Below are 138,638 nucleotides of genomic sequence, written 5' to 3' on the forward strand. Positions count from 1 at the left end.
ATTGCTTGTTTTTCTCTTCTTCCTTTTCTTCTGCACCATACGGCTTACGGAGTCTTGATGCTCAGGCTGAGGGTCAGGCCTGAGCCACTGAGGTGGGTGAGCTGAGTCCAGGATGTAGGACCAGTAGAGAACTCCCAGCCTGATGGAATATTAATCAGTGAGAACTCTCCAAGAGATCTCCATCTCAACACTAAGACCTGGCTCCACCCAACGGCCAGCAAGCTCCAGTCCTGGACGCCTCACACCAAACAACTAGCAAGACAGGAGCACAACCTCACCCATTAGCAGACAGGCTGCCTAAATTCATACTAAGCTCACAGACCCTGAAACTCACACCACCAGATGCAGCCTTGCCAATCAGAGGGACAAGATCTAGTTCCACCCACCAGAACACAGGCAACAGTCCCCCGCACACAAGAAAACCTACACAAGCCACTGGACCAACCTCACTCAGTGGGGACAGACAACAGAAGTAAGAGGAACTATGACCCTGCAACCTGAGAGAAGGAGACCCCAAACACAGTAAGTTAAACAAAATGAGAAGACAGAGAAATATGCAGCAGATGAAGGAACAAGGTAAAAACCCACCAGACCAAACAAATGAAGAGGAGATAGGCAGTATACCTGAAAAAGAATTCTGAGTAATGATAGTAAAGATGTTCCAAAATCTTGGAAATAGAATTGAGAAAATATAAGAAACGTTTAATAAGGACCTAGGAGAACTAAAGAGCAAAAAAACAGTGGTGAACAACACAATAAATGAAATTTAAAATTCTCTAGAAGGAATAAATAGCAGAATAACTAAGGCAGAAGAACGGATAAGTGACCTGGATGATAAAACAGTGGAAATAACTACCGCAGAGTAGAATAAAGAAAAAAGAATGAAAAGAATTGAGGACAGTCTCAGAGACCTCTGGGACAACATTAAATGCACCAACATTTAAATTATAGGGGTCCCAGAAGAAGAAGAGAAAAAGAAATGGACTGAGAAAATATTTGAAGAGATTATAGTTGAAAACTTCCTTAATATGGGAAAGGAAACAGTCAATCAAGACCAGGAAGTGCAGAGTCCCATATAGGATGAATCCAAGGAGAAACACGCCAAGACCCGTATTGATCAAACTATCAAAAAGAAATACAAAGAAAAAATATTAAATGCAGCAAAGGAAAAGCAACAAATAACATACAAGGGAATCCCCATAAGGTTAACAGCTGATCTTTCAGCAGAAACTCTGCAAGCCAGAAGGGAGTGGCAGGACATATTTGAAGTGATGAAAGGGAAAAACCTACAACAATCATTACTTTATCCAGCAAGGATCTCATTCAGATTCAACGGAGAAATTAAAACATTTACAGATGAGCAGAAGCTAAGAGAATTCAACACCACCAAACCAGCTTTACAACAAATGCTAAAGGAACTTCTCTAGGCAGTAAACATAAGAGAAGAAAAAGACCAACAAAAACAAACCCAAAACAATTAAGAAAACGATAATAGGAACATAAATATCGATAAATACCTTAAACGTAAATTGATTAAATGCTCCAATCAAAAGACATAGACTGGCTGAAGGGATACAAAAAACAAGACCCGTATATATGCTGTCTACAAAAGACCCATTTCAGACCTAGGGACACATACAGACTGAAAGTGAGGGTCTGGAAAAAGATATTCCATGCAAATGGAAATCAAAAGAAAGCTGGAGTGACAATTCTCATATCTGACAAAATAGACTTTAAAATAAAGACTATTACAAGAGACAAAGAAGGACACTACATAATGATCAAGGGATCAATCCAAGAAGAAGATATAACAATCGGAAATATTTATGCACCCAACATAGGACCACCATACATAAGGCAAATGCTAACAGCCACAAAAGGGGAAATTGACAGTAACACAATCATAGTAGGGGACTTTAACACCCCACTTTCACCAATGGACAGAACATCCAAAATGAAAATAAATAAGGGAACACAAGCTTTAAATGACACAATAAGCCAGATGGACTTAATTGATATTTATAAGACATTGCATCCAAAAACAACAGAATACAGTTTCTTCTCAAGTGCTCATGGAACATTCTCAAGGACAGATCATATCTCGGGTCACAAATCAAGCCTTGATAAATTTAAGAAAATTGTAATCGTATAAAGTATCTTTTCCAACCACAACACTATGAGACTAGATATCAATTACAGGGAAAAAAACTGTAAAAAATACAAACACATGGAAACTAAACAATTCACTTCTAAATAACCAAGAGATCACTGATGAAATCAAAGAGGACATCAAAAAATATCTAGAAACAAATGACAATGAAAACACGACCACCCAATACCTATGGGATGCAGCAAAAGCAGTTCTAAGAGGGGAGTTTATATGAGTACAATCCTACCTCAAGAAACAAGAAACATCTCACATAAACAATCTAACTTTACACCTAAAGCAATTAGAGAAAGAAGAGCAAAAAAAAAAAAAAACCAAAGTTAGCAGGAGGAAAGAAATCATAAAGATCAGATCAGAAATAAATGAAGAAGAAATGAAGGAAACAATAGCAAAGATCAATAAAATTAAAAGCTGGTTCTTTGAGAATATAAACAAAAGTGATGAAGCATCAGCCAGACTCAACCAGAAAAAAAAGGAGAAGACTCAAATCAAAAGAATTAGAAATGAAAAAAGAGAAAGGGTCATGAGAGATTACTACAAGCAACTATATGCAAATAAAATTGACAACCTGGAAGAAATGGACAAATTCTTAGAAAAGCACAAACTTCTGAGACTGAATCAGGAAAAAACAGAAAATATAAACAGACCAATCACAAGCACTGAAATTGAAACTGTGATTTTAAATCTTCCAACAAACAATAGCCCAGAACCAGATGGCTTCACAGGTGAATTCTATCAAACATTTAGAGAAAACCTAACACCCATCCTTCTCAAACTCTTCCAAAATATAGCAGAGGGAGGAACACTCCCAAACTCATTCTATGAGGCCACCATACCCTGACACCAAGACCAGAAAAAGATACTACAAAAAAGAAAATTACAGACCAATATCACTGATGAATATAGATGCAAAAATCCCCAACAAAATACTAGCAAACAGAATCCAACAACACATTAAAAGGATCATACACCATGATCAAGTGGGATTTATCCCAGGGATGCAAGGATTCTTCAATATAGACAAATCAATCAATGTGACACACTGTATTAACAAACTGAAGAATAAAAACCATATGATCATCTCAATAGATGCAGAAAAAGCTTTTGACAAAATTCAACACCCATTTATGATAAAAACTCTCCAGAAAGTGGGCATAGAGGGAACCTACCTCAACATAATAAAGGCCATATACAACAAACCCACAGCAAATATCATTCTTAATGGTGAAAAACTGAAAGCATTTCCTCTAAGATCAGGAACAAGACAAGGATGTCCACTCTTGCCACTATTATTCAACATAATTTTGGAAGTCCGAGCCATGGCAATCAGAATAGAAAAAGAAATAAAATGAATCCAAACCAGCAAAGAAGAAGTAAAATTGTCACTGTTTGCAGATGACATACTATACATAAAGAATCCTAAAGATGCCACCAGAAAACTACTAGAGCTAATCAATGAATTTGGTAAAGTTGCAGGATACAAAATTAATGCACAGAAATCTCTTGCATTCCTATACACTAACAATGAAAGATCAGAAAGAGAAATTAAGGAAACAATCCCATTCACCATGGCAACAAAAAGAATAAAATACCTAGGAATAAACCTACCTAAGGAGGTAAAAGACCTGTACTCAGAAAACTATAAGACACTGATGAAAGAAATCAAAGATGACACAAACAGATGGAGAGATATACCATGTTTGTGGATTGGAAGAATCAATATTGTGACAATGACTACATTACCCAAAGCAATCTACAGATTCAATGCAATCCCTATCAAATTACTAATGGCATTTTTTACAGAACTAGAACAAAAAACTTAAAATTTCTATGGAGACACAAAAGACCCCAAATAGCCAAAGCAATCTTGAGGGGAAAAAAAAAAATGGAGCTGGAGGAACCAGACTCCCTGACTTCAGACTATACTATAAAGCTGCAGTAATCAAGACAGTATGGTACTGACACAAAAACAGAAATATAGATCAGTGGAACAGGATAGAAACCCCAGAGATAAACCCATGCACCTATGGTCAACTAATCTATGACAAAGGAGGCAAGTATATACAACAGAGAAAACACAGCACTTCAATAAGCGGTGCTGGGAAAACTGGACAGCTACATGTGAAAGAACGAAATTACAACACTCCCTAACACCATACACAAAAATAAACTCAAAATGGATTAAAGACCTAAATGTAAGACCAGACACTATAAAACTCTTAGAGGAAAAAATACGAAGAACACTCTTTGACGTAAATCACAGCAAGATTTTTTTGACCCACCTCCTAGAGAAATGGAAAGAAAAAGAAAAAGAAAAATATGGGACCTAGTGAAACTTAAAAGCTTTTGCACAGCCAAGGAATCTATAAATAAGATGAAAAGACAACCCTCAGAATGGGAGAAAATATTTGCAAACGAATCAATGGACAATTAATCTCCAAAACATATAAACAGCTCATGCAGCTCAATATTAAAAAAACAAGCAATGCAATCAAAAAATGGGCAGAAAACCTAAATAGACATTTCTCCAAAGAAGACATACAGGTGGCCAACAGGCACATGAAAAGCTGCTCAACATCACTAATTATTAGAGAAATGCAAATCAAAACCACAATGAGGTATCACCTCACACCGGTTAGAATGGGCATCATCAGAAAAACCTACAAACAACAAATGCTGGAGAGGGTGTGGCGAAAAGGGCACCCTCTTGCACTGTTGGTGGGAATGTAAATTGATACAGCCACTATGGAGAACAGTATGGAAGTGCCTTAAAAAACTAAAACTAGAATTACACTATGACCCAGCAATCCCACTACTGGGCATATCCCCAGAGAAAACCGTAATTCAAAAAGACACATGCACTCCAGTGTTCATTGCAGCACTATTTACAATAGCCAGGTCATGGAAGCAACCTAAATGCCCATAGACAGTAGAATGGATAAAGAAGATGTGGTACATTTATACAATGGAATATTACCCAGCCATAAAATGGAACGAAATTGGATCATTTGTTGAGACATGGATGGATCTAGAGACTGTCATACGGAGTGAAGTAAGTCAGAAAGAGAAAAATATCATACATTAACGTATATATGTGGAATCTAGAAAAATGGTACAGATGAACCAGTTTGCAAGGCAGAAATAGAGACATAGATGTAGAGCACAAACGTATGGACACCAAGGGGGAAAGCGGTGGGGGGGGATGAATTGGGAGATTGAGATTGACATATATACACCAATATGTATAAAATAGATTAATAAGAACCTGCTGTATTAAAAAAATAAAATAAAATTCAAAAATACATAAACAAATAAAATGTAATTGGGAAATTATTTGCCAATCAATTTACCTCCTCTTTTAATGAAAAACAAAAGCAATATCTTGGGCCACATGACACCTCAGGTGACTAGAAGTTAAATAGAAATGCAGTTCTGTAGTTCAAGAAAGAGATTGAACAGGAGATGTAGATATGGAGGTCATGAATATGTGGGTGAGAGCTGATTTCTAAGGCATAGATGGGAAATAATATTTAGGAGGAAAAGAGAAGAGAATCTAGGACTGAATCCTAGGAAACAAACATTTTAAAAGCCAGTATAAGGAGCGTCTGCAAGGAAAAAGAAATGATTGAGACAGTTGAGTGGAAGGGTTTGACATTGCAAAAGCCAAAAAGGAGAAAGTGACGAGGAGAACGCTGTGATCTGGAAAGTCCCATTCCTCAGCTAGATGAGTTATTTCATTCATATTTGTTTGGTTGTATGTTTACATATTTATTTATATGCTACTTTATTCTAAACAACAATTTTGAACAGCTCTTTAAAAATTCTTTCAAAACAACAATACAATATTAAAGAAATGAAATTAAGAAAAATGAAAAACAAGAATTAAAATGTAAAATAAAATCAAGAGAGTCTATATCCAAAATGCACAATTATTAGAAATATATAAGCCACAAATGGACCTGAACTTCTAGCAGTGAATGCAAGGAGGGAAACATGATCAATTATATTATTCAACAAATATTTAATAAGCAGCCATGATATAAAAGGCATTGAAACCCCAGGCTTTGGGGATGCATATACCTTATGGGACTTATACTCTAGAAGAGACTTGGGCATCAATCAATTAAGTAGGATTAACTAGAAATTGAAATAACTGCTCCAAAATTAAGGAAAGGGATTCTGTGAGACCGAATAATGAATGCATTCCGTTTAGACTGGAGAGAGAGCCTGAGGATCAACTTAATAAGTAGCAATGAACCAGAGAAGGAGTTCAGAGGAGACAGTAAGATTAAAAAATAAATTTGTTTCTCCATAGAAATGCCAGTAGTATGTAGCCCCATCTTACACAAAGAGTTTGGTTCTCAGGAAGGTAAAACTTATGCATGGTCAAAATAACCCTTGAAAATCCTTTATATTACTCATCAAGTACAGCTCCATGGCTAGGTTTGGACTACCCTATGCATAAAGTAAACATGTGAATGTATAATTTCACAATAATGAACATAATATTATAAACAGGGTTGCAGTAAGTGAAAAAATGCATTTTAAACATTGAAATCACACTCAGTGCTTGAACAGGCTCAAATGGTGAGATACCCTGGGGAACAGAGGTCTCATTAGCAAACAAGAGTTAACATCTCCCTTTTCACACTCAAACGAAGGTTCACATGTCCTGAGTCAAGTGAAATAGTTTTCCATTTACATTGCTGCCTTGTTCTGCTTGGTTCTTTTTTCTTTTCTTTTGCAGAAAATTCATAGTTGAACTTCTTTGCATTCCTATGATATTCAGCCATTGCTTCCAAACTCTGAGGCCAGAGAAACCCTAGGGGTTCCTCAGAAAGAGGACATACCAGTTAATAGGTTGAGAAAGGTACCTTTAAAAATCCCTACACTAAGCCCAGCCATAAGTCCAGTCAGGTCATCCTTTATGACATTCCCTGGTGTGGACCAGGGCAAATGCCAAAAGCCAGGTCACAGGAACAATCTCCAGACAGAATGAGAGGAAGTGGACCAGGGACCTACCTTTCTACTAACCTGGCTTGATCAGACGTAAGTGTATAGAGGACCAGATAGGTGTGTGCCCTTCATCACAGCGCTCCTCTCAGAGGAGCTTTTGTAAAGTACTGAGTGGCAGTATTCCCAGTCATTCCCAGATGTGGGATTCATGTCTCTGGTGGTACCTGAGAGGATGATTTTACCTGACACATGGGTGATAATCTTGATCAACACAGGATTATTACAGCATCCCTCCACCTCCATGGGAAAAGCCATGTGGTATGGAAAATTAGAGGAAGAAAAAGAGAGAAAGAAAAGAGGAAAGAAGGTGGGACTCCATGGAATTGAAAGATAAGCCAGGGAACTCCCCCAGTGCGGAGGAAGAGATATCCAGTCTGAGCCGAACCTGAGAGGGAGAGTTTTTCCCCACAGAGCTTTGTGTGGTGGGAGGACACACAGGGGGTCTCAATAAGGGGAAGCAGAAGTCATTTGGGGATGTGGCCTCATGAGGAAACACCCTGACCTTCCTTCTGGGGACTCCTCTCCCTCTGACTAAAGAACTCCACACTCCATCACATACAGTCTTCACTGAGACCACACAGTGTCAGACAGGTGAGTGTAGATGGTGATAGGCAAGAATCAAATCAAATAGAATGAGGCAATGGAAATGCCAGCCAAGAACTCTTTGATTAAATGGATGCTGGACAGTACTCAGCTGTGTGGATGAGCAAGCTAATAAAATGGGGAAGGGGGAACTTCCCTAGTGAGGCAGTGGTTAAGAATCCGCCTGCCAATGCAGGGGACACAGGTTCGAGCCCTGGTCCGAGAAGATCCCACATGCCGCAGAGCAACTAAGCCCATGCACCACAACTACTGAGCCTGCGCTCTAGAGCCCGTGAGCCACAACTACTGAGCCTGTGTGCCACAACTACGGAAGCCCACGTGGCCTAGAGCCCGTGCTCCACAACAAGAGAAGCCACCGCAATGAGAAGCCTGTGCATCACAACAAAAAGTAGCCCCCATTAGCCTCAACTAGAGAAAGCCCGCATGCAGCAACGAAGACCCAACGCTGCCAAAAACAAATAAATAAATTTATTTAAAAAGAAATTAGCCACGAAAAAAAACCCTTTCTGTTTAATTAAATGTTTTCCTAAACAACATAATAAAAGGCACAGAAAAGCACTTTGCAACTTTGACCAATATAACTTCAAAAAAACTGACAACAAAATTATACATCTACATAACATTTATATCAGTCAATTCTGACAAAGCTCTACCATACTGATGACCTTAATCATTCTTTCTGGAAATACTTAGGCAGCTGGTCCCCTTGTTTAAAAAGATTACTCCTCTGTTGTGTGGATAATTCGTATCACATGAACATCTTCTTTTTCTCTCTATTTCAAAGGAAATATGCCCATAGCTCATCCAAAAGTAATATAGTGTCATAAAGGTATAAGATAAATGGAAGTGGGGATAAATATAACAGAAAATATATTAACATACAGAATACTTAAAATCCACATGAGGACCCCAAAGAGTCCATTTGTGTGACTTCAGTGCTGGGGAAACCATTATAATGAATCTGTCAATGCCTCAACTACTCTTTCCCACGAACTGGGGGCAGGGCAGGGCCCTCCTCTAAGCCACACTGCAGTTGAGATGTTTATATCAGAGTCCAGTCAGGAGACAAAAACCACATCAGTCATTTGAAAGGGGAAAATTGAGATGAAGAACTATTAACTACCAAAAGGTAGTTAGCTTATAAAGAAGGGAAAGAAAGCTCTAAGGAATACAGAAATAGCAGATATGGGGAAAACACACTACCTCTAGGGCTGAGGCAGACCCTGCACCTTTGGCCACTCAGCTTCCACACACACCATTTTATACACAATTGAACTTCCACGTAACGGCACCACAGCTCTGCCTTCTTACCCATCAAGACAAAGCTAGCCTTGCAAGGGAAGACGTTCTCACCCTTTCCCCCAAACGAGGAGACAGACAGTCCCAGACATTGGATCCACACTGCTCCTCAAATGCAATCACAATACCTTTGACTCTTCTGTTACCTGAAGACTGTATTACAAACATAACCTCCAACAGTTTGAATAAAAGCACAAGGGTAAGAAGAAGAAAGAGGAAGAAAATGGATAATAAATAGAAATCAACACACACACGCACACATACACATGACAAGAAAGAGAAAATATGCAAAGCTATTAAAGTCGTCTTTCTGTAATTGATCACAGGGTAGATCAATATCCATGACTGCCTTCTTCCACTTCCTACTCTCTATCTTCTCACCCAGAACCACAGGTCAGATTCTCTACTGGGTCGAGTGACCACAACTTCATTCCCAAAGGTCTGGGTCCTTAATAGTCCTGCTTCCTTTCATTTGCTGTGGTTTTCCATTAACCTTTACCATTGGACTTGGAAGTACTGAGAGGCAATACATTGATAACCGGCTCCATGCTCATGGTCAAAGCTTTCTACAAATCACCCTGCCCGTGAAAATCCTCTTCTTCATTTACATCTTAATTTGGATAGCAATTCTTTTATTTCCATCTGCTGTTGACAGAAATGAAAAACCCAGATCCTTCTCCTTAATTCCTTAAATGAACACAACACAAGTTTTTCACAGGTAACAGAAATTTACTGAGGGTTGGAAAAATGGGTGTGTTTTATCCATCTCAGAATATGAAACACATAAAATAAAATACTAGACTTCTTAGAAGTCCATCAGCCACCCATTTCCCTGGAAATTTTTGGATGACCACCTTTTCTGGCTTAATAGTACAGATACCCCAAAACAGATCTGGGGACCAACCATCAGCCTCTGGGTTCTTCTGCACAAACTCAAATTGGATAAAGTAAACACCACTTTATTCTGCAGAGTAATTCAATCTGTCACATCCAAACAGTACAAAAACCTCATGAAATATTTTTCTTTACCGAAAGATAAACAACTTCCCATGGTAAAATTCAGGCTACCCCAAAACGCACTCAGAGTCAGCTTTTATAATCTGCTCCCTGAGCACAAGGCAGGAACTGATGATTCTTATAACCACACACCCAGGAGTCTGCCTCCACAGCAACAGGTCAAGACTCCCTGCCATCCAGGACTCACCGCAGCAGCCCCTGTAACATGGAGTCTGCAGCTCCATGAAGACCCACAGCGAGGGGTCCAGGACAGTGACGGGCCCTATGGGGACACAGCCTCCGGTTTGCAGGGGAGTAATGGAGACTCAGTCACTGGCGGAGCATTAGAACCAGAGCCTGAGCTGAACCCCTCCCCTGGGAGGCTCACAGGCTCCTCCAGAAAAAAACTGTTATGGGGCACACGGTGCCCCTCAGACCATCCCTCCTTGAAACAGACGGTCAGGGACACATCTCCTGACCTGATCATGAAGTATGGAAAGATGGTCCCAAAGAAGGAAGCCCGAGGGAAGGAGAAAATGTGGGAGCCATCAGTCATGTTGTAGAAGGAGACATCCCCTTCCTTGTGGTCCAGGAACACCCCTACCCTGTGGAGAACCTGTCTGAGGGATAGCTGAGTCTTAGGTGTAGTACGGGCACAATATCCACTTTCAAACTGCCCCACAACCCAGAACCCCTTGTCTGGGGATTCTACATACCATTCGTTCCTGTTCACATCTTCCCTACAGACCCCCAGAGTCCACTCACAGCTTTGGTCTCCATCCCTGATCTCCACCTCCCAGTAACAGCACCCTGATGTGATGCTCTCAAAGCCCAATACGCTGCAGGTGTCTTCTACGTTCACACTGGTGTCCTTCAAGGCCACAGTCGTGTTTTCATGAGAGAGGACAAGGTTTGAATGGGCAGATCCTGGATCCAGAGTGACAGGCCCTGCAGAGAAAGTTGCCTATCATGCAAGGCCCTCCCCTGCCCCATAGTAAGAGCACACAACCACCCCCCAACCTGGACTCTCAGCTGCATGGGGAGAAGGCTAAGCCCCCCTAGATTAGAAACTTGTGACTCAAGTTCACAGCCTTCCAAGCAGGAAAAGGATCCACAAGACTAATTTCAGAGTTACATATGTCACAGGGCCCTGAGGACCAGCCTGGACTTCAAAGACTGAAAAATATTTATTTAGCATCCAATATCAGTCACACCCACCAGCCCCACCTATGTGACTATCAGCACCACAACGCCCCACCACCACTGATGGTGCCAGCATCTGCATCACCACTGAGAACTGAAGGAGAGGCCACGGGGGCAGCAGTAGGAACATCCAGAAAGAACACGAAGTCACTCACAGGCCTGGAACTTCTCCTTCCGCCAATCTACAAGAGAACCACATGTTTCATATCAGGGGTTTGCAGAGACTGTACATATCAGGGTCAGTGCTTAGTTTTCTGAAGCATACTGATGTGAGAGTTATAAAGGAAAATGTTTTGGAAACTTTCAACTGATGCATGTATTTCTTTTCTCTCTCTCTCTCTCTCTCTCTCTCTCTCTCTCACACACACACACACACACACACACAGAACCATCATGCTTCAGCCTCCCTTGAAGGCCAAGCCATAGACCTTAATACTGAGGGATTGAGAGGCTTGATATCAATTTGAACGTAAAGGTCAATGCCCAGATTTCACTATAAAATAAAGCTTTCTGAAGTCCCTAGCCACTCATCCATCCTGAAAACTAGGTTTTCTGGAGAAACAGTTGGGGATATCAAAATTTCCAAGGCTTTCATGTAATTATCAAGAATTAATTGAGGGGCTTCCCTGGTGGCACAGTGGTTAAGGACCCGCCTGCCAATGCAGGGGACACAGGTTTGAGCCCTGGTCCAGGAAGATCCTACATGCCGCGGAGCAACTAAGCCTGTGCACCACAACTACTGAGCCTGTGCTCTAGAACCCGCGAGTCACAAATACTGAGCCCGCGAGCCACGACTACTGAGCCCACGTGCCACAACTAACAAAGCCCGCGCACCTAGAGCCTGTGCTCAGCAATAAGAGAAGGCACCGCAATGAGAAGCCCGCACACCGAAAGGAAGAGTAGCACCTGCTCGCTGCAACTAAAGCCTGCACACAGAGACCAAGAACCAACACAGACAAACATAAATTAATTAATTTAAAAAAAAGAGTTAATTGAGCCACAGTAGAAACTAACATACATTGTAAAACAACTATACCCCAATAAAAATAAAAAATAAAAAACAGAGCTTATGACAAGGAATGTCAAGTTTCCCTCTAGAACGTTGTACTTAATTATTTCCTTTCGTCAGTTATAAAACTACCTTTTCATCCCATCTTTTGATAGGTAGTGAAGATATATGTTTGTTCATGTGTTTATTGATTTGGAATTTCTTCTTTTATGAATTGCATGTTTGTGCCAGTTCCAGTGGAGGGGGGGGGTAATTTTATACTGACTTACACCAGGTCTTTCTCTATTTAGCATTTTAAGCCTTTGTATATCACATCCAGGGCAAGTATTCTTCCTTTTTGCCATTTTTGTTTGTTTGTATTTTGTTGTTGTATTATGGTGTTTTGATGAGGGAAGTATTTTATTTTTATGAAGTAAAATATGGCATAATTTTTTAAAACAAGAATTAATTGAGCTGAATGTGCAGGTTATCTCTAAGCCAGCGGTAGAGAGAATACAACTTGGCTTAACTGAACTCAAAGGATGACTATAAACCATTAGTGCAGCGAATTCGGGATACAGCATCAGAGAAATCTTGCCCAGTTAGGAGGCAACGGAAAGGTTCCAAGGAAGGGAGACAGATGTTCAAAGTGAGAAAGTCACACATTCAGTAAGAGGAAAGACACTAATAAATTCTCTTCCCCCTTTTCACAGGGTTAGTGAAGCAAAAACATCCCTATATGTGAGGGAGAACCCAAAATACTGGATCTAGTCATCTGCTTCCCCCTATAGTTGCCCAGAGAGGTTGTAAGCTTCTAGGAGAACCTCAGTGAGAGGCCCCCAAAGATGTCCATGTTCTACACCTCAAAATGTGTAAATATGTTGTGGTAAAGGGAACTTTATGGATGTATTATAAGCCTTGGGATGGAGTCAAGGGTAGGCGGGAAACAACAGCGCCTAACTAGCTAGACAGGACCTGCCACTCCTCAGCTGACCCCAGACCAAGGATCTTAAGGACCAGGTCAGGCTAGTCCCTCCAGGGTGATGGCCTGATATGACTAAGGGAGAGCAGAGGGACCCCTTTCTCCACTGACCCAAGGCCACACAATCTCTTCCAACCTCCATACTCCCTTTTGGGAAGAAGAAAGGAAGCTTGCCGCCAACCAAAGCAGAGCCTATATGAGTCATGGGACCCTGAAATGTCTGCACTGGGAGAGCTGTTGCCTCCAACAGGGTGAAGACACGGGAACAACATTAGAACATTTGTAGAAGTAAGTAAAGGACATTTCCGTGCACATTTGGGGTGCAAATTTGTGACCACCATCCCCACGTAATACAGGTTCATGCAGAAATTGGCACTTCCGTCTCTGTTGATTTGGTTGATGGAAATAAGATCACAAAAACTGGCCTGACCCATGTGACCCTTTGAGAAAAAAAATGAACTTTAATTTACTTGTTCTTCACCAAGACACTAGTTGACACCCAGCTATAAATTTCTGTATCACAAGTGATAGAGATTAACAAGAAGAAGGGGGAGGAGGAGAAAAGAGAGTTGGCATTTAATTGTGAGACTCCACAATGTATCGAGTGTGATGCTATTCTTCACTTAATTTCCACAGCAAATCATGAAATTACAAATTGTTTTTCCAATTCTATGAATAAAAAGAGATCAAACATTTGTCCACCTCACACTATGAACCTGTCAATATGAAAATGTTGATTCTAGTGTAATGGGATTTGTCCTTGCAAAATAGAAGGGTGTACAAGATATACATTAAAACACATGCTCTTTAATCTAGCAGGTAAGGGGGAGATGGTAAAACAGGACTCTCTGATCTTCATGTTTAACATATAAATCCAAGGGAGAATCGGTAAGAATCCCTAAGATGAGATCCTCAGCCCTCATGCTTTCCTCACCCCTTGGTTTACCCCTCTCTGTCTCTCACGATCTATATTCCTGACTGTAAACAAAAACATTCCAAGCAGGGAAAGGGCGTGTTACACAGGCTTTGAGGGTATAGATCTTTAACTCACCCCAAAGCTAAAGGGTCCTTGGGACAACCTTACATTGCACTAGGATGCCCCATACCACACTCCTGCCCTGACCACTACGGGAAGATTGAGATGGTCTCATTATCAGAGGCAAACTCAATTAGAGGGTTACCTCAACATGGCTTAAAAATAAATGTGTCTTGGGCTTCCCTGGTGGCGCAGTGGTTAAGAGTCCGCCTGCCGATGCAGGGGACGTGGGTTCGAGCCCTGGTCTGGGAAGATCCCACATGCCGCGGAGCAACTAGGCCCGTGAGCCACAACTACTGAGCCTGCGCGTCTGGAGCCTGTGCCCCGTAACAAGAGAGGCCGCGATAGTGAGAGGCCCGCGCACCGCGATGAAGAGTGGCCCCCGCTTGCCGCAACTGGAGAAAGCCCTCGCGCGGAAACGAAGACCCAACACAGCCATACATACATACATACATACATACGTAAGTAAATAAATAAGTAAATAAACAAGTAAGCAAACAAACAAACAAACAAATAAGAAAGAAAGAAAGAATTTCCAGACCAATCACCATTAAAAAAAATAATAATAAATAAATAAATAAATAAATGTGTCTTGACTGAAATTTCTCAAAGCGGTATCAAGGAGTTGATTACCCTTCAGGCACCCAAATAACTTGCACACCCTCTGTGTGCTCCCCAACTCAAACCACCATGGTTGTGCCTTGTGGTCTCTCTTCCACCACTACAAGCAACCCCAATCTCTATAAGACAAATCTCAGACACACTACTTCCTCCTCATCTCCCCCTCTCTTCCTCCCTCTGGTCTTGTCTTCCTTGATTTGCTCCACACCCTTTCTCTGGGAAACAACTGTGACTCCTCTATGTTTCTTCACACATTGCCCCTAATACACCTAACCAGGAATGAGCCTATCAGCGAACACGGAGTTCTCCGAAAAGGAGACATAATGGTTGTTACATTTTTGTTCCTATTACACAAACATATACACAGGATTTTTCATATAATTTCAGACCTTTCACAGACCCTCACCCCAGGAGTCCATCAACATCCCAGAAGTTCTGGACCCCAGATCCAGAACACCTGCTCTAGAGCAACTAATTCCTCAGCAACCAAGGAGGCTTGGAGGAAGAAACTGAGCCTGGACAGGGAGTCAGAGCATGAGGAAGCAGAGAGAAGACCAATATCCCAGAGGACCAGGAAGAAGCAGGAAAACCAAAACTAGAGCCAAAAGGGGTAGGAATTTTGGAGCAAGAGGGATCAAGAACCGAGGGCCCCCTTGGGAAGACCTGAGCCCTAAGCAGGCAAGCGTGATGTCTGAAATCTTCCAGAGATGAGCGATTCCTGATCCACACAGTCGCTCCCTGCTGCTGTCCCTCTTCACACCTGACCTCTCCAAGGTCACTGCACCAGTGAGCAGTTCCAGTTGGGCCAGGGGTTTGGGGAGGGCGTTGCTAACCCTGACAGTGCCCTGCAGCAGAGGACAGGCCGGAATGGAGGCAGATCTGTGTTCCAAGGAGGAGTCCCTGCGGTCTCTGGATGGAGGCTACAAAAGTGACAAGGAGACCAGGGACACCAACCGCACCCTCATGTGTCCCCTGATGGAGAAGAGGGAAGAGTCCAGGTTGGGGAGGGGAGGCTACAGGAACTCAGAACCACTTACCTGCATACAGCTGGGCCTTCCTCCAGGCTGAAAGGGAACACACGCTGGTGAGACCTCAGCCAGAACAAGCCTGCTCGCTGTGAATCCACTGGCCCGTGCCTCCCCTCTGCTCTGCAGGTGAGACTAACTACGGTCGTGGAGAGGCTGAGGCGAGGTGACCCCCTGCTACGTGCAGACAGCAGGTGTTGTGGGAATTTCCCTGGACCACAGGTCAGGAGCCCTGCATTACAGGCTGACTTACACCACTGTCCCGCTGCTGCTGTGTGATGTTTGGCAAGTCACTTAGCTGTTCTGTGCCTCAAAAACCTCAAAAATTCTTATTCTACTTACATTGACTTTTGCCGCGAAGGATCAAAATGTTTTCTACTATGTGTGAAAACATTTTAGGGAATACAATATAAATTATTCTATAATTTTAAGAAAGCATCATCATATTCAGTTTTTTCTGGCAAAGATATATTTGGGAAATAACTTGAAATGGGAACTATTTAAGGACAGGAATGTGAGATGAGTTCTGGGGTAAAAGTGGCTAATGTTTCTCAGATGAAATATTTCTAGAGATAAACATCACTATTCTGGGGCATTGACAGCCCTTCCCATCACATTCCCATGCATGGTCAACCCAGCTATGCCCCCATAACTTTTTGATCATCACCCAAAGAAACTAGAGGGAACAGACCCTCTTTGGATGCTGTTCTGGGGTGGAGACAGGAGGTCACACTCCTAAACTGAATCACCCCGCTGATTTGGATAGCTCCTTTAATGCAATCTCAGAGCACATGACTTTTGCTTCCAGGTACTGTCTGAAAACCAGGGGCATTCAAGGCTAGAAAACTATCAATATGGTGGGTCAGTCAAGGCTGGAATAAGACCCAGGGTGCATGATGGACCCTGGGGTCACCGTCACACCCAGGTTCCCAAGCACTGGGTGGGAATCAGCAGCCCAGATCTGGGAGAGCCCTTGCAGCTGGGTTCTGCCTCCCAGCAGCCTCCACTTCCTCCCCAGGGAGGGGGTCCACACGGCTGTGTTTGGACAGAAGCAAGGAGAGGGATGCCTTGTCACAGGAGGACAGGAAACCCAAGGACGTCAGGAGAGTCACTCACCAGCCAGGTAAGCGGATTTCCTCCAGTCTGAAAGGCAACACACAGGAAGCAGGTGAACTAAGAAGCAGAATGTCTCCTCTGACGGGGATGCAGAGAGCTCAGGGGGAAAAGCAGAACTTACCGAGTTCTGTCTGGAGTTCAGCTGAAAGAGAGTGCAGAAGAAGCATGAGCTCCCATCCCTAAGAAAAAGAGTCCACAAAATACCACCTCTCTGTGTGTAACCTGGAGAAGGTTTCAACCCCAGACCCATCGGGGCCTCCCTGGCTCCAGCCATCCACCCTGGGTCTCCCCAGCCACCTGCCCTGGTCCCGGATTTCCCTGGAGCCCTGGACTCAGGCAGGCCCTGTGGTCGGTCATCCGTCTCAGCGCGGCTGCCATGCTCTCCAGCCCTGGCCACTGTCCTGCCTTACCTGTGTCCTTCAGCACCTCTTGCTTTGTCCACCGGTCCTGCTCCTTCACCACGCGCAGATTCTCCTTTTCTCGCATCACCAGCAACTTCCTGGAATGTTCTCTCGTGGTGTAATATCCAGCCCCAAGGAGCAGGGCCATCAGCACAGTCAGGCTCATTGAGAAAGCCAGCTTCCAGGGAGAGGCCTGGGGGAAGAAGGGCTCTGCGGCCCGGCCAGAGGCCCCCTCAGGGCCACCACCCAGGACACCCAAGCCCAGCACACTCAGGAACGCCCAGCCTCTCCCCCAGCCCTGCGGGAAGCAGGGAGCAGTGCTGACCTGGGATGAAAATGGCCATGGCCTTCTCCTGGCCCAGGACAGTGTTGAGGACGGAGCAGGTCACGTTCCCTGCAGAGCTGTCTCTCACCACCAGAGCCACTTCCACGCTGAACAGCCCTTCAGCGTCCTGGGTGTGGGCCTCGGAGAACGCCAGGAACTTCTCTCCGCTGAGGCCTCTCCACTGCACCTGGGGCTTCGGGAACCACCCTGAGGCCGTGCACACCACACGGACGCCATCCTTCTCGGGCCCTGTGATGCGCACCTGAGGGGCAGAGCCCACAGCTGCGGGAGGCAAGATGTAGAGTCCGGGGGGGCCGCCTGGGTCCTGGGGACCCCAGCAGTGCCTACGTGTGCACAACTCCAGGGGGAGCCCTTCGCCTTGCATTCTGGGGCTCTGGGGGAGGCTGTTCCCTGCAGGGAGAAAGGCAGCCGCCCTGCCACGGGGAACACAAGGAAGGGGTGTGGGGACCTCCGGGGGCTCAGAGGGCTGAGGCTCTTCTCCCCAGTCATGCAGGTGCAAGGGCTGACGCCGAGTGGAAACAGGAGGAATGTGGCCCCAGGTCCCATCCTTATCCTCGACTCTCCTCACCTCACACACTCTCCCGGGGCATTGGCTTCCACACCCACTGCCTCTCTTTGAAAATCACCACCAAAATTAGATCAGATGACAACCCTGTCCCCTGAACTCCCCTTCTGTACATCCACATCCAATGGGTTATTTCCACCAGGATTCCTCACATACACTTCAAACTTAAAATTCCAGAACTGAATACGTGATTTTGCCCCATCTGTGATAGATTGATTGTAAAAAGATTCCCAAATCTTCACTCCGTCTTTATATCCAGCTGGCCCTCGGCCACACACTTTTTGAGGCCTTCACACTCTGCCTCTGGGCCGGGTCAGGTGACTCAACTAGCCAGTGAGAGACTAGGCCATGTGACTCAAGCAGAGGTTGTAACATCCTCGTGCCATTGGGCTACCCTCTGCCACAGGGAGGACATGTTTGGTCTGGTGCAGCCTTGCCAGCTGAAGCTTTCCTAGATCAACCAATACCCAGTTGAACAAACCCAGAAAAGGTCCTTATGGTGACCTCCTCAGCTGACTGTAAGGACAAATAAGAATTAAAATTAAGAGGCGTCATTCTCCGCATTGAAAATAAAGGAAGAGATTCCCCTCCCGTCCTTTTTCTTAGAACACTTGCTTTAGAAAACCTGTAATTGTAGGTATTTTCTCCCCACTTCCTTTTTTTTTTTTCGATTTTTAATTTTTTGGCTACACGCCACGCGGCATGTGGGATCCTAGTTCACCGACCCAGGATCGAACCCGCAGCCCCTCCATTTGAAGGGCAGAGTCCTAACCTCTGGACCGCCAGGGAAGTCACCGCCTCCACTTTGAAATGTATATAAATCCTTTTTGAAAACTACATAGGACTCCTGCCAGCTTTGGGAACCACGAATGCCTTTCTCTAGGACCAGGGAGCCATCTCTTTGAAATATAAATGTTAAGGGAGATAGCACCCAACTTTCGCCTTCCCTGTGGAAGGGTAGGAGCCAGACTTCAGTGGACACTGAACTCCAAGCTGTAAAACCACCTTCTGTCATAAAGGCATAAGAATTTGTTTTTCCTCTGGATAAAGCCAATTAGCTAACATAGATAGTCACCTCAATTACCAGGAAAATTGAGGGTGAACTATGTGACAGATGGTGCTATCAAGTCCTCTGACCTGAGGATTAGTTACTATTTACCTTGAAAACATGTATGTAATGGGTTGTATCTGCTTGACTTTATAAAAGGGGGCGCTTTCTCTCTGTCTTTGTGATCTCTTAGTAGATTGCCTATGATGTGTATCCCACTCTGGTTTAATGCCCATTCAGTAATAAAACTGTATTCTTTCTCCACTAACTTTGTGAAGACAATTTCTGGTTTGGGATATTTTGTTTTTTTTGTTTTTTTTGTTTTTTTTTTTGTGGTATGTGGGCCTCTCACTGTTGTGGCCTTTCCCGTTGCGGAGCACAGGCTCCGGACGCGCAGGCTCAGCGGCCATAGCTCACGGGCCCAGCCGCTCCGCGGCACGTGGGATCCTCCCAGACCGGGGCACGAACCCGCGTCCCCTGCATCGGCAGGCGGACTCTCAACCTCTGCGCCACCAGGGAAGCCCGGATATTTTGTTTTTAATTGTATTTCCCCACCACCACCAAAGATGTATAAATAATCCCAGTTAGATTAGTCAAATACAGTCCAGATTCACTGTACTCCCTTCACGCCTGAATTAAATAAATGGTTATTATTATATGCCACTGTGATTTTTGTGGCTGTTTGTTACACAGCATTATCATGACAACAGATAACACGTGTAAAACAAAGAATTTTGCCCACCACGCAATTCTACAAGGATCAAGTCATTAGCACTGTAGCCACTCACTGACCGTACACCCCAAAAGGAATTCAGGACAAAAAAATAGGATAAGGCACTCTGTGCTTTGGAAAAACAGGTCCCTTAGATAGTTAGAGATATCTCAGGGAAAAAAAATTTAATGAACCCAGGTTCTTGCATCTTCCCATACATAGAAAAGCACTAAAATCATCAACTGAGGTGTCTGATCCTCGTGACTAACAGTAAACTTACACCAAGATGCATGCTTGTCTGCAAACATTTCATAGCCAAAATCCTGTATAAGCTGGCTTCTCCTCCTACCTCTTTGGAGCAGTGTCTCAGAGCTACTGAGAGACTGTTTCCCAGATTATATAGCCCTCAGTAAGACCCTGAATAAAACTCAGCTCACAGCTCTTAGGTTGTGTGTGTTTCTTCAGTTGACATACAAAATTTTCAATATTCCTACCACTAAAAAACAAACAGCCAAGGTAAAACCCTGGGAGCTTCTGCAGTCCCCTCTTCCCCTCCAAACTGTGTCCCCAAATCCACTCACTCAGTTGGGTCGGCTTTCTAAACCTCACTGATGTCTGATCCCCCATCCCTCTATGTGATCCCATTGCCTCTATGTGAGGTCATCCTCTTGACCTCATCACTGCATCCATGCCTGCAGCCTGGCTCACCTTTCATCCATCCTCCTCACAGCTGACAAAGGGAACGTTCCAGGCACTGCTCTGTTTAAAATTTCCTCAGCAATCCATCAACACCCCCATAGCACAGCATGCAAACTCTTCTATGATCTCGAATTTGCCTTCCCCCACCAAACTCCTCTCCTCTTCCCCCCAATTTCCACTACCTATGCCCCTCAGGGACCACACACTCCAGCCCCAAGGACCCTTTGATTAACTGCTAGTAACTGCCATCACCATGCTCTCTGTGGCCCCTGCCTTCTCATGGTCCAGCCCATCAGCATCAAGGGCTTTTTGGAGCCTGGTCTGGTGAATGCAACTGCCTGCTCCAGTGTGTATTACCTGTGAACTCCGCCTGATTGCCCCAGAGAGCATTAACCAACCCCTTCTCTGTGTACCCTCCGCCAGGAACATCTCTTCACTCCAGTATCGTCACCTCTTACCCCCCTCCCATTCACTCATCTTATCAACCACGAGCGCTGGCTTGTGTGCTCAGAACACACCAGCCACACTCCTACCTCAGGGTTTCATGCCGGGTGTTTCCTCAGCTGGGAACTCTTGGTCCCACTGATATCCACATGGCTAAATTCCTACTTCCTTTGAGCTTCTGCTCAAATTGTCAAAAAAGCCCAACCTGAGGCCCCATGCAACACTGAAGCCCTCCTCACCCTTGGTCCCCTTCCACTTCTTTCCTGGCCTCTTATCCTAAATACCACTTCCTAACATCCTCTATAACCTATTTATCTAGTATTTATGGACTGCCTCTAGAATATAAACTCCACAGAGCAGGGAACATTGTTTGGTTCACTGATGTATCCCAGGTGCCCAAAATAGGATGTGGCACAGAGTAGGCTTTCGATATATTTGTACTGAATAATGGAATGAGTGGATGAGCCTCCTGTTCATCTGGAAAATGAGGGGCTGATTTACATGGTCCCTGAAGTTCCTCCCAGCTCCAATATTCCAGGTCAAAAACATAACTCAAGTCACCAACCTGCCACCTTCAGCTCCAAACTCGCCTCTTCGTAGAAGTCTCCCTTTCTGAAGAAGCAGGTGTACAGCCCATTGTCTGAAACCTGGACCTTCTGGATGCGTACGGCAGCCTCCCCCCGGGCAAGGAAGTCGCTCACCAGCGAGGTCCGCCCTACGTAACGAGCCATCTGCCCCTCATTCTGCTCGACTCGGTTTTGATAGATGAACACGGCTTCTGAAAACTTGGCGCGGAACCACCTCAGCTCCATGTCTTCTGCACTTGTGGGTGGCAACACACGACAGGGCAGCACGGTGTCTCCGCCCAGCACTGCCACAATGGGATCCGAGGGGCCAGTCACGAAGAACCCCTCTGTGGACACAGACATAGGAGTGAGAAAGGAAGAGAGGCACAGAGTGAGGGCAGGAAACACACACAGTCTGGTGGGAAGGCCCAGGCAGGCTGGGGACAGGTGTTGGATAACATGAGCCATCATGGCCTGAGGGATTGAGCTGTGATAATTCTGAATCTCCACAAGACACTCTGATCACAATTTTATGACCCAGAAGTGATGTCACAGAGAATCCTTCATCCATCTGTACTGCTGTTTTCACACTCTTTCATGGAAAACTCTAAGTCAGTGGTTGGCAACCTTCAGCATGCAGCAAAATCAGCAAGAGGGCTTGTAAAACACACAGTGCTACCCCTCACCCCCGCCCTGAGCTTCTGATTCAGTAGGTCTGGGGTGGGCCCAAGGATCTGCATTTCTAAAGAATTCCCCGAGGGCTTCCCTAGTGGCGCAGTGGTTGAGAGTCCGCCTGCCGATGCAGGGGACACGGGTTCGTGCCCCGGTCCGGGAAGATCCCACATGCCGCGGAGCGGCTGGGCCCGTGAGCCATGGCCGCTGAGCCTGTGCGTCCGGAGCCTGTGCTCCGCAATGGAAGAGGCCACAACAGTGAGAGGCCCGCGTACCGCAAAAAAAAAGAATTCCCCGAGATGCTGATAGTGATGTTCCAGGGACCTTACTTTGAGAACCATAGCTCTATCCTGGCCCCTCTTGGACAGGACTGAACCCTGACCAAAGAGAACACCTGTGGCCTAGGACAGAACTCCTTGATCACTCAGCCACACCCAGAAACATCCCCACTGACACCCCTAACTTAATTATTTGTGCTCATGACTTTCTCCTCAGCTGAACTACAAGTGCACTAAAAACTAGACGCAAATGTTATTTTCATTAAACACCTGCCTTTACTCTCGTCACCCACAGGAGCCCATATTCACCCCACCGATATCTTCTCAGAACCATTGGCCTTCTGAGGCCTCGTGGATGGGCCACGACATGACCCTCCTGCAGCACAGCCCCGCCGGATCTCCAAAGAATGACTTCTCACTCCTGAGCTGCTCAGACTTGGTCTGAGTCACCATCGTCTCTCACCTGGAGGATGACAGTAGACTCCCTCCCTGTGTCTTCCTCTCCCCAGTCCCATGTCTGCAGCTCTTCAACCTGGAAACCAGGTCCTTACTCTGCTCAAACCCTTGCCATGGCTTCTCATCCCCCCAGTGGACCACAGGCCCTGTGGGGATGACCCCCAGGGCCTCTCTGACCCCAACTCCTGCATCTCTCCCTCTTGCTCACACTGTTCCAGCCAACACTCCCTCCACAGTCCCTTGAACATCCCAGGCACACGGGCAGCTTTGCTGTTCTCTCCTGCAGAAACCATCCTTCCAAGGGACCCCTCACAGGCTCACACCCTCCTCCAGGTCTTTGCTCTCATCTCCTTGTCTTCACTGACCACCTCACTGAACACGCTGCTGCCCGCTTCCCACCTCCACACCCCTGACTCCCCCCCACCCCCGCACACGGCTTCACTGCCCCCCTCTTCTCAACTCTTTTTTTTTTTTTTTTTGGTTTATTTTTGGCTGTGTTGGGTCTTTGTTGCTGAGCACAGGCTTTCTCTAGTTGCGGCGAGCAGGGGCTACCCTTCATTGATGTGCGCGGGCTTCTCATTGCGGTGGCTTCTCTTGTTGCGGATCACGGGTTCTAGGCACGGGGGCTTCAGTAGTTGTGACTCGCGGGCTCCAGAGCGCAGGCTCAGTAGCTGTGGTGGACAGGCCGAGTTGCTCCGCGGCATGTGGGATCTTCCCGGACCAGGGATTAAACCCGTGTCCCCTGCATTGGCAGGCGCGTTCTTAACCACTGCACCACCATGGAAGTCCTCTTCTCATCTCTTTTAACAAACTGACTAATATAGCTATTTCTTGCATTTATTAATCATGGCCTCCTGCTAGAGTGTAAGCTCTAAAAAGACAGGGATTCTCTCTGTTTTATTCAAGTATAGCACCTAACACGTAGTCGACACCTTATAAATATATATAGAATGAAATGAAGTAATGGATGAATAAGAACTTCAATACCAATAAAGCTGGGAAACAAAAGTTAAGTGGAAAAGTATGGTCATATTTTTGACAGTTGACATTTTAAAACATCATAAGTTCATAACTGAACAACTGTCAAGGTCCCTTACCCTTATTTTATGGTTTAGAGACTCTTGTTAAATATTTAATAACAATTACTGGTTGGGGAAAAGCATCATGATTTTTCTAGAGGAGGGACTCCTCAAATAGCAACTAACTCCTGACGGTTGGTGGAGCTCAACCAGCCCAGCTCCCGGGGATCCACTCACCCACGAGGACACAGGACGAGGGGTGGGGCACACCCACCTGCTGACCCCCCAGTGGGCAGCTGGATGAGGAGGAGCAGGGAGGTGAGGCGGCAGAGCGCACAGCAGCTGGAGAGATCCTCCATGTCCTCAGCTGGGGAGACAGGGCAGGAGGCAGGGCCGGCCCGGAGCTCTGGGGCCCCAGAGGGGAGGCAGGGCTCAGGGCCAGCAACAGTGCCCCCAGGAGCAGAGCCCCCTGCTGGATCACTATGCTGGTGAGGTGGTGACCTCCCACAACCCTGACACCAAGAAAGCCCTGGGTCTGGAGCTTCCCACCCCTGTAGCAAGCCTCTGTGGGGCTAGACAACCACTAGGTTTGCTTGGGAAAAACACAGTCCTTCCCTTCCCACCCCAATGGCACCTGCAGCACAACCCACTCTGCCCAGAAAACCAGGTGCTTCCTTTGTCAGCACCAGGGGCCCCATGGTGGAAACATCCTCCATCTCCCCATTATTCACGACCACCAGTGATGCCCCGGGACAGAGACCCATACTCAGGCCCCTCACCACGGAGGACAGGCCAGCTCTCACTCGTTGTCCTTCTGTGGCCCCCAGAGTGACCAGGAATCACTGAGAAGACTCAGAGACAAACTACATCCTCCTCAAGGAGACTGTGGGTCCATCACAGGTACCCTGTGCTGCCTCTGTTGCTTGTTCAGTTGACCTGAACTTCAGTCCCATCCAGCCCTTTCCTGAGAGGGACCAAGACATGGTCCTGCACCCAGGTGCCCAGTCAATCCCCACTGACAGGTTAATCCTCATCCTCACTGTCTTTGAAGAAGATTTCTGCATTGGGGTAGAAGATCCCATTGGAAACTCAGCAGCCAAGGAGATAAATGAGTCCTGGTCAGAGAAATGACTTAGTGTTCAGGGTGGGGGATGAGGCAGCTTAGGGTCCTGGGAAGGACAGATTCTTGGGGCTGGCTGCTGAGTCCCCGAAAGCTGGGGCACTGTCTGTGTGAAGACCGTATCCAAGTTTCTCAACCTTCTCTGCCTGTTTCCTCATCTACAAAATGTGCATGTTAACAGCATCTAGATGGCAAAGTTTTCATGAGAATCACATGAATTTATATTTCTAGAGTCACTACATGTAATTAGAACGGGGCCTATTACTAGTAAGTGCCAGAGATACAACATTAAAATGAAGGAAGGAAGGTACACCCCTCACCGCAGTTGTCCTGGGTCTTCCTAGAACCACACCGGCATCCAGCGCCACCCACCCCTGCCCCCAGCCCCACCTCCTGCCCATCGTCCTCACAGCCAGCTGCTCCCTGCTTTCTCTTCTTGGCCCACAGGTGTCTTCAAAACCAACCTACCTGCTTTGAAAGGCTGGGGCTTCTGAAGCGTCTCTCAACTCAGCAGCGGGAGAAGGTTCAGGGATCCCAGCAGACCCCAAATCTGCCCTCAAAATTTGCACCTGAAGTCGGTCACTCTGAGCCCCAAACCCTAATTCCAGATCCAAATCTGAGTTCCTCACGTCTGAGGGGCGGGCGGCTCCCAGGGGAGTGGAGAAGCAGCAGAGCCCGGCACAGGGGTGTCTGCAGAGACCAGACCATGGGGACCCCGCCGAAACGATCCCAGACAGCTGAGTCTACCTTTCTCTGGTTCCTTCCACTATTTGAAAGTGAAACTTGGAAAAAGCAATCCCAGCAGACTCTGCCCTGTCCTCTGGACAGTCACCCAGTGATCAAGAAGGAAACAGCATGATCAGAGCAGCAAAAGAGAGTAGATACAAGTAAGCTGAAACCACCCTGAGGGGGACAGATAGACTCACAGACTCGATAACCATAATTTGGACAAGTGCTGCACTCCTGGGTGGCTCCTAACCTCGGGAGTGGGTACTATGTGTGTGGCACAGCCAAGAGTACTAGCTGGCCCCCTGCCTGGTCTGTGTGCACCAGGGGCTCGCTGCTGAGATGATCAATGTCAGCTGGTAAACTGCACCGGAACACAGCCCCCAGTGTGGCTGTTTTCTCTCCTTCCCCAACAGATGACCCAGGAGCTCCCCACAACCTGGCAGCCCAGGGGTTAACCCCAGGCCTCAGGAGCTTCCACGGCCAGCTCCAGGACCCTGGCCCTGCCCATGCTGAATGGGCAGGTCTCCAAAGAACAACCAGGGAGACTGGCTCATCCTCTCCTGCCCCTCCCTTACCTGCAGTTTCCTTACTGAGTAAAGGGCACCTGTGTTCACCCAGTTTTCTCTGCCAGAAACTTGAGAGGCATTCTTCATACCCCACTCTCCCACTCAGTCTACTTCCAAAAAGTTCAAGATTTTTCACAAACTCACGTCAACGGCCAGCACCGACTTCCAAGCCACCCTCATTTCTCAGCTGGCTCAAGCAGTGGTCTCCTCATGGGTCTCCCCACCCCACCTCCAGCCTCACCTCCTCCAGGTCATTTGCCTGCCAAGGTCATGATCCTCTCACACCGTCTCTTGTCAACTCTCTGGCTCACCCGTCAAGGGACCTCCCTGCTTAACCTCTCCTCTGTGGCTCCCAGGCCTCCAACATCCTCTCTGACCTCATCCCGTGGTTCTCCCAGGTGCTGCCTTACTGGCCTCAGGTGAGATCCTCCAGTTTTCCGAACCTTCCCAGCCGAGGACCTCCTCACCAGCCACTGGTTGCTCCTGCCCTCCCCTCCTCCCCCAAACTCCTCACTGTCCAGCTCTCACCTAAAATGACCTTGCTCAGGGGACCCTTTGCTGACTTCCTGATCCCCATTGTGGGCCCCATACACATGCTTCTGGAGTTTGGGTGGCACCCTGTCTCCTCCACAGCCCTGACCTGTGCTCAGGTGAGGAATGTCTGGGGAATCCAGGAGAGGAGCCACTGTGTGTCCTGTTCACCTGTCCAGCACGTAGTAAACACTCAATAAACATTACTTGAGCTCATTTTCAGGAGTCTCTTCAGCAGCACATGGGCTACTCAGCCTCGCCCATTTTCAGAAAACATTTTAGTCCACAGAAACACAAAGACTGTTAACCCTGAAAGTCAGCCCCTGGACAGATGCAAGAGCCACACCATCTGCTCCTCTTTTTTCTTATCGACTCCAGAAATAAATGCATCACTGAGTACAGCCCTGGCCAGAAACATCAGCTTCAACCACTTCTGATGCTTCCTCAAGCCTGCCCCGTGTCAGGGGTTCACAGTAAAGTGACTTTCCTAGTGTCTCTCACACCTCACTTCTGCCTGCTGGTTGTCATTATTATCCTCATTCTACAGTCGAGGAAATCAAATCTCAGACTGACAACCACACACCCAGCAAATCTCTCTCAACCTGTGTTCACTCTGGGTCGTTCTGAACGGCCTGTTATATTTGTCTTCATGGAACAAGGACTGACCGACCCGCTGATGCCTGGGATGCGTGGTTTCTGCCCGAAGTCTGGCGTGAGCTATTACCCAGAACTTCTGGATATACCCGAATACAGCCCACTCTGTCATCCCCCAAAATCCCATTTTTGCTAATATCTACTTACACTCGGGAATATTTGGAAAATCCACATTAACACAAAAGTACCTAATTAGATGAGAACAAATATTAGCCTCCAGGTCTGCCTAACCTTCACCCCCCACTACCTCCACCAATCCCTTCCCCACAAGGAGATTTTTCAAGGCCTGAGAAACATTAGAGGAATTTTATGAAAACCAAATTTTACTGAATACCTACTAAGTGCCAGGAACTGAGCCACACAAATCGAATTTATGCCACATCATTTTCACACATGCACACAGACTTGAAGTAAGACAAGGGCCCTGTCACTGAGGACACTTAGTCCAGGCCCCTCACAGAGGAGGGGGGGATAGAGATGCAGGGAGGCTGCCCCGCCCACCACCTCCAGCCCTCAAACCCAGCCCAGACCAGCCCCCAGCTCCACACACAACTCCACAGGAAGCAGGAGCAAAAAGGGACCTTGGACTCCGTAATGCCACAAGATGATCTGGCCAGACAGCTTATCTCACCCTGAATGCCAGCCCTTTGATTCCATACTGGGAGGGGAAGAGCAGTAGGGATGACAAAGTACAGGGAAGATTTTCTGGAAGCACACTGGAAAGACACTGGAACACACTGGCAAGATGGATATCAAGCAACATACTTCACTGCCCTCTCCCAGACATCAGGGTCATGTTCCAGCTGCTTCAACAAGAAAGACTGCTCACTAGCCACAAATGATTTTTCTTTCTCAAAGTATAAACTATCCTAATGCTAATGGGGTTAATATTTTACTTTCTTCTTTAACAGCCATGTAGTACCTCTTATCTTTTATTTGCTTCAAGTGCTTTCAAAAGACTTTCAGATAAACACCTACCTAAGCCATAAAACAATGGTGATGTAAAATGAACTGTGATTCTTAAAATGTTACAGTGCATAAATCACAGCAAGATCTTTTTCAACCCACTGCCTAGAGTAATGAAAATAAAAACAAAAATAAACAAGTGGGACCTAATGAAACTTAAAAGCTTTTGCACAGCAAAGGAAACCATAAACAAGATGAAAAGACAACCCTCAGAATGGGAGAAAATATTTGCAAATGAAGCAACTGACAAGGGATTAATCTCCAAAATATACAAACAGGGCTTCCCTGGTGGCGCAGTGGTTGAGAGTCCGCCTGCCGATGCAGGGGACACGGGTTCGCGCCCTGGTCCGGAAAGATCCAACATGCCGCGGAGAGGCTGGGCCCGTGAGCCATGGCCGCTGAGACTGTGCGTCCGGAGCCTGTGCTCCGCAACGGGAGAGGCTGCGGCAGTGGGAGGCCCGTGTACCACAAAAACAAACAAACAAACAAACAAAAAACTACAATGAGGTATCACCTCACACTGCTCAGAATGGCCATCATCAAAAAATCTACAAACAATAAATGCTGGAGAGGGTGTGGAGAAAAGGCAACCCTCTTACACTGTTGCTGGGAATGTAAATTAGTACAGCCACTATAGAGAACAGTATGGAGGTTCCTTAAAAAACTAAAAATAGAATTACTGTATGATCCAGCAATCCCACTCCTAGGCACATATCCGGAGAAGAACATAATCCGAAAGGATACATGTACCCCAATGTTCATTGCAGCACTATTTACAATAGCCAAGACATGGAAGCAACCTAAATGTCCATCAATAGATGAATGGATAAAGAAGATGTGGTACATGTATACAATGGAATATTACTCAGCCATAAAAAGGAATGAAATGGTGCCATTTGCAGAGACGTGGATGGACCTAGAGATTGTCATACAGAGTGAAGTAAGTCAGAAAGAGAAAAACAAATATCGTATAATATCGCTTATATGTAGAATCTAGAAAAATGGTAGAGATGAACTTATTTGCAAAGCAGATATAGAGTCACAGATGTAGAGAACAAGTTTATGCTTACCAAGAAGGGAAGTCGGGGTGAGATGAACTGGGAGATAGGGACTGATGTATATACACTACTATGTTCAAAATAGATAACTAATGAGAACCTACTGTATAGCACAGGGAACTCCACTCATTACTCTGTGGTGACCTAAATGGGAAGGAAGTCTAAAAAAGAGTGGATATATGTATACATATGACTGATTCACTTTGCTGTACAGCAAGAAACTAACACAACATTGTAAAGTAAATATACTCCAATAAAAATTAATTTTTAAAATGTCACAGTGGATGGAAAGAATTAATCCCCTTTTTTCTTAGACATGAAATCTGGTAACGCTTATTTTACTTGACACTGTTAAGTTGAAGTGTTCACTGGATTAATTTACACTGTAGGAAAAGTTTAAACAACTCCTTTGATACTTATTTTTTTGAAAACTAGAAACACACACACACACACACACACACACACACACACGGCAATGATTTTATTTCAACGTTAAAGTGTTTCCCTCCTTCTCTAACCACAATGACCCTGGCTAGTGGGCTAAGCTCTGCCCTGGAAGCCTGCTGAGCAGAGCCCCAAGGGCACAGCTGGGGCCATGACCTTCCTCTGAACCTGCACTTCTGCCCCTCTGCTGAGGAAGGACAGCCCCTCCCAGAATAGGCTGTCATCTCCAAAACTGAAATATCCGACCAAAGGTGGCTCACAGACTTCCTTAGGCCCCTTACTCATTCCCAAGAGTGGGTGCTGCCTGGGCCCACCCAGAGGTTGGCTGCAGAGCCCACCTGGACCATAGCACCTACCCCACCACCCTCTGAGTAGACAATCCACTCTGCTTCCGAAGCCTGAGATTCCTGGGGACATGAAGAGGCATCACTCCCGCCCAAGCCCTGAAATGTATAAAGGTAAAGGAGGGAGACTGGGGAGAAAGACATTCTTATGGAAAATGTAATAAATTTTATTACATTAATGAATAAACAAAAGATAATAAGAGGGGCTTCCCTGGTGGCACAGTGGTTGAGAGTCCGCCTGCCGATGCAGGGGACACGGGTTCGTGCCCCGGTCCGGGAAGATCCCACATGCCGCGGAGTGGCTGGGACCGTGAGCCATGGCCGCTGAGCCTGCGCGTCCGGAGCCTGTGCTCCGCAACGGGAGAGGCCACAACAGCGAGAGGCCCGCGTACAGCATAAAAAAAAAAAAAAAAAAAAGAACTCAGCTGAGCTCTAAACAGGGGCCACCAGGTAGGGGTGAACCAGCCCCAGGGGTGCTCCAGGGATCTGGGGGCAGGAGGGGAGGCAGAAGAAATATTCCAAGTTCTGTTATAAATGCTTTAGTTTTATCTCTTTTCATGTGTTACTTGTGTTTGTTTTTATAATCTGTACAACATTTGTGTGTATTTGATAGCTGCATGTTCAAAATACATTACCAGAAGGAGTGGGTGATCCAAAGAGGTTGGAGACCCAAGCTCCAAACTTCCAGTCCAGAAATCCTCTCTAAAGCAGCAGGTGTCAGAGAGGGAAGCAGCAGGTCCATCTGCAGCAGCTGCCTGGGAGGCAGCCCAGAAAGAGGATGCTACCTGGGTGGGAGGAGGAGCCCAGGGGCCAAGAGAAGGGCTGCCCCGCTGGGTCAGCCCAGATTCCACCGGGTTCTGCTGCCCCCTTGTGGCCAGCGGGGTGGACTGGCAGAGCGCTTCCCGGGTGGAGACACTGCGGGAAGGAATGCAGAAGCAGACAAGGAATCTTAGAAAAGTGGACCGGGACACAGGAAACCAGACACAAAAGACTGCACGCTACAGGATCCCTGATATACGAAGTTAAAGCACAGGCAAATGCGTCTGTGGTGGCAGAAGTCAGATGGGTTCCCTGCCTCGCTAAAGGGTAGTTAGGACAGGAAGGGACACCAGGGAGTGTCCTGGGGTGGGGGGACTTAATTCAAATATTTACTGACTTACTGAAGAGTTAGCTCTTATTCATTTTATCTATTATTTTTATTTTATTTATTTATTTTTAATAAAATAGTGTTCGTTTTAAGAACAAAACTGAGTTCTCACAGGGCAGTGCTGGGAAAACGTCAGCATCTCCGTCCAACCCAGTCCCCACTCACTCGTCTATCCCACGACGCTCCCCAATCGCATTGCTCCCTGAAGCCTGAGAAGGTGAGGATCTCCCCCTTCATGGACCCCTCCCCACTAACACACACACACACACACACACACACACATCCTGACTTTGCAAAAGGCCCAGCCTTGGCTCTGCCATTTCCCCCAAATCAAAAGCTTTCCTCCTCCACCTGCCCCTGCCCCTTTCACCTCTCCTGGCATCCGTACTCAAAGGTTATAGGACACACTCCCTACACTCACTGGTTCAGTGGGCATTTATTGACAGCATCTCGGGAAGAAAAAGAAAGTCTCTTGCTTCAGGCAGCCTCACAGCCTGGCCACCTGACAGGACAGAAGAAGTGGAGAAAGTCACAAAACAAGAGACCCCTCAGGTACACCAAAGATAAAACACAGCTAAGGGAGGCCCTGGGCAGAGTTGCCGGAGAAGTGCCCTCAGTTTCAGCTTTGGCTCCCCTGGGGAAATTCTGAATTCCTGGAACGAAGCTGAAAATGGCTGGTCGGAGGCTGACCTCTCTGAGGAGACGTCTTCCTTGCTGAGAAGGCATTGACTCAGAGAGCTGGAACCAGGGTTTCAAAGGTAGAGGGAGGAGTTGAAGGCTGAATCCCAGGAGGCTGGAAGATGAGGGTGAAGCTGAAGACTCTACCCTCCAGCTTGGGCTGAGGAAGAGCACAGTCCTGAGCGAGGGGGCAGGGCCTCCCCACCCCACCCTCACCCAGCGCCCCCAGCCCGTGAGAAACTCAGCTCTCGTCCAGCCCCTGTGAGGACAGGGAGGAGAAGAGAAGGATGAGGGATGGAGGGTCCCAGCGGGAAGCAGAATTCCACTGAGAGGGCTCCAGGACAGAGCTGTGAAGAGGGGGCTATTTATATGGGTGAGGACTGGGTGAAGGGAACAGCAGGGGATTCTGAGGCACTGGGGAGCCTTTACCCCATACACACACACACACACACACACACACACACACACACACACACACACCAGACCTGAGGGGACAAGGGGAGGACCCCAACACTGACAGGGAAGGAATGTGAGAGAAGCATCCCATCCTCTCTCCTTCCACAGCAGGTCTCCCCCTCATGCCTCCCACTAGCCAAACCCAATGAGACGCCGCCAGCAAGTTCCCCCTCCCTCATCCGCCTCCCAGTGATCAATCCAAGGAGGTCAGTCTCCCAGGTTACAAAGCAGGGCAGGGAAAAGTGAGAAAGGATTGGGGGGGTGGGGGGTGCAGACGGAGAGTAACACAACAAAGGGCAAAGGGGCCTGGGGGAGGGGGTAACATGAGAATTCCCACCCTGATGTCTCTACCACAAGCACCTTCCCAGGTGACCCACCTATTGCTTCTGCCAGAAGACAACCCTCCCCCCGCAAAGATATGGACATACTCCTTTCCCCAAACAGCTGACTCCAGTGAACTCCCAGGCTCTTCCCCATTTCTCTCTGCAGGTGTCCCTCTGTCACCTGCCCCACCTGCCTGCTCAGGGAAGCCCAGTGCCTCAGCCCCCTGCTATCAGGTATCAGGTAGGAGACCCAAAGGGGTACTAGAAAATTCTAGTTCACATCCAGAGGTTGAAGTTGTCCACTGCCCCTGGTCACCATTTCCCACTCTATCCCTGCCCTCCTCGGAAGGGATACCTTCTCCTTGGCTAAAAATGCAGGAGAGCAGGCTGCCGCGCCCCAAGGCGACCTGGCCTTCCCCCGCCTTGGTCTTTCCCGTTTGCTTTCCTCACTGCAGGGTGAGGGTCTCATGTCACCCTGGAGCTGCACCCAGCACAGGTGTGCAGCTCCTCTCCCAGGGGCCAGGCTCCGCCACTGCTTCTGAAGAGCCACACTTCCACCTCCTGGCAGGAAGGGGTCAACCTGCTCCTCCCTTCCCACAATTAAGACTTGGACATACAGGGCTTCCCTGGTGGCGCAGTGGTTGAGAGTCCGCCTGCCGATGCAGGGTACACGGGTTCGTGCCCCGGTCCGGGAGGATCCGACATGCCGCGGAGCGGCTGGGCCCGTGAGCCATGGCCGCTGAGCCTGCGCATCCGGAGCCTGTGCTCCGCAACGGGAGAGGCCACAATAGTGAGAGGCCCGCGTACCGCAAAAAAAAAAGAGGCCTTTCCCCCAGGGAGTGGATGCCAGGTCACATTCACCAAAGGATAGGGTGGGAGTGAGGGTGAGAAGTTTTCTAGAACCTTCCTAGGGGTTCCCCAATCTTCCAAGTCACAGAAGGGGAGGGTCCTCGGGCTTCAAATGCATCCAAGGAGCTCCTGCACCCAGAGGAGCAAGATTCAGAAAACCTCTGCCCACGTCCAGCCTAGAGCACTCCTTTGGGGAGAAGGGGTCTCTCCACTACTCCCACCTCCTCTGTGGAGGGCTCAATGCCCCAGAGAGAGGTGGTCTCCATAGGTGAGACTTAGTCATCCAAAATGGAGAAATGGAAAAAAGAGGTGGGGGCCAGAGCCAAGGGGAGACCAGCAAGGAAACATCTGTCTATGGGAAAGACTTATAAAAAAAATAATAAATTAAAGAAGTCAAATTAAAAGATGGGTGGAGTGAACCTAGAGTTATTTTTTAAAAATCTAAGGTCCCCAGATGTATGAACCCCCAATCCCACTCCCCTTGAAACCAGAACACAAGATGTAGAGGGTACTAATAATGGGATCCAGTAGACAAGCACAAGAATGCAGAGAGGAGCAGCCCTGGGCATGGAATCAGGAGACTCAGGTTCGAACCCTGGCCTTCAGCTCATTGCTCTAGGACCCGGTGTGAGAGCCATCACCCTGAGGTGTCTCATTAGCACTCTATAAACCTTCACGGGGGCAAAGGCGCTCTTCTTTTTCCCAGCATGTTTGGCCATGGGGATCCCCAACCCACCACAGTTCTGTGCACACACAGCCTCCTTCTCTGAAGAGCGCACAAGCCAGTCAGCCCCACTGGTCCCACCATCCATACTGACAAAGGTGAGAGCAGAGGGCTCGGGGCCATGACCTTAGTCTCTCTCCCGGGATCTGTGGACCCCAGACCTGCGCTTCCTTCACCAGCTTGTCCTTCAAGACCACCTCCGTCAGCTTCCTCAGGCCTGACTCTTGGACCCTCCAGCTCTGCATCAGCAACCAAATCACCTGGAGAGTTTTTGAAAAAACGGGTTGCTGGACTCCAACCCCAGAGGTTCTGATTCAGCAGGTCTGGGGCAGAGCCGAAGAATGTGCATTTCTAACAAGTTTCAAGATGATGCCGATACTGCTGGGCTGAGGACCACACTTTGGGGACCACTGCTGAAGCTTCCACCCACAGAGATTCAGACTTAACTGGTCTGGGTGTGCCCCGGGCACAAAGATGAGGGCTTTCTACACCTCATGGCCTGAAGTTTTTGTCCTCAGAGAGATGGAGAGCCTTTTGAAGTTTTTAAATCAGATTTATATCATTGTATTGGATTGCTTTATTTTACCTTTGTTATAAAATGTTTTAAACATGTAAAAAGTAGACAGAATAGTATAAAGATGACAGTATAATAAATAGCCACTTACCCATCTCCCAGCTTCAACCATATTTACTCTCACCCACTTCTCCCTCCTACTGGATTTTTTTTAAATAATGTATTTCTTTTTTTAAATTTATTTATTTTATTTATTTATGACTGCGTTGGGTCTTTGTTGCAGCACGCGGGATCTTCGTTGAGGCATGCGGGATCATTTGTTGCACCGCGCAGGCTCTTCCTTGTGGTGCGCAGGCTTCTCTCTAGCTGTGGCGAGCGGGGTTTTCTCTTCTCTAGTTGTGGTGCGCAGGCTCCAGAGCACGTGGAATCTGTAGTTTGCGGCCCGTGGGCTCTCTAGTTGAGGCACACAAGCTCAATAGTTCTGGCACACGGACTTAGCTGCCCGGCAGCATGTGGAAAACTAGTTCCCTGACCAGGGATCAAGCCCGCATCCCCTGCATTGGAAGGCAGATTCTTTACCCTTGGACCACCAGGGAAGTCCTTCTATAAACATTCTTATACAGGTTTTTGTGTGAGTGTAAGTAAGTCTCCATATCTCTGGAATAAATGCCCAGGAGTGCAATTTCTGGGTCGTAATTACATGTTTAGTTTTATTTAAAAAAAAAAACCTGCCAAACTATTTTCACAGTTTTTTAGTGTAAGTAAAATATTGCATAGAATATACATACTCATACTAAAAATTATTTATTGTTTATCTGAAATTCAAATTTTACTCAGCATCCTGTATTGTTATTTGCTAAGTCTGATATTCCTGCTCCCAGGTGATGCCAATGCTGCTAGTTTGAAAACTACCTTTTCAGTATCTGGGTTCTTTCTAATCTGGTTCCTTTTTATAATTATGAAAATTTTTCTAACATAAAAATAGATAAAAACAATATAATCAACTCTTCATACCCAGATTCTAGAATTTTCAACTTTGTCACTTTTGCTTTATCCATCCCTCTTTTTTCCCTGAAGTATTTTAAAGCAAATCCTGGTCATTTTGTCATTTTACCCCCACAAACTTCAGTATACTATTCTAAAAAATAGTAAATTTTCTGACATAATCACAATGTCCAGATCACAGCATTAACAGTAACTCCTGTGTCATCTTATTCCCAGTTCATTGAAGAAACTGCCTTTTCCCCATTGTATGTTCTTGCCTCCTTTGTCATAGGTTAATTTTTTTTTTTTACATCTTTATTGGAGTATAATTGCTTTACAATAGTGTGTTAGTTTCTGCTTTATAACAAAGTGAATCAGTTATACATATACATAAGTTCTCATATCTCTTCCCTCTTGCATCTCCCTCCCTCCCACCCTCCCTATTCCACCCCTCTGTCATAGGTTAATTGATCACATAAGTATAGGTTTATTTCTGGTGTCTCTATGCTGTTCCATTGATCTATGTGTCTGTTTTTGTGCCAGTACCATTATGTTTTGTTTTGTTTTGTTTTGTTTTTGCGGTATGCGGGCCTCTCATTGTTGTGGCCTCTCCCGTTGCGGAGCACAGGCTCCGGACGCGCAGGCTCAGCAGCCATGGCTCACGGGCCCAGCCGCTCCGCGGCACGTGGGATCTTCCCAGACCGGGGCACGAACCTGTGTCCCCTGCATCGGCAGGCAGACTCTCAACCACTGCGCCACCAGGGAAGCCCCATTATGTTTTGATTACTGTAACTTTGTCTTATAGTCTGAAATCAAGGATTATGATACCTCCAGCTTGTTCTTCCTTCTCGAGATTGTTTTGAATATTCAGGATCTTTTGTGTCTCTCTACAACTTTTAGAATTATTTTTTCTAGTTCTGTGAAAAATGCCATTGGTATTCTGATAGAGATTGCAATCTGTAGGTTGCCTTGGGAGTATGGTCATTTTAACAACATTAATTCTTCCAATCCATGAGAACAGTATATCTTTCCATTTATTTGTGTCATCTTCAATTTCTTGTCATCAGTGTCTTATAGTTTTCTGTGTACAGGTCTTTTACCCCCTTAGGTAGGTTTATTCCCTGTTGGTGAGCTGGAACTTTTACCTGGGACTTTCAGCTCTCCATCACAATGTCACTGGAAACCAAATGGAAGCAGTAATAATGTGTTTCACACTCTCCCAGCCAATGTGTGTTAGAAGAGGCCTAGCAGGGAGCCTGAACTCCCAACCTTATACAGCACTAACAAGATGTCAACAGAAGCCAAGTGAGGAAACTGGGCTTCTACCTCCACCTGACAACAATGAGGCGGCACCCTCTTTCCCCCACTGGCACAGCATCAGAGGATATCTGTTAAAATAGATTTAGATAAAATCCAGAGTCTCCTCACGTAATACCCAAAATGTCTAGGATACAATAGAAAAGCACTTATACCAAGAACCAGGAAAATCTCAAACTGAATAAGAAAAGACACTCAGCAGACACCAACACTCAAGATGACCTAAATGTTGGAATATATGACACATATTTACAACAGACAAGTATTTTAAAGTAAGTATTAAGAATGCTGCAACAAGCAAGGACAACCTCTCTCTTTTTTTTTAATACTTATTTACTTATTTATATATTTACTTGGCTACATTGGGTCTTAGTTGCGGCATGCAGCATCTTCGTTGTGGCATGCGGGATCTTTAGTTGTGGCATGTGGAATCTTTTTAGTTGCAGCATGCAGGATCTTTAGTTGAGGCATGCAAACTCTTAGTTGCAGCATGTAGGATCTAGTTCCCTGACCAGGGATCGAAACCGGCCCCCTGTATTGGGAGCTAGGAAAAATTTTCTTGAAACAGATGAAAAAATTAATAGTCTTAGCAAAGAAATAGAAGTTATAAAGAAGAACCAAACAGAAACTTTAGAACTTAAAAATACAATAATCAAAATTTAAAACTCAATGGATTGGCTTAACAGGAAAGTGGAGAAGACAGAGGAAAGATTCAGTGGAGTATGAGGTAGATGAACAGAAATTACTCAATCTTGGCAACTGAGAAAAAATAGACTAAAAAATGAGCAGAGGTTCAGAGATTTATGGGACTGTAACCCATTTTTAAATTGTCACTATTGAGTTATAAGAGTTCTTTTTTTAATTTAATTTTTATTTATTTATTTTTGGCTGCATTGGGTCTTTGTTGCTGCATGCGGACTTTCTATAGTTGCGGACAGTGGGACCTACTCTTCGCTGAGGTGCACGGGCCTCTCATTGCTGTGGTTTCTCTTGTTGCAGAGCATGGGCTCTAGGTGTGCGGGCTTCAGTAGTTGTGGCACACAGTCTCAGTAGTTGTGGTTCACGGGCTGGAGAGCATAGGCTCAGTAGTTGTGGTGCACAGGCTTAGTTGCTCCGCAGTATGTGGGATCTTCCCGGACCAGGGCTTGAACCTGTGTCCCCTGCATTGGCAGGCAGACTCCTAACCACTGCGCCACCAGAGAAGTCCCAAGTTATGAGTCCTTTATATATTCTGGATACTAGTCCTTTATCTGATATATGATTTTCAAATATTTGCTCTCATTTTGTTGCTTGTCTTTTCACCTTCTTGAGGTGCCATTTGGAGAGCAAATGTTTTTAACTTTGATGAAGTCCAATTTATTTTGTTGCTTGTGTATTTGGTGTTATGTGTAAGAAGTCATTGTCTCACCCAAGAGCTTCGGCAGAGATAAGGCACAAGGTGCGTTCTGCACCTTCCTGACATTGTCCTTAAACTCAGTTTCTGCCCACCACTCTCTGGATTCCCCTGCTACCTAACCACTCCTTCTCTGTCTCTGTTACCATTTCCTCTTCTTTCTCTCAAGTCCCAGCCTAGTGCCCCAGCCTACTTTTCCACAAAAAGTGTGAGGTCAGGAAGATGGCAACCCTGATTCCCAGGGTTGGTGAGAGTAAGGGCATGTGCAGACACTACGACCAAGAATATAAAGTCCTGCACTGCTTTCTGGAGAATGACACTTAGGTACCAAAAGCTTTAAAGTCTCTCCTCACTTGGAGCCTCCTTCTGCAGGGAAGAGAATCAGTCTGGAATTTACTAACATTGTTTTGCTTTCACTGAAGTTTTTTGATGCCTACTCTCTATTTACAATCAGACAGAAAAAGATTCCCTTTAAAATCTAAGTTTAAAAATGGGCGGAATTCCCTGGTAGTCCAGTTGTTAGGACTCGGCGCTTTCACTGCCAAGGGCCCGGGTTCGATCCCTGGTCAGGGAATTAAGATCCCACAAGCTGCGCAGCAAAGCCAAAAAAAAAAAAAAAACAGGGAGTAGACTGTTTAAATATATAAAACAAATTATAGTACTTGTGGTGTGCAGGTATGGTGTGGGTGGTCACAAATGACTGTAGTTTTAGAAAGATGTAACTAGTGCTAGACACTGTGTATTTAACTACAGTGAATGTTTAAAATATGTCATATTGAAAAATGGAGGAGACTTACAAGTAGATATACGTCCTAATTCTTCTCAAAGCCAAAAAATTTTTAAGTCTATCCTTTGACCCTTTGGCTCAGTATTCTCTTCTAGGAATTTAGCCTAAGGAAATAACTAGACAACCACTCAAGTATGTAAGTTCAAGAATATTTATTGCAGCATAGTTTCTCATATTTTTAAAGATTGAGAGCCACCTAAGTGCCGCCCTACGATAGGAAACTGGTTTCAGTGAACTAGAGTTCACCAAACAGTGGAATACTAGGCAACCATTAAGAATGAAGTTAGCTCCGACTTCCCTGGTGGTGCAGTGGTTAAGAGTTTGCCTGCCAATGCAGGGGACACGGGTTCGAGCCCTGCTCCGGGAAGATCTCACATGCCGCAGAGCAACTAAGCCCGTGAGCCACAATTACTGAGCCTGTGCTCTAGAGCCCACGAGCCACAACTACTGAAGCCCGCACGCCTAGAGCCCATGCTCCGCAACAAGAGAAGCCACCACAATGAGAAGCCCACGCACCACAACAAAGAGTAACCCCCGCTTAGCCCATACGTAGCAACAAAGACCCAATGCAGCCAAAAATAAAATAATTAATTAATTTTTTTAAAAAAAGAATGATATTGGCTCACGTGTCTCCTGGTGTGTTGTACAGAGGACACAACATCACTTCTGTGGTATTCCTGGTCAGAAATGCATAAACTGAAGAAACAGCAGACATACCTAAATTTAGGAACGGTCTGCAAAGTAACTGAACTGTATCCTTCAAAACTATCAATATAATGAAAGACAAAATCTAAGGAACTGTATCCTTTTATCTTGTTAAAATAAAGGAGACTGAAAAGACATGACAAATAAATGCAATGCATAATCCTAGATTAGATTCTGGACCAAGAAAAAAAGCTTTATAAAGGACATTATGAGGCAATTGGCAAATTTTGAGCATGGACTGTAGATTAGCTAATAGTATTGTATCACTCTAAGTTTCCTGATTTTGATGGCTGTACTGTGGTTATGTAAAAGAAGGTTCTTGGGGCTTCCCTGGTGCTGCAGTGGTTAAGAATTCACCTGCCAACGCAGGGGACACGAGTTCGAGCCCTAGTCCAGGAAGATCCCACTTGCCGCGGAGCAACTAAGCCCGTGCGCCACAACTACTGAGCCTGCGCTCTAGAGCTCATGCTCTGCAACAAGAGAAGTCACCCCAATGAGAAGCCCGCGCACTGCAAGGAAGAGAAAGACCCGCTTGCCACAACTAGAGGAAGCTCGCATGCAGCAACGAAGACCCAATGAAGGCAAAAATAGTTAATTAATTAATTAATTAATTAACCTTCTTTAGAAAAAATAAAAATAACATCTCTAAAAAAAAAAAGAAGGTTCCTGTTCTTAAGAAATTCACACCGATGTATTTATGAGGAAAGGGATATATTGTGTGCAACTTACTCTCAAATGGTTCAGAAAAAAATACTAATGTGTATTTAGAAAAATAATGATAAAGCAAATGTGGTCAAATGATATCAATTGGTGAATCTGAGTGAAGAATATCCTGGAATAATTTTTAGTATTCTTGCCTCTTTTCTGTGAGTTTTAAATTATTTCAAAATAAAAAGTTAGTAATTTTTAAAAATTGTGCTGGCAAAGTATACTTATTGGCATGGAAAGGTACTCAGGGTGCACCAGGCTGGGCCATGAGTGCCTCAATGCTGGGGCTGTGCACAGCTGCTGATGACACCTCTAACCACCCTGGACTCTCAGTTCTCTGAGCTGCTAGAGGAACTGGGTATGTGGCTGACCCCAAAGCTGTCCTGGGTTGACTCAAGAAGGTTGAATGAGTCAGGGCCCTGCATTCTCTTTTGTGATTTTATTTACTCCAATTTTTAATTCAATGACTGGCATTCCTTGCATCCCAGGGACCTCTGCGGTGGAGGGAGGGGGACATGGGAGGAGAGGAACCCACACAAATGCAGTGTTTGCTATGGATAATCCAGACTGCAAAATTTAGTGGAGACAATGTTCGTTTATCATTGATGACGATCTTACACGTTCCCCTCCAAAAGAAGGCCTAGATTTTCCCCCAAACCAGCCCAGCATCTTCCCCATTTCCCAGAAGGAGAAAACTAACAGCCCAGCAAGGGCCAAGGGTAGACCCAGAAGTCCCCTGTGCTCCTTCTGCCAAGATGAGTGGGTGGAAGCGTGCAGATTCTCTGAGAAGCATCTGTACTGACCTCGCCAAACAAGCATCCTCTCCATGCAAGAGGAATAGGAGATCTCTCATCACCCCACACCTCTGTTTCCAGGTCCTGACCCCACCCCGCCCCCAGGGCCTAGGGCAGCCACCTTGCAGTTCCCACCTCTAGAAAGGAGAGACCACAACAACAACAGAAGGACTGGGACTGCTCCCAGGGGCCCCGTTCCCCCTTCTATCATTTGCACTCCAGCCACACTGTCCTTCTTCCTCGCCACCTCCCCAGGGGTTGTCAGGGACAGAAGGCCCCTCCCTCATCCCCCTCAATGTTCTTCCACTCCGCCCCCCCATCACTAGGGTGTCCAGGACATTGTGTGACTCAGGAAACAGCTCAGACGTGAGGTTCGCAGCAGGCCGAAGAGGAGGAAGAAGGGGCCGTGGGAGCAGAGTGGGTGGTTATTGCCTCAGTGGGGGCTCTGAGGGTCCCACTGGAAGAGGCAGGGGGGGATCTGGGCTTGGGCAGGGGCTCTGGAATGCAGCCCCCTTCACTGCTGCTGCCGCTGCTGCTGCTGCTGCTGCTGTGTCGGTCAGTCGTCCGGACCAGAGGTGAGGCGTGGGGTGGGAGAAGTGAGGGGACCCACCTTCCTTAGGAGGATGTCCAATGGGCTGGGGACAGAGGGTCAAGCCCCATGCTTTGAGGCGACACTGGATGGAGAAGATTCTCAGCCCCCAAATGGGACTGCCGGCAGGGAGAGACAACTCTGCCCCTGCAGCTACACAGACCCAGGCTATGGGCCCCGTGCCAGGGGTGGTGACGGTAGGGGGGGGATGGGCGAGAAGGTGCCCACCCCCAGGGAGAACCAAGTTGGCCCCGGAACTGGGGGACAGCGTGCTCTTACAGTCACGTTTAGGAGGAAGAGAGGGAAAAGAGGGACCACCTGCTAGGGGAAGAGATGACAGGGAACAGGAGATGGAGACACGGGAAGGTCAAGGGCCCACCAAGTCCCTTTCTAGGTCCAGCTGTCCCCACCCCCCGATGGCTCAATGCTGGGCCCTTCCGGGAGGAAATCCCTTCAATGCTTCAGCCATTCACCTCCCAGGAGTCCCCTCAGCCCCCCCTCCTTATCCCTGTTGTCTTGCTTCCGAGGGATGGAGCCTGAAGCTGGACTTGGGAGGCCAGAGAATAAACAGGAAAGGAGGGGTGGGGATTAGTAACTGAGAGGCCTGGGATCTAGGGGGCTGGGGGGTGAGCACCACGTGGGGACTAGGAACAGGAGTTATCAAGGCAATGGTGGTTCAGAGCACCTGTGTGGGGCTGCTGCAGGCAGGTCCCTCCGGAGCATCCAGGGGAGGAAAAGGGGAGCGTAATGCTCCCTGCTCCCATCTCATCCTCATCTCCATCTCTAGGGCTGCAGTGCGGGAGTTTCCCAGAACCCTGTGCCAACGGAGGCACCTGCCTGAGCCTATCTCAGGAGCAAGGCGCCTGCCAGTGAGTGTACCTTGTGGGAGTGGGAGACTGGGAAGGGGAGTAGGGGAGGGGACGGGGAGAAATGGGAAGAAAGGAGAAACGGAGGAGGTGACGCAGATGAAGGGAAACAAATGAAGGCAAAGGAGGGAGGGAGGAGAGAAAGCAGAGGGCCAGGCAGTAAGCTCTCCTGTCTCCTCCCCTGCCCAGGTGTGCCCCTGGCTTCCTGGGTGAGACATGCCAGTTTCCGGACCCCTGCCAGGATGCCCAGCTCTGCGAGAATGGAGGCAGCTGTCAAGCCCTGCTTCCCACCCTTCCCAGCTCCCCCAGCCCTCCCTCTCCCTTGGCCCCCAGCTTCTTCTGCACCTGCCCCTCTGGCTTCACTGGTGAGAGGTGCCAGGCCCAGCTCAGGGACCCCTGTTCTTCCTTCTGTTCCAAAATGGGCCGCTGCCACATCCAGGCCTCGGGCCGCCCCCAGTGCTCCTGCATGCCGGGATGGACAGGTGAGCCCTGTTGGGGGCGGCGAGGAAGGGAGACAGGCAGGGGCAACGGGCTGGGCTGTGGGGTAGGAATGATGGAACTAGAGCCTGAGAGACTGCGAGCCCTTTGAGGAGAGAGGCCGAGGGAATCAACAAGCCAATTCTTGGGGAACCATTTACCCAAGATTGACATTCACCGACAGGATAGTACTGATTGCTAAGATGTTGAGGTATTTCCAAGCCAGCTGGTAAATAGCTGCTGCCACAGCCCCCTTCGCACACCACCCTGACCCCTTTCCCAGCCCCTCAACCTCCCCTCGGTCCACTAGCTAGAAGGTTAATGCCTAGCACAGCAGGGGACTTCCAAGACTCTGCATTCTGAGCACCTGAATGGCTTCTATTCTGAGTGGTGGAAACCCACACTGTCACCTGGGAAGACTGCAGTTTGTGGGCAGTGGGACGGGGAGCGGGTGCAGCCCTGGAGCAACAGAGCAGGACACGTGATGGGCAGGGTGTGCTACCATGAGGAAGTGGTCGGGGTGCCTGGACAGGGCTGCGAGACCCTGGAGAGAAAGGTTCCATAGCACCTCACCAGGATGGGGAGGGTTGGACCAGGCAGCAAAAGCCATGAGGTCAGAAAGTGCTTGGGATGTGGGTGCATCCAGGAGGGGATGCACTAGAGACAAAGATTCTCAAACTTGGGGAGGCACAGCAGTCACCTGGGAAGCCTTAAAAATACCAATGCCCTGTCCCACAGAGCATGCCCTAGTGCATCTGGGGTGGGCCCAGGACATGGAGATTTTTTAACTGATGAAATTCTGAGGAAACTGGGCCTGAGACTGGGTGTGAGAGACCAGCGTATGTGACAACAAGAAGGATGGTCAGTGGCAACTTGCCATGCCTTGTGCTTCAGAGTAGGGGCTCTGGGCGGCCCCCTCCTCGGGTCCATTGCCAGCTCTGCCACTGACTAGACATGTGACCTTGCATAAGATATTTAAGCTGTCTGGGTGCTCGGTTGTCAGCCGATGTCCGCACTTCATAAGGTTGTTGTGGGGAAGAAAGGGGGTGATGCTCATGGAGTGCTTACTTAGCTCAGTACCAGCACCACTGCCGCCACCGCCACCATTCCCACTGGTGCACACGGCTGTGAAGTGAGTCTCTTTACCGTTATCCGGACCATTACACCCACTGAAGATCAGGAAATCAGGATAAGAGAGGCAAGACGACTGCCCGAGGGCACACAGCTGGCCGGGGCAAGGCAAGGGGTTAAGTCTCCTGTTTGCAGAGGCTGCACGCTTTCTAATTCACCACCAAGGTCACCACTAAAGGAACTCTAGGTCCCAGATTTTCCCAAGCAGGGCTGATTCACAGTACTCCCACCAACAGCTACATGTTCAGCTTTCAGCTTGAAAAACGTGGTCACTCCAGATACAACCCTCCCAAAGAATGATAAAAGTGAGGGTGACGGAATAGGGCAGAGAGGGTATGGGAGGGAAGGGAAGAAAATATGGAAATTCGACACGGAGATAATCCAGAGTGAGAGCTGGGTCATCTCAGAGGAGCTGGAATTTGTGCAGTGCTAGGAAAATGCGCCCCCTGTCCTCCGCCTCAGGTGAGCACTGCCAGCTCCGGGACTTCTGCTCAGCCAACCCCTGCGTCAACGGAGGGGTGTGTCTGGCCACATACCCCCAGATCCAGTGCCGCTGCCCACCTGGCTTTGAGGGCCATACCTGCGAACGCGATGTCAACGAGTGTTTCCTGGACCCAGGACCCTGTCCCAAGGGCACCTCCTGCCATAACACCCTGGGGTCCTTCCAGTGCCTCTGCCCCGCTGGGTGGGGGGGTCCACGCTGTGAGCTCTGGCCAGGACCCTGCCCCCCCAGGGGATGTCCCAATGGGGGCACCTGTCAGGTGGTTCCAGGGAGAGACTCCACCTTCCACCTCTGCCTGTGTCCCCCAGGTATGTCCTCACAGGGGTCTTCCTGCAGCCCCTCTCTCTGGGCACGGAGGTTGTCTCCCATGGGTCCCCTTCCCTCAGCTGATTGCATGACCCTGTCAGGTTTCACAGGCCCAAGCTGTGAAGTGAATCCAGATGACTGTGTCGGGCACCAGTGTCAGAACGGGGGCACCTGTCAGGATGGGCTGGGCACCTACACCTGCCTCTGCCCAGAGGCCTGGGCAGGTGAGTCGTTTCAGCCAAGTTGATGGCACCAGTGGCCCAGATGGTCAGCCCCTGTTCTCCACCCCTCACAGGGCCCCCAGCTCCAGCACCTGTCCCCTTCCCCTTGGCAGGCTGGGATTGCTCTGAAGATGTGGACGAATGTGAGGTTCAGGGTCCCCCTCGCTGCAGAAACGGGGGTACCTGCCAGAACTCAGCTGGCAGCTTCCATTGTGTGTGTGTGAGCGGCTGGGGGGGCACAAGCTGCGAGGAGAACCTGGATGACTGTGTTGCCGCCACCTGTGCCCCAGGATCCACTTGCATCGACCGTGTGGGCTCCTTCTCCTGCCTCTGCCCACCTGGCCGCACAGGTGTGACACGGGGTACAGGGAGGCGGGAGGTGGGAGGTGGAGATGGTACGTGACAGAAGCACCAGGAGGGCAGCTGGGAGCTTCAAGCGGCCTCTGAGAGCCTCGCCTCCACCCTGCCCTCCAGGCCTCCTGTGCCACATGGAGGACATGTGTCTGAGCCAGCCGTGCCACCGGGAAGCCCAGTGCAACACCAACCCCCTGAGGGGCTCCACATTCTGCGTGTGTCAGCCTGGCTACACAGGGCCCACTTGCCACCAGGACCTGGACGAGTGTCAGATGGGTGAGGCACCTCCACATGAGACCCTCTTGAGCCCCCAGACAGCCTCTGCACTGAAGAGGGAAACAGGCAAATTGTTTTCCAAATTAAAAATATAAACATCTTGGGGATTCCCTGACGGTCCAGTGGTTAGGACTCCGCACTTTCACTGCCAAGGGCCTGGGTTCAATCCCTGGTTGGGAAACTAAGATCCCGCAAGCCACACAGTGGCCACGTAAATAAATAAACATCTCTTTTTCCTGAATTTGTCCATTTTGGGCATCTCTGCCTTACACGGTCTTCTCACCAATCCTCAGCCCTCGAGGCCCCATTTAGTCCTCCTCCATTTTAAAGCCACAATCCCTTTCCCCACTTTGATCTCATCAGCCACAAACAGGGTCCCCACACCTTCCCTGCCACTCTGGCCTCCTCACCCTTCCACCACTGACCCCTGTGGACTCCCAGATCTTCTCTCCTCCTAGCCCAGCAAGGCCCCAGTCCCTGTGAACACGGCGGCTCCTGCCTCAACACGCCCGGCTCCTTTGACTGCCTCTGTCCCCCTGGCTACACGGGATCCCGCTGCGAGGCCGATCACAATGAGTGCCTGTCGCAGCCCTGCCACCCTGGCAGCACCTGCCTGGACTTGCTCGCCACCTTCCAGTGCCTCTGCCCACCAGGTACCAGCTGAGTGGGCCCTCAAGTAGAGGAGGCGGGAGACTAATCCCGAATCCATCGGACGTGACCCCTCTAGAGCACAGATAGCCTCAGGCTGGTTGGGGTCAGATAGCAAAGAATGCTTCTCCTCCTCTCCTCACCGCCCAGATGAAAACTCTGGGAAACCGACGGCCCCTGGGAGAAGGACTGCCACAGACGGTAGTGAGGCTGTGCACTGCTCAACTCTGCGTTCATTTCATAGACACCGCAGGGTACACAAACGGGTCCACTGTACACAGAGGCCCATCAAGGGAGAGCAGATCAGCAGTTAATAAACTTTTCATGCTGCAGCCTCTGCTTATGCCAACCCAGAATGTTCCTCCTAATTACAGAATCTCTCCCCTGTAGAGATTGAGAGTAAACTTTTAAAATCCCAAAGGGTCTGTGTGCTTGAATTTGGTACAACGGGAAAGGAATGCTGCAAGGCTGCACCTACCTACAAGTTAGTGTTAAGGGGGGTAAACATCTCCCCAGGGAGACAGTGATAGAGCCAATATCAGGGAGCTGAATAAAACCAGAAAAATAACAGCTTACTTTGTGCCTGAGCGTCTTACATGCATTATCTAATCTTTACAATAACCCTATGAAGTCAGCATTACTATGCCCATTTTATAAATGAAGACACTGAGGCACAGAGAGGTTAAGTGACTTGTTGAAGGTTGCCCAGCTAGTAAGTGGCAGAGCCAGGATTCAACCCCAGAGCTTTGATAGTTTTACCCACTATACTACCCAGCCTTCCTAAGCTGAGAAGCATCCAAAGAAAAATGCTGAGCAAACTAGCCACTAATCCAAGGGACAAGGTTGTAGATCTCAAGGAGCTTCAGAGGCAGGTTCCCCAGGCAAGAAGAGGGAGGCAGCCGAGGTCCAGAGTCTGATCCAGCTTCAGTTCAGGGTGAGACAGTGGAGACCAGGAGGAGGTCAAAGAAGCAGGACAAGTATGCGAGTGACACAGGTCCCCAGACACCCTTCAAATCCCCACCTTGGGGATCCCTGGTCTCCCTGGCACAGAGGTCTGCCCAGGTAGAACAAGAGGAGTGAATCACCTCCAAGCAGATGTGCATTTGTCACATTGGTACCTCGAGGACCTCCAGGCTGATCAGCCCTCCCGGGTGAGCCCTGCCTTCTGTGCACAGAGGAATGGCCCCAAAAGGCACTTCCCCGGAGCCCTCCCACATGTCCTGGCAGGTGCCCTGTTCCCTGAGCTTTCACACCTGAGGGGGGCAAAGCCAAACACAGCAGAGCAGCAGGGCCTCGGGTTCATCTCTCCAACCCACACGCAGACGGCCCCCTGGGAGGGGCTGCCTGCTGGGACACAGGGCAGGTCAGGGACAGGGCTGGTTCTAGAACCCTGGCCTCCTGGGCAGAAGGGGTGAGCAGCTAAGGCAAGGCTGGCCTGGCTGAGCCTCGCCCTTGACCCCTCCTCAGGCTTAGAAGGGCAGCTCTGTGAAGTAGAGACAGACGAGTGCGCCTCTGCCCCTTGCCTGAACCAGGCTGACTGCCACGACCTGCTCAATGGCTTCCAGTGCATCTGCCGGCCCGGTGAGTGCAGATTCCACTCCATGGTTCCAGCCAGGCAATCGCCCGTGGCCTCTTGAAGCTGTCTCGGGCCAGACCGAGGAGCGCCCCATTTCTCCAACTCCTTCTCTGTTCTCCAAACTCTCTTCTGTTACGTCCTCCAAATCTTCCCCTGCTTACTCGCCCACCCTCATCTCTGTCCTGCCAAGTCACCCAAATACCCCTCCTCTCCAGCCCTCCTGCAGAGTCCCCTGTACTGTCCCCCTGCATGCCGGGGATCCCCGGCTGCTCTTGGCACTGTTCACCATGGATGCAGGGAAAGTCGCCCCAGGCCTTCCTTCTCCAGCTTCACGGGACATCCCTCTATTCCCTGTTATGATAATAACTGATGTTTATTGAATATTTACTCTAAGCCAGGCACCTGGCTATGTACTTTTCAGGCATTATCTCATTTAATTCTCTCAGTGGTACCATGAGTAGTTTATATTATCATTTCCCTTTTGCAGGGGAATAAAATGGAGCCTAGAGAGGTTGGGTAGCTTGCCCAAAGTCACACGGCTGGCAGGTGGCTGTTTCACCTTTATGCATCACCCTCCTGTCATCTCCACCTGTCCCAGGTGTCTTCTCTGGAAGTCCTCCAGGTTCACCTTTCCTAACAAGGGAAAGGGCCAGGACCTGTATTTATTCTTTTGATAAAATGTATTTTCAGCATTAGTACACATATCCAGTTATGCCTCATTTATATAAAGACTAAAGTTACCAGGTTATGCTCTATTTTGTCCTGAAATCCAAATCACTATTTGAGAAGCTCCCATATTGGTGCCTTCATTATATAATGACACATTTAGACAAAACCCCAAACCAAACCATTTGAAACAAAATTCTCTCCCTTGCAATTTGTAGCAATGTTATTTCTGTATTTGTAAAGAGAAGGCTAAATACCAGTGTTAACTCTTAATTTCTTGTTTGAATCCATGAAATCATGCCTGTAAAGCTCAAACATTTGTAACAAACTCCCTCATAAATCTAGAGAAAGTCAAGAAAAGAAAAAAAAAAAAAGACCTTGGTCATCTCTCCACTCTCACTCCCAACCCCACCAGGATTCACGGGCCCCCAGTGTGAGGAGGACATCAACGAGTGCAGAAGCTCTCCCTGTGCCAATGGTGGGCAGTGCCTGGACCAGCCTGGATCATTCCATTGCAAGTGTCTCCCAGGTAAACTGGGGCTCAAACACTGGAGACGAGAGTGAGGGCAAGGGCAGACTTCCGTGCAGGTCCCTGACCCTCCTGCTGTGCCATAGGCTTTGAAGGCCCACGCTGTCAGGCGGAGGTGGACGAGTGTCTGAGCGGCCCATGCCCCACTGGAGCCAGCTGCCTTGACCTCCCAGGAGCTTTCCTTTGCCTCTGCCCATCTGGCTTCACAGGTCAGCAGGGGAGGCATTGGAAAGAACTGGAGGGGTATTTGAGTCCATTTGGGGTACAGTAGAGGTCACTGATGGGCATTTGAGGATTGGGATGTGAGAACAGAATGAGAATGGAATTCCTTAAATTTATGCAGTGCAAAACCTGCACAACCGTACAGGAGCTGAGGGTGAGTGTTATTGTAGGACCCATATCAGGCCCAACATGAGTGGTATGACTGGGGAACAGGAGCAGAGGGTGAGGTTCAAAGGCAAGCCATTCGTTTGCTTATTTAGCAAACATTTATTAAGTGTCTACTATGCCAGACACAGACACAAAGTTGAGTAAGAGTTGCTATCCTCAAGTGGATTTAAATCTACTGTAGAGGGCTTCCCTGGTGGCGCAGTGGTTGAGAGTCCGCCTGCCGATGCAGGGGACACGGGTTCGTGCCCCGGTCCGGGAGGATCCCACATGCCGCGGAGCGGCTGGGCCCGTGAGCCGTGGCCGCTGAGCCTGCGCGTCCGGAGCCTGTGCTCCGCGACGGGAGAGGAAAAATCTACTGTAGAGAGACCAGCAAGTTGATTATGGCCCAGAGACATGCTCTGAGAGAGGAATGCACAGGATCCTGTAGGAACACAAAGGACTGGCCAACCCAGACTAGAGATGAGAAAGGATGGCTGAACAGAGTCTTAAAGACTGAGTAGGAGTTTGTCAAGACAGAATGCTAGGCAGCGTGTTTTAACGGCAGATAACTGCACGTGCAAAGGCACGGAGGGAAGAAAAGCACACCCCGCTTAAGGGAGTGTAGGACATCCAGAGCTTAGGCTACAATGGGGCAAAGGTCAGAAACATAGCAATTGTAGGAAGGCCATGACATGCAGGACCCCATGTGTCATTCAGAAGAAGTTGGTGTCCTGAGGCATTAGGGAGCCACTGAAGGACAGGTTCATGGGGAGGGAGCAAGTCATGCATAAGAAGCGGCCTTTGGCCCCATCAAGGACAGGGAGGGACTCTGTTTTCTCTCTGACCAATCTCCCCACCCCAGGTCATCTCTGTGAAATTCCCCTGTGTGCCCCCAACCTGTGCCAGCCCAAGCAAAGATGCCAGGATCCGGAGGAAGAGGCCCACTGCCTCTGCCCCAGTGGAAGCCCTGGCTGTGCCCCAGCTGAAGACAACTGCACCTGCCACCATGGGCACTGCCAGAGGTAACATCTTCCAGGCCCTTCCCATTTATAGACTCCTCTGGGTCCTCCTCAGCTAGGGCAGGAGAAAAGAGCCAGTGAAGGGTGAGTCTGTAGGAAATGACCAATGGGGAATAGGAAGAAGATGGCAAAGTTCTGAGATCACAGCCAATGGGAGGGTTTGGTGAGTGTTATCCAATGAAGGGAGAGTTCATAAATAAAGGGGGAAAACAGAGGACTAGGGAGGTCAAAGCAGAAAGAAGAGTATTAAATCCCAGGACCAATTCATCTCATCATTCATTAGACAAATATTTATTGAGCATCTACTATGTGTGGATACATTTCCAGGCGTTGGGGGAGCAACACAGAACAAAAGAGACAAGGTATCTACTCTCATGGAGCTTTGGTTCTAATGAGGAAAGATAGACAATAAACAAGTTATAGAAGGGATGGATGGATAGATAGATAGATAGATAGATAAATAGATAGACAGATAGATCTAGTTGGAGAAAATGAGTGGGGCAGGTAGGGCAGAAGGGGGACAATGCTGAGAGCAAAGATGCTGAGAAAGGGGCCAGAGTCTCCGGGCCAAAAAAGAAGTCATAGGGGTCTGACCAATGGGGAGGGGAGAAGAGAAAACCCCCCTTTCTTTTTATGACCAGATCCTCGTGTGTGTGTGATGTGGGTTGGACAGGACCAGAGTGTGACACAGAGCTGGGGGGTTGCGTCTCCACACCCTGTGCCCACGGCGGGACCTGCCACCCCCAGCCCTTTGGCTTCAACTGCACCTGCCCCACAGGTTACACAGGTGAGGTGCTCCCTAAACCGTATATACCCTGGGCTGACCACCATCTAAATCAAGGGCAAGGCCAGTGGAGACATGTGTCCAAAGGGGTCTGGGTCTCAGTCACCACCAAGAAGAACTGGGCACAGGCTGGGACTTCCCTGGTGGCCCAGTGGTTAAGACTCCACACTTCCACTGCAGGGGGTGCAGGTTCCATCCCTGGTCAGGGAACTCAGATCCCACATGCCCCACGGTGCGGCAAAAAAAAAAAAAAAAAAAAAAAAAGAACTGGGCATGGGCTACAGAGGGCACGGGTGACATAAGAGGTAGTGAGAAAAGAAAAGAGGTTGGGGGAGGGGGATGAGGAAGGGAAGGAAAGGGAAGAGGAGGAAAAGAAGAGAAAATGAGGTTTCCCTTTCTCAGACCCCACCCGCTTCCCTCAGGGCCCACTTGCAGCGAGGAGGTGACAGCTTGTCACTCAGCGCCCTGTCTCAACGGTGGTTCCTGTAGCCCCAGTCCTGGGGGCTACTCCTGCACCTGCCCTCTGAGCCACACCGGGCTCCGCTGCCAGACCAGCATTGACCACTGTGCCTCTGGTGAGTGCCCACCATGTCCTGGGGCTGGGCCACAGGAGGATGGAGAAACTGGTCAGGGTATGTTTGTACCACATTAAAAAAAAAATTAACTGGACACAGTGAGCCATTGTTTGGGTGGGGAAGTTGCAGGGGGCGGGGGGGATGCCCCATGTGTGGGGTGACTGAGGCCACAGGCCAGGTTACAGGCAAGGAACCCAACCCCTCACAGCCTCCTCTCTCCAGCACCGTGCCTCAATGGGGGCACCTGTGTGAACAGGCCCAGCACCTTCTCCTGCCTCTGCACCACGGGCTTCCAGGGCCCACGCTGCGAGGGAAGGATCCGTCCCAGCTGTGCCGACAGGTGAGCAGGGCACAAAGACCCCTGGAGGGAGGGAGGGAGCCCTCCCCACCCTTCCTCTCCATCTCCTCAGGGGCGCCATGCTGCCTCTCATCCCACATCCCACATCCTTTCACTCTGCCTTCCCTCCTACTTTCCCATCTCCCCAGTGGCTGCCTGCCACCACATCACACACTCCCTCCCCTTGTGGCCCTGGCCTTCCTCCTACTGTGCCCTCTCTCTTTCTTATCCAGCCCCTGTAGGAACAGGGCAACCTGCCAAGATGGCCCTCAGGGGCCCCGCTGCCTCTGTCCCCCTGGCTACACAGGAGGCAGCTGCCAGGTGAGGGGCACTGAGCCAGGTGTGCTGAGGAGGGAGGGGCATGAGAGCTCTAGTGAGAGGGCCTCGGTGTTAAAAGGTGGCAGCAGGGAAGCTTAGGAGAGGTATCCACGTGAAAGGAGGTTTGGAAGTCTAGGAGTTGAGGTCTAGCTTGAGATTTGTATGGTTCACTGAAAGGATTTCTGATCCCAGCAACTGTTCTGGGATGTGGGTATCCAAGGAATCCAGGGAGGGTGACCTAGTCCCAGACCATTCAGGAGAGAGTTTTCAGGGTAAGGGATCTTGAGACACTGGCAGGGGACCATCTCTAGGCCTGGGAACCTGATGCTGTTTCCTGCCTCACGCTCCCTCCTAACCCTCAGACGCTGATGGACTCATGTGCTCAGAAGCCCTGTCCACAGAATTCCCACTGCCTCCAGACTGGGCCCTCTTTCCAGTGCCTGTGCCTCCAGGGATGGACTGGACCTCTCTGCAACCTACCTCTGTCCTCCTGCCAGAAGGCTGCTCTGAGCCAAGGTACTGACCCAAGGACTATGGAGCAGATGAAGAGCAAAAGAGTGTCCTCCTCTACCCCACCCCTAAGGACATCCACACACAACATTTGGACAAACAGTGGACCAAGAGTCAAAGCAACACAGACAACCAGTTATTGATGCTGCAGCTCAACACCCAGGACAGCCTAACACAACTCAACTCCTAGCACCACGTTCAATACAACACAAGCACCACCACCCAGCCCAGTCAACCAGACTTCAGTTTAACACAACCACCAGGGACACAACCCAGTGATCCAGTGTGGAACAACTCAGCACTGTCTTTACCATCATAACTCAACTAGAGTGAACCACGCTTAACCAACTACACTCAACACACTTTGCCATGCCCCACTCACTTGGATGTTATACCAACCCCTGGGTAAAAGAATACCCTCCTTGTTCAAATAAGTTTTGTTATGAGAAGAACTTAGGAAAGAGACCATTGTGAGGTTAGGGGATGGCTGATGGGAATCACTGTGAGAGAACATCAGAGGATGCAAAACCCAGGGGATGGACTTAGACCATTAGTTAAGCCACTTCAGGTGTCCCCACCTGAAGTTTCTCTTGAGTTCTTTCTTGCTTGAGACATTTAAAGCCAAGAATATAGTTGCTTATAATGCCCTGATAAGCCAAAGAAGAGGTATGTCTCTCCATTCTGACAGAACAGGCAGGAGGAGGAACTTGATTTTTTTTTTTTTTTAGTTGAGGTATAGTTGATTGACAATGTTGTGTTAGTTTCAGGTGTACAGCAAAGTGAATCAGTTACACATATACATATATCCACTCTTTTTTAGATTCTTTTCCCATATAGGCCATTACAGAGTATTGAGTAGAGCTCCCTGTGCTATACAATAGGTCCTTATTAGTTATCGATTTTTTAAAATTAATTAATTTATTTATTATTTATTTTTGGTTGCATTGAGTCTGTTGCTGCGCGCAGGCTTTCTCTAGTTGCGGCGAGCGGGGGCTGCTCTTCGTTGCGGTGAGCGGGCTTCTCATTGCGGTGGCTTCTCTTGTTGTGGAGCACGGGCTCTAGGCGCGCGGGCTTCAGTAGTTGTGGCACATGGGCTTCAGTAGTTGTGGCACGTGGGCTCAGTAGTTGTGGCTCGTGGGCTCTAGAGCGCAGGCTCCGCAATTGCGGCCCACAGGCTTAGTTGCTCCATGGCATGTGGGATCTTCCTGGATCAGGGCTTGAACCCGTGTCCCCTGCACTGGCAGGCGGATTCTTAACCACTGAGCCACCAGGGAAGCCCTAGTTCTCTATTTTATATAGAGTAGTGTGTATATGTCAGTCCCAGTCTCCCAGTTTATCCCTCCCCCACTTACCCCCTCGTAACCATAAGTTTGTCTTCTACATCTGTAAGTCTATTTCCGTTTTGTAGATAAGTTCATTTGTACCCTTTTCTTTACATTCCACATATAAGCAATATCATACGATATTTGTCTTTCTCTGCCTGACTTACTTCACTCAGTATGACAATCTGTAGGTCCATCCATGTCGGGAACTTGATGTTTTAATCTCTTCAGGGTCAAGAGTTACTGACTCCTCAGGCTCCGAGTGGCCTCCACCCACCCCAGGAATGTTAGTGGCCCCTCCATGGACCTCTCTGCTCATTGTCTGGAGCCCCTGAGCATCCTTCCTCCCCACCTAGCTTTATCAATCCCTGTGTGACTCTCTTCCCAGGCACAGAAATCTCTTCCCTGTGCCAGAATGGAGGCATCTGCGTCGACAGCGGCCCCTCCCATTTCTGCCACTGTCCCCCTGGATTCCAAGGCAGTATATGCCAGGAGAGGGTGAACCCCTGTGAGTCCAGGCCCTGCCAGCACGGGGCCACCTGCACGGCCCAACCTAATGGTTATCTCTGCCAGGTGAGAGGGTCTAGAGGATGTGGGGGAAGACAAAGTTGGGCTGGATGTGGGAAACAGCAGTCATGGGGCAGAAAGGGGAGGGGGAGAGGGCACTTCCTTTTCATTTACCCCACACATCCAACCAACCACCAAGTCAAGTTATTTTACCTCCTAAATATTTCTCAACTCTGTCCTTGCACTTCACCCTCATCCCACTGCCTTAGTCCAGGGCTTCGTTGCATTCTGCCCAGACACCTGCATCAGCCTCCTATCACCCCTGCCTCCAAGCTCGTCCTCCTAAAGCTTCAGCCTCTACTCCACCACTAGGGTGCTCTGTTGAAAATATTAAGCTGGCCTGTCCCTCTCCTGCTTAAAACCCTTCAGTGGCTGCCCACCTCTTTCACAATGAAGTCCCAAGCCCGGCGCGACCCAGCCCTGCCTGCCTCTCAGGCCTCATCTCTCCCCGCCAACCTCTAACCCTGCTCCAGCAACACAAAACTGCAGCTGACTTCCATACACCTCAGACTGGCTCTCTGGGGGCTTTCCTCACCCCTCTTCCACTGGATGGTTCCCAGGAGGCGGCTGCCTCAGGGGAATGTCCCTAACTTCTCTCCAGACTGGGTCAGGGCCTTACCTTGGTGGTTCAGGTCACTGAGCAGGACAGGAAGGCAAAGCTGGGATTCAAGTCCAAGCAGCCTGATCCCTGTACTCACAAACACGAGTTTGGATAGAAGGCGTGATCCTTTAACCACCCTCTTTCTTTAACTTTTAAATTTTATTTTTAAACTTTTTATTATGAGCGTTTTCAAACATACACAAAAGCAGCGTACTGATTAGTAGTGAACCCCCGTGTACCCATTACTCAGCTCTATTTCCTCTTTCATGAAACTCCTTCCTCCAGAAGTTTCCAAACACTCCCCTCGTCTGCTTCTTCCAGCCCTCTGGCCATTCCCCGGATGCTTTGTGAATCCCTTTTCCTCCATTTTTCTGAAGCCTTCCTGGTACTCCATTCTTGCATACGCTCCTTCCTCCTGCGAGAACTTGGCGCATGATACAGACCTCATCAATGACTCTTCTCTCACTAGCAAAATGATATGAAACAATCAGAAAATGGTTAAGGTCATCAGTTATGGAGTCATAGACTTGCATCGAATCCTGGCTCTGCCACCTACCAGCTGTGTGGCTTGGGCAAGTCACTCATCTTTCAAGGAATCAGTTTCCTTTTCTGCAAAGTGAGACTCAAATGAGATGATCCATATAGAGGGTTGTTAGGAGGGTTTTATGAGGTTATGTATATAAATCATGCAATCAATGCTAGCTGTCTCTCCTCTGGTTGACTGAGAATTTCATGGAAGCAGGGATGAGTTCTAATTTTCTCTGTATTCCTAGAGCCTGAAAAGGTGCCTGGCACAAAGCAGGCATTCAATAAATGGTTATAAATTAATTAAGCGTGAGAGAACCCAGTGGGTGTGTGGCTGGGGGGAGAAGGATTTTTCAAAAACGGAGCTATATCTAGTGGCAATGAATCAAAGAGATTGTTTGGGACCGGGAAGTGGTTAAGTTGCGTATTATCAAATAATGGTGTATCATGTGGAGTTGAGGTAAAAGGGTTAAGCTACACGTGGCTGTGATGGATGGTGAGCTGAGTGATGCTTTGTGTTGGAAGGTGGGGTGCTGGCAGACTACCTGGAGCTGGGTCCCCTAGAGTGCCAGGATGGGCTCATTTACTGGTTCCCTGTCTGACCCTCTTTGCCTACAAGTGTACACCAGGCTACAGTGGACAGAACTGCTCAAAGGAAACTGATGCTTGTCAATCCCAGCCCTGTCACAACCATGGAACATGCACCCCCAAACCTGGAGGCTTCCACTGTGCCTGCCCTCCAGGCTTTGTGGGGCTGCGCTGTGAGGGGGACGTGGATGAGTGTCTGGACCAGCCCTGTCACCCCACAGGCACTGCAGCCTGCCACTCTCTGGCCAATGCCTTCTACTGCCAGTGTCTGCCTGGACACACAGGTAAGGTCTGAGAGAGGGGGTATGGGCATTTCTGGGCACAGCTGAATTGACCATGGAAACCCAGACAATCCCCACCCATGAGGCAGCCTAGTCATCTGGTCCATCCCCCTGCCTCTACGCCCCACGCCAGAGAACATGCCCACCACCCCTTTGCCTGTGCGGCTAGTGCTGGGCCATCTCCCAGGAATGAGCTAGGAAGGAGGCAGCGACTGAAACAGAGTGTAATGTTTAACCCCACCCCTGCCACAGGCCAGTGGTGTGAAGTGGAGCTAGACCCGTGCCAGAGCCAGCCCTGCTCCCACGGAGGGTCTTGTGAGGCCACAGCAGGACCACCCCCAGGATTCACCTGCCACTGCCCCCCGGTGAGTGACCACAAAGCTGTTTTCTTTGTTGCCCCCAACGCTGACGTAAGGTGAGAATGCCTGAGCCGGGAACCTGGGGGAGCACTGGAGTGGGAATTATTGGAGAAAGCCATCTCATGTCCACAGTGGTAAGTGGCTCTCAGCAGCAGTCGTGGGGAAAGGCAGGATCAGGTGGCAGCATGAATGGAACTTTCAGAAATCATGGGCATTGCCTAAGGGAAGGTCCCCAAGGCCAGCTGGGTGAGCTTGGATAAGTTCTTTTAACTCCATGTGTGTATTTGTTTATAGACCTCAGATGCATAAAAGTGGGTTAATCTTAAGCCTTGGTTCATGATACACTAACGTACAAACTAACATTAGTTTATGTACTGCCTTCTTTTAATTATCCTTACAAGTTAACACCCATGAACCTAAAACAAGAATTACAATAATAATAATAACTTTCATGTACTTATTTCCTCCTGTATCCTGTTCCCCTTCCAGAAGAAGAGAAAGTACATAATCCTATCTCCAAGGATCAAGATAATATAGTATTAGTTCAATTACTATTACTCTATTAACAGTTTCGTCTTCCAGGACTCACATCATGATGACAGTTCACACGTTTTGTTTTGTTTTGTTTTAAATTGGTGTATAGATGATTTACAATGCTGTGTTCAGGTATACAGCAAAGTGATTCAGTTATACACGTACATATATTCATTCTTTCACCCACGTTCTTGCGAACAGCTGTGGTTCATCCATTCTCCCCACTATGCAATATGTCACTGTGTGAAAAAAAAAGGGGTGGGGGGGACATGGTTTCAACCACTGTAAAATGATGAATTTGATGTTCTCTGAGGTCCCTTCCAGATATGAGAATCTAGGACCCTCTGAGTTATCTTAATGCAGGGGTTATCTTAAGGGAAGGTGGGGAGAATAATACAAGGTCCTTCCCCCAATCTCTCTCCTCCTCTCCGCAGGGTTTTGAAGGCCCCACCTGCAGCCACAGAGCCCCCTCCTGCGGTCTCCATCACTGCCACCACGGTGGCCTATGTCTGCCCTCCCGCAAGCCTGGATTCCCACCCCGCTGTGCCTGCCTCAATGGCTATGGGGGCCCTGACTGCCTGACCCCACCCGTTCCTCCAGGCTGTGGCCCTCCTTCTCCATGCCTACACAATGGCAGCTGCTCAGAGACCCCTGGGCTGGGGGGCCCAGGCTTTCGATGCTCCTGCCCTCCCAGCTCTCCAGGGCCCCGGTGTCAGAGGCCTGGAGCAAAGGGATGCGAGGGCAGAAGTGGAGATGGGGCCTGCGACGCGGGCTGCAGCGGCCCAGGAAGAAATTGGGATGGTGGAGACTGCTCCCTGGGGGTCCCAGACCCCTGGAAGGGCTGCCCCTCCCATTCTCGGTGCTGGCTTCTCTTCCGGGATGGGCAGTGCCATCCGCAGTGTGACTCTGAAGAGTGTTTGTTTGATGGCTATGACTGTGAGACTCCTCCAGCCTGCACGTGAGTCTGAAACCCTGACGGTCTGGGCGGGGGCAGGGTGAGGGCAGAAGGAAGGACATACATGTCTCTCGAGTTACAGCATGACCACAGCCTCAAGCTTCAGGGAGTTTCCACCCTAATAACATTGCTAATTAGGGGTATAAGACGCTAGACTCTAACCCAGAGGAATGGGGCAGCATGAATATTTAATGTGGGGACCAAGAAAGAGGGCACTGCCTCTTTCAGAGCTACCCTCTGAGAGCTGTGCGATCTCTGGCCTCAAGTTTCTCTCTCTAAGCCCTGTTGCCATGGAGTATCTCCCCTAGCAACCAGCATCCCTGAGGAAAAAGGGCTTCCCTTCAGGGAGACGGGAATTTGGGAGGGTGGAGAGTGGGGACAGTGTTAGGAAACAAAGGTGTCAGTAGACGTTAGGGTGTCTGGACTACCTACCGCCCAGGGTCTAAGCCCATTACTCCAGAGCTGCCCCCACTTGGCAACCAGAGCCCTAGAGGCTGTGGAATATCAGGAATTCTCTCTGGGATGAGGAAGTCAGGTTTCTTTTGGGGTCCTGAGTCCCCGTCTCCTCAACCCACAGTCCAGCCTATGACCAGTACTGCCGTGATCACTTCCACAATGGACACTGTGAGAAGGGCTGCAACACTGCAGAATGTGGCTGGGATGGGGGCGACTGCAGGCCCGAAGATGGGGATTCGGAGTGGGGGCCCTCCCTGGCCCTGTTGGTGGTGCTGAGCCCCTCAACCCTGGACCAGCAGCTGCTTGCCCTGGCCCGGGTGCTGTCCCTGACTCTGAGGGTAGGGCTCTGGGTAAGGAAGGATAGTGATGGCAGGAATATGGTGTACCCCTATCCTGGAGCCCAGGCCGAAGAGGAGCTAGGAGGAGCCCCAGATCCCTCTCACCATGAGAGAGCAGCCCCTCAAACACAGCCTACAGGCAAGGAGACGGACTCCCTCAGCACTGGGTAAGAAGGCTGGGAGGCGGGGGAGAGGGGGCAGACATTAGTTTTTTAACCAGCAGAGGGAAGGGAACCAGGGACCAACCGAGGGGTCTCTGAGGTGCCTTCCCCGCAGGTTTGTGGTGGTGATGGATGTGGACTTGTCCCGCTGTGGCCCCAACCATCCTGCATCCCGCTGTCCCTGGGACCCTGGGCTCCTGCTCCGCTTTCTTGCTGCGATGGCCGCAGTGGGGGCCCTGGAGCCCCTACTGCCAGGACCCCTGCTGGCTGCCCACCCTCGTGCAGGCACCGGTAGGTGGCCCCGTCATTTCCCCTGACTTTGCTCCCAGGCCAGCTTTCATGCCAGCAACCAGCAATGAAGTCAAATGGAACAGAAGCGCTGGAACCCCAAATGTTCTTTGTGGAGACTTACCTTTGTTAACGTTCATCTCCAGCTAGATCTCCTCATGGCCCATTTGCTCTGCAATCTCCTTTACTTCCCTCAGTACTTTATTCTAACCTCTATCACAGACCACTCACAAACCTTGGGTTCTGGTCTATTCTACTAAGCCGAGAGTATCCAACCATCCCCGTATCAAACAATTCATAGCACATGAAAGAATAATAGCTCTTATATACCACTTACTATGTGCCAGGCCTTGCTCTAAGCATTTTACCGTATTAACTTATTTAATCCTCCCAACGACCCCTATGAGGCATGTACTGTTATTATTCCCATTTTACAGTTGAGGAAACTGAGGCAAAAAGAGGTTACTGCACTTGTCCAAAGGTCTCACCAGAGTACCCAGCCTCACCAGGAATGGCCTCTTTTTCTGACTGTGTCTCTTCCACCAGAGCCCCCCGCCAACCAGCTTCCCTGGCCTGTACTGTGCTCGCCCGTGGCCGGGGTGCTTCTCCTGGCCCTCGGGGCTCTTCTCGTCCTCCAGCTCATCCGCCGGAAGCGCCGAGAGCATGGGGCCCTCTGGCTGCCCCCTGGGTTCACTCGAAGGTCTCAGACTCAGCCAGTTCCCCGCCGACGCCGGCCCCCCCTGGGCGAGGACAGCATCGGCCTCAAGTGAGAGTGAGAAAGAACTGGGGCTCAGGGAGGGGACTCTTTCCTGTGGAGATATTTATGACCAGAAGCAATAAGAGATGCTATGCAGAAGTTGAAGACATGGGAAGGGGAGAGGGGTGGGAAGACTGCTGGAAATCTTAGGGACCCTGAAGGTCTTCTACCCACCCACCCCCTTCCAGGGCACTGAAACCAGAGGCAGAAGTTGATGAGGATGGAGTTGTGATGTGCTCAGGCCCCAAGGAAGGAGAAGAGGCAGACCAGGTGAAAGCACTGGGGCAGGAATGGTCCTAAAGTGATGGAGGGGTTGAAGGGACAAGTCAACCATCCTTCACTGATCCTTCTTCTGATCCCCAAGGCTGAAGAAATGGCCTCACCCTCCAAGTGCCAGCTCTGGCCTCTGAGTAGTGACTGCCAGGAACTCCCCCAGGCAGCCATGCTGACTCCTCCCCAGGATTCTGAGATGGATGTCCCTGATGTGGACACCCGTGGACCTGGTACGTGAGCCAACCCAGACCAAGAAAATGAAAACTCCCTTTGACCCTTTTAGAATCAGAAAGTCCTTTGATATCAGAACTGGAGAAACTAATATTAGAGTGAGTGCTTCAAACAGCCATTCTCCAAGTGTGGTCCCAGGACAGAAGAATCAGCATCACCAGGGAAATTGTTAGAGATATAAATTCTCAGGTTCCACTCCAGAGCTACTGATTCAGAAATTCAAAATATTGGGGAATCTGTGTTTTAACAAGCCCTGCAGGTGAGTCTGATCCAGGACTCAAGTGTGAGAATCACTGCCCTAGAACGTTAGAGTATTAAGGCCTGATGCTTCCTTTTACAGATGAGGAAACCAAAGCCCAGAGAAAAATAAAGTAGAAAGTCACTTGACTAAAGCCACACAAAATCAAGAACCCAAGCTGGGCTTCCCGACACCTCAAGCTGTGATTCTCCCTGAGCCTCCATGTTCTCCCCTTTCCCCAGTTGTCTCCCATTCTTCATGTCTCTCACCCACAGATGGGGTGACACCCCTGATGTCAGCAGTCTGCTGTGGGGGAGTGGAGTCCAGGACCTATCAGGAGACATGGCTGGGAAGCCCTGAGCCCTGGGAACCTCTGCTGGGTGGAGGGGCCTGTCCCCAGGTTCACACCGTCGGCACTGGGGAGACCCCCCTGCACCTGGCTGCTCGATTCTCCCGGCCAACCGCTGCCCGCCGCCTCCTTGAGGCAGGAGCCAACCCCAACCAGCCAGACCGGGCAGGGCGCACCCCCCTTCACACCGCTGTGGCTGCTGACGCTCGGGAGGTTTGCCAGGTCAGTGCACACTGGGGTTGCTAAAGGAAACGGGGTAAACTTACAAGTGAGGCTGGGCAATAGCATCCTCTGGGTTTGGCAGAGAGGAAGGTGATGTGAGACCGGGGACTGAAAGAGAAACAAGAACAGATGGATGAATATGGATTCGGAGGTGGTTAACAGTGTGAGGGACCTTAGCTAGCAGTCCAGATATACCAGGGGTCACTGGCCCTCTCTGCCGCCCCACCCCACCCCGCCCCAGCTCTTACTCCGCAGCAGACAGACTGCAGTAGATGCGCGGACAGAGGATGGGACCACAGCCCTGATGCTGGCCGCCAGGCTAGCTGTTGAGGACCTGGTTGAAGAACTGATTGCAGCCCAAGCAGATGTGGGGGCCAGAGATAAATGGGGTATGGATCTGGGGAAGTTGATGTTGTGCTATCCAAGAAGTTGAGCAAATGGGGTGTGAGATAAGATGCAAAAAAGGGGGGTCAGCAGAGGGACCAACTGGAAGCTGGGGCATTCCCTCCCACCCTGCCGTCAAGGCGGTAAATCTGCAGTGCGGTAGCAGTAGGCAGCAAGTGAGTCTTCCCTCATCATCCTCAAACACACACACACACACACACACACACACACACACTACCCTAGTCCACTGGGAACTAGCATGGGGGAAGAGTGTGAGAAGGGAGGGGGTCTCGTGGGAGGGACGTGGTCTGCCGGTCCCACCGACCGCAGAACAATGCCCCATTGTCCCTCCCGCGCGCCGGTGACGTCACTGGGGCAACGCTTCCTGCAAGCCGGCGGTCACCCGGGCAACGCTTCCGCCTTTGAGGGACCCGGCGGGCTGAAGAGCCCTTCCCCCAAGCCCAGAATCCGTGGGAAACAGGAACCCAGGCGTCGGGCCCCCAGCCTCGGCGTAACAACCTCTCACGTGGTGCCCTAGGAAAAACCGCGCTGCACTGGGCCGCCGCCGTGAACAACGCCCGGGCCGCCCGCTCCCTTCTCCAGGCCGGAGCCGATAAAGACGCACTGGACGGCAGGGTTAGACCGGGTAGCGGGCCCCCCCACAATTAAGCTGACGCGGGAGAGGTGCAAAGCGCCGGAACTCCGAGAAACCTGAAGGGGGAGGGACCACCGGTCAAGTAGGAGGGCCAGTCCTGTGGGCGTGGCCTTCCCTGACCGCCGCCCCGTCTGTTTCCTCCCGGGCAGGAGCAGACGCCGCTGTTCCTGGCGGCCCGAGAAGGAGCCATGGAGGTAGCCCAGCTGCTGCTGGGGTTGGGAGCCGCCCGAGGGCTGCGGGACCAAGCCGGGCTAGCGCCCGGGGACATCGCCCGCCAGCGCAACCACTGGGATCTGCTGACGCTGCTGGAAGGGGCGGGACCACCGGAGGCTCGTCACAAAGCCACGCCGGGCCGCGGCGCCGGCGCCTTGCAGCGCGCGCGGACTGCATCAGGAAGCGTGCCCCCGCGTGGGGGCGGGGCTCAGCCGCGCTGCCGGACGCTGTCAGCCGGAGCCTATCCTCAAGCCCGGACTTTGTCCGTAGACTTGGCCGCCCATGAGGGCGGGGCCTATTCGCACTGCCGAAGCCTATCGAAAGGAGCAGGAGAAGGCCCGCCCCTCCGCGGCCGTAGGTTTTCTGCAGGCATGCGCGGGCCTCCGTCCAACCCTGCAATAGTGCGAGGAAGATCCGGGGTCGCGGCCGGGAGCGGGGGTGTGGCCTCAGCTGTAGACTGGCCCTGCGATTGGGTGGCTCTAGGAGCCTGCGGCCCCGCCTCCAACACTCCAATCCCGCCTCCTTGCCTTACTCCGTCCCCTGAGCGGGGATCCCCTCAAGTTGCATGGGGTCCCCCAGCCCACCAAGTAATACCCTTAAATGCGGGAGGCGAGGGTCAGAAATAAAAGGCTGCATGTCAGGGAGGGATTCTAAAAGTGAGCACTCATTAAATGACAAACAGTATGGAAGGCCTCCAGATTTTAAGATCCTTGAGCCTCAAAAGTGAGGGGTCATGAGTGTAGTGTCTCTCCCAAAATGGTGTATGCCATATCGTCTTCCACGTGGAGAAACTGCAGCCCTGGAAAGAGGGTTCGGGGTGCTGGGCTGAAGCAGGCCCAGCCTCTCTCACAGAAAATAAGGATGAGGTGTTACAGGAGGATGGGGTGGGATGGGAGAGGTACCCCTGAACCAAGAACTGCAGACAGATAGAATGTAAGATGCTCTTTCCTGTATATTGTTCCCAAAGGGAGCCTCTATCGCCTGTAACCCCCACTACCCACAAACGGCTGACAGATATTTATTGAGCACCTCCTGTGTGCCAGGCACTGTGTAGGCACAGAAGGCAGGGCCAAGGGTCACTCCAGCTGATGACTCCTTGCATTCTCCCCACCTCACCCCACCCCCAAACAAACCACTGCAGGGATGAAGTGCCACTCTTCTAGCCACCACTATATCTAAGAACCCCAAATCTGTCACCCCATAATAAGGCTGATTTGAAGTGTTACCATCTTTTGGAGGGGTTGGGGAATGGAAAAAACACGAGGTTGACTGCAGAGTGTTTTCAGAATTTTGTGCCCTAGGTTCAACATTTGGGTGGAAGCTTTGAGTATACTTTTAAGAGCAGGAATAAGTAGATTTGGGGTCCTATGTTAACTTAGGGTATCATCTAAAGGCAAGAGTCTCTAGTAGCCCAATGAGAAACCACACACACACTAAACCATGCATACCCTTTGTCCCTCTTCCAAGGGCATTTTTTTTTTATAGCCACTTGGGAGATTCCCGAGGCCTCATGTAGAGGGAGGTGGAGAGAGCACCTCAAACTTTAACCACCATTCAGCAATATGGTTAAACCTCTTTCATGGCGATAGACCTGAGACACGGAGACATGAAGCATATTGAAAACTAATAATAATTACCATTTATGAGCATTCACTATGGGCCAAATGCTTTATCATATTTGATCCTCATATCAACGCTATTTTTTAAAAAAAACCTCCATTTTACTCTTTCCGAAACTGAGGCACAGAGATTGTATTTGCCCAAGATTGCAAAGCATTAAGTGGCAGAACCTGACCTCTTCATCATCTTTCATGCTCAAAGTCACTCAGCTAACATGACAGGCTGCCATTTAGAGGTCCCAAATGTCTCTGTCCCGTTCCCACCTTGGTGCCAGCCAGCCTGACCGGCATTGATCAAAGACCAAGCCAGGGTGTGGTCCTCTCCCTTTTCCATTTCATGACGAGAGGAAATCTTCCCCTGCGTCTCTTACATTTGGTGCATATTTTGTGCCCTAAATAGACTCTAAGCACGTATAGGGCAATGATAACTATTCAACACGTATTTGTTAGACACAGTACTACGGGTATATGTATGTTTGAGGGCCTGACATCCTTGGATCTGAGTCCTTTGCTTCCCACTGGAAACATGCCCCTCCCCGACCCAATAAGTCTGAGGGAAGCTGGGAAGCAGGGGGCAGGTCCTTCTTAGGGAAGGTACCTGGGGGAAGGAGTTGGGGGGTGGGGGGATTCTGAGGAGTGAAACCACTTCCTCTGTAGCTAGTTCCTGTGTTGACAGAACTGAAGGGGAGGAGGGGGGTGGAGGGAACAGAGCAGGAGGTTAGGGGGCTCCTGAGGCTCTGGAGATGAGAAAGCCAAAAGTCCTTCCCCCTCTGAACCCCCATCCCTACTGCAGCTGGAGGAGTTTTTCCAGTCTCTGTGCTCCCCCGGAGCGAGAGAGGTCAAGCAAGCCGTTGGGTGGGAAAAGAGAACTGGAGGAAGTTGACAGGGATGGGCGGGGCCCGGGGGGGGTGCTGACCAGGAACCCAGCTTCCTGCTCAGTACCCAGGCATCCAGCCCCCGGCTCACCCCCACCCCTTTCAGCCCCTACTCCCCTCAGGAACTCAGGGTTCCGGCCCTCCTCCCAAATCCCAGCTACCCCTCCCCCATCGGTTTCTCCCCTCCAGGGGATGGAGGCTGAGAGACCCCAGGAAGAAGAGGATGGTGAGCAGGTGAGCTCGGCACTGGGCTGGGGAGGCTGGCATTGGGAGAGAGGGAGGTGAGAGGACCTGAGGCAGAGACTGAGTAATGGTGGACTCAAGGGACTTGGACAGGCTTGGGCACAGAGGCAGGAACAGAGATGCAGAGAGAGGAAATGGGCTGCTGGCCTAGCCCTCTGCCCACCCCACCCCCCCTTGACTGGAACGGATGTCTCTCAGGATCAGGGCCCCCATCAGGATGAGCATGGCTGGCCCCCTGTGAACACCAGCAATCGGCCTTGGCGATCTGCTCCTCCGTCCCCTCCTCCTCCAGGGTCCCGCCACACAGGTACCCCCACCCACCCAAGGAGCTCCCTGACCCTGGTGCCCACATCCTTCCTGATCCCACGACCAAGGCCCAATCCATCATGGGCTCTCTCCCCACCTCCTCCGGACTCCCCATCACGCCCCCTTACCCACACACACACACCCATACACACACACACACCCCACTGCTGTCTGCCAAATTCTCTGGGTCTCTGAGCCCTCCCCCTCCTCTCCCCAGCCCTGGGGCCCCGCTCGGCCTCCCTGCTCTCCCTGCAGACTGAGCTCCTTCTGGACCTGGTGGCTGAGGCCCAGTCCCGCCGCCTAGAAGAGCAGAGGGCCACCTTCCATCCCCCCCAGAACCGTCCAAGCCTAGGCCAAGCCCCGCCCCGGCCTCTTGAGGACAGAGAACAGCTCTACAGCACCATCCTCAGTCACCAGGTGAGACACCCATCCCCTTCCCACCAGGAGGCAAGACCCAGGCTTCCTGATCTCTTGGCCCCTGTTCTCTTTGGGGGTCCTACCCCTCCTTCTCCTCAGGCACCTGCCCCCCCCCGCCCCACCAGGTCCTACTCCCCCTACCCCCATCACAGGTGTCCTATATGCCCCTCACACCAGCCCTGGCTCCTTTCAAACCCTGCTCCTCTTAGAACCTCACCAACAACCTCCCCTCCCTCCCCTCCTCCAGAGCCAGCGGATGGAAGCCCAGCGGTCAGAGCCTCCCTTACCCCCAGGGGGACAGGAGCTCCTGGAGTTGCTGCTGAGAGTTCAGGGTGGGGGTCGAATGGAGGAGCAAAGGTCCCAGCCCCCCACACACACCTGCTGAGACTTGAGCCCCACCAGCCCCTCTGCACTCCTGGGGCTCAAAGGCTGGGCAGCCCACTGCATGCCCTCAACCCTGCCAGGCAGGGGCACCAGAGACTGGAAGACCCAGCAGAAATCTCAATATTCATCGCCCTCATCCACCTTTCCTGGGAACTGGAGCGGGTGAAATCCTCAAACCCTGGGAATAGTCAAGGTAGGATGGACATTTAACTCCCTCCGTGACCAAGTATGTAGGAGCTTGAGGCCATGAGAGGATCCCAGCCACAGTGGGACACCTCACCCTCTCCTCTGATCTCAGGGAGTGGCTGGGAGTCTTGGTCCTGAACTGTGGGGACACCCCCAGTAGTCAAGCCTCCAGGCAGGCTCAATGGGCTCATTTCCCAGAGGAAAGGCAAATCTCCCAAGGTTTTCACCTGAGAGACAGTTCCACCCTCCTCCTCAGTAAGAAGAAAGGAAGAGAGGGCACAGCAAAGACATAAAGACTGTTCTCCCACCATCACCGGCACACCCAGCCCCTGGACTGAGGGGCCTACAGGCTGTGAATGGACATTTAGCCCTGCCCACCCTCCCTTCCCACTGCTGTTCTGAGCTGTCTGATGTTTGGTTATATGAATAAATGTAATTCCCCTCTGGACTGAAGACTGGTGTTTCGGGTGGCGGGGTGGAGGGTAGGAGGGTGAGGCCGGAGGCCACCACTCTCCCCAGTCTGGCCAGAGGCCAGCTTCCCTCCCTGGCTGGTTAATTGCTGGCTCATTAAGCAGCGGCTGGAGACCTCCCTAATTATCCCCCCAGCCCCCCCTCTCCTGGTTTTAATTAAGTAGAACAGGGAGGGGAGTCATTAGGATAAGAAATATGAACTAAGCTGTCTGTGAACCCAGGCATTCCAGCGGCCAGAGTCCTCATCAGCTAGATCCCGGATTCAGAACCCAGAGGCAAGGCCCCCCAGCCTCCAACACACCCCCGCTTCGAGGCCACAGAAGTCCAGCCCCTGGGACCTTCCCTTATTTTCCCCAGGGGCTAGTCTCCTCCCCTCGTCCCCTCTCCCCTCCTCCCGTCGTCTCCGTTCCTCCGTTTCTGTGTGTCTCTCTCCGCCCCCAGCTCCTCCCTGCTCCTCCTCCCTTCTCCCCTCCTCTTCCTCCCCGGCTCCCCTCCCCCAGCCTCCCTCCCTCGCTCCCCCCTCATCTCTCCTCTCTTCTCCCTCCTCCCTCTCTCTCACACACACCCCCGCTTGGGCCTCCTCTCTCTCTCTCTCTCTCTCTCTCTCTCTCTCTCTCTCTCTCTCTCGCTCTCTCTCTCGCTCTCTCTCTCTCTCTCTCTCTCTCTCCCTCTCTCTCTCTCTCTCTCTCCCTCTCCGGCTCCATTTTCTCCGCCGCCGGGGGCCGGGGTCTCCCGTGGGGGGCCCAGACGGTACCCCAGGTCTCCCTTTAGGGCCGGGGTGAACCCCCGGGAGAGCCGGGAGTTGGGGAGACGGGCGGGGGTTGGGGCGGAGGGAGTAGCGGCCCCAGCGAGTTTGGGGGGGAAGTAACCAGGCGCGGGGGGGGAGGGGCGGAGCAGGGAGGGGGCCTCAGGGCCCCCCAACTATGGACGAGCGGCTGCTGGGGCCGCCCCCTCCAGGCGGGGGCCGGGGGGGCCTTGGATTGGTGGGTGGGGAGCCTGGGGGCCCTGGCGAACCTCCCGGTGGTGGAGACCCCGGTGGGAGTAGCGGGGGGGTCCCGGGAGGCCGAGGGAAGCAAGACATCGGGGACATTCTGCAGCAGATAATGACCATCACCGACCAGAGCCTGGACGAGGCCCAGGCCAAGTGAGTGCCCCCAACCCGGTCCCCACACAGACCCAGCAGAAGCCCCATTCACAAGCTCTGAATCTTCTGGGAGCCCCCCAACTCCAGGACCCTCCCCAGGATACTACAGCTCTTCTCTCCTCCCCTTACTCCCGGGAGCCCCAAGATAAGTGATCCCTCTCAAACCTTCTTTCACCCCCAGTCCCTGAAACCTTCAAAAAGGGGAACACTAGGTGGTCTCACTCCCCCCCCACCCCGGTCTCTCACTGACACACCCCCCCGACACACACACACACACACACACACACACACACACTCTCCCCTGGAACATCTTTCCACCTCCAGAGCCCTCTTCTGTCTCCCAGACTAAGAAACAGCTATGCTGTCTTCTCCCCTAACTCTCCAGCCCACCGTCATCCTAGGGGCCTCCACACCACACCCCTTCCCAGGGCTGCGACCCTTTCTCTCCATGCATGGCCCAGCCTCCAAGGGTCCTCACTCACCCTTTGACCCTGCTCAGCTGACACTAGGAGCATCAGAGCCTCCCAGCCTGCTCAGTCCCAGGACCCTTCACACACCTCTATACTGAACTCCCCACTTCAGCTCAGCACCCCTAGCCCCCTCTGTCACCTCAGACTCTGACTCTTCTCCCCAGCCTCCTTCTGTCTTCCGCTGAAATTTACCTAGTCACTCTCATTTCTGCAGCCATTCCCCAAATCCCCTCTGTACCCTTCTAGACCATCTCCCACAACCTCCACCCGGCCATGGTGCCTTTAGCCTGCTGCACCTTCCCTCCGTCCAGCCAAAGCCAAGCAGCTTCCCCACGTCTCCACACTCTGGGAGCTGAGCTCTTCCCAAGAACCCCCCAACTCCATTCGGCCTCCAATCCTGCTTTCTCCCGCCACAGATTTACCCACCACCTCCCTTATTCCCAGGCTCCCCTCTCTTACCCTCATGGGTGTGTTGTTTTGTGGTTGTCTTTCCCACTCCCCCATTTCTGTAGCCTCTCAACTTTTCTCTCCCATTCCTCCCAAGGAAACACGCCCTAAACTGCCACCGAATGAAGCCTGCTCTCTTTAGCGTCCTGTGTGAAATCAAGGAGAAAACCGGTACGTGGGTCCCCCCTTCTGGTTCCTCAACTCTGGGGACAGAACCCTGTTCACTATAGAACTGGAGCTACAAGTTTGACAACTTGGGGCCCTGAGGAAAGTGTGAGTCAGGAAGATTGCTAAGGGGGGCCTGGGAGGGAACCCAGGCCTGGAGACTTGGGTCTCCAGGAGGCACCAGGAGGGCTGAGAGCTGGGTGTGGGGTCCCTGAGTCCCTAAGTCCACTCGCCTGCACGCTAGGCCTCAGCATTCGAAGCTCCCAAGAGGAGGAGCCTGTGGACCCACAGCTGATGCGCTTGGACAACATGCTTCTGGCAGAGGGTGTGGCTGGGCCTGAGAAAGGGGGTGGCTCAGCGGCAGCAGCTGCGGCCGCCGCAGCCTCTGGAGGCGGCGTGTCCCCTGACAACTCCATCGAACACTCGGACTATCGCAGCAAACTTGCCCAGATCCGCCACATTTACCACTCAGAGCTGGAGAAGTATGAGCAGGTGAGGAGAGGAAGCTGGAGTGGGTGGAGGGAGAGGCCCTTAGGGGGAATCCCAGGGCCGAGGGGCTCCTCCTCACCAGGCCACGGGCCCCCGCTGCAGGCGTGTAACGAGTTCACAACCCACGTCATGAACCTGCTGAGGGAACAGAGCCGCACGCGGCCGGTGGCGCCCAAGGAGATGGAGCGTATGGTGAGCATCATCCACCGGAAGTTCAGCGCCATCCAGATGCAGCTCAAGCAGAGCACCTGCGAGGCCGTCATGATCCTGCGTTCCCGCTTCCTGGATGCCAGGTGGGGCCCAGGGCCCCAGGCCAGCCCCCAGCCCCTTCACGTTCTTCTCCAAGCCTCTGGGCCACCAGGTTGCACAGCACAGCACTATATACTCCGTGACGGTGGTGCTCTCTGGAGTTCATCAACGTGGTGGCCCTGCCGGGACACCAGCGTCCTCCTCACCACCCCTTCTCTCCTCTGTAGACGAAAACGCCGTAACTTCAGCAAACAGGCCACTGAGGTCCTGAATGAGTATTTCTACTCCCACCTGAGTAACCCATACCCTAGTGAGGAGGCTAAGGAGGAGCTCGCCAAGAAGTGCGGGATCACTGTCTCTCAGGTCCTGGGGAGGCGTGGGGAGGGGCTTTGGGGGCACAGCGCTCTCCAATCCTGTTGACTAAGGTGCTTACAGAGGGACAGGTTCCCACCTGACCCTCCTTTCTGCCCCACACCCCACAGGTCTCCAACTGGTTTGGCAACAAGCGGATCCGCTATAAGAAAAATATTGGAAAGTTCCAAGAGGAGGCAAACATCTATGCCGTCAAGACCGCTGTGTCAGTCACCCAGGGAGGCCACAGCCGCACCAGCTCCCCGACGCCCCCTTCCTCCGCAGGTGGATCCCGCTGCCACCCTGGCTGGCTGTTCTGCACGCTTCCTGCTTTTGTTCCAACTTCCTATCTAGGCAGGATCATAGCAGAGAGGGGGCCTTCTGGAGTGAGAGGGACCAAGCTGAGATGGGGTGGGGGTATCAGGGGACAGAGGCCACTCTAGTGAAGCTACTTCTGCCTTTCTTCCAGCAAGTGGCCAGGGGAGGCTCAGGAACGGCCTGCTCCTTCCGAGTGTTGCAGTGTTGTGTGGTGGAGAATTTGCGTATGGTGGCCCACCCCCAGAGAGCTAGTTCAGGGGGCTTTTTGAAAGCTGAGAGCTGTGATGAGTCTCCCGTCTGCCATCACAGGCTCTGTTACACTCTTCCCTAATTCCCCCTCTGCTCCCCCGAGGCTCTGGCGGCTCTTTCAATCTCTCAGGATCCGGTGACATGTTTCTGGGGATGCCCGGGCTCAACGGAGATTCCTACTCTGCCTCCCAGGTCAGGTGGTCCATCTCGCCTTGAGTAGGGCTTTCCCAAACTCAGTTTCCCTACTTGAGGATATGAGACTTCTTGTCTTTTGAGGCTTCTCACTGTGTCCTATCCTCCTTTGTTGCCTGCAGGTGGAATCACTCCGACACTCGATGGGGCCAGGGGGCTACGGGGATAACCTCGGGGGAGGCCAGATGTATAGCCCTCGGGAAATGAGGGTGAGTACCTGAAGCCCCTCTCTCCACCTCTCACCGGGATGGGAGGGCCTTTTCCCTGGCAGCGCTGTCCCCTGTGCTGGGTTTCCTAAAGCCTTACCCCAACTGTCTGCCTCTTTTTCCAGGCAAACGGTGGCTGGCAGGAGGCTGTGACCCCGTCCTCAGTGACATCCCCAACAGAGGGACCAGGGAGCGTTCATTCTGACACTTCCAACTGATCTCGCCCCTCAGGGCCACAGGGGTAGGGGCTCACAGGGCACCTCTTGAAGAGGACGCAGGCATCCAGAGGACAAAACCCAGACAAAGGAGAAGCACAAGATAGAGAAGGGCAAACGGGGGTCATCCCCTCCCTGGCCAGACTCTCTCAGTGCTGGGGGTGCTGACTACTTGGCAGGGAAGATGGGGCCCCTTAAGGGGAGAGTGGGGTCTGTCTCCCCCTTTTTTCCCTTTTTCCTTCTTTTTTTTCTCCCCCTGTTTCTCTCACATAGAAACACACGCACCCAGAATCCTATTTTTCAGATTTTTCCTCTCCTCCTCTCTCATACACGCACGTACGGCTATTCTGTTTCTCTCTCTCTCTCTCTCTCTGGGCTCCCCCACTCTCCTTCCCTCACCCCACTTATCTGCTCTGGGATCTGTGGAGATGCCAGCCCTGCCCAGCCAGAGATGCCAAAAATGGGGACATGACTTCTGGACAGAGGACATGGGCCACGCCCCCTGTGCCTCCCCACCCCCTGCCCCTCCAGATGGCTTTATTACCTCATACGCAGCTCATCTTAAACCAATAGAATTGCTCGGTGGACGGGAGTGTCTGACTCAGATATCTACCTCGGAGGGAGTTTCTGCTACTTTAGGGAATTGTTGACTGGGCTTTGGGGTTGAACTTTTTTTTTTTTAAGGAAAGAAAAATTAACCCTGGGATCCATCTGTATTTTTCTTAATTTTTATTTCGGGGATTTTTGGTGGTGGTGGTGGTTCTTAATTTTTAATTTAGTTTGGGGAAGTAGATGTTTTTATAAATATGTTGATTTTTTTTTTTTTTCATTTCTTGCTTTCCCACATTAGGGGTGATAGCCAAAGGGGTCATGATAAGAGAAAGGGGAACCAATAGAACTGGTGAAGAGGCCTGCCTGCCTCCACTCCTGTTCATCAGGAAGTACATTTAGCAGGGCACCAAGCCTGCCCCCCTGAAATCACTTAGGTGTTCTCCTTTGCTTCCAAGGTCACTGAGGTGTTCTTTGCTCGTGCAGGCAGCTTTCTGCTGCATTTGGTGTGGAAGCAGTCAGGGCTTGCTCTGCCAGCCTGTTCCCCACCACCCTTGGGCAGGGCTAGACTCGGTAATTTTGAGCAAATGTCACCTTCCCCTGTGAGTGACACATCTAAAATCTTTCTTCTAAACCACTGTTTGCAGATTGGAGGGGGAAGAATGGGGAGGGGGGTTATTGCCAAATATGTTAAATATGGGTTGGGGTGTTTGTGTATGTATCTCCCTCCGTTTCCCCAGAAACGAGGTATCTTTTTTTTTTTTGTTCTCAGTCCAAAATCGAGAGGGTGGGGAGACAGAGGAGGGAGGCTGCAAAAAGCCAGGTATGAGGGAAGGTAAAATCACCAGTGTCCCACCCTCGGCCCTGAACCCTACTATCTGAACCCCTCAAATATCCTCAGGATTTCACAAGACTGTCAGTAGGGAACCCCTCCCGTCAAAGATCCAGGCAGGACTGGGGGGCAGGTTGGGAGTGTGATGGGTGGGGGCGGGAGGCATGGGCCGGGGGCAGTTCTCTCCTCACTTGTAAACTTGTAGTTTCACAGAAAAAAACAAAAAACAAAAAACGCAGTTTTCAATAAAGAAATTTCTTTTTTCCCTGGGTTTAGTTGAGAATTCTTTTCAAAAACATGAGAACTTTTTTTCTCTCATAAAGCCCCAAACGGGTTCCCCCCACCCCCCGCCGAGTTCCCCGGCCTTGCCCTCACCACCCCAGGCCCCAGGTTTCACCCCTGCCTCCTCTCCATGGGAAACAGCCAGACCTGAACCCTGTTGCCTGGCAACCTCACTTAGTCGTCCAGTAGCCCTGGGTGGTCTGGTGCAATAGGTTGGGGGTCCTTAGGGGATGAGAGACCCTAGGAGATGCACTCCCCACCCCCATGGATGTGGCTGTACCCAGAGGCTGGCAGTGCCCAGGGGTGGGGTGACAGCTGTGTCTCCCAGTACCTGAAGGACTCTTGTCCGAGAGAGGCATGAATTCCTAGCATTCCCTGTGACGGGACAAGACGGGGGAGATGGGGGCAGGGGAGAGGGTACAAGCCCCACCTAGGGTGGTGGCCACAGCAGCAAGGGGCAAACAGAGCCAGGAGCCTGGGAAGGAAGCAGGATGGCAGCAGGGGCAGCAGCTGGAGCCTGGGTGCTGGCCCTCAGTCTGTGGGGTGAGCCCTGCCCCCCCCACACCAATCCTCCCCGCAGAAAGCACTCTGCCCCTGTGCCCGAAACTCCCCACAGCTTTCCAGGAACCTGGGTACTGCTTTTCAGTCTCCCTCATCCGCCCTGTTCTAGTTTTATTAGCCCCCATCTGCCTTCCTGCCCCTCCATTGTGGTGCTGTCTCCCAGGGGCAGTAGTAGGGGATCAAAACGTCACAGCCAGGATCGGGAAGCCACTGGTGCTGAACTGTAAGGGGGCCCCCAAGAAACCACCCCAGCAGCTGGAATGGAAACTGGTAAGTGGGGCTCCTGTCTCCCCACTTCCGGAGAGACCAATGACGATTCGCATCCCCTCCTCCCCACCTCCCTACCTCATCAGCCCTTTCCCAAACGGCTTGCACTGTTGAGGCCCCTCTCCTCTGTCCCCAGAACACAGGCCGGACAGAAGCTTGGAAGGTCCTGTCTCCCGAGGGAGGCCCCTGGGATAGCGTGGCTCGTGTCCTCCCCAACGGCTCCCTCCTCCTGCCGGCTGTTGGGATCCAGGATGAGGGGACTTTCCGGTGCCGGGCAATGAGCCGTGATGGAAAGGAGACCAAGTCCAACTACCGAGTCCGAGTCTATCGTAAGGGTTCCAGGGCCTTGTTCACAGCCCACCTCTCATCTAAGGAAAAGCCTTCTACCCCAGCCCTTGACTCCTGGGCCCTGGCATGTGAGAACTTGACTTCAGCTGCCCCCATTCCCACAGCCGGGGTGTATCTTCAAAGCTGCAGCCTCTGATTGGAATTTTCCCTCCTTCAGAGATTCCTGGGAAGCCAGAAATTGTTGATCCTGCCTCTGAACTCATGGCTGGTGTCCCCGATAAGGTAGAAGAAAAGGCGACATGTGGAAAGGGGTCCTGAGAATGGGAGGGGAGCGTAGCTGTGTGTGTGTGTATGGATTCTCTTATTTTCAAAGATGATGAGGTCACTTTTTCCCTAGGTGGGAACATGTGTGTCCAAGGGGGGCTACCCTGCAGGGACTCTTAGCTGGCACTTGGATGGGAAAACCCTGACACCTGATGGCAAAGGTGAGTCCCAGCATCTCCTCTCCTAGCTGCCTTCTTTCTGATCGCTATCCCATACCCACCCTGGAATGTCTTGCCTTGTCCTCCCCCCACCATAGGAGTGTCTGTGAAGGAAGAGACCAAGAGACACCCTGAGACAGGGCTTTTCACACTCCGTTCGGAGCTGATGGTGACCCCAGCCCGGGGAGGAGCTCCCCACCCCACCTTCTCCTGTAGCTTCAGCCCTGGCCTTCCCCGGCGCCGAGCCCTGCACACGGCCCCCATCCAGCTCAGGGTCTGGGGTGAGTGCAGAACTGGGGAGGGCCCCAACTTGGGTGAGCACCTGTCGGAAGGTATGACCCTCAGGAAGGAGAGGGTTAAGCCCGTGGCCACTGGGACCATAGACAGGTGTAACTCTCAACCTCATGCCCCTCCCCACCCCCAGAGCCTGTGCCACTGGAGGAAGTCCTGCTGGTGGTGGAGCCAGAAGGTGGAGCAGTAGCTCCTGGTGGTACCGTGACCTTGACCTGTGAAGCCCCTGCCCAGCCCCCTCCTCAAATCCACTGGATCAAGGATGTGAGTGACCTGGAGAGGGGGCTGGCAGGTAGCGAGATAACGTCATTGGCAACTAGGAGGGCAGGGGGTTCGTGGAGAGTGAGGCAGGCGAGGCGGTACAAGGGTATCTGATGATGTGGAGGCAAAGACAGCTGCATGGGATGTGTTGGCAGGGGTTTTAGTAGTCTCCTGTTGGGGCTTCCCTGGTGGCGCAGTGGTTGAGAGTCCGCCTGCCGATGCAGGGGACACGGGTGCGTGCCCCGGTCTGGGAGGATCCCACATGCCGCGGAGCGGCTGGGCCTGTGAGCCGTGGCCGCTGAGCCTGCGCGTCCGGAGCCTGTGCTCCGCAACGGGAGAGGCCGCAGTAGTGAGAGGCCCGCGTACCGCAAAAAAAAAAAAAAAAAAAAAATAGTCTCCTGTCCCCTTTTCCCCACCAGGGCATGCCCCTACCCCTTCCCCCCAGCTCCGTGCTGCTCCTCCCTGACGTAGGGCCTGAGGACCAGGGAACCTACAGTTGTGTGGCCACCCATCCCAGCCATGGGCCCCAGGAGAGCCATGCTGTCAGCGTCAGCATCATCGGTGAGGAGACCTCTCTCCAAATCCCAGGGACCCTGTGGGCGGCTGAGGGACAGTGCAGGCTCCAATTCCCTACCCTACGCTAACACTGTCCCCGAGAGCCACCCCACGCTTCCCTCAGTGCAGCCACACCCGGGCCTTCTCTGCCCCACACAACCCAAGAGAGCAGCCCAGCCTGTCCCCTCTCCCCTCTAAACTGAAGAAAGGGAAAGGCTCCGCCAGGGCTCCCACTAGCCTTCTCCCAAACTGAAGCCTTCCCTTCTGACTTTGTTTTCCAGAAACAAGCAAGGAGGGGCCAACTGCAGGTGAGGGGTTGGATAAACTCAGAGAGAAGCAGACAGACCTCAGCATGACTGAGCGGATGGTCAACAAGAAAGGAACTGTGAGGGCTGTGCCCTCAATTCTCCCTGTCTCCCTACAGGCTCTGTGGAAGGGCCGGAGCTGGGAACTCTAGCCCTGGTCCTGGGGATCCTGGGAGGCCTGGGGACAGCCGTCCTGCTCACTGGGGTCATCATGTGGCAAAGGCGGCAACGCAGAGGAGAGGAGAGGTGAGTGGAGGAAGCCAGACACCTCAGACTAAGGGCTTCCAGGCAGCAAAGAGGGGTGTGGGGGGAGAAATGACGGAGTGCTGGGAACCACGTGCAGAATTTTCCCCAATCCTCCTCCCCAGGAAGGCCCCAGAAAACCAGGAGGAGGAAGAGGAGGAGCGCACAGAGCTGCATCAGCCCGAAGGGCCTGAGGCGGCAGAAAGCAGTGCTGGACGGCCTTGAGAAGCCCACAGCCGGACCCCATCCGTCAGCTCCCTTTTTTTTCCCCACCCTCTTTTCTGGCCCCAGACCAGTTCTCCACTGTATAATCTCTACCCCACCTCCCCAAACTTTCTTCCACAACCAGAGCCTCTCACAAACAGTGATGAGTAAACACCTGACACAGTTGCTCTTGTGTATGTGTGATGCCCTCAGCCCCTGCACCCTTGAGAGCCCTGAAGGAGAGGGTCTCACCCCCATGCTTCGCCACACCACACCGACATCTACTGAAGTTGGAGAGAAATGCTCCTGTCTTGGAAGGAAGGAGGGATGGACAAAGGTGGGCAGAGTTCCCGTGAATACATCTCACCTTGTTTATTGAATTTGTAATAAAGGAGGTAGTGAGGGGAAGGAAGCACTTAAGAGTCAGGACACACATTAGACAGCGGGGAGAGAAAAATTAAATTAAATCAACAAGGGGAATATGGGGGAGAGTCAGAGGGGCCTTGCCCACCTTTCAACATCAAATCAAGAAATGTGGGGGAAAGCAAAGGATCAGGAGAGAGGGGAGACAGACCTTGTCTTCAGTCCGTCCTCCTCTCCCAGAGCTGGGAGTTACGATGCCACTGAGCGAGCAGTTCAGAGCAAAGGTTCTCCCGTTCCATGCACAGGTGTCACTCCTCCTCCCCACACCCTCCTGGAAAGTGGCCAGGGTTGCCCTTAGCCAACAAAAATGGAGGGCTTACAGGGGAGGGTCCGGGAGTAAGGAAGGGTCAGCAGGGACCCCCAATACTGATTTTCCTCTGGCTGGAGGTGGGCAGGAAGGAGACACAGCTCAAATACTGAGCAGCCAGAAAAAGAAGAAGACGGCGAGAAACAGGAAGAGGGAGTCCTGCCAGCTGGAGGCCGGGTGACCCTGTCCCAGATCCACACCTGTGGAAGAGAAGAAAGCTGTGGAAGAAGTATCCACTCGTAGGCTGGAAGCGGGGCTGAGGAGATTCAGAGGGCTCGCTGGTAGTAGCTGAGGGAAGGCTCTTACCTGTACCCCGACGGAATGGCTCGTGGGTATTGAAGACGGTGGTGAAAAAGCCAAAGGGAAAAGCGCCAACACCAAATGAGAAGTGAAAGCCCCCGGTATCACCAAATGGCTGGAATCCCTAGGGAGACGAAGAAAGTCAGTGGGGAACGGGGCAAGTCTTTGGCAAGGAAGGAATACAATCAGACAAGACTCACCCCTCTGCTCTCTGGAGCGGGTCGCTGGCCCTGGGGGCGGGGTGGGGTTTTCAATCTGAGGAAGAGGAGAGGGACTATCAGCAGGAAATAGCCCCTCATCTTCCAGACCCCACTCCCCAAGCAGAACCTTCCATCTTCCCTCAGCATCACCTCCCCTCTCTCACCTGGGATCCCGGGGCTTCTGGCTCCCTCGCCCGTAAAGGGGGACAACCTTTTCTCTGCTGATCCCAGCTTTACACACTGGGCACTCTTGCCGCTCTGGCCGTGCCTCCAGCCACTGGGGGAAAAAAATGTAGTGGTTTCCAGTACACAGAAGGGTCTTCCAGCTCCTCAGACCTCCCCATCTCCCTCTTCATCTCCTCTGCGTACGCACCTGATGGAGACAGGGCCAACTGGAAGGGGAACGAGAAAGGTCAAACCAGTTACACAAAAGAGAGACACAGACCCAACCTCAGAGTCCCATCTTTCCCCCTCTTACCAGGTGTTACCTGCTGTTTCTTTTCATATTTTCCACAACCCCTACCATACTAGCCAACTTGGCCTTGCTGCTTCTCTGATCTTCCAACACCTAAAGCTACATCCATCCTCACATGCTCAACCCTCTCCTCTCTCCTCTCCCCCAGCAAAAACACACACACACACACACACACACACACACACACACACACACAAATCCTCACCCCTCCCTTCTCTGCCTTTCAACTTAATTTCCAGTCCTGTTCAACCACCCATTTCCAGGTCTCCTCTTTCAGCCCCAGCACTATCCTTGCCCCCATCACTCCCAGACCAAACCCCCTTTACCAGCACCTTCTCCCGCTACTCCTTTTCCTCTCTCCTATGCCCAACAAAGTCCCTACTTCCACAACTCCTTAACCTTTGGGGGCTGCCCCTCCACAGTGCCCTTGTCCCCAAGTTTCTCATACCACCCCTTGCCATATCTCACCTGCATGTGATCCCACCTTCCCTAGATCTCCCCCTACTCAACTGATGCGTGCCTCCCCTAACCTTTGAGCCTAATCCGATCCCACCTGTACAGCTAAGACCCCTCCCTTCCCTGGGGTAAGGTGGCTCGCGTCTCGCCTGCACAGATGTGCAGTGCCCACCCCCTGCCCCCCACTTCCTCTTTACGCACCTCTTAACACAACTAGGTTGGCTCCTAGTTGCTGACTTTCCTTTCCACAGTTCTCCTCTGTACAGACGTGACCCTCTCGCCCACACATACCCAAAAACACGTAAGAACCCCCCTCACGCCTCACCTATGAGAATGTGCCCTCCGATTATTTGTATGACTGTATGGTCCCCCCGCCCCCAGCCTCCCCAGTATAAATCAGAGCCCCACTCCTTTTCGCACCCCTCTCAGATTCTCACCAGTACAGGTGGCCACACACGCTGACCACAGCTTCCCGAGCAGTCTCCAGACATATATTACATTCGAAGGTCGCGCCCGCCCCGCCCCGCTCGCGATTTGGCCCTTCGGGGCCCCCGTCCTCCTCCTCCGCTGCTGCCATGGCCGGTACTTTGCCCCCCGCGTGCCCCTTAATCCCCCGAAACACACATACAGACGCCGCAACAAACGAGAAACCGCCTCCTGCCCACGATCTTTTGGCAGGCTTCAAGGTTTTCTAATCACTATTGGTCTCAGTGCTTGCCAATCATACAGAATCGAAAGAAAGGACTGGCCCAAAGGGCGGGGGAGGAAAGAGGCTTACGCGGTCCCGCCCTTGCTTAATGACTATTGGCTAATACAGTCATAGTCAGTTTGCAGTGCCATGGGATTGGTAGATATTCCATACGTCCTGTCGCCCCGGCCAGGGTGGGCTTTATTCGTCTGAGTAGTTGCCAGTCATAACCAAAGGCCAGAAGCAATTGGCTCAAGACTATTTAGACCTCGCCCACTACAAGCCCCAGTCTTTCTTTTACTTCCTCTTTCAGAGAACGTCCGGATTCCTTTGGACTTTGGAGCGTATAGCTCCTAAGCAACTAATTGGCTAGAACTCGACGGAAAATGGAGGCCAGGTAAAGCGCGCGTGCGCAGTAGGCGGAGGGAAGGGGTGGGCCAATCCTATGAGAGTTGAGCTTTCTCTGGTCCCACCCCTTCACCGCTATATTGTCGCCATGGTGACTGCTCTACAATTGGCGGGATTTGGGGTTCAAAAGCCTTGTCTCGGCCTCATCCGGGTCCTCCGACTGCGGTGTCTCTCGACTGATTGGGCCGTTTTTTTCGCCCCTGATTGGCCGAGGTCGGAAAAGACGGCGAAGAGCTCGGAAAAGAGGACAAATGCTAGGGTCGCAGGGTTCAAAATGGCTCCGGCCTCCTTCGGTGACGTACAGAGCAGAACTTGGGTCCGCCCCTCCCTCTTGGTGAAGAAGGGAGCAGAACTGGGATTAGCCCGACGTTTGGATGGTGCGAACATCGATCTGCGGCGCTGGTGTTAACCCATCTCCCTCGGCTGGACGACTCAGCCCGCCCCTCTTTAGGTGATTTACAAAGCAGAAATGAAGTAAAGGCCCATCCCCTTTTTAATGTGACACAGAGTAGAACAGAGTTGCCCTAGACACCGTTTTAAACCTTCAGAGCAGAAAAGGTCTAGCTCCACCCCTTTGTGAGTGGGTGAAGAGGCAAGACCCACCCCCTTTTAGGCGACCCGCGGCGGAAAGGGGTTAGGCCCGCCCCTTCCTTCTTGTACTGTGCCCCGCAGAACTGGGGTCTTCCTCCTGGGCTGGACCCCTGGGACTTGGGCAAGCTGCTTCAGAGTTTGGGCCTTTCGTACGAGTTTGGGCCTTTTCTACAGTCAGTGGCCCTCACTGTGGCTCAAGGAGCAGAACTAGGTAACAGTCCTCCCATTACCAGTGTTCTTTACATCTTGTTCCTCAGGGCGTGTAAACTCTTTCTGGACAAAGCTGTCCAGTGGGGCTGGTGGCCAGACACAAGCTGAGGGTTCTTCAACAACATCCTGATAAAAGGTCCCACGTGACTCAGTAAGGAACGGTGAGAAGTTAGGAGCTGCCTACGGCAGGGGAGGTTAGTGTTCGGGAAGCGTGTAGAGGTTTAGGGGGAAACCCTATTGAGAGGCAGAAGTGGAGACCAAGAAGGGAGGAGTGATGGAATGATCCTGATAAGGGGATGATGGGAGTATGGGGGAGAGGGCAGCAGGGGCTGGAGGGAGAGCTAGGTACATACTACAGAATTAAGGAGGCATGCTTATCCCAGAGGAATCAGCATTCTTCCTCACTTATTTTTTTCAAGAAAGCAACCCTAATGCCCAGTTTCCACTGGAAGAAGAGCACATTTTTTCTATGTTGAGGAGAGGGGTAGTCTCAGCTTGGGTGAGTAAGGAGACTGATAAGAAGGAAGAAACTAGAAAAGAAAAGGTACTGAGGTTAAAGTACATCACAGAAGGAAACGGGCAGGGAGAGGGCCTGAGAGTGTCCCGTCTCTCCAAAGACCAGGAAGGGGTGGGGGGTGGGAGGAGGTCAGTGGAGGAGGGAGCTGGACTGCTGGGAGATAGTGGCAGGGACAAAGGGCAGAAACCAGACAAGAGGGCTGGAGGGTGAGGTGGGGTGAGATGGAGTCCTGGAGAGAAGAAGAAGAGAGGTGAAGAACTCAGAGCTTGGCATATAGTAGGTGCTTGATACATATGTGGACTTGAATGGGGGAACAGGAAGAGGGAGATGGAAAAGGGTTGGAGTTGGAGGGAATAAGCAGCAGATGTGGGAGTTAAGGAGAAGAAAAGAAACAAGTTGACAATAAGAGGAGAGCTGATGGAGAATGAGAAGGAACGGGCCAAGGAAGGAATACAGCACCAAGGGACACGCAAGCCATGTGTGCTGAAAGGAAGTTGGAGACAAGAAGATGCAGCTGGAGCCAGAAAAGGCCAGAGAGACCGAGACGGAGTCCAGCTGAGCTCTCGTGGGGTGGAGCTAGCAAGAGGAGACTGAAAGATGTGGGGAGGAGATGCCTGGGTCCCCGGGAGGCGATTGGCAAAACAGGGCGCCCATCACCGCCCCCTACTTCCTGGCCAGCCCCGGAAACCAGCGGGCGTGGGGAGGGGTGGCGGGGGATAGCGGCAGCAGCAGCCCCAGCCCTCAGAGAGACAGCAGAAAGGGAGGGAGGGAGGGAGGGAGCTGGGGGGACAACCCCCCACCATTCCTACCGCTATGGGCCCAGCCTCCCACTCTCACCTCCCCTCCATCGGCCGGGGCTAGGACACCCCCAAATCCTGTCGCCCCCTTGGCACCGACACCCCGACTGAGGCAGAGACACAGCCACCCGCCACCACCGCTGCCGCATCCTGGCCGGGGAGGGGGCCAGCCCCCCAGGCCCCCCACCCCACTGAGGTGGGGGCAGGAAAGGGATGGGAGGAGGAGGGAGGAGGGGGCTAAAAGGGATGTGGAGGAGGGGAGGGGGAAAGATTGGGCCTGGGAGGGTGGGCTGTGGAGAGGCTTGGTGGGGAAAGGATACGGGCCGACTTGGGAGAGGGTTGCTGGGGAAGGGAGAGGGGGCCTGAGAGGGAGGAAGGATGGAAGAGACGTGAGGGAGGAGAGATGGAGAGAGACCCTGTGAACTTGAGATGGGGGTGTGGACAGGGAATCTGGGAGAGGAAAGCCCCAACACCTTCCCCAGTTCCTTTTCTTGCCCTTTGGCCCCACGTGACCCTTGGGGGGTAGTGGCAGGCAGAAGGCAGTTTAGTGCCCTCCTTTCCCCAGCAGAATTTGCTTCCTAGGGATGCCCTGAGACACCTGTTTCTCTCAAGGCACAGGACCTCTTGTTTCTCAGGGGCCTTCCATGCTGTGTTCGACCCTTACTGACATACAGATGCCTTGTGGGGGGCCATGTTTTCTACATTGAGTGGGTGTGCCTTTGATGTGTTTAATGGCTCGTGTGCGGCCAGTTTGTCCTGTGCTCTCCATGGGTTGTGGAGAAAAGATGTGTTATCTTCCATCAGAATTGCCTGTTCTCATATCTTATGTCCGTGTCTCATGTCCAGTCTTGATGTGTTCACATGTGTGTGTTCTCATCTGTTGCATCTGTTATGTGGTTTCATGTTTCTTGCACATCTTATGTTTACTTTGCATGTTTACTTTAGCATGTAGAGGTCATACCTTATTTTGTTCGGGCTCACAGGTTACGTGCATAGTCCCACCATATGCAGTCATCTTCGTGTGTGGGATCTCGTGGCTTAGCGACTAGCGCACACTCATGTTGTGATCGGATTGGCCTGTTTATTGCATGTGTTTTCCCAATCCCAGTTCACACCGCACACATGTGTGCCCCTTCGCATAATGTGCTGATGTGACACGTTCACAGCTTGTGTGCTTCTGGTTACATATACTGTTTATTTTATAATTTTATTGCCAATATACTTTGTGAGCCGTATGCTCATTAACTCACTTGGCACTCCATTATGGTTATAAATCCTCGGACATCCCTGCTCTGGAGAGAGTCACTTAATGTCACATATTAGAGAAAAAGGTAACTGGGCCTCCATGTCCCTAAAGAACCATCCCCATATGCCTTACCTTGCTGACCCCGCTGGCCTGTGTCTCTTCATACACATTACATCTGGTGCCTGTGAACAGTCTGTGTCCATGGAGCTCAATGCATAGCACAGCGTCAGCTCTGCCATGTACATTATCTGTCCCCCGCCCTTTGCACTGTTGGCATGTATTTGATGACAGCGGCATCTTTCCCCTGTGGCATGTCAATCCCCTTTCTGTATGCTTCTCTTGTGTGCAAGATTGTATGTGCCATCTTGTCTAGATTGCTGTCACTCTGCCTTCACCGTGACCCTGTATTGTGTATGTATATCCAGAGTAGGTTACCGTTAGGCCTGGTGTGTTCATTGCTTTCTTGGTGGCTTTTCTTTTCCTAGTTAATAGTCCTCAAGAGGGTAGCTATCTGATTGGTGTTCAGAACTGTTGTCTCGTTAATTATGGCTATGTGGGTATGTACACAGCCTTATAATCTGTTCAGCAAATGTTTATTGAGCGTCTTCTCTGCTTCCTTCTGTCCTGGGCATTGGGAATAAGACAATCTCTGTCCTCAAGCTGCTTACACGTTAGGGAGGGAAACAAAGATAACCTCAAGGGGTTACACCCTGTCTAGTGTCAAGATGGGTGGTTCTCAAACTTATGTGCACATCAGACTCACCTGGATGGCTTGTTTAAAATAATATACAGGTTCATGGGCCCAACGGCCTAAATTTCTGATTCAATAATCTGGGGTGAGGTCCAAGAATTTATTTTTCCGCACTTGGAGAATCAGTGATCAAGGTAAAAGTGTAATGAAAACACAGGCCTGGAGGGGTTCAGGAAGACCTCCAAAAAGTGACACTGAACTGTGTAAGGCAAGTGAAGAACATTGCAGCCAAAGAGAACAGCATGTTCATGGCACAGAAGCGTGAAAGATAATGGTGTGTCTGAGGAACTGAAGTAAATCAGTTTGACTAGAGCGAAAAGGCATTTGCAGGGATGTGGCCAAAGGTGTAGGCAGAAGTTAACTTGTCAAGAAGGGCCTTTGGGCAAGAGGGATGCTCAAGTTTGTGTCACAGAAACATCTGTGGTTGCCATGTGGAAGATGGATCGAAGGGGAAGAGTTAGGAGCCTGTTGCAGATAGTCCAGGGGAGACGCGCTTGTTCCACCTCGCGGGGGCAGTAGGATGAAGCAACTCAGAAAGCCTATTGTCCTAGAGCTGGCAGAGTCCCATTTCCTCTACCACCTGTTACATTCACCCTTGGCAATGGACTTACCTTGGAGCACAGCCCTTCTGTCATTGGAAGGGCGTGCCTTTGGCCTTAATACAAGTGACAGATATTTGCCTGAACACCATTTGTGTGAACTGTGACCCTGCCCCAGACCGTGGGGCAGAGTGGAGGAAGGAGGAAGAGCCTGAAGAGCAGATTCCGCATGCCTGTGCCTCTTCCTCCTGAGCTCTTTCCTCTCCCAGGGCAGGTGGTGTAATGACCCTTTTACTCTCTGCCCTCCTTTTTTCGCTTGGTGACGCCTTACACACTGCATGTCTGACCACATTGCCTGCAGTGTTGCTGGGAGAGAGGGAAGTGGGTGGTGGGATTTGTTTGCCTGTTTGTGGAAGCAGGATTAATAGAGGTATGTGCATGGGTTTATCTGGGAACAGGGAGCCTGCCTGGGTGGAGAGGGGTTTTACTGGGTATGAATTTACCATCCCTTATCGGTCATGGGTGTGATTGTAAATTTGCGTATATGTGTGAACAGGTCAGTCTTTGTATGACTGTGTGTGTCTGAGTTTGCGTTAGTGACACAGCCTTTATTCTTGCCAGTCAGCCCCTGGAGGATGTCTGTTTTGTCATTTCCACTGTATCTGCTGCGTGCTGTGTGTGCACTTGTGTGTATATGTACAGGCAGCAGCATAACCAAGTGGTTAGGAGCACAAGCTGCTTAGCTTTAAGCTAGGAAGTGCCTCTTAGGAGTCATATCACCTCAAGTAAGTTTTTTTAACCTTTCTGGGTCTGTCTCCTTTAAAACGTAAATCGTGTGTTTCATATTTAAGGACTTAACATAGTATATAGACCAGCCCTGTTCAACAGAACTGTAATGCAAGCCACATATGTAATTTTTAATTTTCTGGTAGCTACATAAAAAAGGTAAAAGTAGCAGGGTGAAATTAATTTTAGTGTATTGAACCCAGTATGTCCAAAAGGTTATAATTTCACAATGTAATCGATACAAAAGATTATTAATGGGATACTTTACATTCTGTTTTTCATTCAAAGTCTTTGAAATCTGATGTGTATTTTATATCTCTAAGCACCCCTCAATGCAGACTAGGCCACATTTCAAGTGCTCAGTTGCCATATGTGGCTGGTGGCTACCATATTGGACAGCAGAGGGATAGACCATTATAAGATCCTTACCAGCTACAAGCATTAGCTATTATTAATGTCCTGTTGTTGTCATGGGTCTGTGAGTTGTGGATGTCCGTACCTTGTGTCTCATGTCTGAACGTATCTGGATCCTTCAGGGAGAGGGGTGGGAGAACAGTCCTGAGCTCCCATCCCCACCGCCCCCATCCGAGAGAGGCTTTCTGGACAGGTTTTAATGGGAGCCCTGGCCCCCAGAGCCCCCCCAAACCCTCCCTTCTGCACCTTGCCCGCCCCGCCCCCAGCCCAGGAACCAGGCCCAGTGTCCTTCGCCCCGTCCCCTGCAGGTGACCAGGATGGAGCTGTGGCCAGGGGTATGGACTCTACTGCTGCTGCTCTCCCTCCTGCTGCCCACTCTGTGGTTCTGCAGCCCCAGTGCCAAGTACTTCTTCAAGATGGCCTTCTACAATGGCTGGATCCTCTTCCTGGCTGTGCTCGCCATCCCTGTGTGTGCCGTGCGAGGACGCAACGTCGAGAACATGAAGTGAGGGGCAAGGGGTTTTGGGTGATGAGGGAACCTTAGGGTCAGAAGCAGGCAGTGGCTGGGGAGGGCACTGAGTGTGTAGGAGACACTGAGCGAGCCCAGGGGCAAGGAAGCGGAGAAGACTGCAAAGATGCCCAGGAAGACAGGGGCCGGGGGAGGGGGGCTGAGGTCTGCAGGTGGACGTCAGCAGGTCCCACAGGAACCCCTTGCCGTGTGGAACCTCCACAGGATCTTGCGTCTGATGCTGCTCCACATCAAATACCTGTACGGGATCCGAGTGGAGGTACGAGGGGCGCACCACTTCCCTCCTTCACAGCCCTACGTTGTCGTCTCCAACCACCAGAGCTCCCTCGACCTGCTTGGTGAGCAGCCTCCCCTAGCCACGCCCATCCTCCTGCAGTCCCCCCCCTGGGATCTCCTCCCCCTAGAGGTCCTCAACCCTCCCTCATCGGGGCGTTGCCCCCTTGCTCCCTCTGCAGGCCTCTTTCCCTGGGGTAGAGCCGCCCTCATAAGATCATACACCTTTCGTCACCTTTTCTTACCTTCTGGGGCTTCCCCCACCCCTCGCCCCCAGGTCTGCCTCTTCCTTTAGCTCTAGTCCCTGGGTGATGACCTGGGTGAGGTATCCTCACCCCACCCCCAACCTCTGCCCTAGGGATGATGGAGGTGCTGCCAGGCCGCTGTGTGCCCATTGCCAAGCGCGAGCTGCTGTGGGCCGGCTCTGCCGGGCTGGCCTGCTGGCTGGCGGGAGTCATCTTCATTGACCGGAAGCGCACTGGGGATGCCATCAGTGTCATGTCTGAGGTCGCCCAGACCCTGCTCACACAGGATGTGAGTCACCCTGGGGAAACGGGGGTTATGGAGTAGAACAGTTGTAAACAAACTGACGTGCAGGGCCACCAGGCCTCACAAGTCCCACTGTAGCGTCACAGCCATTTTCTGATCCCTCCGTATGTGCGTCTTCCTTGACTCTCTTGCTTTCCCAGGTGCGGGTCTGGGTTTTTCCTGAGGGCACGAGAAACCACAATGGCTCCATGCTGCCCTTCAAACGTGGCGCCTTCCACCTCGCAGTGCAGGCCCAGGTGATTACTCCTTCCCGTCCACTGCTGACCCTCAAGCCCCCACCACCCCTTCCTCTCCTGGCAGAGGCTGGTCCCCGGGGCCTCAGAAGGCTGATCGCTTTTCCTCTCCCTCAGGTTCCCATCGTTCCCATAGTCATGTCCTCCTATCAAGACTTCTACTGCAAGAAGGAGCGCCGCTTCACTTCAGGTGAGGGCTCCGTGCAGATCTGGGGTGGGGGGGCGGCCAGAAGGGCCGTGGGAGAGGCTAGCGGGACATCCCCGTGGGGCAGGAGCTTCAGTCAGCGTCAGCACTGAGATGTCCACAGGATCATCTAATGTGACCCCACATCAGCCAATAAGTATTTATTATTTATTAAGCACCCCCTATACCCTGCTAGAGGGGCAACACTTGGTCCCTCCAAGAGAGGCCATTACTGTCTAGCCGGAACGATAAAGCCTGTGTGTGCAGTTAGAGCATTCGGCGGTGAACACTAAACCCAGACAGTGGGGCTGGCAGGGTGCTGAGGTGTCTGGACTGGGGCTGGGGAAGGCTTTGCGTGGTCGGGCCTCAGAGAACAGGTGGCAGCTGGTAAGCTGAGGGGGAGCTGTCCACGGCAGAGAACTGAAAGGTTGAGGAGGGGAGTAAGTATCCGGAGAGCTCGGAAACCAGGCTCCACCTGTGGGCAGAGTCCCGGTACACAGGCCGTGATGGTGCTCACCCCCCTCCCAGGGCGATGTCAGGTACGGGTGCTGCCCCCAGTGCCCACAGAAGGGCTGACACCAGATGACGTCCCAGCTCTGGCCGACACAGTCCGACACTCCATGCTCACCGTTTTCCGGGAAATCTCCACTGATGGCAGGGGTGGTGGTGACTATCTGAAGAAGCCTGGAGGGGTGAGCGAGGCCCAGCTCTGAGCTCCCTTCCCACCTACCCCCCACCGTCTCCACACCTACCAGCCCAGTGGGCCTGAAGCTGGGCCAAGCCCTCTTCCTCGTTTCCCCTCTCCCCACTTGTTCTCTTCTTTGGAATCTTCAACTTCTGAAGTGAATGTGGTTACAGCACCGCTCCCTGCCCCCTTCCCAGCACCGCTCCCCAACGGTCTCTTGCCTAGGTGCGGGCTCCACTCTGAACCCCACCTTCTGTGCCATCCTGTCTGTGGGACAGTTGCCTCCCCCTCATCTTCAGCGGTTCAGCCTACACAAGGGTAGGAACACTCCATTCTGTCCCCAGTGGACCCTCTTCCTTTGTGGTCTTCTCTACCTCTCCACCCCACATTGGCCAGTGGATTCATCCATTCTGTGGAACAATTTCTCACTCCCATGTCCACGGATTCAGTGGACTCATCCATTTGTGAGGACGACTCCTCACGCTGTGGCTGGAAGCTGATGCCTGGAACACTTCTCCCAGGCTCATCCTGGAAACATTCCTCAGCACCTTCTCCCTCCTTCCCGTGGAGCCTCCTGTCAGTGGGGGCTGGACTCTGTCACTCAGAGGTCTCATCCCTGCCCTTGTCCAAGTGCCCAGGGTTGAGCACACTCTTGGATGCCACATTTCTGCTTCCCCTCATCCCCTGGGTATAGCTGTTCAGTGGTCCTGGCCCCACCAAGCCCCCTACAGCCCTGCTGTACCATTCTAACCAGACACAAGGGGAAGAGGCAGACATCAGGTGCTGCACTCACTTCACCCTGGGGAGTTGGGGAAAGGAACTGAACCCTGGCTGGAGGGGATGGGAGGGCTTTTAATTTATTTCTCTTTCTTTTGAGGCTTCCCCTCTCTGAGCCAGTTTTCATTTCCTCCCTGTGGCATTAGCCACTCCCTGCCTCCCACCCCAGACCTGTGCTCACAACCACGGAGGTGGGCTGGGAGCAAAAGGAGAGGGTGGGACCCAGTTTTGCGTGGTTGATTTTTATTAATTATCTGGATAACAGCAAGAAACCGAGAATAAAGATTGAGAGAGATCTGGGCACTTTTCTGGCTGCGTTTGTTAAGGAGTTAAAAAAGCGGTTCTCATCCAGGCCTCTGCCCCAGCCGGAAGACCCAGGGGCAGGCCAAGACAACCCGCCTTCCTCCTTTCTTCAGCTCTCCAAAGTTTCCATTGTGCATTGCTCCTTAGTGGCAGATAGCCTTATCTGCAGCTCCCCAGCCGGCCAATCCCAGAGGATTAGTGGGTCCAGTTTCTGTATAAATTAGTGGGGCAGGGGCTCTGCAGAGGCTCCTTAGCTCCGCCGATTGAGGCCTGGGCCCAGGCTGTTGTCCTCACAGGAGCCTGGTTAATGACAAGGAGACAGGCAGACACATTGACTGTGGACTTCTCGGATGCCCGGAGCGGGCCCTGGACACTGAAGGACTGACAGTCCCACTCACCAGTGAGTGGCACCACCAAGTTGGAGACAGACCGGGAGAAGGGGTGGTAAAGTGCGCAAATCTGGGGAAGGTATGGGGTGAGTGAGTGGAGGAGGAGAGATCTTGGACAAGAGAAAACTGAGTTGGGAAAAGGTGTCTGCAAGAGCTGGGGGCAGCTGTTGGGAGAGATGGGGGTCCCCACAGCGAGGGGCGTGGGGACTCACAGGCACCTAGCCTCTCCTCCAGCAGCAGAACCTGGTCACTGAGAGACTCGATCCTGTCGCCTCGGCCCCACAGCTCTGCCACCTGTTCGGGCTGCAGCTCTTCTGGGGGCATGGGCAGCACTGCTCGGACCCAGGCCCCAGCCTGACTGGCCCACTACAAAGGAAGAGACACCTCAGGGTGTTGGGGGTGGGGTCTGCCACCCAGACTGGGCCCCAGGCATCTCCACTCACCTGCTCCAGCCGCTCCAGGCGCCCTCGCAGCTCGCGAATCTCCCGCCTCAGGGCACGCTCACCGTGTCCAGCCTCCCGAACTGGGACAAAGGACCAAGCCGAGCGTGACCACTGCCCGGGCCCCGCCCCTGGTCCGGCCCTCCGCATGCCCCACGCGCCCACCCACTCACCGGCCACGCTGAGGATGCTGGCACTGGTTGGGGACTCGGGGGCCCCTTCTGCGCAAGTGCGCCCGTCCGGGCCCAGCACCAGGCCCTGTGGGCAGCCACAGGTGAAGCTGCCGGCTGTATTGAGGCATCCGTGCGAACAGAGAGTGACGCCAGCCCTGCATTCATCCACGTCTAGTCACCGGAAAGAGGAGGGGGCTGAGGGGGGCGCCACAGCGGGTAGGGAGGTCCTGGCGCCACCCCGAGGGAGGGCGAGGCAACTCACCCACGTGACAGTGCTTCCCACCCCAGCCCGGGGCGCACTCGCACTGGTCTGGCCGGACGCAGACGCCTCCGTTCTGGCAGGGCTTGGCGCAGATGGCTGCGGGCGCAGGAAGCGGGGTTCAGAACCGAGCGGAAGGCCTGGCTCTCCAGCCCGGCGGGGCGCACCTCCCCCGAGGCCTGGGAAGACCCAGCCTCACCTTCATCACAGGTGAGCGCCCCGGGATGCCGCTTTTTCCAGCCCTGGCAGCACACGGCGTGGGTCTGCTGCACCTCCCTGCTCACCTCCCGCCAAGCCACATGGTACGTGGTCCTGGAACACAGCGCCGGGCTCTGGACATTGGCATATGGGTCCTGGTCCCGGTTTGGGGGGTTCGTTCCTCTTGGGAGACCCCAGAGCCCAGGCTCCCCACCCCTCACCTGTAGGTGCTGCAGACACGCCTTCCAGAGCACAGAGTCAAGTAGGGCTTATATACGGGTTGGCTGTAGGACTCGTTGTAACGGAGTGGGACCACCAGCGTCTGCTTGGAGCAGACCCCCTGACTGCACCCATGCGGGGGAAAGTGAGAGGCATTGAGTGGGCCAGGCACTGGGGAGCCAGGAGCCCCACTTCCCTTCAGGCTCCACTGAGGCCCCACCCTCCCTAAAAATGACAGCCTCCCCCCCATTCTAAACTTTGTTTTGCCACCTGTGAAGCCCCAGCCCCAGCAGTTTTCATGAAGACCTCACCCCTGGCCCTGCCCCCTCTGTTGTCACCTCTCTTTGAGGGATCCACCCTTGGCCCCCTCGCCTGTCATCAGTAGCAGGAGGAATGAGAGTCCGCCTAAGACAGTGCACAGCTCAGCCCTGGACCCCATGTTTCTCCTTGACTTCGGACTCTGCCAGCTGCAGGCAAGAAGAGGTTAGTGGAGGCCCTTCCCCTCTCCTGTTAACTTCTCCAGTTCCAACCCTTCCAAGAGCAGTCTGCTGGTGCCCTTTAAGTGGGGCAGGACATTCATTTGCACGCTTGCACTAGCCACCAGGATTGTCTACACCTGCAGGTACATTTAACTAACACCCCCCTTCCTTTAGCACATCATGGTCCATGCAGCACCCTACAAGCTCACAGCCTGACACACTCCCTCCACCTCCCCTCATGACCCTCCTGGCTCTGACGCGCCCTCTTCCATCCTAATCCTCCTACCTTCAAAATATCAGATGTGCACCATTACACCCCTTTACGCCTTGTACACACCCACACACCTGGAAACCCCACCTTCAACACATTCCTGCTACCCTCACGCACCCACACCACCACACACACCCTGGACCCACTCCCCTCACTCAGACAACAACCCAACTCACACTCAACTCTAAGACTCTGAGTGACCCCCAGTCTTTCCCCATTGACGTTCTCTCCCCACCTGTCTTTCCCCCTCTCCTGGAGACTTCAGGCCACCAGCCTCAGAAGCAGCAGCTCAGACTGGTGGGCGGGCTGCGCGGGCTGCAAAGGAGAGGAGGGGCGGGCCAGACAGAGCCCTCCCATTCCTGCCCCCTCCCACAAGCCTCCTCCACAGCTGGAGCTTGGTCAGTTCAGTGGGGTCCAGATCCCACTACCTTCACCCCCGCAGCCAAGCAAAGGGCCCCTTGGAAGTCTCTTCTCAACCCTATGAGGCCCCCTATTTTTGGAACTCCCCCAAAGCAGCAGAGACCACCAGCTTTAAACACCAGCAGCACCCCTGGCCCTTGCCCTCCACCCTTCAACCCAACACAGACTAGGGAAGAACTGAGGGGCAGGAAAAGGCAGAGCTGGCAGAGAACAAAGTGGGGTCAAGTCATGGGAGAAAAGGCAAGATCAGATGAGGAAAGAAAGACGGGTGTGGTGGGGACTGCCCAGGGCAGTAAAGGGAAAATTGCCCCCATTTCTTGATGACATTTGTTAGGGCCTGGTGGGGGGTATGCAAAGTTGAGTCAGCCACCACCCCCCATGCCAGAGCAGACAGGGCCTTATTGTCTCCACCAAGATTCCTTCTTTCAGGGAAGAGGAGGCTCATTGTCCAGCCCCTCACCCAGCTCTGGCCTACAAAGGTCAAAAAGGGGCACAACAAATGCCTACCCTGACCCTTAGCCCCCTCGTCTAGCCTGGGGGTGGCTGGCGCATTCCACCCATGAGGCTGGGGCCCAAACCACTAGAGCCCTGGGCTCAGCCCCCAATCACAGGCTGGGACAGGAAGAGAATTGTCCTCAGCAGGAAAGAACCCGCAGAGAATCAGGAACCCACACAGAATGGGCATTGAGAGAGCGGAAACACCAAGGGGGTCCCACCCCAGACCAGGCATCCGGGCACCCGGGCCTCAGGCTCTCCATCCCCACCCTCCTTGGGGAGCCAGGTCTCCCTCACCTGCAAATGAGTCAAGCCAAACTGAGTAAATGGATCTTTATTTCCATAAATACAGGGGTAACACCCATTCAAGGGTAGCTAAAAGAGGGGCTGGAGCCTCAAAGAAACTGAGCTCCCCAAGGGCACCCCAATACTGAACATAGGGACTGGGGGATCCCCAAACCTGAGATGGGCCTCATGGGCCACAGATATTCCCCAACACTGACACTTCAAGAACGGAAATGTCCCCATAGGGGAGCCTCAGAACCCCACTCTATGGGTGGTCCTTCCTGGGGTTTGGGAGTTCAGACGAACAGGGAACATGGGGAAAACAGAAGCTAAAAATGTCCTGAGTGGCCTGGAAGGAGACCCCTGTGGTGGGCAGGGGCTGGGTTCTGCGTCTCCAGCCAGAGTCGAGGAGCGGCCACGAGTAAACCTGGCTTCTCACTTCCCAAGCTTGGCCTTAAGAGGATGGGGGAGCTCGCAGCGAGCCCCAAACGAGAGGACACGAGATGGCGGAAACCAGGATTTGCCTTTCACAGAGGAGCGGAGGAAGGGGCCCTGGGAGCCCTGGTTGGTGGGGGCAGTGGGGGAGCGATGAGGTGGTCACGGGCACACCAGGGCCTGACATCCAAGGCTACCACTTGGTCTCTGGGCTGGGGAGTTCCTGAGGGATCCCTCAGGAGAGCCAAGGTTCAATGCAGGTCTCATAAAGGGTACGGTTGGAGTGCCAGGCCGTGTGGGAGATCCCAGCCATTGGACACCTCACTATGGCCCCCCGAGCCAGGAGAGTCTTCAACCCAAAAGAATCCCGCAGATAAACCTTCAAGGTGGGCAAAGGGGCATGGTAGAAAGACATAGGGAGGACAAAGTAAGTTCCTGCTGGTGTCCCAGACCCCCTCCCCACAGGGTGAACCTTTCAACTCCCGTGTCAGTGGCAGAGAGAGCCACGGACAGCTGGGACAGTGCGCGCAGAGAGGGCAAGTAATTCCAACGAACTCACCAGTTGCTCCTCCATCTCCAAGACCGTCTCATTTGCATCATAGAAACCAAAGAAGCTACAAAAAGATTGGGGGGTAAGGGGGAGGTTATCAGGAGAGCTGGAGAAAATCAAGGTGGGCTAGGGTCCTTCAGGAACTCACGGCCTGTTGAGCACACAAGCAGCAGGGAGGACACTCAAGATACCAATACTTAACTGAGTATCATGTACCTCATGAGGTGATGCACTGAGGGTACAGCATCACTTCTGCAGAATTCCCATCAAAAATGCATAATCTGAATCTAATCATGAGGAAATAGCCAACAAAGCCAAACTGAGGGACATTCTATAAAACAGCTGGCTCACACGCTTCAAAAATATCAACGTCGTGTACAAAGACCAAGGAAGTATTCCGGATTAAAAGAGACTAAAGAGGGCTCCCCTGGTGGCGCAGCGGTTGAGAGTCCGCCTGCCGATGCAGGGGACACAGGTTCGTGCCCGGTCCGGCAAGATCCCACACGCCGCGGAGCGGCTGGGCCCGTGAGCCATGGCCGCTGAGCCTGCGCGTCTGGAGCCTGTGCTCCGCAACGGGAGAGGCCACAACAGTGAGAGCCCCACGTACCGCAAAAAAAAAAAAGAGAGAGAGACTAAAGAGACATGACAACTAAATGCAACACGGGATCCTGGGTTGGATCTTGCACTGGATTTTTTCTATAAGGACAACTGGGAAAATTTGAATGAGGTCTACAGAGTACTGTATCAATGTTAATTTCCCGATTTTGATCATTGTATTGTGGATATGTAAAAGAATGTCCTGTACATAGAAAATAGACACTGACATACTGAAGTTTTCAAGGGTGAAGAGATATCATGCAACCTGCTCTCAAATGGTTCACACACATACTCTGTACATATATATGTGTGTGTATATATATATATATATGGAGAGAGAGAGAGAGGGAGGGAGAGAGAGAGGATGCTAAGGTAAGCTCGGTAAGATGTTAACATTTGGGAAATCTAGGTGAAGAGTATACAAGATTGCTTTGTACTACTTTGGTAATTTCTTGAGTATGAAATTATTTCAAAATAAAAAGTTCTTGGGCTTCCCTGGTGGCGCAGTGGTTGAGAGTCCACCTGCCGATGCAGGGGACACGGGTTCGTGCCCCGGTCCGGGAAGATCCCACGTGCTGCGGAGCGGCTGGGCCCGTGAGCCATGGCCGCTGAGCCTGCGTGTCCGGAGCCTGTGCTCCGCAATGGGAGAGGCCGCAGCAGTGAGAGGCCCGCGTACCGCAAAAACAAAACAAAAAAAAGCTCTTAAATTTTTTAAAATTAAGAATATTTAGGGCTTCCCTGGTGGCGCAGTGGTTGAGAGTCTGCCTGCCGATGCAGGGGACACGGGTTCGTGCCCCGGTCGGGGAAGATCCCACATGCCGCGGAGCGGCTGGGCCCGTGAGCCATGGCCGCTGAGCCTGTGCTCCACAACGGGAGAAGCCACAATAGTGAGAGGCCCGCGTACCGCAAAAAAAAAAAAAAAAAAAAAAAAGAATATTTAACTGGCATGGGCACTGAGTGGACACAGGCCATAAATAACTGAACAAATGCCAATATGGGCTATGGGAGCAAAGAGGAGAGGCTACTACCCTAGTTTTAGAGCATCAACAAAGGCTTCCCAGCGATTACCCTGGACTAAGGAAGGCTGTCCCAGGCAAATGGAACAGCAAGAGCAGCACAGAGGTAAGGCACAGCTGGGTGCAGGGGGTGCTGAGTTGGAGGCCTGGAGGCCTTGTTGAAGGGCTGGATTTCACACGGTAGGAAAGCAGTAGGGGCACAAAGACCTGGATTTAAACTTCAGCTCTGCCACACACTCCCCACTGTGTGTGGTTGATCATGTTGCTTATCTTCTTTGCCCTGTATAAGAATACCTCCTTTGTAGAGAGGAAGCAAAACATTGTGGTTAAGTCAGACAGCCTGACTTCACTTACTAACTCTATGAATGTAGGCAGGTTATTTAATCTCTTTGTACTTAAGTTTCCTTATATGTCAAAAGAGGATAATAGTAATTACCCTATAGGGTTGTTGTGAGAATGAAATGAGCTTTATTTGAAAAGTACTTAGAATAATGCTTTGGGACATCAAAGGTGCTATATAACCTTGAGCCATTATTATCTTCATAGGATTGTTTGACATGAGATAAAAATAAATCCAACCTCTAACTATTATAAGGCATGTTACTCATTCACTTAAAACCTTCCAATGTGTTCCCGTCTCACTCAGAATTTTCAAAAATCAAGGGCCATGGTTGCCAGGGGCCAGGGAGCGGCAGGGATGAGGGAGTTACCATTCTGTAAAGGGCTTGGGGTTTCAGTTTGGGAAGGAAAAAAAGGTTCTGGAGATAAATAGTGGTGATGCTTACACAAGAATGTGAATGGACTTGATGCCACCGAACTATACATTCAAAAATGGTAAGGGCTTTCCTGGTGGTGCAGTGGTTGAGAGTCCGCCTGCTGATGCAGGGGACACGGGTTCGTGCCCCAGTCTGGGAAGATCCCACATGCCGCAGAGCGGCTGGGCCCGTGAGCCATGGCCGCTGAGCCTGCGCGTCCGGAGCCTGTGCTCCGCAACGGGAGAGGCCACAGCAGTGAGAGGCCCGTGTACCGCCAAAAAAAAAAAAAAGTAAAATTTTATATTGTGTATATTTCAGGAAAAAAAGCGTGGTGCTTACTTTGCCCCACAAAGGCTCTCCGTAACTGGCTCCCTGCTACCTCTTTCACCTCCTCTCCCACCCTCTCCATAGCTCCCTGCACTCTAGCCACATGGGCTTCCTTATTCCTCAGACCTGCCCCAGGGCCTTTGCAGGTGCTACTCCTCTCCCCTGGGTTGTTCTTCCCCCAGTTTGGTGCACAACTCTTTCCCTCACTTCCTTCAGTCTCTGCTCAAATGGCAACTCTTCCAGAAGGACTTCTCTGGCCACCAGCTAATATAGGCCCTGGCCATCCTGTAATCCCTTCCCCTGCCTTATTTTATCACCACCTGGCATACAGATTTACATTTATTATCTGTCTCCCCCACAAGAATGTAAGCTACATAACACCATGGACTTCTCTTTCATTTACTACTGCGTCCCCAGGACCCAGAACAGTGCCTAGGCACACAGAGTATTTGTTGAGTGACTAAAGTAGATCAGGTGACATTTCAGACCACTTATGATGATCAAAGGCAGGCACATAGTGCCATGAAGCCATGGATTTTCCTGAGGAATAGGATAGAGGGGACGAGGCTGGAGGCTATTACAGAAGTCCAGGTAAGTAAAGGAGGTGGTAGGAAATGTGATGACATGGCATATGGAACTATACAGACGTACCAATGTCATATTCCTGGTTTTGATATTGTGCTATAGTTACATAGGATACAACCATTGAGGGGAACTGGGTGAAGGATACACAGGACCTCTCTAAACTATCTTTGCAGCTTCCTACAAATCTGTAAATATTTCAAAGTTAAAAGTTTTTACAAAGGGGGGTTGGTAGGGAGGGAGAGCAAGCAGACTCTACCTAGTAGAGTCAGCAGGGCTTAGTGACTGGCTACATATAAGAGGCTAGGAGATGACTCCCGGGTTTTGGTCTTGGGTGACAAGATGAGTGGAGGGTAGGGGTATTAACTGAACAGTGGAAGGAGCAGGCCAGTTTTAGAAATGAGATAAAGATTGGTGGGGGCTGGGGTGTCCTTAGCCAATCTTCAGGCCACACAGTCCCTTATTACCTGGACTGCCAGGGGGTAATGACACCATCATCAGGGCCCCCAATCAGCACCAGGCGGCCCACACGAAGAAAGTTCTTCCGCCAAGCTGCAGGGTGGGAAGAAGAGAGCCTGAGTCAGTCACAGGGGTCAGGCCAGGTTGGAGAGGGGAACACGGGGGGTCAGAGAAGCAGAAAATGGGACCAGGGTAGGAGCCTGGGGTCTTACCAGTGGCATTGGGATGGTCTCTTTCCCCATTGATCAGGGCCAGGAAGCTGCTGGCATTGAGGTACAAGTCATCATGGTGGGGGTCTGGGTACAAACAGCAGTTAGAAAGGTTGTCAGAGAAGCAGGGAGAAGAGGCAAGACCAGAGGCTGGAAGACCAATCAGGAGGCTAAAGTAATAGACAAGGTGAATAGTAATATAATAGTAGCCATGATAATTGTAAACATAATAGCAAACACCTTTTTCTAACACTATGAGCCAGATACTGTTCAAAGTACCTTACATTCATTACTTTATTTAATCCTCATAACCACCCTATAAGGTATGTACTATATCATTATACAGATGAGGAAAACTGAGTCACAGGAAGGTTGAGTAACTTGCCCAAAGTCATGCCGCAGGGCCAGGCTTCAAACCCAAGCAGTCTGGACCCAGCAGCATCCATGGTCTTAAAAGCTATACCAGGCGTTTGCAAACTATGACTCATTAGCCAAATCCAGTTCACTGCTTGTTTCTGTAAATAAATTTTATTGCCAACACAGACACACTCATTCATTTACATACGATATATGGCTGCTTTCACATGACTGTGGCAGAACTGAGTGGTTGTGACAGAGACTGTACGGCCTGCAAAACTCAAAATATTTACTATCTGGCCCTTTAAGGATACAGTCAGCCAACCCCTGCAGCAGGCTATACTCTCTAAGGCAAATAAGGTGATCCACATAAAGCATTTTGAACAGTGCCTGTTCACATAGTAAGTGCTCAATAACTGTTAAGTTATCATTATCATTGCTGTTGGTTATGGTAGAGGTGGGAGCAGCAGGCCCTATCCTCCAGGATGCCCTTTCCATGGAGGCCCCAGTTTGGCATGTCCTACTCACCATGCCAGTAGTTGCAGATGGAGAATTCCTGGCCCCAGGGGCTATAGCAGATGCGGTAGAGGTTAGACCTCATGGAGGTGGGGAACAGCCACTTCAAATAGTCCGTGTCTGGCAAGAGAACAGCAGTGCCAGGTGGCTCCAAGCTTGTGCCCTCAAGACTCAGGGTCCCCCCCTATGGAGCCCACAGTGCCCACTCACCTCCATACTGTCCCATCTGTGGAGAGGAGAGAGAGATGAAAGAATCCACATTGTGTTCATCCATCACAGACAGCAGTGCCCGGCATACCAGGCCCCCTGCAGGCAGAACACCACATTGGGCAGGGACTTAGGGACAGCCGGGCCAACACTGCCCCCCGTCCGCACCCCCACACACACAGTGTACCTAAAGGAAACTGAAGCCCAGAGAAGGCACACACCCTGTGTCAAAACATCCATGTCATGTAAGTGACAGAACCCGAATTCGATACTGGGTGTCCCGACTAACTGTGGGGTGCTTTTTACTGTCCCACTACCTTTTCTGTCCAAGAACCATGGGTAATGGGCAAAGAAAGGGGCAGCAGTGCAGGGAGCCTCCCTCCCACTCAGGACACACACAGAGATAAGACCCAGGTACTGAGGAAAGTCAGAAAAGGAGGGCTCAAGTATCAGGGCTCTGGCTGAAGCAATGTGGCTCAAAAAATGGAACACTAGGCAGTGTCCCTCAGATAAGGATCAAGCCTCAGATAGGGCTTAGGAGCTGGGGTGGGGGAAGTTGCCTACCCTGCGAGTAGCAGATGAGATGCACCCCTTGAGGGGCCTTTGCCATGATGGGGGCCACAGCCTCTCGGAACCCTTGCACCTGTTCCCACAGGGGCCGCAAACTCTCTCTCCCATCGAAGAGATCGAGCACTGTCACCACAGTCCCAGGGTGTGTCTGTGGGAAGGGGGCAATGCCCCAACCGGGGATGGACGATGAAGCCCCTCCACACCGCCCCCTGGCCAGCGCCCACATGCCTATTGTGCCCTGCTAGAACCAAGGATCTCTCGTCCCCAGACTTTCCCCACACCAGCACCAGCTCCCCGAGGAAGTTGGCAGGCCCAGCATTCAGTTCCCCATTCTCCTTCCCCAGCCTCTGCAGACGCCACCAACGCCCCACAACCGGCGGTCCCCCGCCAGACCTCGTTGATGTATTCCAGCAGGTGGCGGAAGCTGTACGAGCTGTCAAAGAGCCCATGCACCACGATGACCGGCTTGTAGGAAGCCCGATGGGGCGCGGGGGTTGCGGGAAGCAGCAGCAGCAGCAGGAATGGCAACAGGAGCAGGAACCCCGCCGGGGGGAGCCGCAGCCCCGGGAGCCCCAGCATGCTCCCGCCTGAGAAGGGGGCGATGAGGGCCTGTGAGAGAGATGACAACACCCCCTGCCTTCCGAACACATCGCCGGCAATCAAGCCTCCCCTGCCCGTTCCCACACCAGGTCCTTGTCACAAAATATTTTACTTTTACTCCGGTCCTCTCCCCACAAACACACCCCCCAACCACATTGTAGACGCACTGACGCTCACCCAAGCCCCGCCCCCAACTCAGCGGGGACTCTGTCCCCAGGCCAGCATCTTCCTAATGCATCATCCCAGCCATGCAAGACAGGGGTTTTGCAAGAAGGACCCCTGAGCAGCAGCGCAGGACCCCGGGAGAGTGCAAAGTCCCACCTGGCCTGGGTCCGTGAGCCTCGCTCTGCTCGCTGTTTACTTCCCTGCAGCTTGGAACCCACGTGGGGGAGGGGAAGGGTGTAAGGAGAACGCGCGCAGGGGAATGACGGATGGGAGAAGGGAGGCTGCTCAGGGTCGCACTCAGCCGTCACGTCCGGGGCTTTCCCTACCAACCGTGCCAGTGTCCCCCGCAACGCAGGCCCGAGACTGGAGGGGTAATGGAACAATCCATTGCGCCCAAAGAGCGGGGGAGGAAATAGGTGGAGCGATCCACTTAGACCGGCGGGGAGAGGCAGAAGCAGCAAACATGTCCTGGTAATTGAGAGAATGCCTCTTCAGTCCCTGCGGCAGCAGCGACCCAAGGGTCCCATTTCCCGGCCTTGATTCGCCCTACTTCCCAATTCAGGCGTCCGGCTCCGCAACGGAACACGGAGTTCTCTTTCCCCAGGGAGGCGCTGGGAGAACAGACTGGGGAAAGGCAGTCCTTCGCATTTCGTCGTCCGTCTGATGAGGGCTGAAGGTAGCCCAGGCGGACCCTACTCCTAACCCATTCCCTCCCGCCCGCGCCGGATCTGCGTCTTACAACTCTTCATCCTGAAGTGCTTGTAGTGCCCTTGTTTCCAGAGACACGGAGAGCCCTCGAGGCCCCTCGAGGTAAAAGTGCAGCTTGGCCCAGTTTCTTCTGCCCTACTCTACTCCGGGGCCCATCTGTGACACACCCCCGCCCCCCAGGGGCGGAGGGCCCCTAGGGCAGCGCTGACTCAGGCTCTTTTGCTTTCGGATGAGTCTTTCCACCGGAGTGACTCCACAACCCCGCCCTGAACTTGGAGCTCCTTGTGGGCGGCTCCTTACTCAGACCTTCCCACCCGGTCTGGACTTCTGAACTCCAGGGGTCCCGCACCTCTCTACCTGTGACCCCTACTGATACCCAGGTGCCTGGGTTAGGGCTTTTACTTAGCATTTAAAGACGTTTCCCTTGATTTAAAAAAAAAAAAAATCACAGCTTCTCTGAATTCCTCTCTCTATTCACAAGGTCTTTGCCAGTCTAAGTCTCTCCCAATAAAACCAACTTGCGCCCCGAGCTGTGTAGAGGATGGGGTGGCGGTAGGGGGTTAGGGGCTCACGCGAACGCGAACGCCTTAGAAGCCAAGTGAGCGGTATGGGGCTGTGATCTAAATCTCTGGGGCCCGGGAATCGCCCTGTCAAGCGCCTCTCTTACAGCTCTGTAGTTTCTGCCTGGAGTCGGAGGGGAAGGACAGAGCTCCGGAGAGCGACTGCCTCAGACGGGGGCCGAGAAGTACTAGTCTAAAGGGGGAGGGTGGGATGGGTAATAATGACTCCCAGTTACGTTTTTGCAAAAAGCCCAACTCTGGTCAATCTTGGCTGACTGCTGATCTTCACCCCCCATCCCCACGTACAAGCTCCCAAGATACAATAAGCAAAATAAAAAGACTGCAGTTACCGCTGTGCCCCCAGGTCGACTCAGGCAATGGCGCTGCGTCTTGGCGGGGGTGGTGGGTGGGTGAGATTTCAGGAATGGATCTGAGCACTGAGGGCCCTGGAAACTCTAAGAAGCCCAATAAGTAAAGGGGAGAAGGGGGACCAAGCACGTATTCCCAAACCGAGCTGCCAGCAATGAGTAGTTGATCCATCCCCTCCTCCCAGCGGGCTTCAGGTCCTTCATCCTGGAGAGGAAATGTATCTATATATCCCCCAAGCTTCCTCTTCGCCCCACACTGCACCCCCCAGCCCCCAACACACCACAGGCCTCCTACCTCTGAACTGCTGTAGACCAGAGCCTCTCACTTTACCTCCCGATTCATCCCAGGCCAGGGTGGCAGGTCAAGGTCATAACCCTGGGAACTTTTCAGGCCATGGCCGGCCTCAACTCTGCACACGGTTTTTTTCTCTCTCTCTCTATTTTGTTTTGTTTTGTTGTTTGTTTGTTTTTGGTTCTGTTTTTACGGTTCTCTCTCATACAGTCATCTCTCCTACAGAGGGGAAAACGAAGAGCAAAGGATTTGGGAGAAGATCCTGAGATCTTACAGGGACTCTGAGGGAAGCTGAGGAGCGGAGGCCTGACTGGGGTGAAAAAGATCCAGAGGGAACTGGGGTATTGAATCTGCTCGCTGCCTCCCACAATATAATCACTACGGCCAGTCTTGGAGGGGAAGACTCTAGAGAGTTCTTTCTCCCTCCTTCCTTCCCTTAGTACCACCCGCCTTGCCTGGTCTTGCTTGCCTCCCAGTTTCCATGACAACTCCAAAGGAGCCCAAACTGGGGGTTTGAATGCCCGGGTGAGAGGAGGCGAGACGTAGTCCAAAAGCGGAGACCGAGTGGGGATGCGTCTGGAGGATTCCCCCTCCCTCGCCTCGGTCCCTTTAAGCTCCCCCCCTCCCTGCTTTCCCTCCGCCCCCCGCCGCCACAGTCTTCATCTCTCCATCTCTGCGCTGCTGCCGGCTGCGCAATCTGCGCACCCAGACTCCGGTGCTAGCCAGGGACCCTGACTCCAGACTCCGGTTGCACGGATCCTGTCCCAGCGAGACAGCAGGCATGTCATCTGAAAAGTCAGGTAGAAAACAACAACAAAACCTCCAGCCCTCTCCAGTGTCTCCTGACTCTTCCCCCCCCACCCCCTCCCTTACCCCTCCCTAGCGGTTGGTTCTGTTTCATTCCCCTTGTATCCAGCTCTCCACACCCCGACCCCCAAACCCCCTCCTCTTTTTATATCCCTCCCTTCTCTTCCTTTCCTCCTGCCAGTCTCAGCCTCAGTCCCTTGCCAACAACATGGGTTAGGGGGGCAGGTTGAGAGGGTGAGGGAAGTACAAGAGTGACTTAGCATCAGCCAGGTACTGCATGGATAGCATCATTGCAAGTGACAGATGGACAGATGACACTGGCTCGCATGGAGACATCCAATGGGGAAATATGGAGAGATGATCAGATGGGGGTTGCCAGGGGAGTAAAATCCAGAGGACCCTTCTTTAATCTGTCCTAAAAGTGGTACTGAGACTCCCAAAGAGACTAGGGCACCCCCTCCCCACTGAAGGAATGGCAGAGAGGAACATGTTATCCTACATGTGTTTATACAACTGTTGAACTGAGCACATGTTAACAGAGTGTTGCATGTCTACACACGTGCACACACAGGAGTAGCTTGCATAGGCTAGCCCAAAGGCAGCCATAAGCCAAGGAGCATATGAGTTTGGATCTGCAGGTTAAAGCTGTGTGCCCATTGATGAAGAAGGGAGAGGAGCGGAAGAAAGTTATGACCTCAAAACTAGATTGAAAAGCGGGGCTGGGGTGGGGGGAGCTGATGGCCTAGATACAACCTCTCTGCTGCCCCAAGAATGAGAGGTGGCTTCTCACCCATCTCCTCTCTGTCTCTCCCGTTATCTTCCTCCATCCCTGACCCTCTGTGTCTCCCCCTGCCCCTCCTTATCTCATCTGTCTTATCTCTCCCCACACCTCTGCTCACCGCCCCCAGGCCTCCCCGACTCAGTCCCTCACACCTCTCCACCACCCTACAATGCCCCCCAGCCCCCGGCCGAACCTCCCGCCCCGCCCCCACAGACAGCCCCTTCCTCGCACCATCACCACCACCACCACTACCACCAGTCTGGCACTGCCACCCTCCCGCGCTTAGGGGCTGGGGGCCTGGCTTCCGGGGCCGCCGCTCAGCGCGGTCCCTCATCCTCCGCCACCTTGCCGAGGCCTCCGCATCACGTCCCGCCCGGCCCGGCCGCTGGGGTACCCCCACCCGGCTGCGCTACCTTGCCCCGCATGCCACCCGACCCTTACCTGCAGGAGACTCGCTTCGAGGGCCCACTACCCCCGCCGCCGCCCGCCGCCGCCGCCCCGCCCCCGCCGGCGCCCGCTCACACTGCCCAGGCCCCGGGCTTCGTGGTGCCCACGCACACTGGAGCGGTAGGCACGCTGCCACTGGGGGGCTACGTAGCCCCCGGTTACCCCTTACAGCTGCAGCCTTGCACTGCCTACGTGCCAGTCTACCCGGTGGGCGCGGTGAGTACGGGGCGGACAGGGGCCTGGGGGGAGGGGGGGATGGAACAGGACCTGGAATTGGGGATACACTGGGGGCTGGTGGGATAGAGAAACAGGGCCAGGGGACCAGGCGGCGTTCTGGGGCCAAGGGAGAGGAGAGACTAAGGAAAAGCCTGGGGATGGGGCGGGGCGGGGAGGGAGTGGTCTGGTGGTCAGCTGGAGTCAAAGATCAAGGCCTGGCAGGGGAAACAGCCTAAAAGTCCAGAGGAGGGTTGAAAGAAGGAAACAACCCTCTTTCTCTGCCAGACGTGGAAAGCTGGTGGGCTCAAGGAGGGTAAGAGTGACGTCCTCTCCCCACAACCTTCCTTCCACAGCCCTATGCCGGCGGGACCCCGGGGGGAACGGGAGTAACCTCCACGCTTCCCCCGCCGCCCCAAGGCCCAGGGCTGGCCCTGCTGGAGCCGAGGCGCCCGCCCCATGACTACATGCCCATCGCGGTGCTGACCACCATCTGCTGCTTCTGGCCTACGGGCATCATTGCCATCTTCAAGGCAGTGCAGGTGCGTGGAGGCGGGGGAGGGGGGAGGGAATGGAGGCGGAGTATGGAGAGGAGGGCTCGCGAGGTCTTCCTTAGTCCCAGGGAGTGCTGGACGTTTTGGGGAGCACCTTAGAGGGAGGCTGAGGCGTGCGGCCGAGGTAGCAGCTCTCTGATCTGCTCTCCCCCACCCTCCCCCGCAGGTGCGCACGGCCTTGGCCCGCGGAGACATGGTGTCAGCCGAGATCGCTTCGCGCGAGGCCCGGAACTTCTCCTTCATCTCCCTGGCCGTGGGCATAGCAGCCATGGTGCTCTGTACCATCCTCACCGTAGTCATCATCATTGCCGCACAGCACCACGAGAACTACTGGGATCCGTAAGGACGCCTACGGCCCGGCCCCACTCTGCGCCCCTCGACCTCCCAAGCGCGTTTTGCCGTCAAGCCGCGGATCCAGCGGGCCCCCTGCACACCCGCTTCTGGGGCCACCGGACTTGGTTACATCCTAAACTAGGCCTCTACGGAAACTCTCGCCTTGCGGCCACGCTCCGAATCCAGTTCCTCAGGAACCCCGCCAAAACCCACACTAACAGGGACGCCGCTTCCTGGGATTCCGGCCAGATGCCGGGCCCCTCAGTCGCTCCAGGCCCCCACCCCCTCTAAATACAGCGCCCCTGGCCGAGCTCCCTCGGTCACTGCTCCCCAGCCTGGAAACTTGTCCCTAAAGCCCCGCCTCCTGTATAGGCTCCGCCCCGGCTCTGATAAAGCCCCGCCTCCAGGTCGGCAGGCTCCGCCTTCTTTTCTTCCCCGCGGGGTGATTCAGTCCGGTGATTGGGTTTGTGGCGCCAGGCCTCGCCCCCTTACTGACAGACTCCTCCCCTTTGCCCGGCGCGAGAGCCGAGCCCCAGGGTAGCCACGCCCCCACGCTCACTCCCATTTTTGCGAGTACAGTTCCGTTTCTCCTCCACCTCATCCCCGCCTCCTTTCTTGCTAATCCCGGAACCTCTGTCTACTTTTGATTTTTTTGGAATGAGATTTGGGAGGTTACCGGTTTCAGAACCTTCACCCTGGGATGAAGATTACGTTCCCGTTCTCTGTAAATACTCCCTTCCTCCTATCCCAACTCCTGGGCGGTCGGGCAGAAGGGAACCTAGGGTACAAACCTTCCGGTGTCCGGAGGGAGCCGGTCCCTCCCCGTCCCCTCGGTAGTCCTCACCTTGTTCTGATCTGTGTGTGAGTGTGTGTGTGAATTTCTGAAAGACAATATTAAATAGATTAAGTGGATTTATCACATGCAACTCCGAAGACTGCAGCCTTGCAAAGACCCTGCTTTTTTGGTTTCCCCTTTCACCTCCCCTCATCTCCCCTTCTGGGGGCGTGGGGAAAGTGGGGGAAGAAAACTGACAGACAAAAGTGAGAGGAGACAGATTCCCAGGACACCAGAGAGACAAACACAAATATGGGGAGAAGGGGCCTCCCTGGGAATCCTACTGGGGAAGACCTTGAGATCCATCCTTGGTAGGGATTTCTTTACCCAGCATACCTTTTCCACTCCCTACCAGACTGGGCTTAAGACTTTGGAGAGGAGGGAAGATTTACAAGCAGACCCAGGGATCTATCCCCAGAACTCCAGGAAGTCAGGAGGAAAGAAGGCAGACCATTCTGAAGAAGCTGGCCAGGGATAGGGTGGCATGGGGCAGGGAAAAGATGCCAGCTGCCCACAGCTGTTCCTGCTTGCAGGCTGAAGGGTGGCAGACAACTTGGATTAGCCCTACTTGGTGTGTTGTACCAGTGTAGGGAAGGCAAAGGGAGCAAAGAGCTGTGGGAGTCGGGCTGCTATAACAAAAATACCATCACTGGATGGCTTATAAAGAACAGAAGTTTACTGCAAGTCTGAGATCAGGGTGCCAGCACAATCAGGCGCAGGCCCTCTTCCAGGTTGTAGACCTCTCACTGTATCCTCACTTGGCCGAAAGGGCTAGGGAGCTCTGTGGGGTCTCTTTTATAAGAGCACTAATCCCACTCATGAGGGCTCTACTCTCATGACCTAAGTACCTCCCAAAGGCCTCACCTCCTAATACCATTGTACTGCACATTAGAATTTCAGTATATGTATTGGGGGAGAGAGGAGGGCACACAAACATTCTGACCAAAGCTGAGTGCCAGGGAGGAAGTCCATAGCCTCTCAAGTCTGCCTGGAGCTAGTTGCTCTCTCCTATCCTGAGGTCAACCAGGAGACCTCTTGGGGAGGGGGAGGAGGCACAAGTGGTGGACTTGGTATCTTCAGTTGTACACCTGCAGGACAGGGTCCTATCCTGTATTCCATGCAGGATACTGCTGAGACATCGTCCGAGACAGCAGGTGTGAGCACTGAAGCTCATGAAGTTTATAATCAAGAAGGAAAGCCATGCACTGTGATAGGAGACATGGGATGAGGATGGGATGGAGTATGGAAATCATGGGTTCTCCTTTGGATGTTTCAGGTTTCACGTGCCTTCCTTACCCAATTTCGTGAAAAAAGAACTGACATCTGCAGCTTGCACTTCCTCACTACCTACTCACTTTTCCCCTGTTGAATAGGGTGTATTGTTGTCAGAAATATCTTTCTTTCATACCCACTGCTTCTTAACCCTTTGAAATACGCTTCCATTCCCAACTCTACTGAAATTGTTCTTTCAAACGGTATGCAATGACCAAAAGTTACCAGGAGCCAAAATCAATGGTATTTTCACAGTACGCTGCCTCTCTGAACCCTCCCATGTTTGTCCCTTGACTCTGGATTCCCCACTTTCCCAGGTTCAGGGCCATGTTATCTCCTCCCCCTCTACCTATACGCACACCTCAGGTCATCCCTCCTCCTCTCTCCTGGCCTGTTTTTTCACCTCCTGTGCCCTAAGTATCTATATCTGGATTTCTTTTCGCTTCTCTGAGAATTTCCCTTGAAAAAATCTCATCCACTCCAAACTCAGACGCCATTTGTAACCAGATGCTTCTTTGCTACAGACTGAATGTTTGTGTTTTCCCAAAATTCATCTGTTGAAGCCTAATCCCCAATGTGATGATGGAGCATTTGGGAGACGATTAGGTCTTGAAGGTAGGCCCTCATGGATGGTATTAGCGCCCTTATAAAAGAGACTCCAGAGAGCTCTCTTGCTCCTTCCACCACGTGAGGACATAGCTAGAAGAAGGTTGTCTATGAACCAGAAGGAGCTCTCACCAGACACTGAATCTGCCAGCACCTTAATCTTGGAATTCCCAGCCTCCAGGACTGTGAGAAATCGATTTCTGTTGTTTATAAGACAGCCAGTTTATGGTATTCTGTTACAGCAGCCCAAGTTGACTAAGACATTCTCCAACCTGTGTATTTATAGGCAGACATTCTTCTGGTGCCTGTAGAACACGGATGGTTGGACAATGCTGCTGGTTCTCTAAACTCAGCAGGTTCCAAACCAAACAGATGAAATGCCACTGAAAACCTGCTTCCTTACCTTTGTAGACAGCACCGTTTCCCGGGCACCCTTATCTGAAAACGTGACGCCCCTTCCACCTCCTTCCTGCCTTTACTTTTGCTGAGCGGTCAAGCCCAGTCAATTCTGCCATCACAATGTCTTTTGAATCTGTAACTTTTTCCCAACTCTTGCTGGAAAAATGACCTCATCTAGGATTATTGCAACAGCTCCCCTAACAGGTCGCCCTCTTTCCTACCTCTCCCGACCCCAAGTCTCCCTTGACACTGCTGTCAGTTTGTCCTCCCTAAACACACTTCCCACAACCCCTTAACACCCCTCTCAAAAGCCCTTCAAGACTCCCTATTGTTTACTCACCTGTTTACAAAATTTTAATCTGGCCTTCAACCTCTTCCATAATTTGAAATCATCCAGCTTTCTCTGGAACCAAACTGTATTATTCACCATTCCCACTTCAGGTCTTTATCCAGCTGTTCTTCAAATCTAAGACCTCTTACTCCAATCTCTGCCTGTTACAAACCAAGTTGTTTGCTGCTTGTCATGTGTTTCAGACCACATCTAAGCTTTTGCTCATGATATTCTCCTTCCCTTCACATCTGCTTCTTCACTTGGCTAAAATGTACCTATCCTTCAAGGCTCAGATCAATTGACCCCTTCACTCCAGCAAGAAGGAATCTCTTTCTATTATGGGTTGGACTAAAGCAGTGGGTTTCTAAACATAGCTCCAGGCATTCCTTGGAGCCATGACTTTTACCTCTGGCTGTACATTATAGTCATCTGGGGAGCATTTAAAAATCCCAAACTCCAGGTCGCATCCTAAACCAATTAAATCACAATCTCTTGGTACTCAGGCGTCAAATTTTTAAAGACATCCCCAGGTGATTCCAAAGGTCAGGATCCCAGCCAAGGTTGGGAATCACAAGCTTAGAGGCACTTTGGGGACCACCGCAGAGAGGAGAGGCCGAAAGGTGGGGCTTCAACCAGAGCAAATTTCTTTAGGAGAAAGTATCTGGGTCTAAAACATATCCATTGTTCACTTTATCTGGATTTCTTCCCATCTCTTCCCGCTGAGATCTTGATGTCCTCACCTTACCTTGTCAGCTACTTGAAGGCAGGAGCCAAATCTGGCTTATCTCTGGTGTTCAGACCCTCACAGATAAAACCTCTTCTACCAATCTTTGAACTCAATTGAATGGAAAGGAATTAAGCAGAGAAAGAAGTGAATGAAAATGACTTCTCCAAGATCTCATCACCTCACTCAGATTCCTCCCTCGGGAGGCGTATCCCAATTCATTTCTCCTCCTACCTTACTTCAACTCCCTCCAAGAGCAAGGATGCCCGTGGCTCTTGTCCTCCTATCAACAGAGATTCTACCCTCCAGGAAGAGAGTCTTTGGACCCTCTAACAGCTGTTGGGAGCTCTGATTTCCCCATGATTCAATTCTGGATCATCACTCTCCTGTTGAATCCTCATTGATGATTCAGTATCTAGCTTACTGCCATTCTCTCTGCCATCTACTCTCTACCATCTACCTATGCCATTTCATTATTTTTGGTGGCTTCAATATCCATGTAGATAACCATACAGCACCCTCGTCAGTTCCTTCCCTTCCTCGCCTCCAATGATGTTTCCCCCCTCCCCAGCCACTGTCTCCCTGTGTCACATCTTTGACTTGGTTACCACAAATAATTGCCTCCCCTCCAAAATTTCTTCAGTCTTTTCATGTCACCCCTCCTCCTTCACTCAGTACCCCTGTTCCAAAAATTCTTCAACCCCACCTGGACCTCCCATTCATTAACTCTCTCACTCTTCTTTGGGGCTAGATACCCTCATTTTTTACTTACCTCAATACCTACTGCAGATCCCAAGGTTCAACACTGTAATTGCCTCTCAGGCCTTGCACTGTATTCTTGGTCCCTCTCCCTTCAACACATTTTATCCCTGGTTAAATCCAACTCTGCCTGTACCACACCTGCACCCAAGAGCTGAATGTGTCTGGGGAAAAAACACACAGTCATACCGACTGGTCTCGCTTCCTTTCAGCCTGCAGTGTGGCCGGCAAGCCTGCATTTTCCCACATTCCCCAAATCTGAGACCACAATTTCATAAGATGACAACCTTTCTTCTTATCTCAGTTAGAAAATGGAAACTCTCAGAAAAGAACTTCCTCATGGTCCCACCCCCAAATCTACCAGGCCACCTGCATCTCTATTGAATTCAATGCCTTCCCCTTGTTACTGCAGAGAAGCTGACCTGCTCACTGTCCCCACCCCATCTGTGTGCTGGGATCCTATCCCTTCTCACCTGCACAGAGATGGGACTCTTGAAATTATCCCCTATCTCTCCCACATAATCAGCTTTCCCCTCATTACTGAAACATTCCCATCACCATATAAACATTCTGCAATAATACAGCTCATCTTTGAGAAGAAGGGAAAAAAACTCTTTAAAAAAAATATATATATATGTATTTGGCTGTGACGGGTCTTAGTTGCCACATGCGAGATCTTCTTTGAGGCATGCAGGATCTAGTTCCCTGACCAGGGACTGAACCCAGGGCCCCTGCATTGGGAGCGCGGAGTCTTAGCCACTGGACCACCAGGGAAGTCCCAAAAACTCTTTTGCTACTCACCTATGTAGCAAAAGCACAATGTTCACAGTAGTGGTTACCTCATTACAGGAGGAGAATTCTTTTGTTTTTCAATTTTTTAATTGAAATATAGTTGATTTTGTGTTAATTTCTGCTGTACAGCAAAATGATTCAGTTATACATATATATATATATATACATTCTTTTAAAAATATTCTTATCCATTATGGTTTATCATAGAATATTGAATATAGTTCCCTGTGCTATACAGTAGGATCTTGTTGTTTATCCGTTCTATATATAATAGTTTGCATCTGCTAACCCTAAATTCTAATCCATCCCTCTCCCACCCGCCCCTCCCCCAGGAGAATTCTGAGTGGAGAGGGATACACAGGGAGCGCGTCAACAATAGCAGAAGGATTTTATTTCTTAAGCTGCCAGATATTCATTTAATTACTTTGGAATATATACGTGCCGGGGTTGAGAAACTCTGGTCTAGGACCATTAGCAACATTTGACACAGTTGATCACTCCCTCCTCCTTGAAATGCTTTCTTCACTTCTAACTCTTTCTGGATCCAGCTTAAGAAAGTATTCCCTAGTTCCTTATTTGCTGCTACTTCTCAGTTTTCATTGACTCTTTCAGGCTCCTAAATATTAGAGGGCCTCAGGACTCTGCCCTTAGCCCTCTCCTCTACCCTAATCCAAGCTCCTGGGCTACCATTGTCCCTTGGCTAGCCCCTTAATTGGATTTTCTGATTAATTGGGTTTTTGCCTTATACAGTCCTTCCTTCATGAAGAAACCAGAGTAATCTTTTAACTTACCAGATGATATCACTCACCTTGCTCAAACCCTCTGATGGCTCCCGATCACACTTAGAACAAAACCCTCACCTTGGCTCGTGAGGCCTCCCTGCCCTTGCTTCTCCCCACCTCTCTGACTTCATCCCCTCCTACTCTTTCCCTTGCTTACTCTGATTCACCCACTCTGGCCCCCTTGCTGTTCTTCTAGCTGCTATTATTTAGCATAAAAATCTGATTCCTTCCTGCCTCAGGGCCTCTGCATTTGTGTTTTTCTCACCCTGGACACTCTTCCTTCAGATATCTGCATACCTGCTCCCTTACATCATTTATGTCTTTGCACAAATATCACCTCCACAAGGAGACTTTCCCTTGTCATATGATTAAAAACAGCACCATGCACACCTGGGGGTGTTTCCTGTCCATTCTCTCACCCTGCTTCATTGTGTTCATAGCACTTGCTACTTTACTTTTTCCTTTCTGGTGTACTTATTTATCTAATACCACCTTGTACAAAATTGACATTATATATATATATATATATATATATATATATTTTTTTTTTTTTTTTTGTGGTACGCGGGCCTCTCACTGTTGTGGCCTCTCCCGTCACGGAGCACAGGCTCCGGACGCGCAGGCTCAGCGGCCATGGCTCATGGGCCCAGCTGCTCCGCGGCATGTGGGATCTTCCTGGACCGGGGCACAAACCCGTGTCCCCTGCATCGGCAGGCAGACTCTCAACCACTGCGCCACCAGGGAAGCCCGACATTATATTTTATTGGTTGATTTTTATTGCCTGTTATCTGCACTAGAATATAAGCTGAAAGAGATCCAGGGCTTTTTTCCACTGCCTTATTCCCAGAACCTAGCACAGTGCTTGGCACAGAGGAAGCCCTCAGTAAAGATTTGCTGAATGACTGAATAAGTAGCTCATGGAGTTGTGTGAAGAGAAATGAGGTAATATACATAAGACACTTAAAGAAATGTCTGGTATTGTGGTCATAATGCGTGGTCAGGGGTTGGTAAAGACCAGCTCTTATAATTAAACATTTCACTGTGGAAAAGGCTGCCTTTCACTACCTCATCCTGCATGAAAACCCTGCCTATAAGGGAAGCACAAGCAAAATGGTTTGGGAACAGAGAGGGGAGAGGAACTATTTTGACAGAAATCCCAGCAGAACTAAAAACCACAGAAACCACCAAAGCTAAACAGAAGGGGAAATTTATTTAGCCTTTGGAAAGCTAGAATTTTTGTCTCTTATGCTGATGATAAATGGCAGAAAATAAGTGCAGCATATGGTTCCATGTGGTGAGTATGGAATTCAGGGGAATGTGAGGGTGTAAAAAGTTCCAACCAGCTTGATGCCTGGTGACAGGGCAGCAGGAATGGGTATAGGAGAAGCTGAAATTGACAAGCCAGAGATGAATAACATGGGTGTAAAGTGGCTTTCCTTTCCTTATATCTCCTGCTTTGTGCTGCTTCCTCCACCTGCAATAAATCCCTTCAATCTCTACATGTCAAAATTATGGCCATCCTCCAAGGCTCAACCCTTCGGAGTCCTTTTCAGATCACCCCCAGTTGGAAATAGCTTCCCTTCCACTTATCACTTTTGCCCTTGCATCTGGAGTTTCGTTAACTATAACTCTTTCCTTTGTTAGCCTACTGATGGGGAGTTCTGTATTTATTTCCATGTCTCGCTGACTAATCCTGAGTACTCAGTAAGGGTTACTGAATAGATAAGAAAAGAATTATTACCCCCAAATTGGGTTCACCTCTTGGTGTGTTGAGCCAAAAGACACAACCAAGCCAAGGATTGGTAGAAGGAAGGATTTATTACTTACAGCAAGTAAGGAGAACACCAGGGATCTTTCCCAAAGCAGTGTCTTCTCAAACAGCAAAACTGTGGAAGTTTTCAGCTAAGGGTGCATACTCATGAAGGGGCTTGGGCATAATATGCATATTCTTGAAGGGGCTTGAGCAGAAGAGCACAGAATTGGGGCAAAGACTGACAGAGTCCAAGCTTTAGTTTGAAGTCATTAGGGTCAGAAACATCAGCATCCTTCAGGTTCTAGTTGATCCGGTGGTTGAGGGCTTATGAGGGGTGTTAAATTCTGCAAAACGGCTCAAGAAAGTGCTTCTGGCTAATTCTTATCATTGAAACAGAACTGGGAGTCTTTACAACTGATTTATTAGCTTTGCTATTGTTACTTCCTTTTTTTCTTTTATTATTTATTTATTTATTTATTTATTTATTTATTTATTTATTTATTTATGGCTGCGTTGGGTCTTTGTTGCTGCACTCAGGCTTTCTGTAGTTGCGGCGAGCAGGGGCTACTCTTCATTGCGGTGCATGGGCTTCTTTTTGTGGTGGCTTCTCTTGTTGCAGAGCACGGGCTCTAGGCACACGGGCTTCAGTAGTTGTGGCTCGCAGGCTCAGTAGTTGTGGTGCACGGACCTAGTTGCTCCGCGGCATGTGGGATCTTCCCGGACCAGGGCTGGAACCCGTGTCCCCTGCATTGCAGGTGGATTCTTAACCACTGTGCCACTAGGGAAGTCCAAGTACTGTTACTTCTTAAGATCACTAATACTGAGACCTGTTCAAGGGCAAGCACTGTGGCAAGGCTTAGATCACAAAACGGCTTAGGCCTAAAATGGCTTCTCTTACATTAAAAAGCTATTATCGGGGACTTCCCTGGTGGTGCAGTGGTTGAGAGTCTGCCTGCCAATGCGGGGGACACGGGTTTGATCCCTGGTCCGGGAGGATCCCACATGCGGCGGAGCAGCTGAGCCCGTGTGCCACAACTACTGAGCCTGCGCTCTAGAGCCCGCAAGCCACAACTGCTGAGCCCACGCGCCACAGCTGCTGAAGCCCGCGTGCCTAGAGCCTGTGCTCCGCAGCAGGAGAAGTCACCTCAATGGGAAAATCCCGCACACCACTATGAAGAGTGGCCCCCGCTCACCACAACTGGAGGAAGCCCTTGCGCAGCAACGAAGATGCGACGCAGCCAGAAATAAATAAATTTTTTTTAAAAAGCTATTATCTGGTTATTTTCTTCTGGGGATCCCCCCCCCACTCTATCTGCTTACAGAATGTTACTTCACCCATTTAGAGGGCAAGTGTCATATGCTCTGTGTGTGCTGAGACAACATGGAACAACCACCAGCTCACAAATTACCTTGCACCAGCTCCTGAACCTCTCCTTGGGCTCTGCCATCAGATTAGATCTTCCTTCCTTCCTTCCTTCCCTCCTTCCTTTCTTTCTTTCGGCTGCACCGGCACGCATGTGGGATCTTAGTTCCCTGAACAGGGATCGAACCTGTGCCCCCTGCATTGGGAGCATGGAGTCTTAACCCCTGGACTGCCAGGGAAGTCCCCAGATTAGATCTTTTTTTTCTTCCCCCAGATTAGATCTTTAATGAAGGCAAAACAATGCCTTTATTGGGTAGGGCAAGGAGAGCAGCAGAATGTGGCCAGATCCTCTGAGATCCCATGTTCTCTAGACAGGCCTGGGGATATAATCCTCCAGGCTTATTTCCCTTCTTTTTTTTTTTTTTTTTTTTTTTTTTTGATTCCTTGGTGACTATCTCCAGAGAACTGAGCTGTAGAATACTAGGACTCAGGGGCAGGGAACTGGGAGAGAGCAAGCAGTGTGAGCCAGTCAACATTCATGCAGTTAACACCTTGGGAGTACAGCCTATGCTATTTCCCATTCCTGAATTTTCACATCTTGGCCCCTTCCTAGACCTGTGTTTCTCAAGCTGAGACCCGGGGGAATCTACAGATCCATGAATGTCATCTCTGGGGACTTTTCAGTCCTCTTATAAAACTTAACTTTTGTGTTTTCGTTTTAATGGGTCATCTTTTTATTGTTTGTTTGTTTTGTTTTATTTATTTATGTATTTATTTATTTGGCTGTGCCGGGTCTTAGTTGTGGCACTCAGGATCTTTGTTGCAACGTGTGGGATCTTTTAGTTGCGGCATGTGGAGTCTTTAGTTGCGGCATGTGGAGTCTTTAGTTGCGGCATGTGGGATCTACTTCCCTGACCAAAGATCAAACCCGGGCCCCCTGCATTGGGAGCGTGGAGTCTTAGTAGCCACTGGACCACAAGGGAAGTCCCTGGGTCATCTTTTTTAAAATAAAAATATTTCCATTCTAGATGATTTGGATTACGGTCTTCCCCCCGCCTTTCCCCCCACACCTAATGGCATGCTTAGCACCACACAGTGATGTGGGATCTTAGTTCCTCAGCTAGGGATCAAACCTGCGCCCCCTGCATTGAAAGCATGGGGTCTTAATCACCAGGGAAGTCCCTGGATTACTGTTTTTAGGGGGTTGGTGCCTATGTTTTTATATATAGTCACAAATGGTGACAAGGGGTTACCTAAGGAGACAAAGTTGACCATTTAATTCAGCGTTTCTCAGTATGGGGTTTATTGGTGTGTTCTCAGAGGTTCAGTTCTAACTCATTCTTTAGATGGCAGCAAAAATGTCTCATCCTCAAAGGATATTCCCTCATCCTTCATTCACTCTCATAGCATCTCACGCTTCTTCATACCACTGCAATTACTTATTCTCCATGGCCAAACTATCAGTTCCATGAGAGCAGGGACTGTCTCTGTCTCATTCATCTATGTATCCCCAGTTCCTAACATCCTGCCTGGAACATAGCAGGTGCTCAATAAATATTTGTTGAATTAATGAATGAAGAAGGAGATAAAACACAAAAGAAATAGAGGCAAGGTTCTTGCCTCTTCAGTTCAGTTGGAACTGAAACATACACACACAAAAGAGTAAGAGACATTACAAAGCAATACATTGTAGCACAGTACAGTTTCTTTTAATTGAGAGAAGCTAATCTTTGAAGGGTCATTGGAGTGGACCTCTCAGTTAAGGCACACATAATACAAATTAGCAATCTTTGTCCAGGGATTAGGATGTAATCAAATCTTTTGCGACTCATTCTAGACTATCTGCCTTTCCCAGAAATCCCTGAAATGCAACAGGGAAAAGGGAGGGAGAAAAGGTAGATTAATTTTCAATAGGAATATAAGGGTTCCAAGAATCAGTATTTAGCCTTAGTTGCAGTGGACTAAGGTTACTAGAGTACAGAACCTAGAAATAAACCTTGAGTAAAAAAAGCCTAAGTTAGTGATCTGAGACGCAACACAAAACGGAGAGGACTGTTTTGACACAAGTCTGTGGCTTATGATGAAATTACCTCCCCTCCTGGCTGTCCTGGCATGGTCCTTGTAGTCTGGGGCACAATGGCCGGGTGTTAGAGAGCAAACTGAAGAGGGAGCCAAAGTGAGGACGGAGAGTGGGATTCTCCTTCCCTGAAGAGCTGTGGTAGCCCAGCCTGTGCAGGGAGCTGGATGAGCAAGCCTGAATCACAACGGGGACCTACATCTTTTATTAGGAAGAGGAAGACAAGTTTTCCACGGGTACACCCAGTGGAGCAGGTTATACCAGTTATATGTACAAAATATATGACAAACTAAAGGGGCACAGACCAAAGGGTGAAGAGAATGGGATGAGGTTATTCTAGAATCATACTATGCAAACTGTGGTCCATGGACCAGCAGCAGCAGCAGCCAAGAGCTTGTTAGAAACGCAGAATTGCAGGGCCCACCTTAGACCCCCTAATTCAGAACCTGCAATTTAACAAGTTCTCCAGATAGTGTGTAGGCACATCAACGTTTGAAAAGCACTGTCTAAGATTTCTTGAGGAAGAAGAGCTCGAAAGGCATTAATGAATATGAGGTGAAAGGTAAGGCAAGACTCAGGTGGTCCCCTAAGGGAATAGGGCCGGTTGTGGAGAAAGGTTTTATTTTGAAGCACCCTGGATTGAATGGGTGAAGAAGCAGGCGGGTTGACTCTGGCTGGGAGCCCCGAATGTAGGAATAAGGAGAATAGCACAGGTGGGCCTGAGGTCGCCAGATATAAGGACTGGTCGCTGCCGTGTGACACCAGCTCCACCATTCCCCGCTATATTCTCATTCGCCCCAATCTCCCATTCCAAGCCTTCTCCAGATTTTCACTCTCAGTAGCCTGGCCAGCCGTACCTCGCCTAGTTAGGTTTGATTTGGCCTAGCTCGGTTGCTAAGGCCTGGAGCTTCCCGGTTACGGGGGTGTGGCGGGAGAGCGTGTGGGGGAAATGACGTCACGTACAAAAGGCGGGCTAACCAGACTTCTCCCTCCTCCCGATTGGCTGCCAGGATTTTAACTAGATTCGCTGTCTCGCGGGCTCCAGGGTTAGCCGTCAGTGTCTCTGTCCAGCTGTCCCCTGCCCAGCCCCTGCCGACCGTCCTCTCCGCCTGGGGCAAGACTCCGAGGACAGTACCTCAGTAGCACTTAGCTTCGGAAAGAGAGGTGATTCGAAGGGTCTGGCTATTGCCGCCAGGCGAGGCTCTTCGACCTCCCAGGTACTTTTTGACTCGATCGGTGTCCGTAGTTGGGACGGCTACCCAAGCCGCAGGGAATTGTGGAACTTATAGTTCTGGGTTAGTTCGAGGTTGGAACGGAGGCTCGAGCCGGGAAAGGAATCTAAATAAGATTCCTGCCAATGACATTATTTTTATTTTTTTTTAATCAGGTGCGGACCTGAACCTGGTCCATCCCTTTCTGACCAAAACTGTTTACCCACATTGGAAAGGACCAGGCACCTAAATGGAGACGCCACCAGTCAATCCAGTGGGAGAGAAGGACACCTCTCAACCGCAGCAACAATGGGAAAAGAACCTTGATTTAACTACTCAGATTAGGCAGCAGCCCCGTGACCCTCCTACTGAAATCCTTGAGCTCAGAGTGAGCCCAGATCCAGACAGCCAAATTCTAGAGGATCCTCAAGAAACTGAAAAACTGGCCACTGGACTTGAAGGAGACTCTGATAAGTCTCATGGATCAGCCAGTGAGGTGCCAGAGCCCCTTCAAACCTCTGATCTCTGGTACTGTCCGGATGGGAGCTTTGTCAAGAAGATCATAATCCGTGGCCATGGCTTGGACAAACCCAAGCTGGGCTCCCGCTGCCGGGTACAGGCTTTTGGATTTACTTTGGGGTCAGGGCTGCCAGAGGGCTGGACAGAGCTAACTATGGGGTTAGGCCCATGGAGGGAAGAAACCTGGGGGGAGCTCATAGAGAAATGCTTGGAGTCCATGTGTCAAGGCGAGCAGGCAGAGCTTCAGCTCCCTGGGTGCTCTGGACCTCCTGTCAGGCTCACACTGGCCTCCTTCACACAGGGCCGGGACTCCTGGGAACTGGAGGCCACTGAGAAGGAGGCCCTGGCCAGGGAAGAACGTGCAAGAGGCACAGAATTATTCCGAGCTGGGAACCCTGAATCGGCTGCCCGATGCTATGGACGGGCTCTTCGGCTGTTGCTGACTTTACCCCCACCTGGCTCTCCGGAACAAACTGTCCTTCATGCCAACCTGGCTGCCTGTCAGTTGCTGCTAGGGCAGCCCCATTTGGCAGCCCAGAGCTGTGACCGGGTTCTGGAACGGGAGCCTGGCCATTTAAAGGCCTTGTACCGAAGGGGGGTTGCCCAGGCTGCTCTTGGGAACCTGGAAAAAGCAACTGCTGACCTCAAGAGGGTGCTAGCGGTAGACCCAAAAAACCGGGCAGCCCAGGAGGAGCTGGGAAAGGTGATCATTCAGGGAAAGAAACAGGATGCAGGGCTGGCTCAGGGACTGCGCAAGATGTTTGGCTGATTAAAAGTTAAACCTTAAAAGAAACAGGAACCTGTGAAGTGTGGTCTATGCTGTGAGATTTGGGGGGTGGGGGGGCCCAGAGGGAGGGTTTCACCCATATCCCACTCCCAGCTTTTGCCTTCCTAGGGGAGGTAGCAGTGGCCTCAGTGTCCCCCTTTACCCTTTTACCATTAAAAAGCCATATGGTCACGTGCGCTATGTTTTGGGGGGCTTATCCATCTCCGAAGATGAATAGAAGCCGTCTACACTTCTAAATTTAGGACACGCTGCGGGAGACAGCGTGACTTCCAAACCTGGCAGCTACATTTCCTAGGCGCTTTCTGGCTGGGTCCTGTTTGGCGCATGCGCAAATTTCACTGCCCGATGCTACGGAGGTGCTAGCCTCCTGCCGCACTCCCATTGGCCCGGCCTGTACAGCCTCCTCTTCTATTGACTCATGTGCTCAGTGCCCAGGTCTCTTACTGGTCGGTAGAGCTCCCGGGCCGCCCCCTTTTTCTTAAGAGCCAACTGATTAGTTGATGATGGGGAGAGGCGGGCCTTGGGAGCCGTCTCATGGTTGGGGGGGCGGGGGGAAAAGATGGCGGAGCTGATGCTCCTCAGCGAGATTGCGGACCCGACGCGCTTTTTCACCGACAATTTGCTGAGCCCGGAGGACTGGGGTGCGCGGAGTGAGGCCTCGGGGAGGGGAGAGGGCTGTGGCGTACTGTGACCCTGAGGCACGCAGGAGGTAGCGGAGGCCCAAAGAGGAAGGCTGGGCAAATACGAAATGCACCATCTGAAGGAGGGCGGAACGGGAGCCTAGTTGTGCTTTTGGGGGATGCGGGAGTTGGGGAAGACCTCCGCTTCTGCGGAAATATGGAGTTGTTCCGGGGTCGGGGAGGGAGGGGCTGAAGTTCTTTGGCTGTATCACTTTTCAAGTGGGCGGGCGGTGGGTCTGGCCGAGCCGAGCCAATGAGGGATGGGTCGAGGGCTTTGTGTGGATCCGAAGGCTGCGCTACCGGAAGACCCCCCGACCCTCCGCACCTCTTGCAGACAGCACCTTATACGCCGGCCTGGATGAAGTGGCCGAGGAGCAGACGCAGCTCTTCCTTTGCCCGGAGCAGGATGTCCCGGTATCGCTCCCCAGCCTGGTCTTTTACGCTTGGTGGGTGAGGGTGGTCGCAGAACCAGGACTCAAACCCAGGCCTGAGGTCATCTGGAGCCACCCCTTCATCCCCACACTCCTGCCATCTAATATCCTCCCTTACTCAGTTTGGCAGCAGTTCCCTGGACTTGGGGATGGATGTCAGCCCTCCTGAACCCCCCTGGGACGCTCTGCCTATCTTCCCAGGTAAGCTACCCTGTGTGAGTCCCTCATCCAGAAACCCTGGTCTTCCGTTGTTTCCCAGAAACTGCAATTCCTCTTATCCTCACGCTTCCTCCACCTGATTGCCTGTGTACTCTTCTCCCTCTTTGATTCTTTATATGTGTTCGTTCCCCCTTGCCCCAGTGAGGGGTCCTTACCCCATAATCTTGGGCACTTTTTGGACTCTTGTCAGCTCTGCTTCCAGGTTATTTTCTAACCCCTTTCTCTCCAGATCTTCAGGTGAAGTCTGAGCCATCCTCCCCCTCCTCTTCCTCCTCCCTCAGCTCTGAATCGTCGCGCCTTTCTACAGAGCCCTCCAGCCAGGTGAGAGTCATCTCCCTCCTACTGTCTGTGGCAGGGACTCGGCTCCCTTGACTTCACCTATAGATGCTGAGGGAATGATTTGTGTGCTGTGAGTCATGGGGTGTTGGTGGGGGGCTTCTTTTCTGCCTTTGCCATTTCTTTTATATCCTCATTTTTCACATTTCCATTCTTCGGTTGTCTAGAATTGAAGGTGGAGTTTTTTAATATACAGAGAAATGTGGCAGCCATGGGAGGCCTGGAAAGAAGAGAGTTGTTAACTGCTGAGAATTCTGGAACTGTTCTTGTCCAAGTTGTCCACTCTAAGGCAATATTTGAAATCATGAGACTTCATCACCCCTCCCAGGAATAAAAGAGAAAGAGAGAACAAGGGGCCAGACACAGCCTAGGGAGATGCTGAGTATGAATGTCAAGTAATTGGTGGTTCGTAAGCTCGAAAGCTTTTGTTCTTGCTCTTACTCTCAACACGTCCTTTTTTTCTTTCCTTGTTTCTGTCCCCCCTGCTTTACCCCCACTCTTACCCAGGCCTCTGGTGCAGGGGAGGTGCTGGTTGTGAAGTCAGAGTCCTTGACACCCTCACTCTGCCTCCTGGGAGATGATCCAACATCCCCATTTGAAACCGTCCAGATCAATGTGGGCCCCACCTCTGATGATGCCTCAGGTAATAACAGCCTGCACCATCCTCAGGCTTTACCAAGGTAGAGTGTATGTATGCGTGTACACACGTGCATGCGCATGTGTGTATGGGAAGCGGGAGTGCAGTCAGCAGGACGGGGAGGAAAAGGTGGGGAGGAGAAAGGGCAGATAACCAGGAGAGAGGCCAGGAGCGGGAGGGAGGATTTCAGGAAATCACAGCCAGGGAAGCACGGAAGAAATGGGGATGATTTTTCTTTGTTTTCTTGTTCCTAGTCACCTGTTGTGTGATTTAACTTCCTATTGCTTTGCATAAACTTGCAGACAGTTTAGGGCATTTTTATCTATGTGACTTTCCCCCTGAAGGTTTTATTATAAAAATTTTCAAGCATACAGAAAAGTTGGAATACCATATACCCAACTCCTGGATTCTACAAATAACATTGTTTGTGCTGTTTTGAAAAGCGTTATTGAGTTTAGTTACTCTTATATGTTTATTGAGCAGCTACTTCATGCCAGATACTGGACACGGTGCTGGAGTTGCAAAGGTGAAGAACACGTTACCACCACACTGACTTGAGGCCCCTGTAGTGTGGTGGGGGGAAGAAAGCCAAGCAAGGTGTGCTAATTCTAGGGTAGAGACTGTCACAGGTGCCCTGAAAGCTCACAAGAGGGGGCCTCTCACCCAGTTGGGGCTGGCTCAAGGGTGCACTCTTGGCGGAGGGGTTTCCTGAGCCGAGTTTCAAAGGACACATAGGAATTAGCCAGAAGAAGAACATGGGGACTGGTTGTGTTTGTAAGGAACCTGCATCTCTTTAGAGAGGACGTGAGGAGGGGGAGTACAGACGGGCCAGGAGATGCAGAGGCTGCAGGGCCAGGTAGGAACCCTGCTAAGGGACTCTTAGCTTTTTTCCTGTGGGCAGTTGGGAGCCTTTGAAGAGTCAAGCAGGAGAGCAATATGATCAGGAAGAGGACTCTGGTGGCAGAGTAGAGAGTGGGTTGCAGAGACACAGAACTGGAGGCAGAAGGAGGACCAAGAAAGAGGTTCATGCAGTTAATCAAGTAAGATACTCAGCTGCTGAGAAGAAGGCAGATTTGAGGAAGCATGAATTAGAATGCATGAGTGCAGTGACCCCCCTGGGCGTTGAAGAGAGACGGGTGAAAGAGTGTGCCTGGGTTTCTGGCTAGGGCAGCCACTCGGTGGGTGAGGGTACCGATCACTGGACAGAGCCTGCAGGAGCAGGAACCCGCTGGTCAGGGAGCACGTGGTGAATTCAGTGTGGGACGCGTTGATTGTTGATTTCAAAGCGACTTCAGGGTTTCCTAGCACCGCCTCCTTTTGGTTGAACTTTAACCAGAAGCTAGATGGCAAGAGAGCCCCAAGGTGCAGTCCATTCATGTTTTCCCGCGGGCCTTAGAGTAGGGCAGGGAAGGATGGAGAGTGGGTTTGCAGGGACAAACAGCTCATATCCAGCATACGATTAAATGTTACAAAGAGGACAAAGAAAATAGGGATTGAAAAGTCTATAACAGCAAAAAGATTATTGATGATTTTGCAAAGGATAGTGTTTTTGGAGTCAGAGTCTCCCCTGGTATTTAGGTATTTTTTTGAGGGCCTGTACTTTACCCATCACTTTGATAGACATGAAGCATAAGACATAGTCCTTGCTTTTGGAGAGTTTCATGAGGGTTATAACACATGGTCAATAGCTCAAACAGTGGTCACCTCTGAGGAGGGGATCTGGGTGTCTGGTTGACAAGGAAGGGAATGAAATTCCCTTTTCACTGAATTCCCCTTCCTTCCTTTGGGATTCTGTATCATATGACTGTATTACCTATCAAAATATATAAGTAGATATGACATTTTGAAATAGCAGTAGTGGCAGTCATATAATTAAGTATCAAAATGCGTGCTGTGGACCAGAGGTAGTAGCGGACCATTGACCTCGGGGCTGAATCTGGCCCTCAGACGGGTTCACCTCCATGGGGCAATCAACAAGTCTTATAGATAGGTTTTTTCTTTTTTTTTTTTTTCTTTTTTTTCTTTTTTTTTATAGATAGGTTTAACAGAAGCCATGAAGTCTCAGAGGTGACTGAGCTTTGAAGGCTGACAGTAGGAAGAGAATGTGTATGAAGGGACAAGCAGTGAGCCCTGTTTAAGGCCAGTTGAATTTGGGTGAACGGCGAGTCATGAGAATGGAAGTGACCAGCAGGCAGCTTGGGAGTGAGGATCAGGGTGCAGGGGGGCAGTCAAGGGTAGAGATGCAGACTGGGCAGTTGTCAGTGTGGCGATGCGTGATTGCGTTGAGCCAGGATGAGGTGGAAATCCAGCCAGACAGGAATCTGGGCCCATACGAATGCTGCCGAATCCCCCTGCTTGGGTCTCCTCCATGTGATGTGTGAGGAAGAAAGAGGGAGAGCAGAAGCACAAGGACAGCCTTGGGGGAAACTGAGCAGTGGGGGAAACAACTGATAGGGGCCACAGAAGGAGAAAGGGAGTCCTGGGTAAAGAGGTAGGAGGAGAGGCAACAGATTAGCAGCTCCATGGTGCCCCTCGTCTGGATTGCCCTCCTGGGCCAGAAGAGTTTTCCTTGCAGGTACAAGGAGAAATGACCATGTGTCCCATTTCCCCATCTTAGCCCTCTTCTCCTTCAGTGTTTGTCTGATATCCAGCTTTTTGTCTCATCCCACTGTCCCGCAGATGTCCAGATTAAGATAGAGCCTGTCTCTCCATCTTCCTCCATCAACTCAGAGGCTTCCCTGCTCTCTGCGGAGTCCCCCAGCCAGGTGAGCGTCCACTTCCTTCCTCCAGCACGCCGGTGCGTTCCTTCTGACTCTCAGAGGTGTGAGAGCTTTCTCTTCTTCAGCTCCGTCTCCTCAGCACTCCTCCTGACTCACATATCTTCTGGAATGCCCCCACGTAGGCTTTTATAGGAGAGGAGGTACTGGAAGTGAAGACAGAGTCCCCATCCCCTCAAGGGTGTCTCTTGCGGGATGTCTCAGGCCCCCCACTTGGAGCTGTCCAGATCAGCATGGGCCTGTCCTCTGATGGCTCCTCAGGTAACGAGGCCTCCTGACACCTGGAGTCCCTCGCAAGAGGCCTATAGTCTGACATTTCTTCTTCCTTCCTTCCTTGCACCTTCCTTCAGGCAAACCCCTGCCCGCCCGGAAGCCACCACTGCAGCCCAAACCTGTGGTGATAACCACTGTCCCGATGCCACCGAGAGCTGTGCCTCCCAGCAGCACTGTCCTTTTGCAGCCCCTTGTCCAGCCACCCCCAGGTACTAAAGAAGGAGAGAAGGAGGTGGCCTGGATTGACCTTCTCGGGAGGCTCACAGCCATTGAGCCTCCCGACGCTTGGGTGCTCAGGTGTGGGTGTGGACACAAGGAACCCACCTGGCTTCCAGCTCTCTGACCTCCTTCTCCTGTCCACTTGCCCCAGTGTCCCCAGTTGTCCTCATCCAAGGTGCTATTCGAGTCCAGCCGGAGGGACTGACCCCCCCTGCTCCACGGCCCGAGAGGAAGAGCATTGTTCCAGCTCCTATGCCTGGGAACTCCTGCCCGCCTGAGGTGGATGTAAGCGTTTACTGGGGAGGAGAGGAGTAGGGCTAGTGATGGGAAGGGAAGAGAACTGTCGTGGGAGAGAACCGCGGAGCGAGAAGGGAGCCAAAAGTGAGGAAGCAGGCCTGTAAGACGGTTCTGAAGGTTAAAGTGGACCTCTTGTATATATGAGTATCTACTCCGTGTAGTTTTAGGATCCTTGGGTTTGCTATCCCTGCAGATGGAGAAGTGGGCGTGGTCTTAGTAAATCAAAGGCGGGGGAGTCATACTGTGTTATAGAAGAGGGAGGCTGCTTCCTAGGGGAAAACCAGGTAAACTGTTCTCTAATTTTAGCAAGCTTCAACTTCGGGTCCTAAAAAGGAGAATTGAGAAGAAGGAAGACCACCCATCAAGGAAAGGAACTGAGGTTCCACCAAGAACCAGGATGGGGGAAGTTCCTCCTATAGTCTAACTTCTCTCAGCTCTGAGGAACAGGATTAGGGAGTGGTTGAGAGAAGGGCCCCTTCCCTGGAACGTTTTGGCAGAGAGGAAGAACCTCTCTCTGGCTCTGTAGGTAGAGGTTAGGAAGGCAGGAGAGTGGCCCGTGTGAGCTTTGGGTGATCGGTGCCTGGAGTTGGAGGGTGTGATGCCCCTCTCCCGCCCCTCTTGCCGTCTCTCTCTGACCCTTTTGTGCCTAGGCAAAGCTGCTGAAGCGGCAGCAGCGAATGATCAAGAACCGGGAGTCGGCCTGCCAGTCCCGGAGGAAGAAGAAAGAGTATCTGCAGGGGCTGGAAGCTCGGCTGCAGGCGGTGCTGGCCGACAACCAGCAGCTCCGGCGGGAGAATGCTGCCCTCCGCCGGCGGCTGGAGGCCCTGCTGGCCGAGGTAAGACCAAGGTGTCCTTGGGAGACCCGTGGGAGTACTGGCTCCTTGGGATGACTCCCCCTCTCTGGCTTCTCTCTTTCTCTGCATCTTAGAACAGCGAGCTCAAGTTAGGGTCTGGAAACAGGAAGGTGGTCTGCATCATGGTCTTCCTTCTCTTCATTGCCTTCAACTTTGGGCCTGTCAGGTGAGACCCTCGTTGCCTCCCCAGAGCCTTCTGGGTGGAGCCCACCCCCCGGCTGCCTGATTGCCTGCTCTGGCACAGTCACTTTCGTTACTTGCACACAGACAGCTCTGGCGTCCTTGGCACTGATGGTGGGTGTATCCAGTCAGTCCCTTCTTGTTCCCTCATTGCTCTCATAAGTGTTATGTCCTGGAGGAGATGGTGGTGAGAACATTGATAAAAATAGTGACTATTAAGTGCTTAGTGAGTTCCGGGCCCTCGGATAAGCACTCTCCTTTTCTCATGTTTTCTGGCTCGATGAGTAGGGACTGTTCTCATTCCGTCCTCCAGATGACGAGATTCAGTCTTGTAGAACAGATCGGAACCAGGTGGGCTATCTGTAGAGCCTCCCTCTTAACTAGCCCCTCAGTAAAGCTGGAATTCTTCCTTGTGCTCTGTCCTTTCCTATCCACAGCATCACTGAGCCTCCTCCAGCTCCCATCTCTCCTCGGATGAGCAGAGAGCAGCCTCGACCCCAGAGACACTTGCTGGAGTTCTCGGCGCTAGAGCCAGTTCATGGAGTCGAGCACCCCCAGCATCCCTCCCAGGGTCCCAAGGAGACCCAGCCCAGCTCCACGGGCCAGCCACGTTTCAGGTGAGGAGAGGGCCCTCTCTCTCTTGAGTGTGTCTTCTCCCCCAGAGTTACCTTTCCTTTTGAGGGGAGCTGGAGTTGCCCTCTCGCCAGCATGACCTTCTCCGTTGATGGGAGAGCACTGGGCAGCCTCAGGTCAATGCCTCGTCCCTGCCTCACTCCAGGAACCTGACAGCCTTCCCTGGGGGCACCAAGGAGCTGCTGCTGAGAGACCTGGACCAGCTCTTCCTCTCCTCCGATTGCCGGCACTTCAACCGAACCGAGTCCCTGAGGTGTGGGGCGTTCACAACTGGGGCGTCTTCCCTCTTGTCCCGAGGCCCCTCCGCAGACGGCCTGGCTATCCTTGTGTGCTGAAGCACCAGCTCTCCGTGCCCTCCCTCTTCCCTCCTATGTGTGGGCGAGGAGAGTGGGAGTCTCGGCCTGGCACAGAGGTTTTACCCGTTCTCTGCTTCCCCAGGCTTGCTGATGAGCTGAGTGGCTGGGTCCAGCGCCACCAGAGAGGCCGGCGGAAGATGCCCCAGAGGCCCCAGGAGAGACAGGTAGGAGGGGGTGGGGCTGGTTCAAGGAAGGCCACTGGAAAACAAGGGTTGAATGTCCTTGGGATTTTAAGTGGGCATCTTGTTATGCGGCTTTGGGGGCAGTAGGAGGGTGGGTGTGCGGTGGCGTCAGCTCCCAGGGGCTGTCTGTTTCTTTTCCCTTTTCCCTCCACCCTCTTCAAATCCTCAGATACTTCTCCTTCCAGAAGTCTCAGCTATGGAAGAAGTTGCCTCCAGTTAAGGCAGTCCCCACCCAACCCCCTGGGCCCCCAGAAAGGTGAGTCTTGGGGGGGCACTTATTTATTAAGTGAGGTTCCACTCTAAAGAGCTATACCCTCAGGAGCTGTCCTGTGCTCATCATCATTGCCACCAATGGTATGATGATGCTTCCCTTATCCCCTGGGGGTCTCCTGTCTTTCTCTCATCCTTTCCCCCTGCCGCACTGGGAACTGGGCACTGGGCTTAGTTCCTCGCCAACCCCGTTTCCCTGCCCGCCTAGGGATGCTGTGGGCCAGCTGCAGCTATATCGCCAACCAGACCGTTCGCAGCCAGAGTTCCTGGATGCAATTGACCGACGGGAAGACACATTTTATGTTGTCTCCTTCCGAAGGGTGAGTTTCTCCTCCTGGCCCCATCCCCATCACCCTGGGTTCCCCAGCAGTCTGCCTGCAGGTTGAGGCTGTAGAGTAGGGCCGGGGAGCCTGTCAACATCTTTTCCTCCACCCTCCCAGCCTGGCCCCTCTTTTTCCCAGGACCACTTGCTGCTCCCAGCCATCAGCCACAACAAGACCTCTCGGCCCAAGATGTCCCTGGTGATGCCCGCCATGGCCCCCAATGGTAATTCTTTCTCTGCCCAGTGTGGGGAGGGGTCCTGAAATTGAGGAATAAGGAAGTTCCAGTGGGGAGACCCAGCATGAGGAGTTGAGGGGGGAGGTGGGGACAGGAGCGGTAATTCTAGAGAGATGCTAGATGCATGGGTGAGAAGCCAGAAATGACTGGAGAGAAAAACAAAATGCAGGAGACTGCTGGGAGGATGATGAGGGTGCGGGTCCTCCCTAGGTGAAGCTGCTTAGGGTGTGCGGGGCAGAGGGGTGTGGGCTGGGAACCTGCCAGACTCTTCTTTTTTTTTCTCTTGCTGTCCTCTCCTCTGTGACCTCACACTCATCAATGTCATTTTTTCCCCTACCTCCTTCCTTCTCCCTGCGCCAACTGCCTCCCTCCCCTCTCACTTAACCCCCACCGGGGCTCCGCCTCCTCATCACTGCCCTTCCCTCCCTGTCCACCTCTACCGCTGTGATCCCTCGTCTCCGTCTCCGTCTGCCTCCCCCTTCTCACAGAGACCCTGTCAGGCCGGGGGCCCCCGGGGGACTATGAGGAGATGATGCAGATCGAGTGTGAGGTCATGGACACCAGGGTGATCCACATCAAGACCTCCACGGTGCCCCCCTCGCTCCGAAAACAGCCGTCCTCAAGCCCGGGCAATGCCACAGGCGGCCCCTTGCCAGCTTCTGCAGCCAGCCAGGCCCACCAGGCCGCCCGTCAGCCCTCTACCTCAATCATCCCTGACCTCTACGACTCACACTGACTTAGAACTGGGGGGCAGGGGGTGGGGGCGACCAAGTGGGACTGTTTCGAATTTTCCTGATCCCTGGGCCGGGGGCAATTGGTAAAGGAAAGACAGGGTATGGGGGTTAAGCACTTATTTGGAGGTGGGGGGAAGTTTTCCTCTCTTCTCACCCCTTTTTGGAATATAGGGCTCCTCTCATTTCTGTGGAACCCCGTGTCCCTGCTTCTTTCTTTGAGGGTGTTGAATGAGCTTAAGTTTTGGGGTAGGTGGGCTCCTGTACACTCTTTATTCTTTTGTTTCTGTTGGGGGGGGTGGAGGTGGGAATTTAGTCCCCAGGCGGGACTAGGGAAGTTTTTACATTTTGGAGCTAGTTCCTGAGAGTCAAGGAGGAGAGGTGGAGGGAGGTCAGGTGTATGTATGTGCATATCTTCTTTTTTATTATTAAATAAACAACTTGAAGGGAGTTGAAGGAATGGTGCCTAACTGGCTCGTGACGGGGAATTTGGGGGAAAGTGACTTGCATAGGGCCAGTGTTCGGAGAACCAAGTACTGAAGACATGGCTGGCTCTGGGGTGGGGTGGGTGTGCGATCGCAGAGCTCACGTCATCCCCTCATCCCCACCCCTGCAACGCGGGTATGTCTGCTGTCTAGCGGGGGGGAGCGGGGGAGTGGGGGAGGGCTGTCCCATGGCGTGATAGGCTGGAGGATGCAGATCCCGGAATGTGTCTGAGTAAACAGGAAGGACAGGGGGCCCCACGCCCTTCAGGGTCAGCGTCCTCCCTGGGTCCTCTGCATTCTTGCAGGTTCTCCCCCACCTTGCTTTCCAGGACGAGCAGCTTGAACTAACAGTGGAGCTGGGGCCAGGGACTGTGAGCCCAGACAGGAGGAGCCACAGTGGAGAAGGGGGCAGTGTTTGGAGGGAGGGGGCACTTTGAGGAGCATCTCCTTAGCCCTAAACTGGAGGAAACTGAAACTTGAGAGTCCAGTTGAAAGAAAAGGAGGAGCACGGGGCCAGCAGGAAAGGCTGTGTTTTCTAATTAGGAGGAAGGGGAACAGGGCGACGGGTGAGGGGCCGAGTCTCACTCAGCCTGGGGGGGGATCCCCATCAGCAGCTCCTGTCCAGCAGCACCACGGGCCTGGCCCTGCAGGAGTGTCCTGGGTCAGTGGGAGGGTGTGGGCTAGGCCTGGGCTCAATGCCCAGGTGGCTGGACAGGGGCTGCCCGGGCCACAAGCCGAGGGCTGAAAGTGGGAAGAACCTCACGTGTTCAGCCAGGCTCCCCCGCTTCCCCATTAATGTGTTTAGGGTGAAAACAGACCAAGTAACTATGGCAATCTGGAACCTAGGGCCCCCAGGAACTAGGCCTCTCCTCCCTCCAGAGGGCAGCCCTGGCTCCTCCGCCAGCACTTCCTGTCCCAAGGTCCCTCGAGCCGTTTCCAGCCTTATCCAGGCAGTGAGTGCAAGGAGAACAGGGATTTTGGAGGCAGAGCACCTGAGTTGGAGTCCCTGCTTTGCCTTTTGTTAGTGGGTGTCCTTGGTAGGTAACAAACACTCTGAGCCTTAGTTTCCTCGTCTGTAAAATGGGGTACTCCTCCCTACTTCTCAGAGTTGACATGGGGAGGAAAGATGATGTGCAGGCTGCCTGGTCCTTAGTGGACACACCTTTCTTCCCCTGCTCCTCTCTCCCTCCATTTACATTGTCCTTTTCTCCTCAGTTCCGCTTTTCTCCCATCTGGGTCCATCACTGTTTCACTGTCCCCTCGCTTTTTCTCTTTCCTGACCCCAGCTCAGGAAAGTGCTTGAAGTACTGGCATCTGAGACTGGGGGCTCTGGGGTGGGGCATACAGCTCCTCTGGCTTAGTGGCAAGGGACAGCTGGCACTGTGGTGTGAACCGGGAGTCAGACTCTCTTGGCCAAGGGCATGGGTGGTGGGAAGGACCAGGAGAGGTGTGGAGAGTGGGTGCGCTGTGGAGGGGGAAGGCAGGTCAGTCTGCCGCCCTCCAGGCCCACGTGGGTCTCCAGCTGCAGCCCCATCGAAGGCCACCGCAGCATGCTGGCCATTGTCACTCCTGCACCTCCTGTTGGCCCCCTTCTGGCTCAGACCCTCTTTATCTTTCAGTTCTGCTGCTTTCCTTCCTCAGAGTCATCACCCCGACCCACTGTCTCTCCCTCTTCTTTTTCTCTAGACTTCTTTCCGGCCTTTCTTTGCCTTCTACCCACCATGAGTCACCACCTTCTCTTTCAGACCCTTTATTCTTTGTTCACCTGTTTGTTTCTCCCGGTTTTTGTATTTTTCCCTTCCTCCTCCTCTGCTTCACTGTCTGCTCCCTTTCTTTTTTCTGGGTCTTCTCATCTCCTCCTGCTGCGAACCCTGTGTGCACCACCTCGTTTCCATGGCCCTTTCCACTCTTTTGTCCACATTCCCTGTCCCCTTCCATGACTTCCTCTCCTCCCCCCGCCTCAGCCCTCTCCTCCTCCTCCTGCCCCCCCTTCTCCCGTCACCTCCCCACTCCGGTCCTCTGTCCTCTTCCCAGCTGTGGGGCCAGCACTGGAGAGCCTCACACGTTTGCCTCATCGTTCTGCTATGGCTTCTGGATATAGCACATCTGGATTCCGGGGCCCAGATGTGTGGTTGCTACAGCGACCTCGGTCCCTCTGGTAAATATGGGCGCCCACCCGCCCCAGAGCAGAGAACAAAATAATTGTGTGACTTTCTTTTGTCATGAGATAGAAATGTCCTCCCCCCTCCCTTTTTCCTACACCCGTGTCTCCAGGCAAAGGAAGTTTTAAGGGTCCAAAGCCTTCCTCCTCTGGCTCTCTTGCCCCCTTTTCAGCCCCAACCTCTTAGTTCTCTCCCATCTTTCATCTCAGGCTCAATCTTTTCTCTCCACATTCCCCTTCCTCACCACCTCCCTCCCCCTGGATCTCAATAATGGAGCGTTGCCCGCCCCTGACTTATACTTGGCAATTTCTTCTGAATCTCCATAATAACTGGATGCAGAAGGAAGTTTCAAAAATCCACATCACCCACCCTTTCTTCTCAAACAAGTCCACCGGAAGCCCCTTCATTTATTTCTTCCCTAAGTCTTCAGTCTCTCTGGGGCTGTTCTTGTGGGAGGGGAGGAATACGGGCTTTGAAATCAGAAAACCTGGGCTGAGGCCCGCCTTCACCACCACTAGTGAAGTCCCCAGGACAAGTCCCTTAATGTCTAAGAGACTCTGTTTCCTCAGCACAAAGTGGGATTAATAAAGTGCTGCGGTGTAGGAAGGGCTTTGTAAACGGAAGCGCAGTACAACTGTTTTCTATCTTCCCCTGTCTGGGACCGCTTCCTTGGATCGCAGCCCCTGGCCTCTCTTTGCTCCCTCTCCCTATCCTTCAGGCCCTTGCCCTCAGTTGCCCTTACTCTTCTGTGTCTTCCTTGGCTCCTCCTTGGCTTTCCCTTTCCTTCCTTGCTGTACCTTTTATCCCTTATCCTCCTGAGGGTAGGACAGGAACTTGGAGCTTCATTCAAGGATGGAGGCCCAGAGCTGAAGACACCTGGACTGAGGATTCAGAGAATAGCCAGAGCATGCAGACAGCTCTTGATAAGACCCCAGCCTTTCTTTCTGCCCATCGCCTGGGACACCTCAGTGAAGGCAAGCCGGCTCTGACCACTGGACTTCCCTGCCTTTGCCCTGGGGCTCCCTGCCAGACACTCTTGCCACACCCTCCTCTCCCAGTCGTTTCACAGCTCAGTATTGACAGGCATTTATTTCTTTGTTTTAGTTATAAAATTTTTGGCTGCGTTGGGTCTTCGTTGCTGCGCGTGGGCTTTCTCTAGTTGTGGAGAGCGGGGGCTACTCTTTGTTGCGGTGGGTGAGCTTCTCACTGCGGTGGCTTCTCTTGTGGTGGAGCATGGGCTCTAGGCATGCGGGCTTCAGTAGTTGTGGCGCACGGGCTTAGTCGCTCCGCAGCATGTGGGATCTTCCCGGACTAGGGCTCGAACCTGTGTCCCCTGCAATGGCAGGCAGATTCTTAACCACTGTACCGCCAGGGAAGCCCTTGACAGGCGTTTATGAAGCACCTGCTCTATGCGAGGCCCAGTGCTTTTCTGATAAAATGCAAACATATATAAGACATAAGCTCCTCCAAGAGCCTGAAATCCAGGGTGTGGATGACATTTTAGATAATGATTATCTCAGAACCTGGAATTATGTCTGTCAGGCCTCCAGTGGCTTCTTCTAATGCCCTGTGAGCTTGTGAATGTCTGGAATCCCACAGCCTTCTCTGCCTCTGGCATCCCGTCTCTCCCCAGAAGTGGACTTCCTAAACACCCCAGGGCCATCGTTTCAGCTCTTGCTTCTTTCTCTCCAGGGTCTTCTGGCCACTGTCTGGGCCAAGTATACCTATGGTGACCATACTTCCTAAATAATAAAACCAAGGGACTTCTCTGGCGGTCCAGTGGTTAAGACTCCATGCTCCCACTGCAGGGGGCGTGGGTTCGATCCCTGGTTGGGGAACTAGAATCCCACATGCCATGTGGTGTGGCCAAAAAAAAATAAATAAAAATTTAAATAAAAATAAACAAAAAATAAATAAAACAAAGACAGGGTATAGGACCAAAAAGAAAAAAAAAAGGATATGACCATTAGAATTACTAGAATCTGGGGGTATCAGAGAATATCTGTTCTCTGCAGTCTGCTGTCTCCACATAATGGTGTTTCAGACCCTCCTTCATCCTTTCATCTCCTTTCCCCCAACCCCTGCCTGGAGATCTGAGGGAAGCTGTTACCTATTCCAGGCTCTGTGGGCTTCGGGCCAAGGCAGAGGAAGGAAGCTGAGCCCAGCTGTATCCAAGAAGATGACTTCATCCTCCCCATCAAAGCCAGTAAAAAAAAAAAAAAAAAAACAGCCACACACACACCCAGACACACGGACACACGGGGACACGCACGCGAGGGAACATGCAAGCCTTCGCCCTCAGCCACTGGGAGTTCACGGGGCATAGGGCACAGCCAGGTGCTGGACCAGCGTGCCCTGACCCAGGATCACCACACCCGCGACCCTGGGGACCTGACCAGGGTACGGACACGTGTGCCCCAACACAGGTGGCAGAATCGGGCACACACAGCCTCCCGCACGTCCCTTTCACCCATGACCTGTGACTTGACCAAGCTACTCCTCAATGGTGAGGATTGCAGCTGGGTGGCAAGAACTTTATCCTCAGTGTGAAGCCTGGGATGGGGTCTCCCTCAGCCTGGATATTTCTCATCTGGCCAAAGTCTCCTTTTTTTTTAAAATCTTTTTTTTTTTTTTTTTTTTTTTGCGGTACGCAGGCCTCTCACTGCTGTGGCCTCTCCCGTTGTGGGGCACAGGCTCCGGACGCGCAGGCTCAGCAGCCATGGTTCACGGGCCCGGCTGCTCCGCGGCATGTGGGATCTTCCCAGACCGGGGCACGAACCCGAGTCCCCTGCATCGACAGGTGGACTCTCAACCACTGCGCCACCAGGGAAGCCCCCAAAGTCTCCTTTGCAGCCCCTTGTCAGGGTGGCAAAGCACATGGGGAAATGAGACCAGAGAAGCAGCCCAGCAACCTGATGTGGGTGTGTCTGCCACCCTGCGCTCTGGTCAGTCTTCCTGTCTCTGCCTGATATCAAAGAGACCTCTTTCTCCAGCCCATGCCTCTCTCCCTACCCCTGCTCCCCTGCGGCACCCAGACACTAGCCCTCTTCTCCTTTCCAGAACATCACCTCACCATCTGCGCCCCCACCCCCATATCTGCACCTGCCTTTCGCTCTTTCTCCATCCCTAAACCTCCTAACTTTCAGGCTTCCCTTCCCTGTCTCCCCTGAACCCCACCTTCTTTCCCAAGTCTCCTATGTCCTGGTTTTCAGCCAAGCCCTTGTCCAGCCAGTGCCCAAGCCTCATCCCTCATTTCTCTAGGAATTTGCTGAGGTGAGAGAATGAAAAGGGGTCATTGATCCCGAGCTGAGAACCGGAGATTGACTGAACAGTACAGATGGGGAGAGGCAGCACGGGGACAAGGCAAGAAAAGGGGAGAGTGCAGGTGGCAGCAATGGGGCCGGGCAGGGGCAGAGGCGGGGACAAGGAGAAGGCCCCTGTTGGAGAGAGATGTAGCCTTGGGAGGGAGGTTTCCTCCTGCCACCCATCCCCTATGCTCCCTGCCCTGCCGGGAGATAATTGGTCGGGGGATGAAGGAGTGGGTGCTGGGCAACAGACAGATGGGGCAAGATCCAAGCTGGAGCAATGTGGCAGCTGGGAAGAGGTGGGGAGGTGCAGGGGAGGGAGGAGGGAGAGGGCCTGGACATGGGAAAGGTGTTGCTAGAGAGGAGAGAACAGAGAACAGGGGCAACAGGTGGAGAAATGGTGGAGGAAAAGGAGAAATGGCATGAGGATGGGGCTGTCAAGTTGGACAGAAACTAGGGTGAGGAGGAAGGGTAAAAATGGGATAAGGAAAGGATGTGGGCGGTTGGACGAGGGCTGGAGGGGGTGAGATGAGGGTACTGTGGGACCAGTGATCCCAGATCGGGGGGGTCGGGATGCGGGCGGGAGGAGAGGAGGGGTGGCGTGTGATGACGTTGGGAGGGCCTGGCAGGCCCGGGAGGGTGGGAGGACCTGCCCTATCTCCGCTCCCCTCCCTGACCTCATGCTGATCCTCCCCTTCTCCTCCCCCTGCTCGCTGCAGACTCCCTCCTTCTCACTGTCGCAGCCCAGATCCACGGTCGGGTGGCGGCTCAGTGAGCCCCTGCTGCAGGGAAGAAGCAAAGGGACATCCAGGAGCCCAGGGCTGCCAAGGGGCTCCCACCCACCCTGCCCCGAGAACCCCCTTCCCAAGGTTGGGGACAGAGCAGGTGCAGAGACACCGCAGCCGCTTGTTACTCAGGTAAGGAACAGCACTCTGGGAGAAGGAAGGAAGAGCCGGGAGAGGCGGGGACTTCTAGCCCCACACCCCAGGTGAAGGTTGGCAGGAGAGCCTCCCAGGAGAGCCTCCCAGAGCGGGGACTTTCCGCTGGGGCAGAAGGAATAGGACCATGCGCTGGGGACTGGACTCCCTGTGGAGGGTGTGTCTGGGAGGACAAGTCAGTGTGGGTGTTGGTGAGGGGTGGGCGTGGATGCTGGGGTTTGGACAGGACCAGGCGTGGCACCAAGGTGGAGGTGGTTATCGGTGAGCCGGGGCTCTGGGCCCTGGAGTTGCTGGGGCTGGAGAAGCCAGGGCCCACGCGGAGCTGGTGGCCAGCTGAACCTCAGGAGGAAAGTGCCGCTGGAACCCCAAGTGCTCTGGCTGGAGCCGCTGAGCCAGAGCTCCAGGAAGGTGCCCGAGGGAGCTTCTTTGAGCACCCAGATGGGGACTCCCCAGGTGGCAGCACGTGGATTGCAAGGCCCGGGAGGGAGTTCTGGGGGTCTGGAGCCTTTAGGAAGTGCTGAAATGAAGCAGAGTCAGGACTCTCAGGTCTGGGAAGGGCACGGAGTCTGCAGAGAGAATCCTAAAACTTGTTCTTGGCAGAGAGGTTTGCACCCATGACTCACGGTTCAGCGGGGCTGTGATGACTGAGAGATGCCTCCAGGGGCACAGGGGCTCCGTCTTCGCTCCATCCCCCTTCCAGGCTCTCCTGCTTC

At 51.7% G+C, this 138,638-nt stretch overlaps 12 protein-coding genes across 16 annotated transcripts; 8 read left to right on the forward strand and 4 right to left on the reverse strand.

Annotated features, from left to right (window-relative positions):
• Window positions 1–10,364: 10,364 nt before the first annotated feature.
• Window positions 10,365–24,617, reverse strand: LOC307058969 (butyrophilin subfamily 1 member A1-like; the record flags this gene model as incomplete). The annotated part of the gene is made up of 9 exons (XM_079712661.1): window positions 10,365–11,029; window positions 11,440–11,466; window positions 15,949–16,002; window positions 17,053–17,079; window positions 17,174–17,194; window positions 17,463–17,663; window positions 17,779–18,060; window positions 21,833–22,180; window positions 24,533–24,617. 9 exons carry the CDS (start codon window positions 24,615–24,617, stop codon window positions 10,365–10,367), a joined length of 1,710 nt encoding a protein of 569 aa, XP_079568787.1.
• Window positions 24,618–42,551: 17,934 nt separating this feature from the next.
• On the forward strand, window positions 42,552–65,025 carry NOTCH4 (notch receptor 4; the record flags this gene model as incomplete). The annotated part of the gene is made up of 30 exons (XM_079713951.1): window positions 42,552–42,624; window positions 43,426–43,507; window positions 43,694–43,986; window positions 45,575–45,922; window positions 46,022–46,144; window positions 46,255–46,491; window positions 46,616–46,771; window positions 47,230–47,424; window positions 48,887–49,000; window positions 50,077–50,190; window positions 50,277–50,399; window positions 51,422–51,581; window positions 52,220–52,365; window positions 52,785–52,937; window positions 53,160–53,277; window positions 53,508–53,595; window positions 53,955–54,108; window positions 55,813–55,997; window positions 57,737–57,989; window positions 58,239–58,351; window positions 59,314–59,837; window positions 60,412–60,795; window positions 60,905–61,080; window positions 61,624–61,843; window positions 62,023–62,104; window positions 62,199–62,337; window positions 62,852–63,147; window positions 63,389–63,536; window positions 64,070–64,167; window positions 64,336–65,025. The coding sequence occupies 30 exons, from the start codon at window positions 42,552–42,554 to the stop codon at window positions 65,023–65,025; spliced, it is 5,985 nt and encodes a 1,994-aa protein (XP_079570077.1).
• Window positions 65,026–67,085: 2,060 nt separating this feature from the next.
• Window positions 67,086–68,244, forward strand: GPSM3 (G protein signaling modulator 3; the record flags this gene model as incomplete). The annotated part of the gene is made up of 4 exons (XM_079713131.1): window positions 67,086–67,127; window positions 67,341–67,443; window positions 67,660–67,859; window positions 68,107–68,244. The coding sequence occupies 4 exons, from the start codon at window positions 67,086–67,088 to the stop codon at window positions 68,242–68,244; spliced, it is 483 nt and encodes a 160-aa protein (XP_079569257.1).
• Window positions 68,245–69,823: 1,579 nt separating this feature from the next.
• On the forward strand, window positions 69,824–73,398 carry PBX2 (PBX homeobox 2; the record flags this gene model as incomplete). Its single annotated transcript, XM_079712423.1, has 9 exons — window positions 69,824–70,044; window positions 71,059–71,132; window positions 71,371–71,618; window positions 71,718–71,908; window positions 72,092–72,227; window positions 72,347–72,500; window positions 72,886–72,974; window positions 73,097–73,183; window positions 73,306–73,398. The coding sequence occupies 9 exons, from the start codon at window positions 69,824–69,826 to the stop codon at window positions 73,396–73,398; spliced, it is 1,293 nt and encodes a 430-aa protein (XP_079568549.1).
• Window positions 73,399–75,534: 2,136 nt separating this feature from the next.
• On the forward strand, window positions 75,535–78,689 carry AGER (advanced glycosylation end-product specific receptor; the record flags this gene model as incomplete). Of its 3 annotated transcripts, XM_079712753.1 has the most annotated exons (11): window positions 75,535–75,601; window positions 75,783–75,889; window positions 76,023–76,215; window positions 76,392–76,456; window positions 76,572–76,659; window positions 76,755–76,937; window positions 77,081–77,211; window positions 77,628–77,769; window positions 78,045–78,071; window positions 78,188–78,314; window positions 78,437–78,689. In XM_079712753.1, the coding sequence occupies 11 exons, from the start codon at window positions 75,550–75,552 to the stop codon at window positions 78,534–78,536; spliced, it is 1,215 nt and encodes a 404-aa protein (XP_079568879.1). In that variant the 3' UTR covers window positions 78,537–78,689. The 3 variants fall into 3 exon arrangements, with proteins under 3 accessions (XP_079568879.1, XP_079568880.1, XP_079568881.1); XM_079712754.1 differs by lacking the exon at window positions 78,437–78,689 and having other exon boundaries at window positions 75,550–75,601; window positions 77,680–77,769; window positions 78,045–78,298; XM_079712755.1 differs by lacking the exons at window positions 77,628–77,769; window positions 78,437–78,689 and having other exon boundaries at window positions 75,550–75,601; window positions 78,045–78,298.
• A 184-nt stretch (window positions 78,690–78,873) lies between these two features.
• Window positions 78,874–81,253, reverse strand: RNF5 (ring finger protein 5; the record flags this gene model as incomplete). The annotated part of the gene is made up of 6 exons (XM_079712973.1): window positions 78,874–79,445; window positions 79,552–79,669; window positions 79,746–79,800; window positions 79,910–80,022; window positions 80,119–80,137; window positions 81,114–81,253. The coding sequence occupies 6 exons, from the start codon at window positions 81,251–81,253 to the stop codon at window positions 79,348–79,350; spliced, it is 543 nt and encodes a 180-aa protein (XP_079569099.1). The 3' UTR covers window positions 78,874–79,347.
• A 6,678-nt stretch (window positions 81,254–87,931) lies between these two features.
• Window positions 87,932–90,104, forward strand: AGPAT1 (1-acylglycerol-3-phosphate O-acyltransferase 1; the record flags this gene model as incomplete). Of its 3 annotated transcripts, none has more annotated exons than XM_079712872.1 (6): window positions 87,932–88,128; window positions 88,357–88,490; window positions 88,784–88,959; window positions 89,115–89,210; window positions 89,325–89,397; window positions 89,920–90,104. In XM_079712872.1, 6 exons carry the CDS (start codon window positions 87,941–87,943, stop codon window positions 90,102–90,104), a joined length of 852 nt encoding a protein of 283 aa, XP_079568998.1. The 3 variants fall into 3 exon arrangements, with proteins under 3 accessions (XP_079568998.1, XP_079568999.1, XP_079569000.1); XM_079712873.1 differs by having other exon boundaries at window positions 87,941–88,128; window positions 89,931–89,977; XM_079712874.1 differs by lacking the exon at window positions 88,784–88,959 and having other exon boundaries at window positions 87,941–88,128; window positions 88,357–88,411.
• Window positions 90,105–90,537: 433 nt separating this feature from the next.
• Window positions 90,538–93,273, reverse strand: EGFL8 (EGF like domain multiple 8; the record flags this gene model as incomplete). The annotated part of the gene is made up of 8 exons (XM_079713555.1): window positions 90,538–91,456; window positions 91,758–91,911; window positions 91,989–92,068; window positions 92,159–92,329; window positions 92,421–92,516; window positions 92,617–92,729; window positions 92,837–92,959; window positions 93,173–93,273. The coding sequence occupies 8 exons, from the start codon at window positions 93,271–93,273 to the stop codon at window positions 91,407–91,409; spliced, it is 888 nt and encodes a 295-aa protein (XP_079569681.1). The 3' UTR covers window positions 90,538–91,406.
• Window positions 93,274–95,303: 2,030 nt separating this feature from the next.
• On the reverse strand, window positions 95,304–101,951 carry PPT2 (palmitoyl-protein thioesterase 2). Its single transcript, XM_079713325.1, has 8 exons — window positions 101,758–101,951; window positions 101,359–101,512; window positions 100,798–100,893; window positions 100,600–100,707; window positions 99,718–99,801; window positions 99,514–99,598; window positions 95,779–95,833; window positions 95,304–95,598 (listed from the first exon to the last, which is right to left on the reverse strand). Exons 1-8 carry the CDS (start codon window positions 101,941–101,943, stop codon window positions 95,455–95,457), a joined length of 912 nt encoding a protein of 303 aa, XP_079569451.1. The 5' UTR covers window positions 101,944–101,951; the 3' UTR covers window positions 95,304–95,454.
• Window positions 101,952–103,774: 1,823 nt separating this feature from the next.
• PRRT1 (proline rich transmembrane protein 1) lies at window positions 103,775–107,202 on the forward strand (the record flags this gene model as incomplete). Its single annotated transcript, XM_079712662.1, is given in 7 exon segments — window positions 103,775–103,799; window positions 104,714–104,852; window positions 105,635–105,701; window positions 105,704–105,739; window positions 105,742–106,308; window positions 106,662–106,847; window positions 107,026–107,202. Coding segments are annotated over 7 exon segments (1,197 nt in total).
• A 13,129-nt stretch (window positions 107,203–120,331) lies between these two features.
• Window positions 120,332–121,384, forward strand: FKBPL (FKBP prolyl isomerase like; the record flags this gene model as incomplete). The annotated part of the gene is made up of 1 exon (XM_079712474.1): window positions 120,332–121,384. The coding sequence occupies exon 1, from the start codon at window positions 120,347–120,349 to the stop codon at window positions 121,382–121,384; it is 1,038 nt and encodes a 345-aa protein (XP_079568600.1). The 5' UTR covers window positions 120,332–120,346.
• Window positions 121,385–121,949: 565 nt separating this feature from the next.
• ATF6B (activating transcription factor 6 beta) lies at window positions 121,950–131,021 on the forward strand (the record flags this gene model as incomplete). Its single annotated transcript, XM_079713634.1, is given in 19 exon segments — window positions 121,950–122,043; window positions 122,417–122,496; window positions 122,636–122,714; window positions 122,962–123,053; window positions 123,576–123,711; window positions 126,385–126,470; window positions 126,608–126,743; window positions 126,833–126,964; window positions 127,126–127,259; window positions 127,922–128,107; window positions 128,200–128,291; window positions 128,743–128,922; window positions 129,084–129,191; window positions 129,377–129,458; window positions 129,662–129,732; window positions 129,955–130,066; window positions 130,208–130,292; window positions 130,793–130,999; window positions 131,002–131,021. Coding segments are annotated over 19 exon segments (2,100 nt in total). The 5' UTR covers window positions 121,950–121,961.
• Between the last annotated feature and the right edge of the window lie 7,617 nt (window positions 131,022–138,638).

This window comes from Hyperoodon ampullatus, assembly GCF_949752795.1.
Source record: "Hyperoodon ampullatus genome assembly, chromosome: 10".
Classification (NCBI taxonomy): domain Eukaryota; kingdom Metazoa; phylum Chordata; class Mammalia; order Artiodactyla; family Ziphiidae; genus Hyperoodon; species Hyperoodon ampullatus.

What these genes read in the sequence shown, in the direction of transcription:
- PPT2 (XM_079713325.1), bottom strand. Translation starts at nt 101,943, where the DNA reads ATGCTGGGGCTCCCGGGGCTGCGGCTCCCCCCGGCGGGGTTCCTGCTC. An exon ending in AGACCATCCCAATGCCACTG is followed by an intron (nt 99,599 to 99,717) that starts GTAAGACCCCAG and finishes CCCACCCTGCAG; the next exon opens with CTTGGCGGAAGAACTTTCTT. An exon ending in ATTACCCCCTGGCAGTCCAG is followed by an intron (nt 95,834 to 99,513) that starts GTAATAAGGGAC and finishes ATCTTTTTGTAG; the next exon opens with CTTCTTTGGTTTCTATGATG.